General features: G+C 45.6%; 1 protein-coding gene, 1 long non-coding RNA gene and 1 pseudogene across 2 annotated transcripts; 2 read left to right on the plus strand and 1 right to left on the minus strand.

Moving 5' to 3' along the window:
* Positions 1 to 17,147: 17,147 nt before the first annotated feature.
* On the minus strand, positions 17,148 to 23,735 carry LOC146180266 (uncharacterized). The gene is made up of 3 exons (XR_014700801.1): positions 23,607 to 23,735; positions 22,091 to 22,216; positions 17,148 to 17,600 (listed from the first exon to the last, which is right to left on the minus strand). It is a non-coding gene; the product is annotated as an uncharacterized LOC146180266 (long non-coding RNA).
* A 1,477-nt stretch (positions 23,736 to 25,212) lies between these two features.
* On the plus strand, positions 25,213 to 106,666 carry LOC146180267 (uncharacterized). Its single transcript, XM_084579487.1, has 7 exons — positions 25,213 to 25,563; positions 33,299 to 33,460; positions 39,218 to 39,390; positions 71,486 to 71,647; positions 72,659 to 72,823; positions 95,232 to 95,510; positions 101,207 to 106,666. Exons 1-7 carry the CDS (start codon positions 25,391 to 25,393, stop codon positions 101,428 to 101,430), a joined length of 1,338 nt encoding a protein of 445 aa, XP_084435613.1. The 5' UTR covers positions 25,213 to 25,390; the 3' UTR covers positions 101,431 to 106,666.
* On the plus strand, positions 44,050 to 45,215 carry LOC146180268 (uncharacterized; annotated as a pseudogene).
* Positions 106,667 to 109,334: the final 2,668 nt, after the last annotated feature.

Genomic DNA, 109,334 nt, shown 5'->3' on the forward strand with positions numbered 1-109,334 from the left:
GTATCGGGTTTAGTAGTCCTGCTGGTCTGATCGGCGGCGTCTTGCGTCGTTGGCACTCACGACACGTCTTCACGTAGTGGGCAACTTCGGCAGGCAGTCGCGGCCAGTAATACTTCTCTTGGATTCGACGCAACGTGCGCGCAAATCCGAGGTGGCCTGCTGTGGGCTCATCGTGCAACGCCTGCAGAATTTCTTGCCGAAGGGTTTTAGGCACTACGAGAAGCTGCGCGGTCTTGTTGGGTGCGAAGTTCTTCTTCACGAGGAGGCCATTGCTTAACGTGAAGGATGATAAATGTCGCCTGAACACACCAGGAGGGGAAGCGGTCTTTCCTTCCAAGTAATCGGCTAGCGCTTTCAGCTCAGGGTCTGATCGCTGTTGTTCTGCGAAACTGCTGGCGCTTACCGGTCCCAAAAAGGCGTCGTCGTCATCGTCCTTCGGGGGAGCATCGACGGGAGCGCGGGATAAGCAGTCTGCGTCGGAATGCTTTCGGCCCGACTTATAGACTACAGTCATGTCAAATTCTTGAAGTCGTAGGCTCCATCTGGCAAGGCGGCCGGAAGGATCTTTCAAATTAGCCAGCCAGCAGAGCGCGTGATGGTCGCTTACCACCTTGAATGGTCGGCCGTATAGGTATGGACGAAACTTAGAAGTGGCCCAGATGATTGCAAGGCACTCCTTCTCGGTCGTCGAGTAATTCACTTCGGCTTTTGTGAGTGACCTGCTAGCGTAGGCGATTACTTTCTCCTGTCCGGCACTCTTCTGGACGAGAACGGCTCCTAGGCCCACACTGCTCGCGTCGGTGTGAATTTCGGTCTCGGCGTTTTCATCAAAGTGGCCAAGTACGGGAGGGCATTGCAGGCGGCGCTTGAGTTCGTCGAAGGCTTCTCCTTGCGGCGCTTCCCATTTAAAAGGTACGTCAGCCTTTGTAAGCTGCGTCAACGGTTCGGCGATCCGCGAAAAGTTTCTGACAAATCGTCGATAATAAGCGCACAGCCCAAGGAATCGGCGCACAGCTTTCTTGTCGGCAGGCGGTGGGAATTGTGCGATTGCAGCTGTTTTCTCCGGGTCTGGGCGAATACCGTCCTTGCTAACGATGTGACCTAGGAACCGGAGTTCTTCGTAGGCGAAGTGACACTTCTCTGCTTTTAGCGTTAGTCCCGATGACTTGATGGCTTCCAACACTGTCTGTAGTCGTTTTAGGTGGTCTTCAAAGTTTGACGAGAAGACAACAACGTCGTCCAAATATACCAAACAAATTTGCCACTTCAACCCTGCCAGGACTGTGTCCATTACTCGTTGAAACGTGGCTGGTGCGGAGCAGAGGCCAAATGGCATCACCTTGAACTCATAAAGGCCATCCGGTGTGATGAATGCGGTCTTCTCGCGATCTCTTTCGTCGACCTCAATTTGCCAATATCCGCTCTTCAGGTCCATCGATGAGAAGTACCTTGCATTGCAGAGTCGGTCGAGAGTGTCGTCGATGCGGGGAAGCGGGTAGACATCCTTCTTCGTTATGCTATTCAAGCGGCGGTAATCAACGCAGAAGCGAAGTGTGCTGTCTTTCTTCTTGACCAAAACGACTGGTGCCGCCCAGGGGCTGTTCGATGGCTGGATTACGTCATCACGCAGCTAGATAACGATCTAGATAACGTCGCAAACAGCTACCAGCACGGGCTGGAACATTGTGGAAAGACACCCGAGTGGCCGGAACCTTCAAGACAGATCTCGGTGCATCTTTCGCTACAACAAAACTGATAAAGGTGTGACTTGCGACATCGAGCATTAACAAACGAAGATTACAGAACTGATACGCGGTCCAGAATCAGAGTGATAAGCCTGTATGCCGGCGGCTGTTAAAAAACAACAAATACTGTTTGAAGGTTTCGCGGCAATATATTGTTTGTTCTAGAGTGTCAATCCTGTTTGTCTGCTTCTCCAAGGCTGTAAACCTTAGCCTCATACCATTCATGAGTTTTTCCATATTGCTCTGTTGCTCTCTCAAAGCAGTCACTTCAGTGGCTAGGCATTTTTGCCCTTCAAGTAATTCTTTCAGCATTTCATTAGTATCCGGACCGGGATTAGTTTCAACGTCTCCACATAGGAGCAGTTTGCACATACAAAAAGCATTGTAGGCAATTTCAACGAACTGCTGTGGGCACGGCAGGACCAGAAGACAGCGGCAATCACTTTTAACAGAACAGTAATCGGTACTAACCTGCACAGGCAGAAGAGAAGCTTGTGAGACCACATGCCTACGCTGGTTCCGCCGCGCCCACTGAAGACAAATTCCTGTTGACGTTCTTTTAAAGGCGATTCGGACAAGGTCACGTGGTGGCTAGGTGGCGTTCCAGGCTTGATGTCACGCGGGAATGGACAATCAAAAAGAAGAGGCTCCAAAGGTGACGGTGCAGCCAGAAAACACGTGTCGATTGCTGATCCATTTACTGCAGTCGTTGATGCGGCAGAACTGGGTAAAAAAAACCTGCACAAGACAGAAGAGAAGCTTGTGAGACCACATGCCTGCGCTGGTTCCGCCGCGCCCACTTGTCTCCCTTTAAACAATTTCCCTCGTTATCCTGAATCCGATCCTGCTTTCTTTGATTCTTCTTCCCTAGCCAGCTTATATGGTTTCAGAATTTTCTTGCTTCGCCTCTAGAGGCATCGTGTATGTCAGCCATCCAGCGATCGGTGGACTGCCTTATTTTACTTTGGACGAGGGCCTGCACCTGAAGTTTCTTTTGTCGATATGATTCCCATTTTTGGTCGATTTCCTCCTGAGATACTAGTGCTTTCTTTGCCATTCGGTGTTCCCCTGAAGCAGCCCGTCGTTTTTCAATAGCTTCCCCGATTTCCTTATTCCACCAGCTCCGTGGCTTCCTCTTTCCATTCCAGCGGTTTGCTACTTTAACCTCCTGAATTTTCCTCCTTATGAGTAGTTCTACCTGTTCATGATCCCAGTCTTCCATGGGGCTTTTCTCTATTGCTTCCTCTATGTCTGCTGCTATCTGCGCTATTTGATCGTCGCTTAATTTTGCGTTTACGTTTTGTCTAAGTTCCATTTCTCTTTTCATCAAGGGCCCCATCTGCAGACTAATACGTTTATGATCACTTCCCAGACTACACTCCCCTTCTTTGTCTATTTCCATTTTTCTGACCTTGCTATAAATTTCCTGCGACATCAGACAATAGTCAATTGTCGTCTGCCTGTTGCGGAATTCCCACGTGATTTGGCCTTCACATTTTGTTTCTCTATTTACTATAACTAGATCGTGTCGCTCACAGAAATCTAGCATTAGCTTCCCGTTACAATCCGTGTATCCATCCAGATCGTCGATGTGGCCGTTCATGTCCCCCAGTAGAATAATATTGGCCCCGTTTTCAAACTGGCTTATACCGTCACTGAGACATTCAACAAGATCCTTGTTTTCTTGCCTGCATTGATGTCCTGTTCCTAAATAAACTACCCCTAGCCATGTCCTTATGCCGACATTTGTTCCTAAAACCCAGATATGTTCTTTACAAGATGATTTAATTCTTTGCCAATTTGTTCCCTGGTGTATCAACATACCTACCCCTCCACCCTTTTTTTCCCTTCTCGTTCTGTTGCACCCTTCCCAGACGTAGCCTTCTATAAACGGCGGATCTTCTAGATCCCTGAGATGAGTCTCGCAAAGATCGTACACACCTTTTTTATCATCCTTCAACTGCTGTTCTACAAGGTGTTGCACAATTAGACGCGCGCTGTAGAATTCTTCTCCCAGCTAAACCGCGGAATCCTTGCAGTTCAGATTTCGCACAGAAATCACATTTTGTCGCTAGTATTTTTTAATACTAAATTTGTTTAGGGTACTTGCCTGATTCGATCAGAAGAAGTAAAATATTCCCATCGCCTGCGGCGGCGGCGACGCCAGACGAACCGCTGCCCCAGCAATGGGACTGGTGGCGCCACCTCATGCTGCTTACAACAACTCAAACCTTCTGCCAGAAACGTTCGCCCCCTCTTTTCCTGCTACAAAGTTGTTGTAAGCAGCATGAGGTGGCGCCACCAGTCCCATCGCTAAGGCAGCGGTTTGTCTGGCGTCGCCGCCGCCGCAGGCGATGGGAATATTTTACTTCTTATGATCGAATCAGGCAAGTACCCCAAACAAATTTAGTATTAAAAAATACTAGCGACAAAATGTGATTTCTGTGCGAAATCTGAACTGCAAGGATTCCGCGGTTTAGCTGGGAGAAGCATTCTACAGCGCGCGTCTAATTGTGCAACACCCTTTATCTCTAGCCATTTCGCTCTTTTTCTACCTCCTTGCATGTTTATATGTAGCTGATCCTATAGTGTTAAATTTCTTTTTTGTACTTTTCTTTCCCGACCTACTCTTTGCCATTTTTGGGGGCTCAGCCTCCATTACTACACTTTCTTCTGCTTCACTTCTAACTACCTCTGTGCACGGAGTCCTCGCGGACCCCCTAAAAAAGCTACAGCCCTGCCTGCCAGGCGCCAGCCGATCTCTGCTCCAACCCTTCTGTTAAAATGAATGCCATCTCGCTTAAAAGCCCTACCAAAACCTTCTTTATGTACCTCCCTGTTTACATCAACCACTTCGAAACGCGTCTCCAGGCTTAACTTTCTTATGTCCTGATTAACTGTCACCACGTCCTTTTCCAGCTTTCCGTTCAATCCTAGCACCTCTGGTACTGTGCATTCAACTATCTGCGTTTGCTGTGCTATCTCCCTGATCTCGAGTTTGCTCCGCGACGCCAGCGCTCGGTTCCTAGCGGAGCGGAGGAACTACATAACCTACGCCACGGCCGGTCTCGAGGGAGAGAGCGCGCGCTCTTTCTTACGGCCTTCTCAATCGCCGCGTGAACAATGGGAACTTTTCTGCTTGAGTCACGCTCTCCGCCGCCGCAAGGGGCGCGACCTGCTCACTGTTCGCTCCGCATCGGCTTCAGTGGCGGCGGGTGGCATTTGCCTGGTTTCGCGCTGTCGCCCGCGGGTTTCGTGGTGAGTGCAGCCCCTAAATGAACGATTACAGAAGGTAGATGCTGCAGCGGCATCCTGTCAGCGTGCTACACACGTGAATGGAGTCTTTATATTAAAAAACACTGTCGCTCAGCAAACGCTCGACAAGCATATGACATGTATTGCGGCATGGTAACTACTTTTGTTCATTTTAGTCTGAATTTTTTCCCAAGCCTGTACAAGAAGATGAATAAAAAAAGTGAATGAGCAGTGATCACATCGAAGCTTCTTAATTCAAGGCAAACATAACAGCAACAACGGCAAAACCGTCTTTCAGCGCTAGATGAGAAATCATCGAGGTAACACCGAAGATGAAAATAATTTTATAAAAATGTAATGTAAGTTGCACAATGCTTACATGACATAAAGTATTAGTACAACGTCAGAGTAAACGCTTTAAGTTTTGTTTTCAATTTTGCTATAATTTATAGACCAGCAAACTTTTTATGTTGTATTATAAACATTATTTTAATTTTGCAAATAAACGTTGGTTTAATGAAATGTTTACATGATATTATGATTATTTCATGAAAAAACAGGAAATCTATTTTAAGTCCTAATTAGCAATATTTTCTTTCTTTTTCTAGTATGTGTTTGAACTAATAGTTCCTTGTAACTATCTTTGCAGTAATGCCTGCCTTAGAGAGCAATCGCTGCCCCATTATTTTGGTAGAATGCTTTGCTTAATACACATTCGCCACTGTTACTCAAGGGATACTCCTCAATAATGAATATAAAAGCTTTTCTCTGTGCTATTTATTCAGATCGAGGTGACTATAGGAGTTGTATGTCGCGCTGTATTGCGCGCCTAGGCACCTAGTGTCGACATCGACGAAATCATTTCAGCTCTGCTGCAATCAGTAACCGAGGAACTGAAAGAAGTGATGGTATCTCTTGTCATCCCATTACCCACTGTCACGTATTCTGGTTTAGCTTACGTCGCTGGATACATTAATTGTAAAGTTAATTAGTGACTTCGGGTGTGACGCTTGTGCTATCCTTCTTGAAACCAGCGAAAGAAGCAGCCCCATGTACACTATTCTGCGAGGACAAGATTCTAGCGGACTGCATTATCCAAAACCAGAGTTTGTAGCCCTCTTGGACAAGGTTGTGTCTTTTTTTTTTTTGAAAAAGCTGTCGTGCACCTACCACACACAAATGTCCTTGAAGTCCTTCAAATCTTAATCCAGCCACCACTTGAGAACTCACCTTTGCTGAGTGCCTGGAAGGCATTGACAATAGCCATGCTATAAGGTCCGCTTCTTTAATATGTGAGAAATTTCTCAGAATCCTTCTTGTCAATTATGCTAAGAAGCTTGTGACAGACAGGAACGAAAGGCCAGCTCCTTATGTGCACAAACCGTCCAGAAAGATTTTGAGACTTTAATTTTCTAGCCGCATGTACCGCTTTGATGAATGAGTGCAATGTGTTAACCTTGAAGGACATTTTTTTTTTATTGCTTGCTGCTCTTTTCAATTATGCATATTTGTTTATGCCTATTTCCTTGATTAAATGTTTTTTTTATCACTGTATTAATCTGACTACGACTGTCTACGTGTGCGTCAGTCGCGAGATTACGTATACATCTGCTGTCTTTCAACCTACTGATTTGTTTTAAATGAAGCTAGAACAGTCCACTTCACTAGACAACTGAAATTTTAACTGTATGCGTAAATTTTTGTTCCTTACTCTGAATCTGAGACGTGCTATGAATTTTCGTCAGTGCCTCTTTTGATCTAAACGAAAACGGCAGCGGTTGACAGAATATCCACTGAACAGTTTGCCATGCACTAGCGTAAGGTCGCGCTATACCTGCTTACAGCTTTCAAAGGCACAATGCATAAAATGGTACATATAGTTTTGTGAAAAATTTAGGGGCAAAAAGTGTTGATGTAAGTGCACCCGAAACTTCATTCGACCGTGCGCGACAGCACTGACGAAGGCGCGCGCGCTCTCGCGCGCACTATTGACTATTTTATTGCTCATACACGATAAATCAGACGCTGATTACAGCTTCTTCCTATAAACCATAAGGGGTGAAATATCAGGACCTGCCGGTTGCAACCGATGCGGGCTGAGCGAAGAGCAAGCGCGCGTTTCCCTTGCGCGTGAACGGCGGTAGCGGAGGAGCAGCAGTGGGGCGGTGGCGACCCCACCGAGGCGCGGCGGGCGGTGGAAACAGACCCCATTGGAGAGGCCGTAAGAGAAGAGAGAAACGCGCTCTCCCTCGAGACCGGCCGTGCCTACGCCACGGCCGGTCTCGAGGGAGAGAGCGCGCGCTCTTTCTTACGGCCTTCTCAATCGCCGCGTGAACAATGGGAACTTTTCTGCTTGAGTCACGCTCTCCGCCGCCGCAAGGGGCGCGACCTGCTCACTGTTCGCTCTGCATCTGCTTCTGTGGCGGCGGGTGGGTTTTGCCTGGTTTCGCGCCGTCGTCCGCGGGTTTCGTGGTGAGTGCAGCCCCTAAATTAAAGATTACAGAAGGTAGATGCTGCAGCGGCATCCTGTCAGCGTGCTACACACGTGAATAGAGTCTTTATATTAAAAAACACTGTCGCTCAACAAACGCTCGACAAGCATATGACATGTATTGCGGCATTGTATCTACTTTTGTTCATTTTAATCTGAATTTTTGCCCGAGCCTGTACAAGGAGATGAATAAAAAAAGTGAATGAGCAGTGATCACATCGAAGCTTCTTCAAGGCAAACATAACAGCAACAATGGCAAAACCGTCTTTCAGCGCTAGATGAGAAACCGTCAAGGTAACACCGAAGGTGAAAATAATTTTATAAAAATGTAATGTAAGTTGTACAATGCTTACATGACATAAAGTATTAGTAGTATAACGTCAGAGTTAACGCTTTTAAGTTTTGTTTCCAATTTTGCTATAATTTATAGACCAGCAAATGTTTTATGTTGTATTATAAACATTATTTTAATTTTGCAAATAAACGTTGGTTTAATGAAATGTTTACATGATATCGTGATTATTTCATGAAAAAACAGGAAATCTATTTCAAGCACTAATTCCTAGCAATATTTTCTTTCTTTTTCTAGTATGTTTTTGAGCTAATAGTTCCTTGTAACTATCTGTGCAGTAATGCCTGCCTTAGAGAGCAATCGCTGCCCCATTATTTTGGTAGAATGCTTTGCTTATTACACATTCGCCACTGTTACTCAAGGGACACTCCTCAGTAATGGATATAAAAACGTTTCTCTGTGCTATTTATTCAGAGGTGACTATAGAAGTTGTATGTCGCGCTGTATTGCGCGCGGGCACCTAGTGTCGACACCGACGAAATCATTTCAGCTTTGCCGCAATCAGTAACCGAGGAACGGAAAGAAGTGATGGTATCTCCTGTCATCCCATTACCCACTGTCACGTATTTTGGTTTAGCTTACGTCGCTGGATACATTGTGAAGTTAATCAGTGACTTCGGGTGTGACGCTTGAGCTATCCTTCTTGAAACCATTGAAAGAAGCAGCCCCATGTACACTATTCTGCGAGGACAAGATTCTAGCGGACTGCATTATCCAAAACCAGAGTTTGTAGCTCTCTTGGACAAGGTTGTGTCTTTTTTTGAAAAAGCTGTCGTGTGCCTACCACACACAAATGTCCTTGAAGTCCTTCAAATCTTAATCCAGCCAACACTTGACAACTCACCATTGCTGAGTTGCCCGGAAGGCATTGACAATAGCCAAGGTCCGCTTCTTTAATATGTGAGAAATTTCTCAGACTCCTTCTTGTCAATTATGCTAAGAAGGTGACAGACAGGAACGAAAGGCCAGATCCTTATGTGCACAAACCGTCCAGAAAGATTTTGAGACTTTAATTTTCTAGCCGCATGTACTGTTTTGATAAATGAGTGCAATGTGTTAACTTTGAAGGACATTTTTTTATTGCTTGCTGCTCTTTTCGATTATGCATATCTGTTTATGCCCATTTCCTTGATTAAATGTATTTTTTTTATCACTGGTATTAAGCTGACTACGACTGTCTACGTGTGCGTCAGTCGCGAGACTACGTATACATCTGCTGTCTTTCAACCTACTCTTTTCAATTATGCATATCTGTTTATGCCCATTTTCTTGATTAAATGTTTTTTTATATATCACTGGTATTAAACTGACTACGACTGTCTACGTGTGCGTCAGTCGCGAGACTATACGTATACATCTGCTGTCTTTCAACCTACTGATTTGTTTTAAACGAAGCTAGAACAGCCCACTTCACTAGACAACTGAAATTTTAACTGTATGCGTAAATTTTTGTTCCTTACTCTGAATCTGAGACGTGCTATGAATTTTCGTCAGTGCCTCTTTCGCTCTAAACGAAAACGGCAGCGGTTGAAAGAATACTTGGAATATCCACCGAACAGTTTGCCATGCACTAGCGTCAGGTCACGCTATACCCGCTTACAGCTTTCAAAGGCACACTGCATAAAGTGGTACATATAGTTTTGTGAAAAATTTAGGGGCAAAAAGTGTTGATGTAAGTGTACCCGGAACTTCATTCGACCGTGCGCGACAGCACTGACGAAGGCGCGCGCGTTCTCGCGCGCACGCGCATTATTGACTATTTTATTGCTCATACACGATAAATCAGACGCTGATCACGGCTTCTTCCTATAAGCTATAAGGGGTGAAATATCAGGACCTGCCGGTTGCAACTGACGCGGGCGAAGCTAAAAGCGAGCGCGAGTTTCCCTTGCGTGTACGGCTGTAGCGGAGGAGCAGCAGTGGGGCGGCGGCGACCCCACCGAGGCGCGGCGGGCGGTAGAAACAGACCCCTTTGGAGAGGCCGTAAGAGAAGAGAGAAACGCGCTCTCCCTCGAGACCGGCCGTGCCTACGCCACGACCGGTCTCGAGGGAGAGAGCGCTTCTCTCGAGGGAGAGAGCGCTTCTCTTCTCTTACGGCCTCTCCAAAGGGGTCTGTTTCAACCGCCCGCCGCGCCTCGGTGGGGTCGCCACCGCCCCACTGCTGCTCCTCCGCTACAGCCGTTCACGCGCAAGGGAAACTCGCGCTCGCTTTTAGCTTCGCCCGCGTCAGTTGCAACCGGCAGGTCCTGACATTTCGCCCCTTATGGTATATACAAAATCCGTAATCAACATCGAATATTTATCGTGTACGAGGAATAAAATACAGTCAACAATCCGCTCACGCGCGCGCTACTTCGTCAATGCGGCCTTGCACGGTCGAATGAAGCTTCGGGAACACTTCAACATTTTTTACCCCCAAGTTTTGTACAAAACTAAATTTACCATGCTATGCAATGTAGCTTTGAATGATTTAAGCAGGTGTAGCGCGACCTGACGTGAGTGCATAGTGAGTTAGGTGGAGATTCTGTCAACCGCTACCGTTTTCGTTTAGATCAGAAGAGGCAAGGGCAAAAATTCATGGAGCGTCTCAGGTTCAGAGTAAAGAACAAATATTTACTCATATAGTAAAAATTTCACTTGTCTAGTGTAGTGGGCTGTTCTAGCTTCGTTCAAAACATATCAGTCGGTTGAAAGAGCGAAGATGTATATGTAGTCTCGCGACTACTTTTAATCAAGAAAATCGGCATAAGCAGTTAAGCAGAATCGAAAAGAGCGGCAAACAATAAAAAAATTGTCCTTAAAAGTTACACATTGCACTATATGTTCATCAATTCATCAAAACGCGACCTGCGTCTCGAAAATTCAGTCTCAAAATCTTCCTGCGCGGCTTGTGCACATAAGGAGTTGGCCTCTCGGTCTTCTCTGTCACTTTCCTGGTATAATTAATTGAGAAGAAGAATTCTGAGAAATGTTTCGAATATCAAAGAAGCGGACCTAATAACATAGCTGTTGTCAATTCCTTTCGGGCAACTCAGCGTTGAATTCTGAAATGCTGACTGAATCAGGATCTCAAGTACTTCGGGAACATTTGTGTGTACAGTAGGTGCACAGCAGCTTTTTCTAAAAAAAAAAAGGTTTGTCCAATAGGGCAACAAGCTCTGGTTTCGGATAATGCAGTCCACTAGAACATTGTCCTCGTAGAAGAGCGTACTGCATGGGGCTCCTTCTTTCGCTAGTTTCAAGAAGAATAGCACAAGCGTCAGACCCGAAGTTGATTAACTAAACGATATATCCAGCGAAGTAAGGTGAACCGGAATATGTGACAGTGGAAAATGGGATGGTAGGAGATGCCATCACTTCCTTCCGTGTCTTGATTTTGCTCTCAGATGAAACGTCCGTCTTGACAATGTAGTCATGTGCCGCTAGCTGTTACGGCCCTCGCATCTGGCATATGTCATTCCCTTCCGCACATTAACCTTACTTTCCCGAAGAGAGCCTCAATGGGTCGCTATATAAGGCTTGACATGAGTCTTCAGTGAGAGTGTCCTTCTTTAACGCTTTAGAAGTTTCTTGCATACTTTCGATATAGCAGGGGAACTCATTTGTAAGTCACTGCATCGAGTATCACCTTCATCATTTATTGGCCTTTTTTACCACTTCAAGCACAAGTGGTGTCATGAATATCAACCATTTTTTGTTTTCATATTAAGCATAATATCATGTAAAAAGTTCATTAAAACAATGTTTATTTGCAAAATTAAAATAATGTTTATAATACCACACATTGCCAAGTATATGAATTGTAATAACACTTAAAACTCAACCCTAGAACGTTTACTTTGACTGTTATACTAATACTTTATATCATGCAAGCATTTTGCAATTTACATTACATTTTTGTGAAATTATTTTCATCTTCGGTGCTACCTGAATGGTTTCGCATCTAGCGCTGAAAGACGGTTTTGCTGTTGCAGACGAGTTGCTGTCCTGTTAGCCTTGAAGAAGCTTCGATGTGATCACTGCTCATTCAGTTTTCTTTTTGTTCCCATTCGTGTACAGGCTTGGGAAAAATTCTGATTAAAATGAACAAAAGTAGCTACCATGCCGCAATGTATGCCATGCTTGTCGAACGTTTGCTGAACGACAGTGTTTTTTATATCCGTTCACGTGTGGTACGTTGACGACATGCCGCTGCAGCATCTACCTACCGTGCTCTTTAATTTCGGGGCTGCACTCAACACGAAACTCGCGAGCGACAACACGAAACCAGGCAAAAACCACCCGCCGCCGCTGAAGCAGACGCGGAGCGAACCAATGTTACTAGTCTAGTAACATTGGAGCGAACAGTGAGCAGGTCGCGCCCCTTGCGGTGGCGGAGAGCGTAGCTCAAGGAGAAAAGTTCCCATTGTTCCCGCAGCCATTGAGAAGGCCGTAAGAAAGAGCGCGCGCTCTCTCCCTCGAGACCGGCTGTGCCTACGCCATAGCCTCCGAGATCACCCTCGAGCTGCGCGCGGAGGTGATCTCGGAGGCCATGCCTACGCGCATCCGCGCCCGCGCTGCGCGCGGCTGTCTGCGGAGTCTGCGCAGCCCGCTCGCTCGGGAGCGCGTGCTACAGGCAGCCGCACGTGCACGCGGAGCGGGAGAAGGAGAGTGAGGAAAAGTGGGGATTGACGCGCGTCTGCGCGCGGAAAGCCGGCGCTCTTTGCCAGTGGGGTTTCTTATTTGTGCTTTTTTCTGTGTCCCGGCTGACATAAAGACTGTCTGGAAGCATGTTTTTATCGGTGCCTTCGAAAGCGAGAAATTATGATTATTTGATCGTCGCGGACATTGTTTCCAAAGAGCGCTGGTTGGCAGGATCAGAGATTCAAAATATAAAAAACATGAACGCGAATTCGCTGCTCGAAGGCAGAGGCAAGCGAGAGGTATTTTGAAGGACTTGAGGCGGCACCTCTTCATGTTTCCGTCCATGTTGTTCACAGAATGAAGGGTACAGCCATCTCATTAAGAATTGATACGCGTGTACACAGTGACGAGTGCTCCGGGCGCTGGTTGGTGAGCTTCCTTTCCATTTGTGACTGCCCACTTGAAAGAGGCCCATTCAACTCTTTGGGGACACGGTTTAGGCGATGCTACCGACGCCGTGGTGCCTGCTTTCGGCGCGTTTAGGACGCGTTCCCTACAAAAACACAAAGCATGCCGCCTAATACCTTTTGGTTCCTGCTGACAGCGGTCAGGGGGAGTTCGCTGCTGCGGCACTGACATCCGAAATCAATGACCTATCTAAATTTAACGATAAGGGGTTTCTTAACGACCTAGGTCACTGACGAGAAGCCGAGGCATGCCATTTTTGCGGCAGTTTCCTCTCTCCACGAGACGATGAGCGAGGAAATGCCTGACGACTTTCCATGCAGGCGGGGACATTTCTCCACGGAAACCTTTGTATTCTTAATTCCACAGCTACACTGTGCAATTCCTAGTTCAGTTATCTCCTCTAGCGAATGCACAGTTTTGAGCTCCCGAAGCAAGATCGCGTATGAGAATAGATCGAACGATTGACGTACTATGTTTTTCCTTTATAAGTGCCAAGTGATGGCATTAATGACATATATCTGTTTCTTGAGGCCGACTTGGTTCCGCGATGGCTGCTGCAGCACCGCCAGTTAAACAGAGGTGCGAGATACGAGCGGTACGAGATACCTAAAAAAAAAAGCCGACAACAATTCTGTTACCGTTTCCACACAAGTTTTGCAAAAAAGCGCGCCGTCACTTTTTCATTCCATTTGTATTTATTTATTTATTTATTTATTTTTTGTCGTCTTTGTTGGAGCGCGACGGCGGCCAGAACGCGGCCGGAGGAGGAGAGAAACAACCGAGCGCGCGCGTGCAAACACGCGCTGGAAAGCAGCGCGGAGCAGACGACAGCATACTTTTCGATGCAGCAGGGAGCAGACGACGCGGCCGCGTTGCGCGGAAGTTTTGACGGGGTCTCCATGGAGGGCGCTAACGATGGATGGATGGATGGATGGATGGATGGATGGATGGATGGATGGATGGATGGATGGATGGATGGATGGATGGATGGATGGATGGAATATAGGAGCGTCCCCTTTGAAACGGGGTGGTAGCAGTAGCTATCATGCTCATTTTTCTCCCTATATCTTAATTATTGGTTTAGAATAGTTAACTAAACCATCATTCTATTTATTAAATTTTTGTTCCTATAATACTAACATTATGTCACTTCTCTGCTTTTAAGCCACCAATCTTCCAGTCGTTTTTTGCTAGTTTCCACCGCCGGTTTATTCACCCGGCCACTGTTATCGCTGTTATCTCTAAACCCCAGAGATAGATAACATGGTAGAAGAACAAATGGTAGCGTAACTCCCATAGAAGCCTGCGTGTCGACTCTGAGCGAGGCTTTAGTTTCCCAGTGCCCCCTGCGAACTGTGAGGCACAACAAACACGTGACGTTGCTTGTGACGTCACAGTAACGTACTTTTGGCGGGGAATTTGATTCTCTTTTTACTTATGAACGAAAAACAAGGCCAACAACGACAGAGGCAGAACGATGCTCGTATAAGGCAGAAAAATGGACACCGTAACTGTTCAGCCAACTTTACTTGACATGGATTTCTACTGTCAAGTTTTACGTTAACTGAAATGTCACGGCATCTTTAACCACCTTATCATAGCATCGTTCTGCCTCCGTCGTCGTTAGCCTAGTCTTTCGTCGCGCGTCATGTAAACGCATTCTGGGGCTTATTTCTTCGGGCACGTTTGTGAACAAGGGCCTTCAAGTGAATTCGGCAAGCACATGGATAGAACCACATGGCTTGAGGCATTTCACTAAGGGCATAAATGAGTGAAGCGAGTGAAGCTGTGCTGCATAGAAAGCCAGACTTTATTAATTCACGATTACTTACATAGACGCTTCACGACAATAAAATCTTTAAGTTTAGGAGAGCGACCACCGCTCATTCGTCACGGTCTTCATGAAATCCTCGTGATAACAAAATTTCCTGAGCGTAGGTCTCCAAACGAGACGCGGTGAGATTATAAAAGGGTGAAAGATCTTGCTAACAAAGTACATATCAGCGTCAAAGAACAAAAACAAACGAACGGAATAACTAACGCTAGCGCTAGAACGCCAACCTGTAAGAGCTTATGTAAGCAATTCAAATTGGGATTGCTAGTATTTAGAAGTTAATGCGTCTGAGAAGTGAAAATATCTAGATATAGCTTCGCTCCAATAAATCTCGCCCTGTTCATGACTCCCATATTTTACTCGCGCTTCATTTGCCACTAAAAGGAGTCAATGTGAGGTTAGAAATTTACAACTTAAGCATTTAACATGCTAAGCATCCCATTGACAATAGGAACATCACTGTAATAACAGCTAAAGCACGTTCAGCGAACGATGGTGCGGTAATACGACGCAGTGAGCAAAACACGCAGCAAACGGAGCGGAACGGAAGGCTTAGATCAATGCGGCACGCGTCTTGGGGGCAATAAAATCTCACCTTCACCGTTCAATTAAAACATGCAGCGATACGCCGCTCATGCAGACGTGTATCCGTAAAACAAGCCACCACTTTTGCGACGTGCCTGGGAGGCCGAGCCGAGCCGCCGAGCTGTGACGCAGCATTGTCCCATCGTCCGGAAATGCGCACATGCAGCGGCAATCAGTTTCTCATCGAGCACACACAGTCTTCGCCTTGCTGTAAAGCTCTACCACAACCAGCATAATAAAATACTGACTGTTTGTTACAGATAACCCACTCTGTACGCAGCACGCAACGATGAACGTTGAACCGGAGCCGACGACGCACGCACCCATTCCGCGGATGAAAAACGCTTCGGTCTGAGCCATATCTGAGCTTTGGGCAACTACGCAGCGGATAATAAGTGGCCGAGAGAGGCCGTTAGAAACAAGTTAAAATATTATTAAAGATGTGACACGTTTTTTCCTACGCAAGAAACAAAAACTGCATTCATTCCTGAGCGCGAATATTATGTTTACTTTCTAGTTCTTTGGAGTTTATTTTCTGTGCGCTAGTAATTTGCCTCACAGTTCGCAGGAGTCCTCATCATCGAGTTGATGCCGCTGGCAGTAGGCAGCTGCACGCGTTTTCTTCCAAGTTGCGCGACCAGTTGTACATTGACCTTGTAGATAACCGCCGCCGCGCGGTTGCGGCGGGAAGGCATCACCACGGCGGCCACGCGAGCGCGCGCCCTCGGCACACTATAACCAGTATATTCTAGGATTAAGGAAAGAACTTGCTGGGCCCAAAAGCTTAAAAGTATTAAGTTGAAAAGTATTAATCAACATAAAAAGAACAGACATTTTGATAACTTCGCTTGGGAATGAGGTATTTTATTAGGACATTCTTAATTAAAAAAAATTGCAACACTCTTATCGCGTCCCCTTGACGTTGCATCTGTCGTGACGAAACTTTTCGGGCCTTGCTAAGTTTTTGCGAAGTTGGCAACGAGAGGTAACCAAGGCAACGGAGATAACGAAGCTGACGAAGCACGAAACGGTTTCTTATCGCTGTCTGCTGCTCGTCTGCTGTGGTGCGGGCCTTGCTGAGCCCGGAAAGCGTAATTTAATTAGTTCGCAAGTCTGAAAATGTCCCTTTTGCAAAGATTTCTACGTCCTTTCTGGTCGCTGCTCTGTCGCCGTTTGGTGAGATTAATATCCCCCTGCAGCCGTGTTTTTTTTTTTTGTTTTTTGTTTTTTTTTTGGTTTCGTCCCCTTCGTCGTGCGGGCAGTGCGAAGTCTTTTTGCAGCAGTGTATTGCGCTGAGCGTTTTATCGCAAGATGAGCCCGCACAAAGTGAGGAAGCGATGTTTTGTGGCATGAATTGCGACAGCGTGGACTCAACCGTCGGTGCCCAGACGGCCATAGACGTCCGACGGTCGACCGACGGACGTCCGTTCTCGGACCTTCGGACATCCGACGGAAGTCCGGTTATGTTCGATATACGTACAGCGGACGTCCGTCGGACTATCGTTCGTGGATCCGGATCGCGTCCCACGGACGTCCGACGGGCAGCCGGAGGCGGACATTCGGACGTTTCCCGGAACATGCTTGCAGGGCCCGCTATTCGTGTAAAAACTTGCCAATAACATTCGTGTAAAGCTCAGCAAGCATGTGCCATGGAAATTTCAGTCACATACTAGTGCTCAATGCCTTTGTCGTGAGAGTAAAGCAGACAATAGAATATGCAACAGGTTCAAGTTTCCTGTCGTCTGCTTTACTTTCACACACAAAGCACTGAACAGTAGTGTGCAATTAAAACTTCCATCAAAGAGGCACATATGCTAGCTGAGCTTTACACAAATGCACCATTCCTGAAAACATGCTAAGTGCATAGGCATACCAGCATGCGAGGTTGTAAAAAAAGCATTTTTTTTTGCCTTTATTGCAAAAACTGCATGCATAAATAGTCTACACTAAAAAAATATCGATGTTAAGGAATGGCATGGTAAAATGCAGGCCAACTGGAGTATTAAGAATCTACTTGAATAATTTTTTTTAATTATCCTTGGCCGTGACAGCTCTTCCCTTGGGGAGGTGGTGGAGGAAAAGGTATTTATTGAAACCTAATATTTCGGAATTAGCGAGATGATCGAGTTCTGTGTGGGCGGTCTCCGCAGGCCGGGATTCCAGGAGCAGTTACTATCCTGTGCATTTGCTCGATCAGCTGTTGCTAGTCTTTCAGGCCTAAGATGGAAAGAGCAGGCTGGGCTCCTCCTGCAATAGAAGGAAAAATGAAATTCAAGTTATCTGTGCTGAACTTTGATTACACATCTGCAAGGGCAACTGCCAGTTTCTCTCAATTGCTTTTTCCAGATGGCACTGTACGCATGCATCTCCATTCAGAACTGTCACATACTATATAGAAAGGTCATATAACTGCAGCAAAACCCATGCAGAATAACAAAAGATACAAACGTAGTTTGACCAGAACCTGGCATTCAGTATTTTAATGTTTTTATGTCGTCTCTTTGAACATGCCACTCTGAACAAACATGGCATGTTATGCTTGCTGCTATGCGCCCTCAGCAATGCCCAAGACATGGAGTGCACATGCAGAGAAACTAAGCATAAAGGATGCTGTATATGAACATAAAGCACAGCCAGAGCATTGCAGTATTACACAGGTACGCATTGGCGGCAGAAACCTGCATTTTGAGCGGTTTAACAGGCAGATTTCTAAAGTCATTGTTCCTGCTCTGAAAAGAAGTGATCAATAATAACATCATTTAAAATTGTTACCTTTTTGTTCTGTAAACTGCACATTTCGCTGGTTTCCATGTACCCTCTACTGAAGACATTCCCTGGGCGTGTCGGGGGTATATCGACATCAACACCTAGGCTACAAGCGTCTAGAAAGCGTCTCCTTAGAGCAGATGCGACGAATTAACTTATCTGATAACATGCAAGCTGCTGCAGCAGAATAAAGATAGACATTTGACATGTGGCTAAAGCCCAATGTGGAAGCATAGCCCGCCACAGTGATTGCGCAGTGTTCATGCTTCTACAAGAGTTAAAAGTGAAGTTATTTGTTTACCCACAGCGCTATATGTGACATTACAATAGCAAGGCTTATAGTTACACAAAACACAAAAAGCTGATAACCACAAGCTCCTGATGTATTACCGGCAGCATGCAGCATGGATGTATGTCATGGATTTCTCAACTACGCACAACAAATTACAAAAAAAATAATGGTATTTATAAACGCAGCCAGCTGTTCACAAGAAACACTGTAGCTTTTTTATGGGGAAGGTAGTGGGCGCCAAAGAAACTGCCCCTGTAAAGGCGCCTAATTTGCCCCTATGTAATATCGGGGACAAGTGTGTGGACTACACAAACTGCAATCAAAGCACATAACTTTCACATCGACCAGGAAACTCGGACCATACTTGTCGATGTGAAAGTTGAATGTTAGTTCTTTCATGTGTGCAAGAGAAATAAGGTCACAATTCGTTTACATCGCGATTCTAGTCCAAAATCTACAGACATACCGTCCAGACTTTCGCCCCCGCAGTATAAGCCACCACTTGGGTAAGAGATTAGTAAAAGAAGTGTATAAAAGACATTAGTGCTGTTGGACAGCCATAGCTATAAAAATGGTATCGACATTGGAGTACTACCTTAAGGCGGGGCCTAGGGCATTACAAAAGCAAGAGTTAGTGTCCGCTGATCCTCATTTGAACGAATAAAAAGAGGGGGGGGGGGGGGAAATCTACCTCAATTACATGTTTTGAGTGACATCAAGCCGCAGTTAGTATTAAAGATATCACACAGTTTTGTGGAAGATTTGGGAGCGCTTTGCAGCTTTCTTACAGGATTGGACAAAAGAGCTCACCATCTTCAGAAAGGCACATTATATAGAAATGAAAATAGTGAATTTACTGCATCTGGCCACAACAACTTGCACACGGAGAGGAAGATGAACTGAAAATTTTATACATGAATGTACGTATTTACAACAGGTGAAACAATGACCATGATCTATGCCGAAGAGTAAAGAGATCAAAATCTAGCTCAGAACGAGTTCTCCAGGCCGCGGGGCCGTTTCATTAACTTCGGGACTCCGCCCACATTTCTTCTCCCTGATGACAACGAACTCACACATGACTGGCTAACAAACATTTTGGCATGTCTTTCCACTTTCATAAGTTCTTCACCCTCTCCCTAATACAAGCAATGCAAAAGGGACAACAAATTCGTTTCACAACAAACGGAATTTAGAGAATGGACCTCGAAATGATTGGCTCACTAGGTCACATGCCAAACTCTCTCCCCTAGGAAAAAAAGAAGAAAATAAATAATTAGAACCCATCAAAACGGTGTCCCACGTGCGCAACCATTGCCCAAAGCTTGCATCCTTGGCGGCTCCTTTTACAGGGCAATTATTGCAATTATTGGCGTCCGAGTCAGCACCATTGCGGACCACATCAGAAGAGCCAACCCACATCATACCGTCACTGTTACACACTTGCCCTTTTTCAACGCCGCTATCTCCCACCATTGTTAACATCCAGGGTTGGAATCCTCAACGAGACCCCACTCAGCGTGCCTGCACTGAATAATTGTCACTTTTATGGGCTCCCCAACAAGGAAGAGGGCCTTACACCCTTCAACCTGACAGTGTTTTTTCTTTGAACGATAAGCAGTTCTTCCAAAAGAGGTGCTCGTTTCAAAGCTGTGCTGCCTCCGGGTGATGGGTCCAGTCAGCGTACTAAGGATCCCTTAGTACGCTTAGTACTAAGGACCCCTTAGTTGTATACTGTTCGTAAAGCTCCTTAAATAAAAATGAGCCCCCTACATGACACAGCAACGAGAACAAACTGCCTGTCCCCGCGTCTTCGAGTGCGACAGCAAAGTCCTCGGAAGAGGGGACTTCTTTCCCTCTCTGCCTACGTTTCCGTTAAGCACTGTAGCTGCTGTAGCTGCCTATCTGTGCGCGTCTCTCTGCCTCCTGTCCGAGGGCAAGTGGGAGACGGCCGCAGCTGGGCATTGAACAGGTGACCCAAAAAGAGCAGACTAATAATGGTGCCTAGCATACCCACCGATCCCTTACAGAAATCATTAAAGAAATGAAAGCAACACATCAGATAACGCTACAATGTTTCTAAGTACAAAGTCGACAACTCCAAGTCATATAAATATATGTACATCTCCGCACATTAACTAGACAGAAACAGTGCAGAGTAAACTAGTAATTCAGTGTCTAGCAACACTATTAAAAGGGGATAAAGGCCACGGGGGGCTACGATTATTAGTACCGTTTTGCCTTTAAACTACAATAACATGTTGCAAGCTTAAAATCAAAGATTCACGCCTGTACCACCCACAGCAATGGAACACACATCTGACTCAAGTCTGCAGAGAAAGAGCAAGCTAGACTATTGCAGACGCACCCTTGGTTATTTTTCTGGCATTTCTGAGGGTGAAGAATCTGACTTGTCAGTAGCATGTATATGAATAAGAACCCTATGACAGTAAATGCATCAGATTTTCTGGAGTGGCTTTTCTTTGCTGACCACATATGAGGTGAGCTATAATTTATCCAACTTGGCCTAGGTTTATTCTATGAATAACAAAGCTATAGCAGGTACACAGTCGTCCACTCAGGCTGAACATGCGAGTGCGTGGCATCCACTTTTTGAGATGCCACTGCATCCATCGCAGCTGCACACCGTAGCAAAGAGGCAGACAGCGTGAAGTACCAGCCTCTAGTCCCTCTACCACCACTGGGGTCCCAAACTAGGGACCCCTTGTTTTTGTCAGGACAGGCCCCCTCAGGGTCAGCTAGTAACCTCCTGTATTTGTATCTGATGGCAATGTTTTCCACCACCACCCACAATACGCAGCTGCGCATCATAGCAGATGTGAAGCAACAGCTCCTGGTCCTTCTATGCATAAGCCACTTTGCCTTGATGCATGCCTGCGCACCATAGTAAAGAGGCAGACGACATGACGCAGCAGCTCATGGTACCTTTACACATGAGCCCCCCATTGTACTTCGATACGCACCATAGCAAATATACACACTACGCCACACAGCAGCTCCTGGTCCCTCTATGCATAAGCCATTTTGCCTCAATACGCACCTGCGTACCTGAGCGAAGAGGCAGACGTGAAGCTGCAGCTCCTGGGCCCTCCATGCACAAGCCACTTAGCATCAATGCACGGCTGTGCACTGTAGTAAAGAGGCGAAGGACGTTAAGCAGCAGCTCCTGGTCCCTCTACACATCAGCCATTTTGCCTCAATGCGCATCTGCACACCGTAACAAACAGCCAGATGTGACAAAGAAGCTCCTGGTTTCTCTACAAATAAACCACTTTGCCTCAATGCACGTCTGCACACCGGAGCAAAGAGGCAGATGACGTGAAGCTGGAGCGGCTGATCCCTCTACGCACAAGCCACTTAGCCTTGATGCATGGCTGTGACGGATGCATTGCTATTTTGCAAACTGCATGCCACACATTCCCATTCAAGCTAAGAGTGGACGACTGTGTCCAATGACAAAAAGTAACATGGTGGACAATGTAAAAAGAATTTGCTGCATAAAGTTTGTTGAAACCAGTTCTACATCCTACATGTAAACAAGCTAAAACCTTAATGTCGAAGGGATGTCCTGTGTGTTTAAAATCATCACGCTCAAACAAGTTCAACACTGACAATCATGATTCAATATTAATAATATAGATAATGATACAATACTCACTTTTAGCCATACCAAAGAAATGAGAATGCAAAGGGATGTTGCTGTTTTTCCCCCGTGGATGACAGTTTTCCATGTTCAAAGTGCTGCTTCCTGTTGGCCTACGAAATCGGCTACAGCAAATGGCATCTGAAAAATTTTTGGAAGCCTCATGCTAGTCTTCAACGAGAAAAGCATTGCCATACAGAAGCAGAACACAAATACTTTTACAATACATTAAAAGCACCAACTGCGGTGCTGTTTTTAGGATGACTAGGTAGAGGTTTTGCTGTAGCAAGCCAAATGTTAGCCTTCAATAAGGAAAGCATTCCCACACAGAAACAGAACACAAAATCTTTTACAACACATTAAAAGCATCAATTGCACAAATGCTTGTAAGATGACCAGGTACAGGTTTCTGCTATAGCCCACATCATGTGACCAGCGGTTATCAGAAGCCTTGTATGTGAGCATGATGCCCTAGATTCAATTTATGGCTATCACTGTATTAACAAGCATGGGTTTAAAGCTACTTTAATATGATAATCTAAGAACATGGTAAGAGCTTTCAGTGCGACACATAAGCTCAGTATCATGCACTATAAGGTGCTGCATGGCTCTAGTGCAGCTTTGGCATTATCTCGCTGTCAATAATGCAGTGAAGTTCTGAGGAGCCTTTGAATATCTGTAAGGACAAAGCAACAACAATTTTGTTTTCATCTGACTTTTGCTCAACTCATTTTTTTTTTTTTTTTTTGTTTTTGAGCCCGCGGCTTGCATGGCCTCCCAGTACGCCTGTTTTGCATAAAAGAAGGCGTTGCAGGCACCAAAGCTCACAGCCCAACTGTATCGCGGCGGCGGTATGTCAAATTCGTGCCAGAACAGCGCAGAACAACGGGTCAAGAAAAAGACAAGTGCTGACTTTTTTTTTTTTCTCTCATCTCCTTGTCCGGTTGTTCTGCGCGGTTCGGTCCCACATGCATAACCAACATGCGCAAGGTGCTGTCCTGGTTTGTCAAAGCTGAAGGAGAGTACTAAACCTTTAGTTATTTAGTAGCTACAGCCGTTCCTTCTAGAAACTGTAGTCGCCGTAAAGCTCGAGAGAGAAAGATCAGCGGCTGTCCATTAAATAAATAAATTAAAAAAAATAATAATAAAAAAAACTCGCGACGTTTTCACAAGTGTAGGCATGTCGCACGATAGGCTCGAGGAGTGCAAAAGTTTTCTCGCATAGTTTTTACAACTCAGCACGTTGCGCATGGTTAACAAATTAACTCCTTTAAAGCTCGGGCAGGCACTCCTTTATCAGAGACAGAGAAGTTGCGCTGCTTACTGGCGCAGCGTCCAGTAATGCCGAAAAGATGGCCCTCAGACTTGAGGCTGCACTTTAGTTAGTCGGCGCGGTGCCATCCTGTCAGTCTCGCCTAAAACACTCGACCGTTCGGCTGCTGTACAGAGCTGTTTCCTTACCCAAAAGCTCAGCACCATCGGTGCATCGAAAAGTTCCACTAAAGAAACGAAAGTTCAGTGAAATACTTACTTTGGAATCGGCGGGTGAACAAAGTGTGCCTGCCGCACCAAGCCACAGCAAAAACAATGCTAGCAGTGCATTACAGCCGTAGGTATTTGTAACTGCGCAGAAAATGCAGAACACGTAAACGTGAAGCCATCTTCCATGCTCACTTGTCAGGTGGATTGGATTGGCTCATTTCAGATTTTTTTGAGGATAGGTTCGGTTTCGTTCTTTTTGAGCTTGCTGCTTGCTGCGTCTATTCAGCCACTGATTAAAATTTCACCGAAGCATCAGAAGCATCATGATAGAAACATGTTTAATGGTCATTTAACTTTTAATCAAAAATTTTGGATGGAAGAATTCAACGATGAAACATGCGGAAAATAAAAAAAACTGTTTAATGGAAACGCTTTCTATCGCATCGATTCGCTCTGGCATCATATAATGCAGACTTGACGGCATTACTGATTTATACGCAGTTCAGACGAGCACGACGACTACAAACTATATCATAGCTGTGTAAAAGCAAATCCAGTGGCGGACGTACGGCGGCTGTCCGCTGGGCGAACGGATTCGACCATCCGCTTTCGTACGTACGCCGGAATTCCGGCGGACGTCCGAAATCGGCCGCCGAGTTGCGGCCGAGTCCGGTTGTCCGTCGGACGTCAGTGGCCGTCTGGGTGTCTTACCGCTTCCCGGCTGACTTTCACCGGTGAGCAGATCTGGAGGTGCACACTCAATGTATGCTCTAATGCTCCTGTGTTAAGCACGTTAATTGATGCTAAAGCTGTCTGGACTGGTGCAACCTTGAAATTGCCTTGAAAACTGCTGCATATACTTTCTGCGAGAATCATTTAAATGTGAAGAGTGATCCCAGCATGCTCTATGCTCCACGTATGTTTTGATGCACCTACTGATTCATGACACTTTTATTTCAACTGGAGCTGTCATAGCTATGTTTTCTGTACATGCATGTTTCTTATCTGGTGATGTTTTGTGGCAGGCACTTCAAACCTTTTCCATGCCTCGACTGTGATCATATTGAGATGATTAGCCCGCTTAAACAGCGCTACTGTTTGTGCTGTCTGCGACATGCATTTTTATTGTTGTGATTTGTTGCTGTATTTTATTGGTTGATGCAATAAACCATGAATATGAAAACCATAATTGTTCACTTGGTAAACTCTTTTGCGAACTGGGCACGACTGCCCCGTTGCACCATGTGTTTCTGGACCGCACCTTACAGTGCTGAGGGACAAAGTAAATGGCCAAAGTACTTGCATGACTTGCAGCAGTATTTATATTATGAATTTGCATGCGTGGTCTCTATTTGGCCTTTCTATGCCGCTACCTTTGCCAACCACTTTCATTGTGCTGGAGCAACTGCTTATAAACAAGGGCGTAAACAACAGAAACTCGAGTTCTTTTAGATGGCAAAGGTTGGCGCACGCTGAAAGGCAACAACCTTCAAAAGATGCAGACTCGTCAATACAACGCGGCGTTTTTTTTTTTTTTTTAAACTTGTTTATAATTCGCGCCAAAATAAACGTATGCGCGACGTCATTTGACGTCATGGCCCCCCAATTTTCACTGGTCGCTGGAGCCCATGAACCGCCATGTTTTGTACGTATGGGTATATCTACCTTGGCCATAGTTTGCCTTGTGTCGCGACTCGCAAGCATCGGTGGTGCCGGGTGTCGTAACGGTGTGAAATGCACATGCCGTAAGTTTGTGGTGAGGCGTCATTCGCCGACAGTCGGTACGTGTCGTTCGAGTAGGAGCGCGCGTTCTCCGGAGAGCAGACGACGACCATGTCAGCCGCTCCGCTTGTGGAATACCCCGACATCTCGTCTTTCCCACCGTCCTACAGCGAGGCCACCCGGCAACATGCGTCCCTCGGTGGAGCACTGACTTTCGTAGACTTCTTGCCGTACTGCATCAATCCGGGCGGGTTCGCCAGCTCGCCAACGTTCGAGCCGTTCAGGTAAACAACCGCGTCGTGAAATTCCAGGATCCGCTCTTGCATGCGTCTTTCGCAATGCGGCGAAATCGAAACGGCAGAATTTCCGGGAGCTTATATCCGACAGTCGATTGTTCGTAGAAATTTGTCTGCACATCTGCGCAACAAGTGTTTATTCGCGCCTATGTAGATCAAAGTTTATAGTGATTGTATGGAGCGTGGCTCCAAATGCTCATGCAAGTGACTTCAGCTTTTCTTTGGGTCAAGTCACAGTCACCCTTCGATCGTGCACGGTATATAAGATATAAGTGCCATTGGAATGAATTGCTTTTATCGAGTAGTAAAAATATGTGCTCGATCTATGGACTAGTCGCAGCTGTGCATATCAAAATAGCTGCTGAGAAAATTTGTGTCTGTATAGAACAAATTTGCCCATATATATATGTATTTAAATTCAAACATATATGCGCCACATCGGGAAAATCAATTGCGAAATGATGAAGTTCATAAATGAAGTTCATAAATTATATATATATATATATATATAATGTGCAGTCTGCTGTGCTCTCACTGTGCGCATCTGATGATTTTTGGATAACGTTTTTTGTCAACCGCTACAGCGTTAATTTCTTGTGGCTTCGGCGACCGTGTCATCCATATGACAGACAGCGGTTTTTCGTCTGACTTTTCTGAACGACATCATCCCCTCATTGCTGCCTCTGATACTGTTTTGCCTCCTCAGTGCGAAATGCTACTTACTGTTGTTTCTGACCACATCACTGACGGGGACATACTCATCGCACCATCTCATCGTCATCTTGCACTCGGCCTCACCTTCCCGTCAAGTCTAGTCCGGTAGTCAGCATCGACTTATATGGTCCCCTGCCTCTCTCCGATGGAGATAACCATTGGATTATAACAGCTGTCGACCACCTTACTTGTTATGCTGAAACAGCACCTGTGCCGACTGGTTCCGCTCAAGAGGTAGCTAATTTCTCTTTGCTATCAATTGTGTTGCTTCGTAGCACTCCTCGGGTGCTTCTAAGTGACCACGAGACGGCCTTCTTATCGACTGTCGTTGCTGAAGTTCTTCGCGCTTCATCCACCCTCCATAAGATAACCTCAAGCTACCATCCCCAGACTAACGGTCTGACTGAGTGACTTCATCGCACCCTATCGGATATGATATCCATGTACATCACACCTGATCATCAAAATTGGGACACTATTCTACCATTCGTCACATTTGCCTATAATACAGCAGTACAGCGGACTACCGGTTCCTCTCCATTTTTCCTCGTTTATGGCCATCCTCCCACTGCAATTCTCGACACTTTCTTCTTCTCTATGCCTGACTACTCCTCCACGTCAGTACCAGCTCAGTTCTTATCACATGTGGCCAGATGTTGTCATCATGCCTGCCTCAACACAGCTGCATGCCAGGAAGACCGTAAGAGTCGCTACGATTCTACGCATCGCGTGGTCTCTTTTCGTCCTGGTGACGAAGTACTGCTTTATATACCACTGCACACCCCTGGCCTTAGTGACAAATTTCACCATCACTACCTTGGTCCCTACGAGGTCATCAGCCAAACTTCCCCAGTGAACTACAAAGTTGCACCTGTTGATCCCCCAGCCAATCGATGCCACCGTGGAAATGAAACTGTTCATGTGTCTCGCTTGAAGCCGTTTGTGTGCCGCAGTGCTTCGATTGATGAGGAGCGGCCAGGCTTGCCGCTTCCAACCCCTTGGGCAGATTGTGTGAGCCTTCCATGGATTTTCTTCTTCCATTTGTACATACCATCGTCATCGTCCCACGGCGCTGGCTTCGGCACATGCCTGGGTTCATCATCGTATTAACACTCTAGACACTGCATACCTTGCCTTGCTGTCACGACCTTGTCGCCTCGACCTGGCCTTCTTTCACAATATATATATATATATATATATATATATATATATATATATGCCACTACACTGCCATGCATGCAAAGTAATTGTGAGCATAATGTTGGATGCTATTGAACCATAGGTGTGCACAGGGTTCTGCTTTAGGGGGAGCCAAGTTTCACCTCAATGCCCCCCTATGACCCCTATACAGCCAAAACACAGTGCGAAAAAGAGGAATGGTTATAAAACATTTATTTTGTCATGATGGAATAGCAACAGATACAAAATATTCTGCGCTTAATTTCCACAAAACAAGCTTCGCCACGGATGCAGAATTGACAATTACTTGACGATGTGCTTGTCACAACGGTTCCTTAAGTGAGTCTCCAGCTTTCCGGAGGAATAATGGTGGCTTGGAACGTAACAGCGCGAGTCCTCGGCCAATACCCTGCACTTAAAAATATGATGGCACAGGCCAACAGAGTAAAGGTAAGGGGCGAACTTGGCACTCACCTTAGAGAATTAGGTGCCCCCCCCCCCCCCCCCCCCCCCCATGCCCCCCATTCGAGCACACCTATGCATTCAACCTTGAAGCCTGACCTGAAGTTATGCAGATGCACATTTTTGGCTGGTGGCTTCAGTATTCATGTATCCTTTTACACTTTTTACACTTTCTAATATTAACTTACGTTGTAAGTGTAATATTGTGCCACTTCTTTTGGCAGTCCATATCAGCAGGTGTCCTTCCACAAGTTTGGAAAGTCCACAAAAAGGGCTCACCTTTTTTATGCAAAAATTACCGCCCCAATTCTCTCACAAGGATCTGTTCGAAACTATTGGAACATATTATTTATTCGCACATAGTCAAATTCCTTGTCTCCGTAAAATTTTTTCATACTTACCAGCACGGCTTTTTGAAAGGATGTTCATGTGACTCCCAATTTGCTCTTTTTATTAACGACCTAAGCTCCAACCTTGACCGAAACGTTCCTACTGACACTCTCTTTCATGATTTCGGAAAAGCTTTCGATTAGGTACCGCATAAAAGACTGCTACTAAAGCTATCTTGTCTAAATCTTAACCCGTTAGTATTGGAATGGCTTTAACTTTTTGACTAAAAAAGAGCAATTTGTTTATGTTAACAATTGTTCTTCTCGTCGTAGTCCGGTCATTTCAGGTGTTCCCCAAGGTACAGTATTAGGACCTTTGCTTTTCCTTATATACATTAAAAATCTTTCTTCCAATATTTCCTCTACTATCCGCTTATTTGCTGATGATTGTGTAATTTACCGCTCAATCATTAACAGTACTGACGTTTGCATTCTTCAACAACATCTTAACCGAATCTAAGCTTGGTGCAAATGGTGCAAATGTCTCTCTTAATATTTCCAATACATGTTTGATTTCGTTTCATCGTCGGCAGATACATACTCCTTTTAAATGCACTCTTTTTAGTTCTGAAGTGTCATCCATCTCTTCCTGGTACTACTTGGGTATTACTGTAACACAAAACCTAACATGATCATCTCATATCATGAACTCGACAAAAGCAGTTGGTGGGCGTGTTGGTGTTTTCGATGATCCATAACTATAGTGCAAAAGACAGGACAGAGATGAAGGAGGGACACCACCACACCTCCCTCCTTCATCTCTGTCCTGTCTTTTTCGCTGTAGTTATGGTGCATAGAACATCGATAACGAGGCTATGTGTACTCTTGGTTTCATGGCGCAATCTACGGTTTGCCACACCATCCATCAAGTCATAAGCATACCTAACTTTTCTCCGTGCTAAACTAGAATACGCTTCAGTAATATGGGATCCTCACCAGTCTAACCTCTCTTTAACCTTCAAAAAAATACAAAATCGTGCTATCCGCTTCATTATTCTGATTATTAATGAGAAAGCATTACTTTGCTATGTTCACAGGTTTCTGTCCGCAGAGCGCGTCCGCAGACTGCATCTGCAAAATCGTCTCCACAGCAGTTGTGAGTAATTGAGAAGTGGCACAGGTTAATGAGTGATGTCAATCGATAGAGGGTGACATAATGTTGTTTCTGAAAAAATAGTTAGGTCAATAAGCTAATTAGGTAATTAATTACAGGGAAAAAATGTTAAAGTTGTTCGCAGCAGTTGTGAGTAATTGAGAAGTGGTAGAGATGAGTGATGTCGATCGATAGAGGGTGACATAATTTTGTGTTCGTAAAAATAATTATGCCAATAAGTTAATTACGTAATAACTAGAAGCAAAAAATGTAAAAATAAAGGCGAAAATGGTTTCTTTAGCCAGTGGTCTAGCGCCACATTTGAATGTATCAAATACTAAAATAGTTAAATAAATCAGTCAAGGTGACGCCAAGGATGTGACGTCACAGAACTTGAAGTGGAGCCAAAAAAGGGCATAGAAAGGGATTAGCGTGCAATTTCAAAGTACCAAACTAAAGTAGTTAGTTAAGGCAGTCAATTAGGGTGACGTCACACAACCGGAAGTAGAGCTGAAAAAGGTCACAGAAAGGGATTTTCGCGCAATTTGAAAGTATCAAAGACTAAAATGGGTGAACAAGCAGTGAATTAGGCAGCTAGAAGCAATAAACAGCAGCATCCATGCTTTCTCATTACTCCAATGCATATTCTGCAGTGCTCTTTAATTTTTCATACTACACTGGTGTGTCTGCCTAGAGCCGACTTACCCAGCCTTGAAACCCGACGAAACATTTCTCGATTGTGCCTCTTTCATGTGTTTTATCATTCATCTTTAGGGGAATCAGTCATATCACCTGCTTATCGCCTCTCAAGTCGTATTACTCACCATCTCTATCTTTTTTCATCACGTCAACCCGGGACTGGAATGATCTACCACAGGACGGCGTGCATCATATCAACGCCATTCATTTTAAGAATGTTTAGTAAATTTCAGGTCTTGTTCAAGACGGTGATGAGACGACGATAATGGAAGACGACGCCACTTAATGAGATGAACAAAGAAATGAACTGAAGTGTATGCAAAAAAAAAAAAATACTTTACAATATATATGTAGCAAGGTTGGGTTACATATGGATCTGGCTAGCTCAGACTAGCCGAACATGACGAGTTAAGAATTCTAGACTGGGTCCTGGGGCTCCGTTTTAATGCCTCGGGGTCCAGCTCACATTTGAATAATAGCCACTTGCAGCAAGTGTTACCATGATTGGTTTCTTGCTGCTTACCACACTCCTCCCGACATTCCTAGAACTAACCACTCTTTCCCGAGACACATATTCAAGCAAAGAGCAACAAAAGTCAAAGCATACAAATGGCAGTGACCCCAAACACTTTACTATAGTTGTCAGTCAGTCAGATATCAGTCCAGCATTGTGTTGTGTGCCTCTCTCTCTGGCTGTGACCCCAGCAACCATATTAGCCTGCTGAATCCGGTTCTCAGCTCAACAACCTAAACTTGTATGCAGGTCCCTTTCTTATAGAGAGAGGAAACAACAAACAACCAACTGCCTGACCCTTTCAACGCTCCCCTTCGTAATCCCGTGTTGCCTACGCGTTGGCACTGTGCACCTGGTCACCCCAACGCCACGGTTGACAATACTAATTTGGCGCTGTGGTTTCGCAGTATATGATAAGTGACCATCACAGGCCTTCACCCTTGCTTTTGTTGGTGAAACGACCCTGTCCAATCAGGTGCACCTCCCTTTTGCCACACGCGGGCTTTGTTGTTGCGACGCACTAGTCGCTAGACATTGTTTGCCTGCCATTCCAACAGCCTCCGTAGATGCTGTCCCCCTAGCCCTGCACCTTTGTCCTGTGTGCACACAAGAAATGCTGACGCTTGACTGTGCCCACCACATTTCCGTGTACCAACACCGATCCTTATAGTTATCAAGACCATTGTTATTTAACTGCCATGCCCATCCCTCATGTAATGCCCCATACCAGGGGTCTTTGAGATATCAAATAAACAAATAATGATTATCTAGGTCTTTAAGCATATGCACAGCATTTGACTGGAGCCGATTGATCAGACAACATTGACTAATGCATGTATGTTTGACAGCATTACATTTAGATTGAGCATGTGCAGCAGGCCAGCGTATCCATGTGATAAACATTTTGAGCAAATTTTGCATAGTATGTCGTCCAAAGCCCCTATATGTGCATTCTTTAAAGCAACAAATGGCCACCAGTACATTTGGCAAAACCACACAATAGTATGGCCCAATATCCTAGCTGCTTCCTTCACTCTCTCTCTCTTGCTCTCTCTCACACGCACACACGCAAAAGAGTTTCGCAATATCAAATAATGTAGCCTAAACCCATTGAACATTGTTACAATTGTCTGCTTTACTCGTGAAGAGATTAAAATTCTTTTTTCCTGCTGTGAAATTAAGTTCAGTTCTGCATCAGTTCTTTTTAATGCTGATTGAAGAGCTTTGTCTGTGCAGCAAGCTGTGGCATGTAAGTCATGTTTGCAATTATAAAGAGAAGAAAGTTGTCTCTAGATAAGCATAGATTTTACTCACTGCAAAAAAACGAATATGGCTGAAATCAAAATGCAAAATTGAGAAGCAGTAAGCCTGTATAAGTAAGCTTAGAAAGCTCCACAAAATGGAAGGAACTGCACGGGCAATTGTAATTCACCGAGATAAGATATTTCATTTTATTTGTTTTCATTATTGTCATGCATGCACATTCCTGTCATGTTAATGCTGTGGGTCTTGGATCTAATACGCTGTTTGTTTTATAGCTTATAATTGGGCTACAGATTTTCAGGTGTGTCTGAATGTCGTAAAGAGTGATTGTATCAGCAGAATTACAAAAGGGTGATAGAAGCAAAAGTAACCACTTATGTGCACGGCTATGCAAATTAGTATAGTATGCTTTCTGATCCTGCTGGCTTGATTATGTCAGCAAAATTGTTCTTAACAGCAGCAAAGTTTACTAAAGCTTGTTCAACATTAGCACTGTAGATGTTAAAACACGCTAGAGACAATACTGGTTAGTCCCATGCATGTAGTCTCAGTCTCTAGATCTTTTCTTATTTCTTGAACACTCGTCCAGCATGTTCGTTAGGCTCCCCAAGCTTGAGTGGTCCGCTCCTGGTGCCTGATTCGACTTCATTACCAGGCCTGCAAGTTTAACATCAGTGGGTAGACACATCTTTTATATGATATTTCCTCCGGCTGACGCACATTCATAGCTTTGTGAAAAAAGGCAGATGTCTCAAATGGGAAGGCTATTCACAGTAATTTCGGAAATATTTTATGTTGAAGCAAGTGCTTTGTTTTCTTTTTCGTCAGTGCTGTTGAGAAACTAAAATTTTGTACTATGCAACATCGACATGATCTTGATAGAAGACTGTCACGGAGGGCCACGATCCGGTATACATTTGACATAAAATTCCCTACCAATGACAAGAAACTTTCCTAGAATTGATCTGGCTGCCTGTGTTTAGGTGTTCTATGATGCCACTATTCTGAACAATGAAATGAAGCTTTGTAGTGATAGTCTTGATGATGATGTAATTGGTGGCTTTGTTCAGAGTGACTCCTCAACGTTTTTGTGCTCTAGAAAAGAAAGCTAGAGGAAAGTTTCTTGGTTAAAGCTCTCATTGGCTAGCCTCAACATACCGAGAATACAGTGCTTTTTGGTTTTATCTGACTCCATATTTTTTTCCCGCCTGATATTTACCACTGATTTTGGCTTAAAACCAGAAAGTACATAGCCTACTTAAAGGTTACAGTTTGTGTGTTAAATATGTGATGTGCTAGGATTATTTAATTAGGAGTTATTAGCTAACATTTCTATAACCGTCCTCTTTAATCCGTATTTTAGTGCCTCAGATGACATTTATGTGAAGTTCAGCTTGCATAATAATGCAGGGTGCTGGTGCAGCGTGCCAATCAGTGGCTGCAAGAGAACTGCTCATGGGAGGTGAAGACATGCGAGAGTGTTGAGTTCAAGGCCTCCAAGTCGATCAACATTGAACGCATGACCTACATAGAGTATGGCGAGCATGCCACTTGCTACATGCGAGGCCTCAGGTATGTACATTACTTACTCCAGCAATTTTCACATGCAGTTTTAAGCATTCCACTTGAAATATTATAAAAAGTGAATCTGAGGGGTTTAACTTCTGAAAGCAGTATGTGGGCTGGGATGCATGCCTCAAGATTCAATGCCAGAATATTGCTCAGCTATCATGACTGTCAGAACTATGTGTATGAATTAAAAATGAGTAAACTCAAATGCTCTGACACGGCTGTTTTGATAAAGCAATTACAAATGAGATTTGTATCGAATTTTTAATAACCTAGATTCATCAATTGTTGGTGGGAGTCCTAAAATTTAAAATGAAGGAAAAGAAAAGCAACTTTTTTGATTTTTGAAGAACAGTGCACTGTTATACAGAACAGGGGGTGACAAGTAGATATTGTGTTACGCGAGTTCAGAGTGCATCTAAACAGGAAAAGCAGAAAGGTAGGCCTAAAAATTAACATGCAGAAAACTAAGGTAATGTTCAACAGCCTTGGAAAGAACAGCAGTTTACAATAGGTAGTGAAGCACTAGAAGCAGTAGGCAAGTATGTATACTTTGGACAGGTGGTAACTGCAGATCCTGTGGTGGACGTAGCCGGTATAACAAGGAAAACTTTATTTATACATCAGGTAATGGCACCCGTTTTTGCTCTGCTTGGCGCGATCGCCCATGCCGGGGTCTCCCGGCGGTCCGCCTGGTTAGCTTGCCACTTGGGATGCTGTCGTCAGTGGCGCCCACAACACCCCCCTTTCTTGAAAGGTTTGATCTCACAGGTCCAGGCGTTCTGGTCGCTTACAAACACGTCCACTTCTTGTGGTGCTCGTGTCCTGTAACGGTTGCAGGTGTCTTGCTGTACGTCTTGCTTGTCCTCTGTCGGTTTGTACAATGTAGGACCTTGGTTCTGATGTTGGCTGTGTTACCACGTCGTGCGATGCAGCTCCAGCGAGGATGTGCACTGCTGTGCCTGGTGGTAAGCGCTCTCGGCTCCGTACCTTGTGCCGGGTGTCGTATGATCGTTTTGCATGAGCTCTGTAGGCTTCATTATTTTGTCTGAATTCGCTGTCATCCCACTTCGGGGCTAGCAGCTTCGAGGGGGTTGGTACTGTGGTGTTCAGACGACGACCCACTAAGAGTTCTCTTGGTGAAAACCCTTCCACGCTGGGTGTGGCCCTGTAGGCAAGCAGCGCTTCATGTATGTTGGAAGACTTCCTCAAAAGCTGCTTTGCTGTCTGCACAGCCCTCTCAGCCATACCGTTGCTCTGCAGGTAGCAAGGGCTTGAGGTTGTGTGTGGTGCTCCCCAGTGATGCATTAGTTCTTCGAACTCTGTGGAAGTGAACTGCGGCCTGTTGTCTGTGCATATTGTCCGTGGAACACCGTACCGTGCAAGCATTGGCTCCAAGACCAGGGCTATGTTTTTTGTAGCTGTCCTCAGCAGCTGTTCTAGCTCGAAACATTGGGAGTAGTAGTCTACTACTACAACATACTCTTTCCCCTCCAGCGTGAAGAGATCCATGCCGACAGTGTCCCAAGGGTGTGCTGGCAATGGGGTTAGAAGCAGGGGTTCTGTTTCTGGCTTTCTGTGCTCTCTGCAAGTTGGACACTTTTCCACGTAGTCTTCAATGTGCTTGCCTATGCCTGGCCACCATATGCATTCTCTTGCCCTCGCTCGGCACCTCATTGTGCCCAAGTGGCCTGCATGGAGTTTTTCCAGAACCTCTACTCTGATGTCTGGCGGGATGATTATTCTGTCGCCTTTGAATAGCAGACCATCAACGAGCGAAATCTCACTAGCCACCTCGACATACCTTTTCAGGTCAGGTGACAGCCCATGCACAGTTGGCCATGATGTAGTGCAGAAGGTAGCCATCCTGGAAAGTGTTTCGTCTGACTGGATGCTTGCCCTGATTTTGTCCAGCATTTGGTTTGAAGCAGGGAGTTGTTCAAGTGCTAATTCTTCAAACTCGCGCACTGCACTCTCGAGAGTTCTTTCTTTGTCTGCTGGTTTCCCAGATGGCTTCCGGGACAGAAGGTCAGTTGTGTACAGCTTTTTGCCTGGAGTGTGGGACATGGTGTAATCGTACTCCAAAAGGCGCATCTTGAAACGTTGAAGGCAAGGACTCAGCTCGTCAAGTCGTTTAGTCGTCAGCAGCGGTATTAACGGCTTGTGGTCCATTTCCACGTGAAAGGTTGATCCCAGCAGGTATTTGCGGAAATGTTCGCAAGCCCATGTGATTGCCAGTGCCTCCTTTTCGAATTGGGCATATCTTTGTTCTGTATCCCTAAGGGAGCGTGATGCATATGCCACAGGTAGGAGATTTGTAGGAGTACAGCCCCAAGACCGTATGAGGAAGCATCCACAGACACTGTGTGAGACGACTGAGCATCGTAGTGAGTGATAATCGGCGTCCTGCTTAAAGCTTGCTTGAGTTTGTCAAAACTCTGTTGCTGAGCTGGGCCCCAGTGCCAGTCGGCGTCTTGGTGGAGCAAGTCTCTGAGAGGCTTCGTAAAGTCTGCTAGCTCTGGAAGAAATTCCGCTAGGTGGTTTGCAGAGCCCAACAAAGACCTGACTTCTGACACATCACATGGTGGGTCAAGCTGGACTATGGCCCTGACCTTTTCCGGGTCGGTACTGACTCCTGTTGAGTTTACGACGTGTCATAAGAATGTTACTTTTGTTTTTCAAAAGGAGCACTTGTCGATGTTGAGGGTAACACCTGCATCTTCCAGCTTCCTCAGCACCAGCAGTAGGTTGGTGTCGTGTTCCTCAGTTGTCTTCCTTGAGACAATGATGTCATCTTGTAGACAACTCACACCATCTAGTCCTTCGAGCACACGGAGCATTTCTCGTTGGTAGAACTCTGGCGCTGTGGAGATTCCGAAGGGAAGCCTCAGGAACTGGAACCTGCCAACTGGTGTGATGAAGGTTGTGTGTTCGCGAGAGTCCTTGGACAGTGGCACCTGCCAGTACCCTGCTCGTGCATCTAGGCGGCAGAAAACTGTTGCACCTGCTAATTTTGCAAGACACTCGTCCACCGTAGGCATGAGCACACGTTCGCATATTATTTGTTGGTTGAGTTGACCATAGTCCACGCAGATGCGCAGCTCATTGTTCTTTTTTCATGCGACAACTATTGGAAAACACCACTCGGTTGCTCGCTCGATCTTCTGGATGACTCCCAAGTCTTCCATCCTTTCTAGTTCTTTTTTCACAAGTGGAAGCAGTGGAAGAGGCATGTGCCTAGGATAACTGACTGCATATGGCTCAGCATCCTTTTTGGCTTTGATGCGGTACTCAGTCTTCATGACTCCAAGCCCAGACGTCAGCTTTGGGTATGACGCCAAGAAGTTGGGGACATCAGTTGATTGTGCGAGGCTTTCGTCTAGCTCAAGAGGGCGCTGTAAAATCCCAAGTGATTCTATAGCTGGTCGACTGAGCAGTGGTTCTTTTAATCCTTTGATGACGAAGACTGCTTCTTGGACTTCAGTGTTGCACCAGGTGACTGTTGCATCGATGTAGCCAACAGTGGCTATCGCTGTCTGGCCTGGGCCTATCAACAGCTGTTGCGTTGACTTGATGGGTCTCATGACGGTTCTGTCGTACTGATCGTGTGCGATTGCAGTCACATCCGCGCCGGTGTCGACCTTGAAGGTAAAAGGCAAGTTGTTCGTGGTAGCAGTAATCCTCCACGGCGTGTTCACTCCCACTTTGATTTCGCCTAGATATAGCTCTCCAACATCTTTTGGTCATTGTCGGATACTAGAGGTCTCGTCCTTCGGCTTAGACATGCAGACGCGGGCGTAGTGGCCTTTTTTCCCACACTGGTTGCACGTCTTGTCTATCGCGGGACACTGTGTCTTCGTGTGGTCACGCACACCACCACACCACTTGCAGCGTTCGTCTCCCGTCTTGTGCGTACGTTGAGGGCGCGACTTGAAAGGCACCTTCGCTTCGTTCCGGTGAGTTTTGATGTTTGTCTGGCCGCAAACTTCCCCATGTCGAGAGCTGGCTGTTCGATGGAGCGAATTTCCTTGTGTTGAAGTTTCACGCTCTCTGAATTGCGGGCAGCTGTGATTGCTTTTTCGAGAGTGAGTTCTGCGTCAAGCTGCAGGCTCTCGCTGAGTTTTACGTCTTGCAAGCCGACCACGAGCCTGTCCCGAATCAGTTCGTTTTGAGAGTTCCGTAATTGCATCTTTCGGCCATCTTGAACAGTTCAGTCGCAAATGCGTCGACGTTTTCATGCTGCTCTTGTTTTCGAGAGTTAAATCGCGCTCTCTCATAGATAACATTCTTTCGAGGTGGGAAATGCTTTTCAAAAGCACTCACCACGGTGGAGTACGATGCCATCTGTTCGTCTGTCAGTTTCAAAGCAGCGAGCACGTCCTCCGCTTCTTCGCCCATGGCTTAGAGTAATGTGTTGATTTGCGTCGTCTCGTCCTGTCCTGTCAGACCGGAGATGAGTCGGTAGCGTTCCTACCTGTGGTGCCATCGTGTCCGATCTTCGGGCTTGCGGAAATCGAGCTGTGTCGGCAGTTCCATGGTGAGCGGGTTGAACGTCATTCTCGGAGTGCCGCTCGCGCGCTCTTCGTTCGCGCCGCGAGTGTCTGGCATGATGCTGCGGCCGCTTACGTTGGGCTCGCTGTTCTTCTGGATGTCACGCTGCGTTGGTTATCTCGCCGCTGCCACCATGTGGTGGACGTAGCCGGTATAACAAGCAAAACTGTTTATTTTTACATCAGGTAATGGCGCCTGTTTTCACTCTGTTTGGCGTGGTCGCCCATGCCAGAGTCTCCCGGCGGTCCGCCTGGTTAGCTTGCCGCTTGGGGCACTGTCGTCAGTGGCGCCCACAACAGATCCAGACCATGAAAGGAAAATAACTAGGAGATAATGATTGGGATAGAGCACATTTGGTAGGTACTTGCAGATTATGACTAGCAGCTTACCGGTATCACTAAAGAGGAAAATATATAACAAGTGCATGGAGGCTTACAAAAAGGGTTCTACTTAAGTTGAGGACAATGCAGAGAGCTATGGAATGCAAAATGGTAGGCATAATCTTAAAAGATAGGAAGCGTGCAGAGTGAGTCAGAGAAGTAACTTGAGGTACTGGCATTCTAGTGCAAATCAAGGGGAAGAAATGGGCATGGGTAGTGCATGTAGTGTGAAAGGAGCATAACCGATGGTCAGTAAGGGTAACAATTAAATTGGATTCCAAGGGAAGGAAAGTGTAGTAGGGGGTGGCAGAAAATTAGTTGGGTGGATGAGGCTAAGAAGTTTTTGGGGGTCATGCGAATGTAGCTGGTGCAGGACCAGGGTAAAATAGTGGGGGGTATAGGAGAGGCCTTTGCCTTGCAATGGGTATAGTCTGGTTGATGATGGTGGTGACAGCTACTTGGGCCAAGTAATCACAGTATATCTAGATTGAAAAGAAAGAAATTGGAAGACAAAAAAGTTAGTCAATGCATTTGGCTCTAATTTCCAAGTTATGGAGAGCAGCTTGTCGCATCTCTGAAAAGGAAAGTTTGCAAGCAGTGGATCTTGGTAGTGTGTACTTTGGGGTCAAAATCCTGAAAACTAGAAATAAGACTGAAATAACAATGGTGCAGTGAGCAGTGAAAAGGAGAATCACAGGTGTAACATTGAGAGATGGAAAGAAAACAGCATAGATCAAAGTCACAGCAGCTGTGTTTATAATATGTTCACTATTCATTTAGTTTTTTTGTGTTAGCCCCGATTGACGTTACTGCCTTGGCTGTGCTACAGGCTGTGGCTAGTACCACGACTGGACCAAAGCCGACCTGCCCAACAGCTGGAGTACTGCAACCTGATCCCACAGCAGAAGGGCCCTGCAGGAATGTTTGGGATGCCCACATTTGAAACGCTGCAAGCGCTCCTGCAGCGTTACAACAGTCAGCTAGTGTACCAGCGACCACCTGGTAGGCACAAGCAGCTTGCGTTCAGCCACCTCAAAAAAAATATTCAGAATGTGTAACATGGTGCTCATTGAATTCACAGTGTGCCATATGAGCACATTGAAGTCTTTACTGAATGGAGAGAAAAACAAATCGGTGATAGTGGGCCTAGTCACACTAGCTGCTTCATTTATATGTGCACTGGATGGGTACTCACACCATTGTTTCAGAAACCCAGCCCACATTCATGCCTTTAGCAACTGTCACACACTTGCCATTGCCATGGTAAGTGTCAATGCTTGAACGGCATGGTTTCAAAAAGTGAATGCTACTTCGATAGTGTCACATATTACATTCAGAGTTCAGCACTATCATCATCATCAGCCATTGTAGGGCTAAGGCCTCTCCCAATTTCCTCCAATTAAACTAATTAAATCAGCAAAATGCTTCACCGAATCGCCCACAAGTACCTGGGAGACGATGAGGAATTGCTAGACAAGATCCGAAAATGGTACGTGGGGGAGGTGGACATCCCTCTGCACAGAAGTGTATCGAGGAATTGAAAAGGAGAAACCCAACCGCCCCATCTCGGAGGGCGAGGTTTATGTGGTGGCCAAAATGGCTGTCTAGATAACGGTGGCGGGAGTAGACAAGATCAGCAACGCCATTATAAAAAAATCTAGGGGCAGAACAGAGTGCGAGCATCATGAAATTTTTGAATGACCACTGGGAGGCGGAGACTGCCGGAGGAGTGGGGGCATGCAGAAATCATCACCATCCCCAAGCTAGGCAAGAAGCCATACTTGGAGAATCTGTGGCCTTTCTCACTGACCCCATGCATAGAGAAACTGTATGAAAGGATCGTTATGATCAGACTTCAGAACTATTTGAAAGATAAAGATCTCATGCCACACACAATGTCTGGTTTCCGGCCTAAGCTATCGACGCAAGACATCCTTCTTCTCCTCAAGGAAGAGGTTGTTAGCAACATGCCAAAGTATGGACAGAACATGATCATGGCTATCGACCTCAAGGGGTGTTCGACAATGTTAGTTATGAAGCCATACTATCGGGTCTGAGCAACCTACATTTGCGGGCGAAAGATTCATGGTTACGTCAAGGCATTCCTTACGGATAGGACCGTGACTAGTATAGGGATCGGGGACTTGCGATCAGACAAGATCAGAATGCCTAACAAGGGTACGCCTCAAGGATTTGTAATCTTGCCCCTTCTCTTCAACATCGCTATGTTTAGTTTGGCGGAGAAGTTGAACGTCATAGACGGCATTTGGCACGCAATGTACACCGATGAAGTAACGATTTGAACGACGGAGGGCTCGCTAGGTCTCAAGGAGGAGAGGCTACAAGCAGCCGCCAACTGTGTCAACTGCTACGCAAGGGCTAGGGGACTTTCGTATTCGCCAGAAAAATCTAAAATTCTCTGAGTATATAGGCCCTGATACGACAGTATAAAGTTGGCCTCACCATTATGCTAGCCAGGGCTCGCAATATCAGAAGTGCACATGCTGAGAGTGTTGGGAATGTGGATTCGGTCCAATCAGAGGTCGGACCACACGATCAGATTGCTATCTGGATCTGCGGCCCAGATAACGAGAATGATTAGGTGAGTGACCTATAGAAGAAAGGGGATGAATGAGGAAGACACGCTCAAGTTAGCGCAGGTGCTTGTGGTAAGCAGAGCCACGTACAGTCTTCCCTAGCAAGTGGAAGCGATCCTCAGGAAGGCGTACAAGACAGCTCAAATTCGCTCATGTCTTTGGTCTTTTCTGCGATTGCTCCAAAAACATTCTCATTCAGACCGAAAGAGCTCTTATATCCCTTCATGTGCCTGAGCAAACAGCTCTTGCTGGGAAGCACCATTATATTGTGCCTGCGAATGTGTTCGTACAGCTTGGGGCTTTTTATCCTCATTAGGATGCACTCTAACACCCACTCCTGACTGTATTTCATTCCTTGCGTTCCTTTTCTTTTGGAAGCGTGAAAGCGTGCTTGCACTTGCTGTCGCTGTTTTTCAGGTAGTCCAGTGAGGCTCTGTTCAAGCTTCTCTTCAGGAATAGTTGCATTCTCTTTCTTCATCTTTGAAATTGTGGTTTGAAGTTTACCAACCTTTGCCTTTTTGCGACGGAGCTGCAGGTTGCATTTGACGAGTTTTTTCGATGCGCTCGCTGCAGAAACTACTGTCTTCTTCCTCTTATAACAGGCTTGGTTCACCAACAGCCTCCTAAAGTATCTGCACTGCACACATGGCCTCTCATCTTGCGATACCCCAGGACAACTTTTGCTGTGCAGCCTGTTTCCGTGCAGCCTATAATTAGCTTGGCCGTGACTACGATGCTGTTCACTTGGCGCCAAGCTCTGCTCAAGCCCAGGACACACTCACATTTGGTCAACAGAGCGAAGAAGATTTTCGACAGCTTTGGTATCAAGCACATCGACTTTCTTCAGAGTTGCGCCTTGCACGAACACGGTGCAGTGATAGTGCGTATCCTGTGCCGAGCACAACACAAGCTTCCTAAAGCAAACACTGTCACCTGCAAGCGCACAAACACTAAATGCACTTGTTCTTGGTGCTTCTGCAACTAAGTTTCTGGACCAGCATGGACTTGGAAGCTTTTCATCTTTCAAGTGGCCTAACTTTTCCGCGGTGCACGCATCACGAAGCACTGTTGGGTCGTCTGCGCCCACGTTCGTCGGTACTGTCAGCCCCGAAAACAGCAGATGCACAGGACGTACCGTCGTTTCCTTTCATTCGTTTGCCGAGCACTTCTCCTCTTGACGTCCTCGACTTCCTCTTTTGAGGCAACTTCTTCGACAAATACGTGGGTGTGTTCGGAAAAAGTGTCGGTACTGCATCCTCAGTGAGGCATGGTCGGCCGCGGGGAATCTTTACGACCTCACCATTTACAACATGGGTGTAGTCACGCTCGATGAATCTTTGCTCAAAGTGCAACTCGCATAGCACCGATGTCTTCTCCAGGGGTTTGTCTGCTGGTGGAATCGCCCGCTGCCACACTTTGAACCTTTGGTCATCACTTGGCGCAGCAAAGGTAGATACCTTCGTGCCTTTCTTCCTGGCGGAGACGTACCCTGAAGTGCAGCCGGGGGCGAAACAGTGCGTTTGATGCTTAGGGCATTTTTCCATTGCCACGCTTGCGCTTATGGCACGTTAAGGCTACACTGCACAAATGAAATCATAATCGATAGCACACAAACGCTCAGACCAGCCTTAAAGAACGGCGCGCACAGCCAGTCAACCACAGAAAAGTGATTCAGCCGGTGCAGGACAGCGGGGAGGAGAGATCTGATGATGATGATGATGATTTATTGACCATAGCCTTTGTATCGGGTTGGCACTGTGTTGGTGCCCCAGTTGTAAAAAAATAAAAGAAGAGAAACAACAACACACATCTAATATTTGAAAATTCTCAAGGCTTGCCTACTGCAGCCCACCAATCGGCGAGTCGCCTTTTGGCTGTCTTCACAGCGGCTGTTCTTTCAGCGGCACTCGCGCCTCCACCGGGAGGATCGTCAGGCGTTTGAAAGTCTAGCACCTGTGCGAGTGTGGTGTCCTCTGGAAGCATTGGCCGGATACTCGCGCACCGCACTATAATATGTTCAATTGTTTCGGCTTCACCACCGCACAGCCGACACAGTGTGCACGAGATCGTTCCATCGTACCCGCTTCGGTATGCCAGCATTCTGAGAGCTCCCACTCTGGACCCAAAGAACAGGGCGCTGCCGACGCTGTTGTCATATAGATGGTCGTTACCGATGCGGTGCTTGTGGCTCCGGTATAAAGTCAGGGTGGCCTTCTCTTCCACGCTTGAGCCCCACAAGACGCGTTCAGCCTCGGCTACTCGTTCGTGCACCTCGGCAGCTCATTTGCCTGCCATGTCTGCAGCGATGGGGTTCTTGAAAAACCCGAACCTCTTTTCCAGTTGGTAAATTCGGGCCGTCCAGCTCGTCCTAAGGCAGGTCGCCATAACATAATGAAACACACGGCGTACCCATCGCTCGCGTGCCATAAACAGAAGTCAGCCGCGATACCGTAATTTGCTGGAGGCTTCGCGTGCTTCGATTTTCACCGTAACAACTTGGTGGAAGGTGCTCCGTTCAATCCCTACCTACGGCGCAGCAAGACCAACTGGAGTTTCGATGTAATCGCTGCCTTGCTGGACTGCCACCACTCCCGACCATCATGGACCACGCCAACTCAACCATGCAAGTTGCGACGCTGCAAGCCAGGCTGGCGACAGGCCTGCCCTCTCCAGCCCTATTCCATCCCAGCCTTACCAAGAACCACGACCGCTTGCAGGAGAAGAAGGTGAGGACATTGAGAAGGGGCTACTTCATTATCAACGAGTTAGTCGGTACAACCTGTGGTGTCATCTTGAGATGCACTGTGCGCGCCCGTCCTTTTCCTTTCCTTTCCCTCACCCAGCTCTCACAGAAGTCATGTGACCGTTCTGGGTGTGGATATATTTGATGGGGCGAAACATTAAAGAAGGTCATTCTTGGTCAGGATACCACAAGCGTCTTTCTGCTTATCTGACATGGTGTCAGAAGTGGGATAAACGTAGCACCGCTGCAGCCCCGTCAATCGCGAACGACCAGCAATTGCATCAAAGCGTTCCGGGGGCAAGTGACAAGCAACGCTTCGAAATGGCGAGAATCAAGCCTCCGAGGCCTTTTGACTTCCATAACGCTACGGACTGGCCTGCCTGGATGATGAATTTGATGACTACAGGTTCGCGTCCAGACTACACGAGAAGCCAGACGAAGTTCAAGTAAGGACTCTTCTCTATACAATGGGCAGAAAATCGCGGCAGATTCTTCGATCGTTAAGCGTCACAGATGAAGAAATGAAGGACCTCAGCTCCATAAAGTCGAAGCTTCATAGCTACTTCGTCCACACCGAGAATAGTCTACGAGAGTGCTCGCTTTAATCAACGCAGCCAGCAGCTGGGCAAAACAGTAGACGAGTTCGCAACCGAGCTTAACAGGCTAGCAGACAGATGCGAGTTTAAGGACATGAAGGAACGCCTAATTAGAGACCGGTTCGTAGTCGGTCAATGGAACAATGCGTTGTCGGAAGAACTGCAGATGGATCCGAATCTCGCGCTGAACATTGCTTTGGCAAAAGTGCGTACGAGCGAAACGGTGAAGAAACGGCAAGCTGAGCTAAAGGGGACGACAGTGCGGTCGCTGCGGTAAAGTCTAAGAAAATGGCGTGTAGAAACACGTTTACACACAAGCAGAAGACTGCTAACTGCCAAAACAGCTGTAGTTTCTGCGCCGGACCATCTCATCTGAGAAGCAGTTGCCTAGCGCAACAAGAAAGGTGGAAGTTTTATCGAAAGTTAGGCCACTGTGAAAAAGCATGCCAAAAGAAGAAGCAAGCAGACGGTAATCTTGACGGCGTTTTTGAATCTGATAAATTTCTCAGCACGGTCGAGCAGTCACAGAAACGCGCCTCTGCACACTTCGTCAAGGTGCTGATAAATGACCACGAGGTTTCCATGAAAGTGGATACTGGAGCGGAGGTGACAGTCGTAGGTGAAGATTTTCCTTTCCTTCCGCGTTCCTTGGACCAAGCGGGCAATCTTATCGGCCCGAGCAATGCAAGCATTCGTACAATTAGAAAGTTTGTCGTTGAATTGGTTGGAAAGACAGCCGTTCACACCAAACTATTTACGTCGTGCACAACTTGCGCACGCCCCTGTTGGGACTGCCAGCTATCAAAGCTCTAGGAATTGTGCATTTTCTGGATGAGTTGTCGACTGCTGATGATGTGGTACCCAAATATTCCAAAATATTCCTGGGAACAGGCTCCATAGCCGGGGAACATACAATACGCCTCGTGCCAAATGCAGTCCCGTATGCTGCAGCAGGACTTTTTGACGGGTTAGTTGGTACATGATCTTGATTTTTATAGCGCTGAAGAAACACCACAGGAAGGAAGACACAAAAGGACAGAAGCGCAACTTCCAATTTTAATGAGCAGAAAAGGAACCCAGGCACTCTTTTATAATCTCTGGTCTGCAGGAATGTGCGATAACCACCACACTAAATCAGAAAAAAAAAACTGTAACACTAGGCAGGATTGAACCAGTTCAATCATGACAAAACACATGGGTGAAAGGCAGGTCGCATGGATAAAGACAAAAAGACAAGAAACAAGAAAATGATAAAGGCGAGCAACCACAAGAGATTAAAAAACCGAAGATGACATGAGAGAGAGAAGTAAAAAATAAGAGCATAAAACTCAGTCGCTCCGGTCTTGTGCGAAATTTTTCTGGCTTCTTTTGATCGGCGACTAGAAGCTTGTTTGTGAAACTCTACAGTCTCTCGAATATTTAGATATGTAGATGACTATCTTGTGCTTCTTAATGTACCTGCCCACAGTGACGCTGATACTTTTATCGCGCAGACCCTGAGTTCTTTTAATTCTACCTCGACTGGATTGAAATTTACGCATGAATTAGTAGATAATGGTTGCCTTCAATTTCTGGACCTGAAACTTTCCTTCGCCAACACACACGTGTGTTGGATGTATCAGCCTCGCTCAAAGAAGGCTCTTTTAGCTTATGATAGCTCCCACTTAAAGGTAGTAAAGCGTGGCATAGTTTCACTTTTCCTAAGATCTGCCCTAGATAAATCTTGCCCGCACAAGATGGATGAAAGCTTCCAGTATCAGACTGGAAGAATCCTTTCTGCAGGCTACCCTGTGCATATGGTCACCAGCGTGTCCGAAAGCCTTCTTCAAAGAATCAAGAAGCCAGGCAACAAATGAGAGGCCGAAAAGAAACCCCATCTGCACGGTCTCTCGCACAATTTGAAAAAAGTGGCAGCCTGGCACGGTGTACAGCTAATCTTTTCAGCTCCCTGCAAGCTGGCAAGCATTTGCCCGAGGGTGTCAGGAAAGCGTTTCAACGAGGCCTGTACTGTAAAGCATCAAAACATGTTCACCCAGTGCACCGGCAAGGTGGTGTACGAGATTCCGTTGACCTGTGGCAAGGTTTATGGCAGACGGGGAAATGTTTCAATGAGCGGGCTCGAAGGCACAATGTGACTATAAAGAACAAGACACCTTGCTATACATTGTAGCCGCTGTGAAAATTGCCCTCCCAAGTTTCAGGAAACCAAGTTTCTAGCCAAGGCACAGGACAAGACAGAAAGAGAAGTTATTGAGGCTTTTTACATTCATCAAAGAAAAGACAAGTGCGTTAGCACGCCCTCTATACTCCTTTCTAAAGACGAACTCTGCTTTTTGGAAGGATATGTGTAGTTCTTTTCACCGTTTTCTTTTTTTTAATGATTTTAGGCACCTTTTACGCGCTGCCATCCACCGTTTGAGTTTTATGCTTTTATCTTTGACTTCTCTCTCTCATGTCATCTTCGGTTTTTTAATCTCTTGTGGTTGCTCGCCTTTATCATTTTCTTGTTTCTTGTCTTTTTGTCTTTATCCATGCGACCTGCCTTTCACCCATGTGTTTTGTCATGATTGAACTGGTTCAATCCTGTCTAGTGTTACTTTTTTTTTTTTTTTGATTTAGTGTGGTGGTTATCGCACATTCCTGCAGACCAGATATTATAAAAGAGTGCCTGGGTTCCTTTTCTGTTCATTAAAGTTGGAAGTTGTGCTTCTGTCCTTTTGTGTCTTTCTTCCTGTGGTGTTTCTTCAGCGCTATAAAAATCAAGATCCCGTATGCTGTGTCTACACCACGACGGATTCCTATACCCATGAAAGAAAGGGTCAAGGAAGAGCGAGAAGGAATCATAGAGAAGGTCGAAGAGCCTACAGAATGGTATGCGCCTATTGTTCCTGTGGTGAAGCCGTCTGGAGCAGTTAGAATATGTGTCGACTTCACGCAACTGAACCAGTTTGTAAGACGGGAGTGCCTTCAGCTGCCAACGGTAGAGCAAGTCATGGGTAGCTTTCAGGAAGCCAAGGTCTTCTCTAAACTGGACTCCAATTCCGGTTTCTACCAAGTACAGCTTTCCAGTTCAGTTCAGTTCAGTTCAGGCGTTCAGTCGTGTCCGACTCTTCGTGACCCTATGGACCATGTCACGCCACGCTTTCCGGTCTCTCACTATCTTCCTAACATCACATAACTTCATCTGCAGTGCCTCGAGGATGCCATCTAACCATCGCGTTCGCTGCCTACCCCTTCTCCGGCGACCCTCAACCTTTCCCAACATCAAATCTTTCTCCAGCGACTCCTCTCTTCTCATCAGATGACCAAAGTAGCTGAGCTTTAACTTTAGAATTTGACCCTCCAATGAGCAGTCAGGGTTTATGGTCGACAATATCGACTGATTTGATCTTCTGGCAGTCCAAGGAACTCTCAAGAGTCTTCGCCAGCACCACAATTCAAACGCGTCAATTCTTCGGCGGTCAGCCTTTTTCACAGTCCAACTCTCGCATCCATACATCACAACTGGAAAGACCATAGCACGAGTTATACGGATCTTGGTTGGCAGACTAATGTCTCTGCTCTTTACTAGGCGGTCAAGGCTAACCATTGCTCTCTTTCCCAGAAGCAGGCGTCTCCTAATTTCATGGCTGCAGTCTCCTTCCGAGGTAATCTTGGAGCCCAAGAACAGAAAATCTGTCACAGCTTCCACTTCTTGTCCATTGATGCTCCAGGACTTGATAGGGCAAGACGCCATGATCTTTGTCTTTTTAATGTTCAGTTTAAGCCCAAACTTCTCACTCTCTTCTTGTACGCGCATCAGAAGTCTCTTGAGTTCCACTTCACTTTCTGCCATTAAAGTGGTATCATCCGCATATCTAAGGTTGTTGATACGTTTTCCAGCAATCTTCACTCCAGCTGAAGACTCGTCCAGACCGGCCTTCCTCATGATGCACTCTGCATATAGGTTAAATAGACAGGGCGACAGTATGCAGCCTTGCCTCACCCCTTTCTCAATCGGAAACCAATCAGTAAGACCATGCCCAGTTCTGACTGTGGCCTCTTGCCCTTCATACAGGTTCCTGAGTAGACAGATGAGGTGAATTGGAACTCCCATCTCTTGGAGAGCTTGCCACAATCTGCTGTGATCTACGCAGTCAAACGCTTTCGCATAATCAATAAAGCAGAAGTAAATGGGTTTCTGGAACTCTCTTGCTTTTTCCATGATCCAGCGAAGGTTGGCAATTTGGTCTCTAGTTCCTCTGCCCTTGCGAAACCCAGCTTGCACGTCCGGAAGCTCCCGATCCACATACTGCTGCAGCCTACCTTGCAGGATTTTTAACATCACCTTGCTAGCATGCGAAATAAGCGCGCTCGTGCGGTAGTTGGAACAATCTTTGGCACTGCCTTTCTTTGGAATGGGGATGTAAACTGACCTCCTCCAATCCTGTGGCCACTGCAGGGTTGTCCAAATCTTCTGACATAATGTATGCAGAGTGTTAACAGCGTCGTGGTTGAGGTTTTGAAGCAACTCAGCTGGAATACCATCAATTCCGCTAGCTTTGTTCTTAGCAAGGCTGGCTAAGGCCCATTCAACTTCACTCTTCAGGATGCCCGGCTCGAGATCAGTAATCACAACCGTCTTATGTTCGGTTTGCACATCCGGGTCCTTCTTGTACAGTTCTTCTGTGTATTCCTGCCACCTCTTCTTTATCTCTGAGGCTTCAGTGAGGTCCTTGCCTCGTTTGTCCTTTATCACGCCCAGCTTGGCACAGAAGCTTCCTTTGATATCTTTGATTGTCTTATACAGAGCTCTTGTGTTCCTTAATTGGCTGTTGTCCTCAACTGCTTGGCACTGTATGTTCAGGAAGGCATTCTTATCTCTCCTTGCTATTTTCTGAAAATCCGCATTGAGAACCTTGTATCTTTCTCTTTCCCCCATAACTTTTGCCATCCTCCTTTCCTCAGCTATTTGCAAAGCCTCTTCAGATAACCAGTTTGCTTTTTTGCATTTCTTTTGCTTTGGAACTACCTTAGTAGCAACTTCTTGTATTATATCACGAACATCAGTCCACATCTCTTCGGGCTCTTTGTCTTCTAGATCTAATTCTTGAAATCGATTCCTCACTTCCACAGCATATTCTAATGGAATTTGATCCACATCATACCTGAAAGGCCTTCTAGTTTTCTGCGTTTTCCTCAATCGAAGCTTAATTTTGGCAACAAGAAGCTGATGATCGGTGCCACAATCGGCCCCAGGCCTTGTTTTTACTGCTTGTATAGCGCTTCTCCATCTCTGCCGGCAAATAATATAATCGATCTGATTTCTGTACAGACCGTTCGGTGAAATCCACGTGTACAGGCGCCTCTTGTGCTGTTGAAAATGAGTATTCGCTATGGTCAGGTTGTTTTCTTGACAAAACTCTACTAGCCTCTGCCCAGCTTCATTTGGCTCACCAAGACCGAACTTGCCTGTAATTCCGGATATTTCTTCACTCCCGACCTTAGCATTCCAGTCTCCTATGAGAAAAACGACGTCTGATGATGGGGTGCGGTCTAAAAGGCATTGTAGGTCCGCATAAAATCTCTCAACGTCAGCTTCTTCAGCAGTAGTGGTCGGTGCATAGACTTGGATAACTGTTATGTTCAAAGGGTGACCTTGGATCCGAAGTGACATCATTCGGTCGTTTTTGGGGTTGTACCCTAGCACTGCTTTGCCCATTCTGCTGTTTACTATGAGAGCGACCCCATTCCTTCTCTTGGATTCGTGCCCACAATAAAAGACATAATGGTCGCCGAAGTTAAATTCTCCCATTCCGGTCCACTTGAGCTCGCTGATACCCAAGATATCAATGTTCAATCTGTCCATTTCTCGCTTGACGATATCCAGTTTACCTTGCGTCATAGATCTTACATTCCATGTTGCTATGTGATATATCTCCTTGCAACATCGGACTTTCCGGTCGCTTCCCGACACATCCACAACTGAGCCTGAGCGTCCTTTTGGCTTTAGCCCAGCCGCTTCATTCGTCCTGGAGCTACTAGGAATCGCCCTTTGTTCATCCCCAGTAACATGTGGGACGCCTTCCAACCTGGGGGACTCATCTTCCGGCGCCATATCAATAATGGTATTGTGACTGGCCATAGGGTTTTCTTGGCAGGAAATACTGGAGTGGGTTGCCATTACCTTCTCCAGTGAATCACATTTTGTCAGAACTCTCTGCCGTGACCTGTCTATCTTGGGTGGCCCTACACAGCAGAGCTCACGACTTCATCGAGTTTTTATTTCATCGTTTGGGCGGTACTGCTACCGCAGGCTACCTTTCGGAATCACATCAGCGCCACAAATTTTTTAAAGGAAGTTCTCGCAAGTCCTAGAAGGTCTAGATGGTGTGCTGAACTACATGGATAACATTCTGGTGTGGAGCACGACAACCGCCTACGTAACGTGCTTGACCGACTGCAAAAGACGGGCGTGACCCTCAACAAAGAAAAAGGTTGTTTCTCTGTTGAGCAGGTGAAATTCCTGGCCATTATTTTTGACGCCAGTGGTGTGCGCCCAGACCCCGAGAAAGTTAGGGCAATCCAAAAGTTGCCCTAACCTAAAAATGTCGCGGAAGTTCGCTCATTATCGGGCATGATGAACCACCTCGCAAGGTTCCTTCCCGACACTGCGTCGCTATCGGCGCCTCTACGCAGCCTCCTCAACAAAGACAGCAACTGGTCTTGGGGAATACAACAGGAGGAAGCCTTTGAGAAAATCAAGGCAGCTCTGAGCTCGAGCAGGTGTCTGGCAAGGTAAAACCCCGGGTACTCAAAAATCGTGTCAGCAGACGCGTCTTCGCAAGGGCTTGGAGCAGTTCTACTCCAGGATCAGCCGTGAGGCAAAAGAAGGCCTGTAGCATATGCCTCCAGATCACTCACGAAAACTGAGCAGAGATACTCGCAGATGGAGAAGGAAGCGTTGGCTTTGACGTGGGTAGCAGAACGCTTCGACGAATTTCTGCGAGGTCTCACGTTTTTGTTTGAAACTGATCATAATCCTCTGGTTTCGCTACTGGGTCGTGATCCTCTCGACTTTCTTCTACCGAGAATTCAGAGGTTCAAGATGCGTCTTATGCGGTACTCGTTTACACTTACGCACGTCCCGGGAGAAACCATTGCTACAGCGGACACTCTTTCGCGGGCCAGAGGGATGCAATCGGGACTGACCATCGGAGAACTGGGCACAGCGGACGCAGCCTGGCTATGTCACTAACCAGAAATCAGCTCTGCATTCTGCAGGTTAGTCCTCACGGTAGTTCACTGCGCAGCAATTTTTGCAGCCTTATTGCCCTGCCGTGCCCACGGAAGTGTCTCGACCTAGCATATGAATGTTTTCATGTTTGCAAGTTGCTTCCTTGTGGGGACATTGAGGCAAACCCTGGTCCAACACAGAAATAGCTGTTTGAGCAGTTGCTTGAAGGTCAAACTGCTATTTGTAAAGACATTTCAGAAATGAAAGCTCAACTAATTAATGCCAAAAAAATGATAAGAAACCTTCAACAGATGTTCACTAAACTTTAAGAAAAGCTATCGGAAGCTTCTTCTTCTCATGATGATCAGGTTGAAACTACCCTTAAATCATTGGAGCACGTCATTGGCTTCCAGACAAAAAGGTTAACAGATTTGGAGGACCAAAACAGGCGGTCAAATATAGTTATTCATGGCATAACTGACATCCCCGTTGAAACAGAAAAGCTGCTCAAGGAAAAGGTAATAACGGAGGTAATGAAGGATAAGTTGAATGTGGAGTGCAATTCTATCAACCCCATTCACAGGCTTGGCCGAGAAGGCACTAGCCGTCCAGTGATCATCTATCTCCAGGATTTCAATGAAAAGAAACTGATATTTGAAAACTGCAAAAAACTTAAAGACTCAAACATAAGTATTAGGAACGACTACTCTCAAGCTACACTAAAAAAAAAGGAAGCTTCTGTGGGACAGCGCACAAGCTGATAAACTTGAGGGTAAAACATATACCTAGTTCATGACAAACTCAAGATTGATAAAGAACTTTTTTTCTGGAATGAGGCCAAGAACATGCGTGTAAAGATAATCGGCAAACCCTCCCTGCAGGCAGAAACTTAACGCTTTTTCCAAAAGTGCGACAAGCAATTGCGTATTATTAACCCAAATGCTCGCAGCGTGTTAAACAAAACAGAAAATCTTGAAGTTACTTTATTAAAGCACTATCCACATATCGCTGTGATAACGGAGACGTGGCTGCGGTCTGAAATAAGTGACGAGGATGTGTTCCCTCAGTGCTATCAAGTTTTCCCGCAAAGATCGGAATTCCAGGGGAGGCGGCATTGCAGTCCTTATTAAAAACCATATAGAAGCTGTTGTCCTGGAAAACGATCCAAGTCTCGAAAGCTTAGGCGTAAAAATCACGTGTTGGGGCCACAAATTTATTTTGTTCGCCATTTACAGACCTCCCGATGCGCCGCCTGAGTATTTAGTCAAGCCGCAAGGAAACATTCGTTAATTCCAAACGAATAAATTGTTACTAGTAGGTGACCTAAATTTACCTGACATCAGTTGGGAACGTTTGCAATCACTTTTGCGGAACAGTAAACATTTAAAGACTATGCTTGACATAATGCTAACGCACAATTTAATTCAAATATTTCAGGAGCCAACACGTCTGCAAGGACGTTGCGAATCTGTGCTTGATCTGGTATTTTTGCCCAGAATGTTAACTGAGTATAATGTTGCAGCTGTAGAAGGTATATTTGATCACCGACTTTTCAGTATCGGTGTACCCATAGTCACTTCCGCCTCATGAAAAACCTGTAAAGCGATCCTTCGAGGACTTCTCATGCGCAAATGATGCAGCCATAATAGAACATATGGAAACCTGCCTCACAGACTTTAACGACAGTGATGTGACAACACTTTGGCACCATTTTAAAGACATTTGTCAGTTCTGTATTGATAACTCTGTGCCTGATAAATGCAAAGGAATTCGCAAACAAAATCCGTGGATGACACGTGACATTATTCGCATGACCCGCAAGATAAAAAGGTTAAATAAAAAATTCCTACAACTCGATCACGTTGAAGAAATGAAAGAAAAACTTGCGCGTGCAGTACAGACCTCGAAGGAATGCTACTTCAATACAGTATTACCAAACTTTATTGTTGAACAGCCCGAAAAGTTCTGGAATCATATGAGCAAAAAAAAGAAACCAGTATCCCAGATTTGCATTGATGGTTCAATCATTACCGATCGCCGAGATATTGCGAGTCATTTCAATTGTTATTTCCATAGTGTATTTTCTAATTCTGGCATTTGTTCATCCAATGAAAAAATGTTTCACCCATCTGAAACAAATTTTATTTCGTACCCTGGCATAGTTTCTATGCTATTAAACTTAAAAACTAAATCTTCATGTGGTCCTGACAACCTTGGAAATATTTTTTTGAAACGATATGCTGAATCCATTGCAAAGTTCCTTGTTATTATATTTCGTGCTTCATTAATCGCTGGAAAATTACCGGATGACTGGAAGATAGAGTTGTGCCCGTGTTCAAGAAGGGCGACCATTCATTATTAGGAAATTATCATCCAATATCACTGACATCCTCATGTAAGCTAATTGAACATATTGTTGCCAATCAGATTAATGAATTTCTGAATAAACACTCAATACTGTCTCATTTTCAGCACGGATTCAGAAAAGGCTATTCGACATTTACATAACTAGTCACCGTAATACATTCACTCGCCTCAAGCCTTGATAAAAATAGTCAGATTGATGCTCTGTTTCTTGAGTTTAGCAAAGCCTTCGATACTGTTCCACATGACAAACTGATACTAAAACTGTGACATCTTGAGCTTCCATAAATTTTGATCGTATGGATAACGAACTATTTAACAAATCGCCACCAGTTCGTAGCAATTAATGAGCAACAATCTGGCTGTCTTCCGCTCAGATCAGGAGTCCCTCAAGGAAGTGTCATAGGGCCATTGCTTTTTTTAATTTACATAAATGACATCACCACTACAATTAATTCCACTGTGAAAATCTGTTTGTTTGCGGACGATTGTGCGCTCTTTCGTGAAATCATGTCATCAAATGATCAAATTGATTTAAATGCTTCTCTTGCTGGTATTTTTGATTGGTGCAAAATCTGGAGAATGCGGCTTAACAGTGAAAAAACTGTCTTCGCGTCTCTCGTCAAAAATCTCCATTATCCTTTACTTACACGTTAGGTTCGTCGCCTTTGCAGGAACACACCAATTGTAAGTGGATCATGGAAAAAGCAAGAGAGTTCCAGAAACCCATTTACTTCTGCTTTATTGATTATGCGAAAGCTTTTGACTGCGTAGATCACAGCAGATTGTGGCAAGCTCTCCAAGAGATGGGAGTTCCAATTCACCTCATCTGTCTCCTCAGGAACCTTTATGAAGGGCAAGAGGCCACAGTCAGAACTGGGCATGGTCTTACTGATTGGTTTCCGATTGAGAAAGGGGTGAGGCAAGGCTGCATACTGTCGCCCTGCCTATTTAACCTATATGCAGAGTGCATCATGAGGAAGGCCGGTCTGGACGAGTCTTCAGCTGGAGTGAAGATTGCTGGGAAACGTATCAACAACCTTAGATATGCGGATGATACCACTTTAATGGCAGAAAGTGAAGTGGAACTCAAGAGACTTCTGATGCGCATACAAGAAGAGAGTGAGAAGTTTGGGCTTAAACTGAACATAAAAAAGACGAAGATCATGGCGTCTTGCCCTATCAAGTCCTGGAGCATCAATGGACAAGAAGTGGAAGCTGTGACAGATTTTCTGTTCTTGGGCGCCAAGATTATCTCGGAAGGAGACTGCAGCCATGAAATTAGGAGACGCCTGCTTTTGGGAAAGAGAGCAATGGTTAGCCTTGACCGCCTAGTAAAGAGCAGAGACATTAGTCTGCCAACCAAGATCCGTATAACCTGTGCTATGGTCTTTCCAGTTGTGATGTATGGATGCGAGAGTTGGACTGTGAAAAAGGCTGACCGCCGAAGAATTGACGCGTTTGAATTGTGGTGCTGGCGAAGACTCTTAAGAGTTCCTTGGACTGCCAGAAGATCAAATCAGTCGATATTGTCGACCATAAACCCTGACTGCTCATTGGAGGGTCAAATTCTAAAGTTAAAGCTCAGCTACTTTGGTCATCTGATGAGAAGAGAGGAGTCGCTGGAGAAAGATTTGATGTTGGGAAAGGTTGAGGGTCGCCGGAGAAGGGGTAGGCAGCGAACGCGATGGTTAGATGGCATTCTCGAGGCATTGCAGATGAAGCTATGTGATGTTAAGAAGATAGTGAGAGACCGGAAAGCGTGGCGTGACATGGTCCATAGGGTCACGAAGAGTCGGACACGACTGAACGCCTGAACTGAACTGAACTGAACCAATTATAAGTACTTGGGTGTCATAGTTGCTAACAATTTATTATGGAATTTACACATTGATAATATCTGTTCTTCGGCCTTGCGTAAATTATATTTTTTGCGGCACAAGCTTAAAAGTGCTCCACCTAACGTAAAATTGCTTGCCTATTATTCCTTAATTAGACCTAAACTTGAATATGCATGCAAAGTTTGGGACCCGTTTACTAAACAAAATATTAAATGTCTCAAAAGGGTACAGAGAAAAGCAGTACGATTTATCTATTCCAAATTCTCTCAATACGACTCTCCCTCAGAAATCATGCGTGATAATGACATTGAACTTCTTGAACATAGAAGGAAAAGCTTATGACTGCGATTATGCTTTGTAAAGAAAATTTAGCCTTTGACTCTTCATCTTATCTATCTCTTTCAACATCTAGGCTAATTCGACACCATCATTCAAATTCACTAACACCTTATTTTGCACGGACGGATGTATTCAACTTTTCGTTTTTTCCCCAACTATTGCAGATTGGAATGACTCGCTGTTGCCTGTTTCCATTGATTGATGTATTGTTCATTTGTAATATTGCTGTATTTTACCACCCTTCTTGGACCTGAGCAAGCTCTGCAAGATCTAATAAATAAATAAATAACTGTCCGAAGCGGACGTCTCGACTCACTAGGACGGAGTCATTCGATTTGCACTCTCAGATGGCACGCTTGACCGCATACGCTCAGAAAAGGCAACGGACCCAGAGTGCGCCTTGTTGCTCGAAGCGTGCACGCGGGGTTGGCCTGCAAAACACCGGGTACCGCCTCTTCTAAAACAGTTTTGGGCACATCGTGGCAACATCACGGTTTGCAAACAGCTACTTCTGAAGGATTCCAGACTAGAGATTCCACGAGCGCTGCGGAAAGAAATGCTACAGAGTCCACGAAGGACGTGAAGGCATCGTCCGCTGCCGCGCGTACGCAAAGGAGTCGTTCTGGTGGCCAGGAATCAGCCAAGAAATTGCAAGTAAACTGCCAAACGTGCGCGCAAGAGAGCACCCAATTTTGTGAACCAATGATGCCCTCTGAAGCAGCAGAGCTCCCATGGGAAAAAAATTAGAGTTGATTTATTCGAGATGAAAAGAGCTGTCTATCTTGTCGTTGTCGATTATATTACTCCAGGTATCCTGAGCTGGCCCTGCTGGATCGAGAAACATCGTCACAGATGGTCATCCAACGCCTGAAAAGCTTCTTTGCCAGGCACGGGATGCCGAAAACTGTGATATCAGACAATGGACCACAGTTCATATCATTTGCTTTCATTAATGTTTCAAGACATTACAGTTTCAAACGTGTCGCGAGTCCTCGTTACCCACAGGCTGACGGGGAAGTGGAGCACATGGTAGGGATACTCAAAAGGCTCCTTAAGAAGGCGCAGGAAACCTACATTGCCCTGCTGAACTATAGGAATTCACCGGGCCCAACCGGCTACAGTCCAACTCAACTGCTCATGAGTCTTCGCTTACAATCAAGAGTACCATGCATGCCAGATGCACTAAAACCTCGAGTAGTAAGCGCCTCTTGGAAAAAGCAATACGAAAAATACAGGCATAAGCAAAAACTGTATTTTGACAGACATTATGCTGCTAAACCTCTTCCCAGGTAGTCCGCAGGGGTACATGTGTGGCTGCGAGACAGATGTGCCGGAGGCACAGTCCTTCGTCCTGCCTCGACACCCAGGTCTTACTGGATCCAGAGTCAAGGGGGAGCCATACATTGAAACAGACGTCATCTGTTCCTCCTCCCAAAGGGAGAAGAAACCAGGCCCTCACCGGACGACCAGGGTGAACAAGCCAGTCAGCCTACGGAAACAACCTACAAGGGTGTGAAAAAACTGCTTCGAAGGCAGTTGTCCAACAACGAAGAGAACATACCTGAATAGACACCTTCAAGCCCAGTGCAAATAACGCATTAGTACAACCACCGAAAAGACTCTGCTTTGATGAGTAAATTGAAAAGTACTTTTTCCTTCCTTGTGAACACACACAGTGCTTGTAAATAAGGGAAGATGTGGCGTCATCCAGAGATGCACTGTGCGCGCCCGTCCTTTGCCTTTCCTTTCCCTCATCCAGCTCTCACAGAAGTCATGTGACTGTTCTGGGTGTGGATATATTTGATTGCGAAACATTAAAGAAGGTCAATCTTGGTCAGGATACCATGAGCGTCTGTCTGCTTAACTGACGCAACCGGTGGGACCCTGTCACCATGCTAACAAATGTCATTATTTTCTTTCTAACTCGCACGGCTATGATCTGGTTTGAGAATAACGAGGACAACTTGACGACTTGGGAACGGTTTGCCACCGAGATAAAACAGCGTTTTGGCGACTCTGTTCTGAGCAAAAAGCGCGCTGAGCAGACCCTTGCTCAAAGAGCTCATTGCCCGATGAAACTTGTACCACTTATACAAGAAGAGATCCTCAGATTATGCAAATGTGTCAATTCCAACATGCCCGAGGAAGACAGAGTCGGCCACATTTTGAAGGACATCGCGGCTGACGTGTACAGCTTTTTAATCACCAAAGACACCCTTGACACTGTCTCCGATGTCATTAGATACATCCGCACGTTTCAAGCTCTGAAAACACGTCGTATTGCGCCGAAATTTGGGCGGCTGGCGAATGTGCCTACCGTGGCCACCCTTGATGACCATGCCCAACTAGATCCTTCTTCGACTATCCGCCAAATCGTGTGGGGAGAACTTCTACGCCTCAACCCACTTCCCCTGCACGATTCTGCTGAGGTCTCTGTCCAGAGGGTATCTAGATGGCCGGCTTCACCACCACAAGCGATTGCAGTGCAGCCTTTCTGCCAAGCTCCTGAAGTTGCAGCTTCTATTGACTACCCGCCTATGCATTTTGCCAACCCGAATGCGTCGATGCTTGATGCCCCAGAATATATGACATTGCCTCAAGTGCACCTAGATCTTCAATTCGATCTGCTAGGATTCCTGAGCAGTATGAGCATTCAGCCAGACCTATGATGCGCCCTGCTGTTCCTGGCTCTTATCCACAACAGCATTTTCTACCTTCCTCACCGATATGCTACCGCTGCGGCGTCGAAGGTCACATCGCCAGGTACTGCTGCAGTTGGTTCCCACCCCGCTATAACTGCCCGACGCCTCCAACAGCACCCAACAATCGGCAATACAGCCCCGTTTTTCAGCAATCAAATACTCCGCGTGGGTATTACCGCAACATCCATAACGAGAATCTTCGCGACCATTTCCTTGCATCTCATAAAAGCATTACTCCACCACCTGCCTTCCGTGCGCGTCATTCTCCATCACCGCAGTGGCGCTCCATGTCGCCTCGGCAGGAAAACTAACCAGCGCGACTAATGGGGGTGAGGCCGCTGGAAATGTGCTGTGTGCCAACATTCCTCCAACTCTAATGCTCAAAAACAAAATTCATGTGTTCATTGGTGGTGTGTGTACATTAGCTTTGGTGGATACGGGTGCGGATGTGTCTGTGATAAGTAATCAGTTTAGGCGCTTGTGGGGACACAAAGTGATGTTTGAATATGACCGTGCTTAAACGTTTTGTGGTGTGAGTGGAGAGGCGTTGCGGCCTCTGGGTGTGTGTAGTGCGCAAGTGTCTGTGGGTGGTGCAATTTTTCAAGCCGAATTCGTCGTCTTACCCCATTCTACGCATGACATCATTTTAGGAATGGACTTTTTGAAGTTTTGTGGCGCTACCGTGGACTGCCGAAGTCAAGAGGTTCATTTTGCCAGCTCGAATCAGCCAACTCTTTTTAAAAGCAGCCGTGATGAAGAAACAATGTTTAGTATTACCGAGGACACAGTAGTGCCACCTTTGTCTGCCATGTTCGTCCCCGTGTCCGCTCCACTTCTTGACCAGGTTTCATTTCAGGCCGTGATGCACCCAATTCACTCAGCATGCCTGAAGAAAAGTGTTATTATTCGTCATTGTATGATCTTCGTGCATCACGGTAGTGCCTCATTATGGACAATCAATCCATCGTCTGAGCCCGCAGTTTTACCAACCGGATTGAAGCTTGCCTCCTGTGGACCCAGTGCGCCCCGCGTCGTTGCTTTCGTCACAGATGCTACGAGTGCCACCGTACCTCCAGCTGCTGATGAAACTTCGATTTTCCACATGATCAGCGCCGATCTCAGCTCACCTCAACGCTGTACTCTTGTGGATATTCTTCTACCCTTTTCGTCTATGTTTGACTTTTCTCAAACAGATGGTCCAACCTCTCGCCCTGCACCTCGGACGCATCATACCATCGACACTGGTTCAGCTCGTCCCATCCGTCAAAAGCCATATCGCGTGTCCCCATCTGAACGCAAAGTCATTCATGAGCAAGTGGAGGACATGCTACGGAAGAAGGTGATACAGGAGTCATCTAGCCCTTGGGCCGCCCCTGTTATTCTCATACACAAGAAAGACTGTTCGTGGCGATTCTGCGTCGATTACCGACGTCTAAATTCTGTTACGAAAAAAGACGTCTATCCTCTTCCTCGCATAGACGACGCCCTCGACTGCCTCTCTGGTGCGTCCTATGTTTCTTGTCTTGATCTCAGATCTGGCTACTAGCAAATTCCAATGGACCCTGCGGGTAAGAAAAAAACAGCCTTTGTAACGCTAGATGGCCTTTATGAGTTTAATGTTATGCCATTCAGGCTGTGCAATGCGCCTGCCACATTTGAATGATTTATGGACACAGTTTTGCGCGGCCTAAAGTTGGACATTTGTCTTTGCTATCTGGACGATGTTGTCACGTTTGGGAAGCGTTTCAAAGAACACAATAACCATCTAGTATGCATCTTGAATTGTCTGCACAACGCACCATAATTCTAAACTCGAAAAAGTGCCGCTTTGGAGAGTGCCAAGCGCTGGTGCTAGGACATCTTGTCAATGGTGGTGGTGTAATGTCGGATCCCCAGAAAACTGCCGCTGTTGAGTCTTTTAAACCCCCACAGACAGTGAAGGAGTTGCACAGTTTTCTATGGTTGTGTTTGTATTTTAGACGCTTTATACATTGCTTTGCTGATGTTGCTTACCCATTGATGTGCCTTCGCAACAAAAGCTCCACTTGACTAGACACCAGACTGCGACGCATCATTCCGTCAACTGAAGTTTATTTTAGTATCGAAACCCATTACGTCACTTGGATCCTGCTGCAGTGACAGAAGTTCACACGGACGGTAGTGGAATCGGTCTCGGTGCAGTCTTTGTCCAACGGCATGATGAACGAGAGCATGTTATCACGTACGCAAGTCGTACCCTGAGCAAGCCGGAATGAAACTACACAGTCACCGAACAGGAATGCCTGGCTGTAGTTTTCGCGGTGCAGCATTTCCGTTCATATTTTTATGAACGGTCGTTTACTATGGTAACTGACCATCATTCACTCTGTTGGCTGCGGAGCCTTGGAGACCCATGTGGTCGCCTCGCACGCTGGGCCGTCTGGTTACAGGAATATGACTTTGCCGTGGTGTACAAAAGTGGATTGTTTTTCTAGGATGCCAATGGCCATGACCGAACATAACAGCGACGATTTCGACAATTATATATCAACCCTTGAGCCAGCGTTCCTCGACACAAATGTTTTCAAAACGGAACAGCAAAGGGATAGCAGTCTGCAGCCTCCCTTTGCAGCTGCCCATGCCAGCGCAGCTACAAGCCGTTTTTGTGTGCGTGATGGTCTCCTATGGAAAAAGAGTTATTCGCCTGTCAGCCAGCGATACCTACTCGTAGTTCCCAAGACGCTTTGCACGGACGTAGGTATTGTGTGTCATGCACAATGATCCAACTTCTGGGCATTTAGGATTGGTTCGAACACTCCACCGCGCTCAAGAAAGATTTTACTGGCCCAGAATGGGCTCGACGATCGAACAATACGTTGACAGTTGCAAGCAATGTCAACGCCACAAACGTCCCACTGCAACTCCATCTGGCTTGCTGCACCCTATGAAGACCCCGACAGCTCCGTTTGATCAAGTAGGCATTGACCTCGTAGGTCTGTTTCTGAAGTCCTTGGTTGGAAATCGCTGGATTGTAATCTGCATGGACTATCTCACATGCTACTGGGAAACTGCCGCTCTTCCATCTGCTACGGCGCATCAGGTGTCACTTTTCCTGCTGCACTCAGTCATCTTACCACACGGGCCGCCACGAATTGTCATCACTGATCGGGGCCGACAATTCACTGCTGATATTGTTGAAGAGCTCATGCGTTTATGCCCCGTAACTTCCCGACACTTGACGCCATACCATCCCCAGACAAATGGCTTGGTTGAGCGCGTCAACAGAATGCTTATAAACGTGCTAGCTATGTATGTGGATTCAGGACATAAGAACTGGGACACCATATTACTCTTCATCACCGTTTAATACCACCACGCATGAGACGACTGGGTACAGTCCATTCTTCCTGCTGTATGCCAGACTGCCACGCTACTTTCTGGATACTATCCTGCCTTTCTCAACCCGTGAAGATCCCTGCCTGGCTGAGACCCTCTGTCTTGCCGAAGAAGCTCGGAGAATCGCCGCTCACGGTCTGGTGCTTCACAAGAACGTTCTATATGATACGATGCCAGTCACTGGCGTATCACATACTCTATAGGCGATTTAGTCTGGCTGTGCTGTCCAATTCGGCGCCGCGGCCTATATCAAAAACTCTTGGCCCACTATGACAGCCCATATCTGGTTGTCAAACGCATCAGTGATTTAACTTATGCAATAGCCCGCCTGACAGCATCTGGTCGTTGATCTGCCAAAACCGAACTATGTCATATTGCCCGCTTGAAGCTGTGTCAGCCTCGCACGATTCACGAACACGTTCAGAGGGCGACGGCTGAGTAGCGGGGAAATGTCACGCTACTAACGACGATGAAGGTTTGTGATGGTGTGGCAGAAGAAAAGGAAGAAGTGTTGGTTTCTGGGGGCTAGTAGGCTTCACCTTGTCCCGCGGCCTCAGCACTGTAAATAAACACCCCCTTTCTTATTTCACCGTAACAATATGATTTTCTTTTGAGGTCAAAGTACATGCCAGATTGAGACCTTTTAAAAATGCCGTATTAATTAGTGAATGAAAAGAAATCCACTAAGTGGATCCACTGTATGCTTAGATTAGTTTTAGCATATCGCACAACCACCACTGCAGAACGTGTGTGCGCTTGTTATCAGCGCATGTCCAGTTCTACAAAGGTGGTCGTGCTAACCTCTGCAGTCGCGCTGCATGCGGTATGCTAAATCATCACTTAGTTTGTTCTGTCCCCACACAGAATGCACAGTATCTCGGAATGAGATGTTTTGGTTAGAAAAAAAGCCTTGTGGTGAGGCTGACAGAGGAATCCTGATATAGTTTTCAGTACATTGTTGTGGCAGCCCATGACATCATACCTCCATTTTGCTTTGGTGGTACCTCCTTGCGCAAATTGCTTGGTGTATGCCACAGAAAGCTAGCCGAGCATCTGTTACAGTTACAGCGGTGCACTGACGTTTTAGGTTCGCCACCTTGTAAGAAATGCAATGCTGCTGTTGCGAAGACACAATCACAATGAACATTTCCACTCACTCTCTTAAGAAATGAGCGATGCGCGAGTGAAGGAAAGCATCAGAGGGGTCATTACGAGAAAACGTGATGCGAAGGAGAAAGGTGAAAGAATGACAGAGTGAGAAGGCTGTTGTGCAATCCTGTGAAACACGGGAGCAACACGTTGAGACTGAACCAGTGGAGCTTGTGTCACGCCCTAAACACGTGGCACGATGTGCTGTGCCGCGAAGGGAAGTGTATTTGCCGTTATGTGCTGTCGCCGAGAGGATTTTAAAACCGCTCTATATGCGGTTATGTTGTATGTGGTCTGCAGTGTATTTGGAACGGTATGCATCCACTGCATTAAAAGAATGGACTTTCCGGATCATTTTTTGTGAGCCGAGCAGCAGCAGTGCTATCAGAATGAACCCATAACATGCTATGGATCTGGTAGCGCAGGGGTGGTTGTTGTGTATCCTGCGAAACCTCTGCTGCATTTGCGGGTTCTCGGAGTATCCACACTGCCATTTCCAAGACAATCCTTGCCAACTGTGTGCAGGCTAGACACAGTATTTGTTTGTATAACTTTTTTCCAAGCTTGCTTCTCAGTTTAGGTGCTATCTGAAGTATGGACCTTGCGTGAAGGTGCTCTGCACCAATAATTGCTTCTTTTTGGACAATAACACCGGCAATAGTGTCTCGCCCAGCAAACTTGGCAGTGAGCCAAGCACTTTAGCCACCATTATATGTATACTGTTTCAGAATGCTGGTGAGACAATGTTGGTGAGGGGCAGAAGGAGACGTGTTGTGGTAAGTGCACTCACGTGCATGGAGACTGAAGGCAGTTCCTTTCTCTAGTGATGTGCACCACACAGCTGAGCTTGCCGAGCCAAGCCAGAAAACAAAGAGAAATAAAGCTTGCGTGCCAGTGGTTGTTTTTCTAAGCACTTCATTGGTGTTGACAAATTTATGACGAAAAGCCAGTGTCTGCCAGTATGGAGAGAAATACCTCTGGTTGTACTGCTGCCGGGGTAAAGAAAGGCAGGCAGGCAGTCAAAGCTGGGTTTGTCATCATGTGGCTCTATGTGCAGCACAGCCAGTCAAGTGGAACAGATGAAAAGTTTGCCTTATGTGTATAGTTTTATGTAGTGTTAGAGGCATTTAAAAAGAACAGATTGGCAAGAGCAAGAAAGCAAACAATTCCTTACAAAGATGCACTAAATTTTAGAAAAGAAGCCATAAAAAAAATGTACAAGGAACAGTGCCTGATTGTGGCTACCGATTGTGAAAGAGAAGTGGTTTCTTATTAAGGGGATATGCGGGGCTAAAAACACAATTTTCACACAAAAAAATAATGTGTTTTCAAGTTGTTATTGTTTTGGATTGTGCATGTATTAAAAAATCTCACCAAGTTTGGTTGTCATCTGCGCAGTGGAAGAAATAAATTAAATTTTTTGCAAGATGAGGTGCACTCATCACCAAAAACACCTATGAATGCTGATTTAAAGATGCAGCTGCATATCAGGCAAGAAAGTGAATGCAGAGGGAATCGCCAAGTTTGAATGCTTGTTTTTTTTGCACTCTAGCAAAGAAGGATGTGCTAAATAAAAGAAAGCAAATTTTGGGCCATGGCAACAGCTGATTGGCTGGTAAACCGAAACAGAAGCTTGGATTGACAAAAACACAACACGTAACCGTCGAACGCTGTTTTCACACCACTGGGAGCCTGGCTAACCAATGTGCTCAAGAAACTGGAGATAGAAATATGGAGCCTAGATGAAGAGGCACGCCCAGCAAGCAACCAAGGAAAGCATTTCACGAGTGCAGACAAGGGCTCTGGACAGCTGTAAAGTAAAAAAAAAAAAAAAGAGAACTTGAACCAGTCGCCAGAGAGCAGATTAGTGTTGAAAAGGACGGCCCAAAGTATGCACCCGGCCACTTTGATTTATTAATTCTGGTCTAAATTTGCACAGCATGTTCTTAAATATTTGAATTCATTTTCTCAGTTTGCACCTTTTTGCAAAAGCACAACCGTTAGGAAAACTACCATTCCCAAACTCTTTCGCCAAAGGCAGCTTTCAAGTCAGTTTCTGGACTAAAATTTTTTGAGATAAAGATAAGGTTGAATCCCAAATTGTGCAAGAAAAGGGGGTATCAAATATGGAACATATAATGACAACAGAAAAAAATGAAGCTGGTTTTTAAGATGCTCAGATTTTTACAAAAATGTTGTAAAGAACCCGCAGTTGGCCTTATCCTGCACAGTGTGCTGTCTAGAAGTTATCTAAGCGCAAATGATTAGTACATTTTCATGGTTCTTAAAGTGATAGTTTTCCTAAACTGACACACTAATTACTCATCATGACAGCTACATTTTTTCCATTTGTGCTAAGATGATGAACCTTAGAATATATTCTAATAAGAGGAAATTAAGCAATCACTGAAAATTTAATTGAAATTGATGCAGTAGTCAAAAGTTGACTCTCTAGCTCCTCATCCTGTTGTGGCTCCTTTTTATTTATTTATTTTACCCTCAGGGTATATATACATATACATTTCAGAGGGGAGGGGCAAAAAATTACTATATTGGTAAACAACAATGATAAAAACAACCTGAAAAAGAGCACTGTATTCGAACAGCAATGAGCGAAACGAACAAAAACTCCAAAGAGCTCATAAAAGCAATTGAACAGGAAGTAGTGTCTACAGTACCAAGTTAGTTATTGCGTTTTTAAATAGTGTTGTGTCTCTTATGGATGTACAGGCTGAAGGCAAGTTATTCCATTCGTTACTTGTTTGAATGAAGAAAGCATGTAAACGTGGTGATGTTTGACAATGGGATATGCTGACTTTATGAATATGATCACGGTCAGAGGAAATAAACACAGCCGGGCGGACCTACATAATAATTATTATTATTATTATTATTATGTAGGTCCGCCGGCTGTGTTTATTTCTTATGACCGTGATCATATTCATAAAGTCAGCATATCCCATTGTCAAACATCACCACGTTTACATGCTTTCTTCATTCAAACAAGTAACGAATGAAATAACTTGCCTTCAGTCTGTACATCCATAAGAGACATAGCAGAAAGAGTTAAATTATGGTAATATATTTTGTGAAATAAACATAAACGAGTTATCTTCCTACGGATTGATAGTGATGATAAATTTACTCTGGTCTTCATTTGTGTTACACTGGCTGTTCTATGATAGTTGTTAAAATGAAACGAACTGAACGATTTTGCACGGCTTCAAGCTTGTTGATGAGTGTTATGTGGTATGGATCCCAAATCGACGATGAGTATTCTAGCTGTGGGCGTACGTAGGTTTTATATAACTAGCCTTAAGGAAGATAGTGCGGAGGAGAAGTTTCTTCTTAGATATCCTAGTGTAGAATTAGCTTTGGATGTTAAGTACTCAATATGTTTTTCCACGACAGATTTCTTGTTATGTTGACGCCGAGGTAACTGTATGATGCGACAGATTTGAGAGCACTGTTCTCAAGATAGTGTTGTGACAATCTGTGTTAGTATGATAGATTCGCATAGCCTTGCATTTATTAGGGTTTAGCTGCATGGGCCGTGTGTTACACCACTGTGATATGCTATCTAGATCATCTTGAAGAAAAGCAGTGTCATACTAGTTGGTTATTTTACGAAAAATGATGCAATCATCTGCAAATAAACAAATTTCAGAAGAAACTTGAGTTGATAAGTTATTGATATAAATTCGGAATAATAATGGGCCAAGAACTGATCCTTGGGGAACTCCGGATACTACTGGCGTTGAAGGAGAGCTAGTGTTAATAATAGATACAAATTGAATATGTGAGGTCAGGAAGGCGTTAATCCAATTAAGTATGCATGGGTATGTGATTAACTTTATCAAAGGCTTTAGCAAAATCAAGAAAAATGCAGTCAGTGATAAACCCTAAGTCCATATAAGTATACGCTGTTGGTAAAGGAGAGTAGTTGGGTATCACAAGAAAAGGATTACGAAAGCCATGCTGAAAAATGCTGAAAAAATTGTTAGCTTCGAGATGGTTTACTAGATTCGTAAAAATAATATGCTACATTATTTTGCATGGTACTGATGTGAGTGATATAGGCCTATATAATTGTAGGGATTATGGATATCTTCTGATTTATGAATAGGTATGAGTTTACCTGTCTTCCAATCGCTTTGATTGTTTTACTTGTGTAGGACTGTGTAAAAATGCATTCAAATATGATAGAAGAGTATTCACAAGTGTTTTGCAAGAATTTGATGTTGATGCCGTCAGTTTTGCAAGCTGATTTCAGTTTGAGCTTTTTGATGATTGCTTTTATGCTTGTAGAATGAAATATGACGGGATTCATACCACTATAATTCCTAGTTTGAACATATGAAAGCGAACTGGGCAATGGTGAACATAAAAATGCTTGCACGAATGTATTGTTAAGTATATCAGCACATAGGCTATCAGGAACTGGTTTTCCGTCTGGTGTTAAAAGTGATATACTATCATCATTCTTGTTTCCTTTTATGATGCTCCAGAAGCTATTGGGATTACTTTTTAGTACACTTGGAAGGGTCGAATGAAAAAAGGAGAACTTAGTTGATTCTAGAGTCTTTAAATGCGTTGTAGCAGCTGATCTGAATGCGAGCCAATGTGCAGGTTCTAAGGAATGTTTAGCTCTGCGAAAAAGACGCTTCTTTTTGTTAGAAAGGCGGTTGTACCAGGGGGCGTCAGTATTTGAATAAACTCGTCTGCTAGGAATATAAAGATTGACAAGCTCTGAAACTTTTCTTTCGAACATGTCCCAGTTTTCTTGGACAAAATGTGTCAACGAAGGAACTAAGTTTGCAGTTAATTGCGTCAAAATTGGCTTGGCTGTAGTCTCTGATTGTTTTGAACTGTCTGTGTTTGATCGGGGTAGATTAAGCAAAAAATACAAAACATTGTGGTCACTTAGACCAGGTAAGTGTGCCACTGGCGATACAATTTCTTCTGATGACGTTAGTATAAGATCTAAAACCGATGACGTGGTTAATGTAGTACGTGTTGGCGATAAGACTTTTTGGGTTAGATGGGAATTCCGAGCAAAATGTGATAAACTGATTGGAATCAGCAGAAGATGGATTGGAAAAGGGATACGTGCTAGACCAAACGATATTAGGAAAATTAAAGTCACCCATGAGTATAATGTGAGCAGCGTGGTACCGCTGAATGATTTCGTTAAGGCAATCATGCAAGCTATCAGTAAACGAGTTTGAAGATGATGGTGATCGACAGCAAACCCCTACAATAATTTTTTTAAAGTTAAAACTAACGCAACACTGTACTTAAACACTTAAAAAAAAACACAACACTTAAAGGGACACTGCAGCACTTTTTGCAAAAATTGTGCCTTTAGCAGAAACTCACAGTTTTTCATGCTGCGAACTTGAATATCATATTGAAATTAGGCAGCAGAGATACGCAGCCCGCGCGACAGGGCTCACCGCGGGTTGCGCCGCCGCCTGTGATTGGCCAAGACATCGCATGACGACATTTGGAGGAGCGGGGAAGCTGCCGATGCGGCTCCTTTGCTGCGCTGTGTGCCGATCACAGCTCCCTGCGGCTTTGTGAATGTCATTATGGCATGCCATTTCCACGCGAATTACCATCGGGATTTTCACCACATGTATCCGTACCGGATGCACCCTTAAACGATGCATCACTTCTGTTGTGGGGAGCGTAGGTTTGAGATGAAAACTTGCTTTCGTTAGAGTAAGACATTTTGATAAGTAGTGCATGTCATTATTAGCAGAAACTACATGGCCTTCAGCGAAACCTCAGGTACATATTCCTGGGAAGGAAGGGCAGTGAACAATGCCCTAGACGACTACCTCCATACGAAAGGTTATTGTGAAGGGTGAAGCAGTACATCTGCCACCAGACAAATGAACAATAAGCGAAGCACGGTTGCCGAGCTCAGCAATGCATGCGAGGCAGTGACGGGGCGATTGTGCTGGAGACCAAGTCAAATGCATGCAGAGTGCTACTTGAGTCAGGACCTTTAGCAGACGTAGAGAACCTTTCCCTTTTATCGTACTCTCCCAGCGCACAGCAGAGTACCACGCCCCACCTCCCGCCAAACGCAGAGAAGGAAGGGGAATTAGGCTTGCGGAGGCTAGACGACTGGGCAGGAGAGTGGAAAACCTTTGCCAGGGAACGGGAGGAGAGAAACACGACAGAATTGGGTGATTGCGGTGGCTGTAACTGCATTATTAATTACTCTTTTCAAAAACATTTTGTGGCCTTGTTATTCTGTAGGGTCACTGACCACTTGTCAAAATAGAAGGTTGACGTTTCGGAACCCCTACGGGTTCCTTGTTCACAATGGAGAACCGGGCGATAGAAGAGGTGCTTAAATAGCTTTAAAAAAGTCGATGTAATGATTTTGCGTAAGCCGGGGGAAGGTTTCCCTTTGTTCTGTTGATAGTGTTTGCCGTTGACTGGATAATCAAAGATTCCAGGTGCAGTCGTGCTGACAGGTTTCTTTCGGTAGCGACGATTTCCACGCATCTGCCTGTCTGTCCGACGTAGGTCTGTTGTGTGGGAAAACCTACGTCGGACAGACGGGCAGATGCACACACGACAGATTGCGAGAGCACCGAAGAGAAGTCGGATCCCTTGTAAACAGTAGCCATTGAGCCTTGCACTGCAGCCGCTGCCCTAGCCCTACCAGTCCATCATGCACTCCTGCATTGAACGACAAACGTGTGCTGCGCAGCTTCAAGCAGCAGTTGAGCAGAGAGATATTTGAGGCCCTTGAGAGTCACTATCAAGGTGATAATTGTGTCAGCAGTAGCTCGGTTGTGTTGTCACCCAAAGAGCTGGAATTTTTAAAGAGTAGAATGAGACGTGGCCATAACTGATTCTGATGAGGCTCTAATCTGTATGATAATGCAGAGGCGAAGGTCTGAGAGCAGGTGCTTAAGAGATGGCGTTGTACACTTTTTGTATATATTGATGTTGCTTCCAATAAACCAGTAGTTGAAGTTCAATGTTGTCCCTTGTCTGTCTTCTTTTTTAGTTCTGTCTTTAATTTTGCACTGAAAAAATATGCACTCTACATCTCTGCAATTGTTCTCTCAATCAAGAACCACTGAATTGCTTTTGCGGCCAATAAACACAAATAGTACTGCCATGCTAATTTCACCAGGGTGATGATGATTGCTTCCTCTAGGGCAAAGTAGTTGTCTTTTTAAACATCTTATATTTCTAGTCCATAGGAATGGTTTACACAAAAGATGCCAGAGAAGGCCCTCTGTAACCAGGCAAATAACAGAGAGACAGTGTTTACTGGGAGGAAAAAAGTTAATTGTCACTACTACAAGCAATCAGGAACTGAAACAGAATGCTTTGTCAAAATGTGTTGCTTGAAATTCGGTTTAAATCTGTATGCTTTTTGTTGAAATGTAACATAGCTCAAAATGTAATTTTCTTCCATTATTGCACGTCGCGAAAGTCTGCTGTTGCTAAGGGTGGAAAGTGTAAAGACACAGGACGACGCAGTGAAAGGGGGCATGGCGTAGCTTCATCTGTTGTTGCTTGTGGCTATGAGAAACGCCATAGTTGACGGCTTCAGATTATAATTTAGATCATCTGGGGATCACATGCATAGTATCTACAGTATCTATAAATAAATAAATAATGCAAACCATACGGGTGCCCTTTGTGTTTCACCTCCATTGAAGTATGGCTACTCTAGCCAAATTTGGACGTGGCTACTTGTGCTTTGAAATGAATTGTCAATTTATATTGCACACTAGGAAGCTGGTAATATGGGCATATATTGCAGCAGTGTGGAAGGGAGGGCAGGCTGGAAGGAGGACAGTTGCCCGTTCACGTTGCACTTCTCGAATAATTTTCATTGAAAAGTACAATAAAAATAAAGGCTAGTATGGGTTTTTCCATTAACATATTCTATCCTAACTGAAAAAAGGGAATGCTTATCTCGTACGCATTTATTTCAGACCAAGTGCTGATTCTGCATGTGGGATAATGAAAGCTAGATGATGAGAAGAAGAGAAGGTGGGTCCCAAGCATATAAATTTCCCTCTGTAGATTGAGTTGTTCTTGGGGCGTGAGGTTTGCCTGTGTGTTTGTCATTCCATTGGCTATATATAGTTACATGTGCGCATGCTCAGTGTTAATTATTTCCTCCATGTGCAGGTCGTGTCCTGGTTGTGGAGACGCAGGAGATGAAGATTCCCAATTACTCAAACTTTGACCCCGACCGGTCCTTCTGGACTGAGCATGGTGGACACAGTCGACAGTTCCTCTTTGTTGTTCGTGTTTTCTATGAGCTTGGCTCTGCGGAACCTGAGGAAATTGGTGAGTAGGCTTTCAATGTGAGGAGTGGAGATTTTTCATAAAAGCTTCTGGTAGCAAGCCTTCAGCAACTTTGAGCCTTTCTGCATAGTGACTTCCATTAAATTTTCTTCCATCAGCTGCTTGGGCCTCTACAAATGCGAGACCACATACTGAAGTAGATATGCTTCTTTCAACTTAAGCCGTTGAGCTGAGGTGCGCAATGTGTAGCATCGACATGGTGCACGAACTCTTTCCTGTAAGCTGAGTCAGGTGTCATGGAAAAGTGCTACAGGTGCACCAAAAACATGCCAATCTTCAGAACAGATTTTCTGTAATTAACTTTTTTTTGCCAGAAGTATACTGGCTGCTTCAAAGTTGCTATTATTTCAGATTTGTGCAGGCACACTACCTTTGTGTATTGATCAGAGGCCCTTGTTGCAGCATCTTTGAGCGTACATTGCTACCTGTGTGGAATTTTGTTCACCACCTACATGCGGAGTGGCATGGGGCAGAATGCTTGCATTGAACCGGTTGCTGTGTCATAATTGATTGGTTTCAGAGCCAAGTGACAGCTTATAAAATTTGATGGAGGTGTCCTCACTCAGTCAGGCCCAGGATCGAGAGCCTTTCGTCAATCTTGTGAGCCAGACTGGCAGACTTGTCCACCCATTGTCTCCTTTGCACTGCCTTGCTGATCGAGAAAGGGAAGATTATGCAAATTTGTGCACATGTATGGGCATAACAAAAGTTTGGGATATTGTGAGAGGGCAGTTGCTCATCTCAAGCTCAAATGCCTGGCGATTACTCTTCTTTTTACTGGACATGCAAATATCACTTTGCACTAGGCTCTCTGCGTGTTATTTTGCCACCCAAAGGAAGAATGATGGTCAGAAGGCTAGCTTTCTTGTTTTATTATCTTTTTAATATTGTGTCAGAAACAAGTCATTAATATTAGCTCGCATCTTTGTACAAAGAGTGGTGTAAAAAAAAGGCACATACACAGGCATAAGAATTTGTCTCACCTGTGTACAGGTGTGGCTGATTTTGTACCAGTGAGGCAGTCGGCTGGTGGCGCCTTCACGATGCCAACGTACGAGCCCTTCAGCAGCGTTGTCTCCCGAGCGGCCCAGTGGTGTGCCCAGCAAAGTTATCTGCGCTTCTGCAATGCCCAGTCTCTTGAGATAAAGCTCAAGTCAGGTGAGCGGAGTTGCTACAGTGGGGGGTGAATTTCAGTTTGGAAGTGGTATAGCTGATATACTTGTGCGGAGGAACTGCCCTGAGCAGTTGTACAATGTTGTTTTTTTTTTCTGTAAAATGTGGCTCTGAAATTTGTTCCTCATTTCAGTGATGCTTGCAAAATTTGTTTGCCTGTGAAAACAGAACTGCAGTGCAACTGCCTTTTTGGTTGACACTGCGAATGCGGCACTTGAGACCACAGCAGGCTACGCAGTTGTCCCCCGCCCCATTTTCATTCAACAAGGTAATATTTAGTAGAGGGAAATTCTTTAGATTTGCTGATTTTTGTATGCAAAATGCCAGCAAGGACAAAGAAAAGACTCCCTTCAATTTATTATTAGGCTTCTATTGGGTCCTTCTATGTTCAGACTGGCTCAACACTTTTTTTAGAATCTGAGTTTACACCACATGGTGCCTTGAACTGAAGTGAACTTCTTTTGAAAGATCACCTATAGCAGTGACCTGTGCATCTGTTTAGACACACTGGCTAGAGTGTGAGACCACGGCAACATGAACCACTTAGTAGTGAGGGGTCAAGGACACCAGAAAAATGGGTGAGTTGATGTGGAATCGTGCTGAAGCAGTGTAAAAAACAGGACAAAGTGGGAGACGACAATACTTGTGTCATCTCCCACTTTGCCCTGTTTTTCATGCTGCTAGCTTAAAGGGATACTGCATAAAATTTTAGGTGAAGCGCTTCAGTACTGTAATGAAAGCTGGCATTCCTAAGAAGACTAAAATTGCATCGTTCCTTGCACAAAGACATAAGCTTTTTTCCTTTGTTTTTCTTGAACTGGTGCACCTGGCGGTGGAGCCTGAAACTGCTGCTCCTTGGGAGCTGTGACTTCATGTGTTTCCCTGCTATGGGGGCACCTGCAGAAGCTGCACTGTACAGTCTGCTTAGGGGACACAATCGGAGTGCTGTCGTTTTCTGCAGTTGCATGTCCCCGGAACCTTTTGTAGTTTATTCCAACCCATGCAGGATCGGGGATGGGGGTGCAAAAGTACCGTTTTCCTCAAGGTTCCAACATTCGTTCAGTGTGGGGAAGGGATGTATATGTTACATCGTAAGCTCACGCCCAGTGTCCGCTCCTATGTATGAACCACACAAGTGAAACTTGGGCATTTATAGGCTCATGAGTGCGTCCGCCCATCCACAGAAAGTGTCACACTCGGCCTGTCAATCAAATGACGACGGGATTCTGTTTAAAAAAAATCATCCTCCACAAGGAATCGAACTCCTGCCTCTACAATGACCAAGCAAGCACGTTAACAGACTAAGCCACGGTCAGTACATGAGAAACGTATCTTAGTTCTCCTTGTATAGCGTTCCTGCCATCTTCATGGCAACATGGCATGGCAAAAGGGGTGCGCTCATGGTGACGTCATGCCGCATCCCAGCAACAATGTGACATCATGAGAGAGGGTGGCAGCGCGATGACATTGTTGGGAGAGTGCAGTGGCACAATGGAAAAAAAAACTTTGTTCCTCCACTTCAGGTGATTCTGGCTTGTCTCAGAATATCTCGTGGCTATGAGAACACCATGGAATAGGAGCACAGCCTTACCGCCAATCCCACACTTCAATGATCACCGACGGTGTACCTTAAAATCTCACATTGCAGGCATAAGTGTGACAGGTACTGAGCCTTCCTGTAAACCAAATGAATGTGTGCCAAAGCAGCCACGCACAGGCTTTCGCATTTCTCCAGTGCCAATTCTGCAGTACTCTCGAATTGTTTTTTTTTTTTTTTTTGCAATTTAAGCAAAGCTTTTAAAGGCACGAAATGCTAGAGAAGGAGTGCGAGGGAGAGCCACACTCATGCCGCTTAATTGGTGCCTGTGCGCAACTAGGCTGCGCCGCAAAACAATAAGCCGCGTTGGGGCAGCTGTCAGTGATTACGATATGTCACATTTACGAAAGGTGCCAAACAACTACAAAGCAAACCTTAGTGTATCGCTAATTCTCGCCATAAATATATATATATACTCAACAGATGCCAGACAAGGCCCTCTGTAGCCAGGTACAGGGCAAATAACAGAGACATAAAAATAGTGTAAAATATGTATAGTATATACAGTTGAACCCGGATATATCGAACTCAAAGGGGATCGCGAAATAGTTCGATATATCGATAATTCGATATACTGAAATCGGCTTGTGACGGCACTTACGATGCGAAAAAACGATACCGTATTTGTCGCGTAATCAACCCACTCGCATAAGGAACCCAACCTCCACTTTTGCACCCGAGAATTTGAAAAAAAAAAATAAAAATGCGTTAAGGCTAGCTCGCTCACATGCAAGCGACGAGCAGCAGCGACAGAGCGAAAATTTTCAAACTTGTTGGAACTGCGTCCCTCTCGCCGCTCGAGCCACCGCGGCAGCTCAAAACAAGGTTTCTGGCGGCAGGAAATCGCGAGCATTTTCGCTTGCATGTCGATGGCGCGCTTCAGTCCGTTTCGGTCGTCTCATCCACAGCTCATTGGCAGCGTGCAAAGATGCTGCGCAGCGATAACGTCAGGGCGCGTTTATCTTTTTATAGCTCCTGCGGTGGCGGGGAGCGAACTTGGCAGAGTGCCCGCGATGGCTTGATTGCACAAGCCTGGTTCGATTTATCACGCTGCGCTTGGGGCGGGCGTCATGATCGCAGCAGCTGACCGCGTGCTTTCGCTGATTCATACATGCAAGGATAAACGATAAAAAAAAAAAAACATCCCCGCAAAAAAAAAAAAAAATCCCTGCCGCTTTTTAACGTCCGCAGCTGCCATATCTTACGCTACGCCGCGCGTACAGCCAGCCAACGATAAAAAAGGATGACTCTCGCAAAAAAAAAAAAAAAAACAGAGAGAGCTGGCGCAGGCGCCATAGCCACGTCCGGCGCCGCGCTGCCGCACGTAGAGGGTTCGCAACAGACACTGGAGAAAGCGTCCGACGTCTGTCTGAAAACGGGCTGAGCTGGCTTGGCGCATGCGTTGCGTGTGCTGAAGGAGAGAGATAGCTCAGCAAAAGAATGGGCACACCCACGCACATGGCTTGCGAACGTCATGTGTTGGCGCGCGGGAAACGACAACTGCAGATGCGCGCACCTTTGGGGAATGGGTGCGGCGCTGCCCAGACCAGCTGTCGCCGAACTGTCCCCTCTCATTCCCTCCGCGCGTGGCTTGAAAATGTCACGTGGCAAACGGCCAAGGGTGATGCGATCGTCTTAGGGGAAGGCACACTTTCCAGTGCGTGGTGCGGAGTTCGATATATCGAACGACCGGAGAAATTGAGTTCGATATATGACGCGGCTTTCCTATACTTTTACATGGGATTTTCAAGGGGACATTTCGTGAGTTCGATATAACCAAAATTCGATATATCCGGGTTCGATATAACCGGGTTCGACTGTATATATATATTGTTACGTGGCGACAAGCAAGAAGATGGCACAACATGGCAACATGGTGAAGGAGGATTTAATGGCTAGCCTAGCGCAAGGGCTCCTCTCGCGCCACTGCCGACCTTCTTCGCAGCAATATGTATATATATATGTTTATTAAGGATACAAAGAAGAGTGTAGTGGGAGCCTCAGTTTGCAAGCCGTCGTTTCAACAAGGGAACATGTCTTCACCTGGGTGCCCAGAAAAAGACGAGTTTTCTTGTCGAAATGGAGGCTCTCCCTAAACCCTTGCTTACTTTTTTTTCATATTGTGCAGCCATCTTCTTCACCTCATTCCACCGTAATAGGCTTGCTAGTGGCTCAAACCACATACCATATTTACTCGCATAATGATCTCACTTCTTTTTAAAAAAAACTGGCGCAAATTTCGGGGTGCGATCATTACGCGGGGTAAATTTAGCACAAAACATTTTTGAGCAGCGAAAACGCAAACAAGTTGCAGGTCAGACGTCTTAGAACAGATATCTCGATTACAACCAAAAATAAAAGTTGAGTAAGGCTTACCTTCGCAATAAACATGCACATTGTAAAAGCCTCACATGAACTGCACAATGTCCATTTATTTTTTCACGTTCAGTACTCTAATCCGAGTCTCAATCCTCGGCATCCTCGCTTTCATTGCTGCACAACTCATCATCAGAAATGGCAGTGTCGTCGCTGGGAGCATCTTCGCAATCTCACAGAAAGTCATCTTCTGTTCCATCCAATGCGTTCGATATGTCTGTCTACTTGAAGCTCTTGGCCAAGACCGAATGAAATACAGACCTGCACAGATAGCACTGCTCCAGCGCGCACCTTCTAGTTTATAGCCTTCGCCGTTGGGAAAGAACACTACAGGTAAACCTGTTGATAAGAAGGGTCTGTTAGTTTTGTTATTTTTCTTCGCCGTTATAGTTTAATGATCTGTCCACACTTTAATGCACGGGTACCTGTTCTGCACATGCGCAGCGGGTAACTGCAGTGCCGTTGTACAAAGCGGAATCGCGGTATGTCCTTTGGCGAGAGAAAAACTTAAAAAAATAAACACCCTCTGCTAAAATACAAAAAGGCAAAATTTTTGAAGTATAACTCGAACGAAGTTCTTTTTTTTTTTTTAAATTTAGTTACGGTTTGTTTAAAAAAAAATGTATAATTTATTGCTTACGATAATGGCAGATAAACAGGTCAACCAAGCGTCCTCAACGGCAAAAAAGGTAACAAAAGTTGGCGCACGCGGTCCCATAGGACCCTGTTTTCTGTGCAGGTCTCTACTTCAGTCGGTCTTTCTCTTGGCCACTACCTCGTCGGGTGTACTGCTCCACGTTTCTGCGATCCATGAGCAAAACATCTCCACGGATGGCCTTCTGATCTTTCCGCTCGGCGTCAAATTATGCTGGCCCATCTCCACCCACTCTGCATAAAGTCTTCGAACACTGTCTTTGAACGGTTTGTTCAGCGAAACATTGAGAGGCTGCAATAGCGAAGTCAGACCCCCAGGAATCACTGCAGTGTTCGTGTGCAGCTTTTTAAGCTTAGCACGCACGCTGTCCACAAGGTGACCTCTGAAACTGTCCAAAACCAGAAGCCCAAGCAGTCTTAATCCAGTTAACCATAAGGTCTGCAGTCATCCATCCTTTCATTTGTGCACGTATATGGATGCCACGGGGAAAGTTTCCCTTTGGAATAGTCTTCCGTTTGAGGATGACATATGGTGGCAGCTTTCGCCCGTAGGCCGTCACAGGAAGCATGACTGTGCATCGCTGCTTTTCTGTGCCAGACGTCTTTACGGGGACGCTCCGAGCACCCTTCTCGTTCATAGTTGTATTTCAGGGCATGTCTAACGTCAAAGGAGTCTGATTGGCATTTCCAATTTGCGACCTGAGGTAACTGCTTTTTTCTCGAAGCCTAGTGACAAAGTGATGGAAGTCTATCACTTTGCTTTCATACGCGGATGGGAGCCACTGGCACAACGGCGTCCGCCGCCTCAGAGAAAGTCTATTTCGTCGCGTAAAGTGAGTCGTCCAACCGGAGCTAGCGCGGATATCCTTTACGGCGATTCCCAGCTTCCTGGCAGTAGTGCGCGCCTGCGTCTGTATCAGTTCTAATGACACTGCACAGGTCCCTCATGTATTCTAGAACCGCCTCCGGGAACTTGCCCGTTTTGGGTGCGCGGAAAGCCCGCCGTGTCTTGTTCGTAACCATCAGCTTCTCGCGTTGCTTCTTCCAATAGCTTATCCTGATTTTGTCAATGCCGAAATGCCTGCCAGCAGTGCGGTTGCCATGCTGCAGTGCATAGTCAACAGCCTTGAGCTTGAACGCGGTGGTGTAACTGCCATACCGCCTCATGGTGAAATGGCGTAAACTCACACAAAATCACAAAGCACGCTGCGACGCTGCTGAATCGCAAAATGGCGAACGCTGCAAAGCATGTTTTAATCAAGGAATCATGGGAACTCGTCGGAATGCATTCACTGCAGGATGACTGCAGATCAACTAACAGGCGGCTGCCGCTATAGCAGTGCGGGACATGAAAACAAAAATGGCGGCGAAGGCAAGTTCGGGGCAACGTTACTAGAACAAACTCATGGTGAATTCCAATCGCAGGACCGGAGCACTTCCAGAGCAACATTTTCTGCTCCTTTCGGAGCAATTGTCTTCCAAACGCAGATCCGGAACACGGATCGCGTCTTCCAAACGCAGAAGAGGAGCAATCGTCGAGCCAAGGCCGCTCTGTGGAGCAGTCAAAAGTGCTCCGCCGAAACTGGCAAAACCAGCCGGTAGTTGGCGTGACGTACTCCTTCAGCGGCACTCTTCATTTCCGCTCGCTTGTTGCATCGGCCGCGCAGGCTCCACCCTTCGTGCTTTTTAGCAGACGATCAGTACTTGCCGCCGCGATGCAAATTCTCGTCGCGAACAAGTGCTCTCTCTTGGGGACAGCAGGTTGGAGAGCAGCCTCATTTAAAAGGGCGACAGCAAAACTGTCTGTATGTGCTTCAATCAACGTTCTTAGCTTCAATTTCGTAAACTCCAAGCCATTCAATTACTGCTATGTTTGGGCAGCTGGAAACTGCGCACCGCGACTGTTTTATTCGAAAAACTGCCGAGGAACTGTTACTGTGTGCGCCCGCGTTTGACTGTGCGACCATGAATAAAATTATCGCGTAGATTGTTGATGTCAACATCTCAAGAACCTGCGGGAGCAACTTAGATACGTTACAGGTTTGAAAACAGACGATACGGCCCGTAGTACATGAGGCGCAGACAAGCGCAAGGAATGACGGGTTTTTCCTCTGTCAGCTCGCGAGCGCCACCTACTTGCTCCGACCGGAGCGCGAGTGTTCGAAACACAGAGTCGGAACGCATGCTCTCCGCCGGATTTGGACGTTTTGTTGCGGAGCGTGTGGGTCGCTCTGGTTCTGTGATTGAAATTCACCTTCAGTTTCACAGCTCCTCATACTGCCCAGCAGAGGAGCGTGTCGGTCGCGAGAACTAGCGGCGCGGCAGTCAACTCTTGCCTCTTGCCGGGTGCGTCGTCTGCTACACGCGGCCCGAAAGCGTGGAGCGGCCAGCACACACGTAGCTTTTGCGTGCTGCCGTTGCACTGTGCATGGCTGCAGTATAATTATAACTACATTGCGACAGCTTTGGCTTCAAAGCGACGCATTACCTTGGAGAACACGTTTGTGTTATTCGAAATTGACTTGTTAATTCCGTGAAACAAGTGTTAGTGCCATCGGCTTGCTCGCAAGCACTGTTCCTTTCTTTACTCCCTAGCCTGTGTTTTGTAGTATGTTCTTTTACAGCATAGATTCTGTCATGCAAACAAATTAGCCAAATTTTCAGTGCATAGGAGCACTCTATCCTTAGAAGGTAACGCAGTGGATGTCACATTTACTGCTGCGCTGCGCAGATTGTCTCTATTACAGGCAGAAATCTGCTAGCCTTGGCAGCCTGTTCATAAAAAGTGCATCAAGTCTGGCTACTCGCGTCGAACGATATAGTGAACACAGATTAAAAATAAACGGCCTGCATCGTCGCCTACTCAGAAGCGCTTTTTTTAATGTCTCAGTTTTGAGGTATGGCGTGGAACATAGCTCCGAATCCTTTGTCGTCTAAAACAACGTCAGATGTGAAGAGTTATTTAATGAGTTTGCTAAAAGAGGAATCAGTGAGAATGGGTGTGTGCACTGTGAAAGGAAATGACTGAACAAGCGCATGAGTCTATTCAAAAAACTTCTATTTCGAGTAATCAAGTCGCACCCTTCCCCTTTACACACACACACACACACACAGAAAAGAAAAACGACATAGTTTTACTGCTTGTAGGGGAAGTTAATGTAATTTCAAACTAGCACTTGATTGCAGTTTTAAAACACGATATTCAAGGTACCTACAGTGCAGGAAAGGGCATCATTAGAAGTGAAATGTATGAACCTCTGTTATTTATTAGCGCAACAAGAAAAGTGAGCAAAAATGCAATAGTAAACAGCACTAATGTCGAATTCTAATGAAATGCAGCAAACAACCAGAACTTGACTTCATCAACATAGACAAACATTGCAAGGTTACAAGCAATTAAGAGAAGAACATTATACTTCTTTTGGGAAATGTTTTGAGTGGGCAGCATAATCCTTTTTAGTGTTTAGTGGGAAATGAGCACTAGCATCCCTAGCTTCCCCTGACCATCTTTTTTTTTTTCATGTGATTTTGTATTGCTTCAGCAAAAACCATATTTGCAGTGAATTCACTTCAATGCATACATTAAGGAGCTCATTCAGAAGCTCAGAAGCTTTTATGCTCGCCCGCCTCACAAAAATGCAGCTGTTCGACATACCTCAGTCCAGGCAGGAGCTTGACGTACCATGCCATTGCAAGTCTGGAAGGCCTAGCTAGTAGATGCCGATCTAAGTCCTCTCCTGAGCTTTTTAGACGCTTACCTTTTAACTATGAGAAACAGCTTGAAGAACCGTGAAGAAGCGATAAGCTACACTCCCATCCCTCCTAACTCCCTAATTACCCAAACAGCGGCCAAGAGTCATCCCTTCAATCAAATAAAGGCTTTATTCCTTTATTATCTTTTTTCCCTTTTTTCTTGTCAGCTGCTGCAGCTCGCTGCGTTTTTTACGCCGCATGCTCGGTTATTTTAAAGATATTTAAATTTTTGTGATCCTCTTGCTTGTCGAATTTTTCGGCAGTTTTTATGATGTCTCCTTTCTTCGCATTAGCTCCGAGTTGGAAGCCCCGTGCAGAATTTCGCTTCACTAAAATGCTTCAGAAGAGCTGTAATCAACGCTCAATTCACATGATATGAGAACGTTTTGCGCAATGTATCGTTGCCGTGACAATTAACCGCTCAATGACAGAAGTCTTCTCAACAAACAAATTTCCTCGCCCTCATGGCTCGTCTATTTCCTCGTCGCGAAAATACTCAAATTTTCTTCATTGCTGGTACTGCGAGGAACTCAAAATGAACAAAATCAAAACCCGTTCATGAAGCTAGCTCAGCTGGGCCAATTTGGAAGCTTGCAAGTTCTCTACTGGCATTGCTGTCGAAACTCACGGAGCAGCATGATTATTAGGGTGCTTTCTCTTTGGCATATAATGCCTTTGCGTTCGAAATATGTGCCAGCAAGAAAATAAAGAGCCTTGCTACACGAACTATCACAAGAGTATTTGAATATAGTTCCTTTTCTAAATGCAAATCAGAAATTGTCCACTTCGGAGTAAGTTATCTCTTATGTGCAGAGCTTGTGCCCACCTTTTAATCTCAAGGAAGTCTATCAGTGACACGAACAAATGACGGACTTCCAAGTAATCGTTTCAATAGGCTTCGTTGAACCCGGCGCAAATTTGCATGCAGGCTAGCATGAAGAGGCCTATTGTTTAAAAAAACACAGAAAGCTTTGTCTTAAAGAGGATGCGATAATGCCGTCTCTTCATTCCGCCAATTTTAGGCATCTAGAGGCTGGCACGTAGTTGGCAAAGCGTACGTCTATTTGTTTTTGATTTTAGGGTAAAGACGCAGCACCTTCTCTGCGCGCACACCCTACGTTTACAGTGAACAGGATATAATTAGAGGCACACATGTAGGCGGCTTGAATTCCTGTCATAGATTGGACTGAAACTGGAAAAGAAGGTAGGTGCTACTAAATAAGAAGCGAAAAATTGAATGACAGCACGCTGAACGCTCTGCAATGAACGGCTGTCATAATATAATATGAAATGAATTGCGCGTCGGGATATTGCATAATAAAAAGAAATGAAACCGAAGAGCAGACAACGTTACTAGAACGCTGGTTCTGGAGAGCAAGTCGACAGCGCTGTCACACTTGTTTCACGGCATTAAATTTTGCATCACACAAACGCATTCTCTGAGAAAATGCATGCCTTCGAACCCAAAACTATCATAATGTAGTCATAACTTCACTGCACCCGTGCAGAGTGCAACGGCAGCATGTAGCAGCTACGTGTATGCTGGCCGCTCCATGCTTCCACGCCGCGTGTAGCAGACGACGCGCCCGGCAAGGAGCAAGCGTCGACTGCAGCGTCGTTAGTTCACGCGACAGCCACCGGGGACACCTCTCCGGGTGGAGCTGTGAAACTAAGTTTGTTCTAGTAATATTGATTCGGGGTGCGATCATTACGTGGGGAATTTAAAAAATCAAATTTTGACCCCAAAATTCAGGTTTGTGATTTATGCGAGTGCGATCATTATGCGAGTGAATACTAAACCCTAGAAAGCAAATGAAGCATGAATGAAGTCTTCGCAAAGAGGGAACCTCAAATACGTGAATATCACTTGTGACCTATAAAAACAACAGGGTACATAGCGAGACTGTAGCGCAAAGCAGACAGGACATGAAGAACGAACAACACGAGCGCTAACTTCCAACAATCTTTATTTCAGACATGCAGCACAATTATACGCCAAAGATAGGAAATCACTTGTGCTGACAGTATCACCGCCGGAGAAAAGAGAGTTCTTTATCGCATAAACTAATAGACGGAGTGCTAACACAAGTCTCTCCGCAAGCATTTATCTTCTCAGCTTCAATTATCATTCGCGTGGTCATGTCAAAATTTCTTGCTAGCACAACTGTTTGTTCCAAGTACGGTTTGCAAGTTTTCGATTCACAAGAAAGAATATGATCAACAAGAGTACTACCCTTCCCATTCTTTACGTTACGTGCGTGTTCCATTAATCGCTGATTTAGGCACCATCCTGTATCTGTCCGACGTAGTGGCTACCGCATGATAAAGGTATCTTGTACACAACACCTTCAATGCAACTGACGTAAGGCTTCAGATGACGAGTCGTGCAAGCTCGTGCTCCGTTACTGTTTGATTTGCCAATCTTGCACAAGGAAGCGAGTTTTTTTGGAGCTGAAAATACGACAGTTGTGTTTGCCCTACGTCCAATTCTCTTTAGATTGTGTGAAATTCTGTGCATATACGGCATAACAACAAAGCGTTTTCTTCCATCGGACAACGGAGGCTGTTGACACTGATTACTATTGAATTTTCTCAGAAGTTTCTCGGCGACAGATACCTGGACATCGGCAGGGTACCCAGCATTAGTCAACCTTGTGGATTGCTCTTTAAAACTTTCAGTTATCTTGTGGGTACACGACTTTTTCAGAGAGTTCTGGAAACACATGCTGACGATGGCTCTTTTTACGAGTTTTGAATGTGCGGAATGATACGACAGTACAGGTTTATTACTGCGAGGCTGGTAGGCCCAGCAAATGCGATTAGGGTGGAAGGTGAAGATGAGGTCTAAAAACCTGATAGTGTCATTTACTGGCAATTCAGTGGTTAAAACCAGTGGGTCAAAACATTCCTTCATGACGGTCAAAATGTTAATGGCCTTTGACTCTAATGAGCCAGAGTCACTGTTGACAAGAATTAAGAAATCGTCAACAAATCTAAAGATTTGCAACACGTCCATACCATCAAGGCGACTGATAACAGTCTTGTCAAGTTTAGATAAAAACATGTTGCTTAAAACCGGCGCCAGGCATGAACCGATGCATATACCGTCCTTCTGAAGGTATGGTTTACCTTTCCAGTTAATGAACGTTGATTTCAAGTAAAATGCTAAAAGTTCAAGGAAGCTACCCACTGATACACCCGCTGTGTTTTGAAAAGCAACACACCCGAAATCTTCAATGCACTCCTCAACACAGCAGAGTACCTTGTCATTTGGCAACGAGTAATACAAATCCTTTATGTCAACAGAAAATGCATTAATGTTTCCACCAGGCACGTCTCGGACAAACTCTATGATTTCGTCAGAATTCTTAACACTGAAAGGGTCGTCATTTCTTAACGGGTTTAACTTTTCTTGCAAATATAGGGAAACAGTTTTCTGCCAAGTCCCAGTTTCAGATATGATAACCCTGAACGGCTGTTCAGGTTTATGGGTTTTAACGCTGAAGAAAACGTCTAAGAAATCTTTCTTTGACTCTGCTATTGCCTTGGCAAGCTTACTGAGGTTGAACTGGTTGCACATCTTCTTAGCTTTGGCTTTTACTTTTAGTATAGCCACATCCTCACGCAAGTCAAAAACGGATGACACAGCCTCATTGGCCTTAGAAGAGTATAGGTCAAAAGAGGAAACGGCAAAACCACCTTCTTTGTCCGATGGAAGCACGGAAAGTCCATGCTCACGTATGTAGTTCACGACGCGCTTGAGAGGTAGCTTAGAAGAACCCGGCTGTGATGTTATATATGGGCCCAGGTCCGTTCAGGAGCTCTGGGCAGGTAGCAGAGCAGGTTCACAGGCACACGGACGCTTTTCTTTTCTTGACCAATTAACGTAACTGGCAACAGACATGCATACAGCCTAGCTTATCCTAATAGGATATGTCCCAACACAAAACCGTCCTACTTCTGATTTTCCGCTCGTGGACTAGATGCCGGTGCAGGCGAGTCCGGTTGAGACAAGACCAGCGGCCGGGGTGTGACGCGGGCTCCGTTCACGCCAGTCGCCCGAGGACTCGGTAGCGCGGCAGGCCACGCTCCGGCGTCTGTGTCCGGCGTCTGCTTCACAGTCCGGGGTACTGCGGTGTACCGCGGGGTACCGCGTCACGCCCGGGTACTGCAAAGTGCGGCACCAGTGCGGCAGCACAAGTGCGGCGGCCAGGCGCGATGGAGCGGTCGAGCCGGACCAGGTGCCCGGCAGGTGCTGGCGAGCCGGCCTTGTACGCCAGGCCCAGGACGATGAACTCCGCCGCCAGCGACGCCCAGGAACGTCCGACCCGTTCGCTTGTCGGAACAAACTCACGCGCCCTGGCACACCCCGCACGCGGCCACACTTCACTTCCTTTTTAGCCACCCGCACACTCGCCACAATCACCATCATCACAACCTCCCCCCGTTCCAAGACAGTTTCTTGCAACTGTTCTGGCGCCGGGAGGGGAGACGTGGCAGGAAATAAATGCACAAACTACACAAATAACCACAAAGCAGAAACACACAAAAATTCGTCACAATCCACACACCATTCACAATCCACAATGCAACACACGAGTTCGTTTTTTTTTTTCTAAATCCCATTCCAGTCAGCAAAACACACTACTACACCTTTCACACACGGCTCATGTAATCGGCACCAACGTTATCGCTCCCTTTTATGTAGTCTATGCTGAAGTTGTATTCCTGGAGGAATAAACTCCACCGCAACACTCGATTGTTCATATGCTTCGCGGATTGCAGGTACTGGAGCGGCTGGTGATCAGATTGGATGGTGAAATGTTTGCCATACACATAAATATGAAACTTCTGCACTGCCCAGACAAGAGCTAGACATTCTCGCTCAATCGTTGAATAGCGTGTTTCTCGGGGCAGCAGATTGCGACTAGCGTAGGCAACTGGATGTAAAATACTATTGTTGCCCGTTTGCAAGAGTACTGCTCCGAGACTTATGGTGGATGCGTCTGTACGAAGCACGAAGGTTTTCGAGAGATCAGGAGCCTGTAAAATAGGAGTCTCACTGAGTTTTGCTTTCAGGACTGTGAACGCATGTTCATGCACTGGTTGCCAAGAAATGGCATTAGGCTGTCCTTTCCTGATGAGATCTGTCAAGGGCTTGGTGATTTCGGCATAATGGGGAATAAACTTCCGGTAATAACCAGTCAAGCCAAGAAACGACTGCATAACTTTCTTTGTTGTCGGCCGTTTCGCCCCTAATATCTTGTCTAAGGTCTTTAGGAGGGGTTCTACCCTGCCGTTTCCAATACGGTGACCTAAGAAACAGATAGACGGCTCTCCTATTTCACACTTGCTCGGTTTTATGGTCAAGTGTGCCCGCTTGATCCTCGCGAATACTGTTTTCAGCGTTTCCATATGTTCCTGCCATGTGTCAGTGGCGATGACAACATCATCGAAGTAGTGGTAAACGTTCTTCACATCGCCCAGCACAGTCCTCATGAGTCGCGCGAACACCGCAGGGGCAGTTTTGATTCCAAACGGCATGTATAGAAAATGGTACAGTCCTGACATGCTAGAAAACGCTGTTTTCTCACGACTGTTGTAGGCCATTGGCACTTGCCAGTACCCTTTTGTGAAGTCAAACTTGGAAAAGCAAGTCTTCGTGCCGACAAGAGTAAGAACTTCCTCAATGCGTGGTATTGGCTCGCTGTCCGAAATTAATACTTTGTTCAGCTCCCGAAAATCGATGCAGAGTCTAAGTGTCTGGTCAGGTTTCTTTACGACTACTATTGGAGCATGATAGGGGGATTTCGATTTCTCAATGATCCCCATCCTCAACATTTCCTGCACCTCTTTCTCTACACTTTCACGTAGAGAAAATGGAATAGGGTACTGCGGAATATGTATGGGTTCATTAGATGTCAATCTGAGAGCGCACTCTGTGAATGTGGTCTTTCCCGGCAAGTCTGAGAAAATCCCCTCGAATTCTTGGAGCAAGCCACGCACTTCTTCAGCTTGCACTTCCGAGAGACTTGACGCCAACTTGACGTCCGTTGCGCACTGCGTTCGATGCAAGCTCACAGAAGGTAGTTCTACTGAGTCCTCTTCAGGTGTCTCTATGTCCAGTGAGGTGGAGTCGAGTTCAGCAGCTGCTGAGACTGGATGAATAGTCGGAGGGTTTCGTTCTTCGTACTTCTTCAACATGTTAATGTGAAAAATTTTCCTTTTATGCCCTAGGTCCACGATGTAGTCCACATCGTTTCTACGGTCTATCACATCGTATGGACCTTTCCACTGCATGAGCAGCTTATTGGATTCAGTCGGTAACAAAATCAGAACCTTGTCACCTGGTAACAGTTTTCTGGGCCGACTTTTCCGGTTATAATACAGTTTCTGTTTCTGACGTGCTCGTGCTAGTTGTTCGTGAGCAATCTGGCACGTATCCTCCAAACGGTTTCTGAGCTCGACGAGGTAGGTGTACGTTGACCGAGTATCTCCATCGATATGCTGATTGGTCCAGAGCTCCTTCAGTACTGTTAGTGGTCCTCGCACATGACGGCCGTAAATCAACTCAAAAGGAGAAAACCCAAGGCTTGCTTGTGGAACTTCTCGGTATGCAAACAGTAACGGTGCCAGATACCGATCCCAAGACCTAGGTTTTTCTTGGCACATCCTCTTCAGCATAGTTTTCAATGTTCCATTGAACTTCTCCACAAGACCATTTGCCATGGCATGGTAAGGTGATGTCTTCAGAAGCTTGATGGAAAGAAGACGACCAACTTCACTCATGAGCTCTGAGGTGAACGTGGCTCCTTGATCGGTCACCATTTCTTTCGGTATGCCAATGCGGGAAAACATCTCAACGAGCGCTTCAGCAACATGCACAGCATCAATAGCTGGAAGGGCGACGGCGTCTGGGTACCGTGTTGCAAAGTCAATCAAGGTGAGCACATATCGGTTTCCTTTATCAGACGTAGGTGAGAAAGGTCCTATGAGATCAACGGCCACTCGTTCGAAAGGAGTGGTAATCAGTGGCATGTTGCCTAAAGGGGCAATGCCAACTTTGCCTTTCGGTGTTGTTCTCTGACACTTATCACATGACTTAACGAATCGTTTAACATCTCCATGTATGTCAGGCCAATAAAAGTCCTGAAGTATACGATCAGTAGTACGTCTGATCCCTTGATGTCCGGCCATAATACTTTCATGTGCTATTTGTAAGACTGATTGCCGGAGTTTTTGTGGAACAACAACCTGCTTGAAGATCCTTCCCGATGTCATACAGTAATATCGATAAAGAATATCTTCTTCTTCACAAAAATGGTACGAATTACCTTTACCTGATCGGAATTCCTTATCTACCTTAAGGAAGAGCCGTTTTAAGGATACATCTTTCTGCTGCTCTTCTGCTAACTGGTCCTTTGTCATGTCACACAGAAGAATGGGTGGCACGCACAGCGGTGTTTTCTTTTCCGTTGGCTTGGCCAAGGCTGCAACACATCGTCTAAAATTCACAGGTCGCTCCTGTTCTCGGGAATCTTGCGAGGTATGAAGCTCTAGGCTGCTTGAGGTCATCCAGTCGTGATTGGGATCATCTGGGGCCCTGACACCTGGTATATTCCCAAGCACGAGATCATACAAGGGCTGCTTCATGCAAAGCGCGGTCACCTCGCCTTTGAAATATGGCGTGTCCACTGGTACTCTTGCCACCGGTAACTGGGTTACCGTACCATTGACAAGTACTATCCTCTCGGTCTGCCCTGTGAAGCAGTTCTTTGGGACCAAACCCCGGCGGACAATAACGACATTACTACCAGTGTCTCGAAGCACGCACACTTGTTTCCCCATCACAAACCCTTCTACAATGGGCATTCTTCCTGTTGAATTCTGAGGTGCGTCTTTACTGACCTGCGCCCAACTGCTAGAGTCGGATGGGCTCCGGGCCGTATGCCAGTCAAGATGATCAGCACGTTTGGGAGCCTGAATTGCAGAGCATGCGGCACTCTGTTCTTCCTCTTGGTGTCGATTCCTGCAGTTTTCGGCCTTGTGTCCGACCTTTCCACACGAGTTGCACTTGAGCACCGGTCTAGTGGACGTGCGGCAATCGGAAGCCCGATGTCCTGGACGATTGCATAACATACACCGCAACTGGGGTTTATTCGGCAGGCTGACAGAACTCTTGGTATGAGGTTTCTCTTCGTCAGGGACTTTACCGATGTTCGAATAGTTCTGAGCTTCCAAGTATCGATCGGTTGCGTCTGCCATGATGTCGAGTGTCTTGCACTCCCGTTCTTTCAGAAACACAACGAGTTTCGGGTGGCAACACCGCAGGAACTGTTCACCGATCACATGATCGCGCAGGTCTTCAAATGTCTTGGGAACACTCGCCATTTCGATCCAATGGTCGAGGTAACCCGAAAGCCTGGCGGCTAACTGCCTTCCCGTCTCGCCATCTTCTGCTCGAGCTTTTCGAAATTTCTGATGGTAACCTTGAGCCGTGAATTTAAAGCGCTGCAGAAGAGCCTTTTTGACCTTTTGATAATCTAATGAATCTGCAGCTGACATCCTGCCGATCACGGTCAAGGCTTCCCCAGTTAGGCACATACTTACGGCCATCGCCCATTTATCTTGAGGCCAGTCCTGTCCCACTGCCACACGCTCAAACCGTTGCAAATAGGCATGCAGGTCATCTCGTCGCTCGTCAAATAGGGGTAGCAGTTTTTGAGGGTTGAAAAGCTGTACTTGTGGCGCTGACACTATGGGCTCGATATCATCTGTCGTGTTGCTCCTCGCTCCTTCTTGGAGTCTGAGTTTCAATTCCAAGATTTCTTTCTCTCTCTCCGCGGCTATGCGACTTTGCTCTCTTTCAGCAGCACGTTCGGCCCTTTGCTCCGCGCGTTCCTTATCTATCCAGTCTCTCAGCTCGGAGCCTGAGAAACCCAGCTGAGCGCCCAACGCGGCTAGACGCTCTAGGTCCATCTTTGCTCAAACGTCGCGATGCGTGTGAACCCGTCCTCGACTCTCTGCCCTCTCTCTGAATGATTAGTTCCTTGAATCTACTAATTTCTAGGATCCTGGCAGGCTCGCCAAATTGTGATGTTATATATGGGCCCAGGTCCGTTCAGGAGCTCTGGGCAGGTAGCAGAGCAGGTTCACAGACACACGGACGCTTTTCTTTTCTTGACCAATTAACGTAACTGGCAACAGACATGCATACAGCCTAGCTTATCCTAATAGGATATGTCCCAACACAAAACCGTCCTACTTCTGATTTTCCGCTCGTGGACTAGATGCCGGTGCAGGCGAGTCCGGTTGAGACAAGACCAGCGGCCGGGGTGTGACGCGGGCTCCGTTCACGCCAGTCGCCCGAGGACTCGGTAGCGCGGCAGGCCACGCTCCGGCGTCTGTGTCCGGCGTCTGCTTCACAGTCCGGGGTACTGCGGTGTACCGCGGGGTACCGCGTCACGCCCGGGTACTGCAAAGTGCGGCACCAGTGCGGCAGCACAAGTGCGGCGGCCAGGCACGATGGAGCGGTCGAGCCGGACCAGGTGCCCGGCAGGTGCTGGCGAGCCGGCCTTGTACGCCAGGCCCAGGACGATGAACTCCGCCGCCAGCGACGCCCAGGAACGTCCGACCCGTTCGCTTGTCGGAACAAACTCACGCGCCCTGGCACGCCCCGCACGCGGCCACACTTCACTTCCTTTTTAGCCACCCGCACACTCGCCACAATCACCATCATCACACCGGCTTAGAGTGCAGCAGCACGTCGACTCCTTCAGATATACACCGGTGTTGTTCTAGTTGCGTAGCATGTTGTGACACTTGACGAACCATGGAAAGCAGCTGCGGTGCTGACGGCTTCGGTTCCACAGCAAATTTAGGCCCCAATGAGAGAACTTTGGTCACGTCGACTGGTAGATCTAAGGCCTCCAACGTGTGCACAGCGCTCCGAGTTGCTTTCGGTTGCCTGGAAAGTTCAGTCCGAAGCTTTAACAGATGCTGAGTCCAGATGAATTCAGTAGCTTGGGCTGTCAGTCGCTGGTAATCTCGGAGAGTTTGCCAAGCGGTGTGCCCTTCACCGTTTGAGAGTATCTGAGCCTCGAGGTACTGCCTGTAGATCCGAGCCTGCCTGTACCACTCAGATTTTGCAAGCTTGCACGCCCTAGTGCCATGTCCAGCTGAAGGAACGAATCCTCCAAACAACCGCTTCACATCCTCTGGTAACAGCTTGTTGCGAATGCAGAATGACATCGAGCGCGCACGACTAACGGCATGCGCTATGGCTGCAACTGTGCGCGCTGTGTGCGATGTCATTCACAGTTGCAGCCATAGCGCATGCCGTTAGTCGTGCGCGCTCGATGTCATTCTGCATTCGCAACAAGCTGTTACCAGAGGATGTGAAGCGGTTGTTTGGAGGATTCGTTCCTTCAGCTGGACATGGCACTAGGGCGTGCAAGCTTGCAAAATCTGAGTGGTACAGGCAGGCTCGGATCTACAGGCAGTACCTCGAGGCTCAGATACTCTCTAACGGTGAAGGGCACACCGCTTGGCAAACTCTCCGAGATTACCAGCGACTGACAGCCCAAGCTACTGAATTCATCTGGACTCAGCATCTGTTAAAGCTTCGGACTGAACTTTCCAGGCAACCGAAAGCAACTCGGAGCGCTGTGCACACGTTGGAGGCCTTAGATCTACCAGTCGACGTGACCAAAGTTCTCTCATTGGGGCCTAAATTTGCTGTGGAACCGAAGCCGTCAGCACCGCAGCTGCTTTCCATGGTTCGTCAAGTGTCACAACATGCTACGCAACTAGAACAACACCGGTGTATATCTGAAGGAGTCGACGTGCTGCTGCACTCTAAGCCGGGTTCTTCTAAGCTACCTCTCAAGCGCGTCGTGAACTACATACGTGAGCATGGACTTTCCGTGCTTCCATCGGACAAAGAAGGTGGTTTTGCCGTTTCCTCTTTTGACCTATACTCTTCTAAGGCCAATGAGGCTGTGTCATCCGTTTTTGACTTGCGTGAGGATGTGGCTATACTAAAAGTAAAAGCCAAAGCTAAGAAGATGTGCAACCAGTTCAACCTCAGTAAGCTTGCCAAGGCAATAGCAGAGTCAAAGAAAGATTTCTTAGACGTTTTCTTCAGCGTTAAAACCCATAAACCTGAACAGCCGTTCAGGGTTATCATATCTGAAACTGGGACTTGGCAGAAAACTGTTTCCCTATATTTGCAAGAAAAGTTAAACCCGTTAAGAAATGACGACCCTTTCAGTGTTAAGAATTCTGACGAAATCATAGAGTTTGTCCGAGACGTGCCTGGTGGAAACATTAATGCATTTTCTGTTGACATAAAGGATTTGTATTACTCGTTGCCAAATGACAAGGTACTCTGCTGTGTTGAGGAGTGCATTGAAGATTTCGGGTGTGTTGCTTTTCAAAACACAGCGGGTGTATCAGTGGGTAGCTTCCTTGAACTTTTAGCATTTTACTTGAAATCAACGTTCATTAACTGGAAAGGTAAACCATACCTTCAGAAGGACGGTATATGCATCGGTTCATGCCTGGCGCCGGTTTTAAGCAACATGTTTTTATCTAAACTTGACAAGACTGTTATCAGTCGCCTTGATGGTATGGACGTGTTGCAAATCTTTAGATTTGTTGACGATTTCTTAATTCTTGTCAACAGTGACTCTGGCTCATTAGAGTCAAAGGCCATTAACATTTTGACCGTCATGAAGGAATGTTTTGACCCACTGGTTTTAACCACTGAATTGCCAGTAAATGACACTATCAGGTTTTTAGACCTCATCTTCACCTTCCACCCTAATCGCATTTGCTGGGCCTACCAGCCTCGCAGTAATAAACCTGTACTGTCGTATCATTCCGCACATTCAAAACTCGTAAAAAGAGCCATCGTCAGCATGTGTTTCCAGAACTCTCTGAAAAAGTCGTGTACCCACAAGATAACTGAAAGTTTTAAAGAGCAATCCACAAGGTTGACTAATGCTGGGTACCCTGCCGATGTCCAGGTATCTGTCGCCGAGAAACTTCTGAGAAAATTCAATAGTAATCAGTGTCAACAGCCTCCGTTGTCCGATGGAAGAAAACGCTTTGTTGTTATGCCGTATATGCACAGAATTTCACACAATCTAAAGAGAATTGGACGTAGGGCAAACACAACTGTCGTATTTTCAGCTCCAAAAAAACTCGCTTCCTTGTGCAAGATTGGCAAATCAAACAGTAACGGAGCACGAGCTTGCACGACTCGTCATCTGAAGCCTTACGTCAGTTGCATTGAAGGTGTTGTGTACAAGATACCTTTATCATGCGGTAGCCACTACGTCGGACAGATACAGGATGGTGCCTAAATCAGCGATTAATGGAACACGCACGTAACGTAAAGAATGGGAAGGGTAGTACTCTTGTTGATCATATTCTTTCTTGTGAATCGAAAACTTGCAAACCGTACTTGGAACAAACAGTTGTGCTAGCAAGAAATTTTGACATGACCACGCGAATGATAATTGAAGCTGAGAAGATAAATGCTTGCGGAGAGACTTGTGTTAGCACTCCGTCTATTAGTTTATGCGATAAAGAACTCTCTTTTCTCCGGCGGTGATACTGTCAGCACAAGTGATTTCCTATCTTTGGCGTATAATTGTGCTGCATGTCTGAAATAAAGATTGTTGGAAGTTAGCGCTCGTGTTGTTCGTTCTTCTCGTGTGTCCTGTCTGCTTTGCGCTACATACAGTCTCGCTATGTTCACGCACCAACAAGCCCAAAAAGCCACCCTTTTGAACAGGGTACATTGAAAAGAAAAAGAAAAAAGGTGCTTTCTGTAGCACATGTTGAGTAGTATGTGTAATCACCTAGAAAATAAAGGATAAATAAGCAGCAATGCTCATAATATCTGCATTTTCCCTAGAAAGTAATAGAAGTATTCTTGATATTTTAAGTATATTTGGATTCAAATTCAAATAAATTTGGCTGGAAAATTCATCTTGAGATGCGATGCTGAATTAAACTAAATTTAAATCACACTCGAATTTTTTATTTTGAATTCGAAGTACATAACCAAACTTTCTGCAGGCAGCAGATATGCGTATTGGAACTGGCAGAAAAATAAATGCATCATTTACTACAGTTTTCATGTCAGCATGCACAAATATAACTGAGCAGAGTTCTAGGGGGTCAAAATGTAGCATCAGCAGCACTATTTTCATAGCGGTGATGGCAATTTTCTAACAGTGCCACTGGAGAAGTGCTACAGATCTTGTTTGTGGGAGCGATGCATGGACAACAGGGTATTATCGGTGCACCAAGCAAAATTGCTACATATGTTTGCTAGTGCTATTGAGCTGCCTGCTTTTAGGTTTCGAGCAGTCACTCCGCTTCTTGCGCTGCTTACATCATGTAAAAATTCCTATTTCATCCACACTCCCTTCTTGATACAGCAGCTGATTTTTGGCAGATGATGCGATGAATTACTGTGATTCCTTGATGTTCTTAATTTAATAAAAACTTGTCTGATGCATATCAATGTAGATTATAATGTGCAAAGCTATCAGTTTATTATTCCTAAGCAAATTTTGTTGGGTGCTATATGATGCCTTGGCTTCGTCAAACAAATAGTCAAATAAATCATCGAAGATATGCAGCGTACCAAAAATAGAGCTTTTGCAAGCTGGAAAAGGTCAAGAAATTAAATACCATTGCAAGCAGATACTGCAACAACCAGACTTTTGTGCTTGGGCCTCCACAACTGAGCTACATTTCCATGTAGTGATCGCAAAGTCTCTCTCGGCCTTAACACGAGGAGTTCGAATTGAGCGGTTCGAGAAAAAATGTTCCATTAAATCCGCTCACCTGAGCAGTGAAAGGCAGTATATTCTGTTGTTGAACCATACCACCAATTTTTTAAATTAACAAAACTTAGATGCAGGTGTCATTGATGACAATAGTTGAGTCATATCGCTGAGGTTGGCATAGCGTGTCTTCCCCCTTTCTCATCAGATGCAGGCCTCTCTCTTGGCACCATGAGCGACCGCACCATGGTGGACACACAGCGCATGTCCTACACAGAGCGTGCCAAGGGGGGCACCTTCTATGTGCGGGTGCTGCGGGTGGCCTACAGCAGGGCACCTCTAGCTGGCAGCTTTCCCCCCTCACCGCCCCTGTCACTGCACTGCAAGACCTTCATGCCCCTGCTGCTGTCACGGGGAGTACTGATGCCCGAGTTTGAAGGCCTCGCGGCCACCAAGAAGCGTGTCGAGGCCTGGATTAGGGCCACTGGTTCGTCTTTCTCTGTCTTTTCATTTTTGTAGCTCTCATGTGTTCCTTGTCACAGTGTTGAGAATTCTAAACGTATGTGGATATGATGCTGTTCTGCTGAGCACGAGGTGGCAAATTTTGTGTAGGGCGTGCACATTTTGTGGGAAATGCAAGAGTTGTTTCCCATCATTTCTGTTCTCTGTTATAGCATTACCTGCGAACAGTGTGCTGTTTCATCATCAATAATTGCGCAGTTCACGTAGGGTTCCACCACAGTTGATATTGGTATTGATTTATTGTTCATATCCAACTGTCAGAATATCCACGCAAAAACCCTTTACAGAAGGGACGTTCTTCAATTTTGTAGAACCCCTGTTCAGCCAAACATTAGTTATATTATATCACACTGAATGCCGTGTGCTTGCAAGTGGTACTTCTCCTGCAAGTGCAAGTGGTGACACGGTCACTTCTTGTGTACAGAGCAAGATGGCCTGCATGGCCTTGGGCTAGTGCGCTAGTACTGTAAATCAATATTGATACAAACTATAGTCGACGACGAAGCGCAGACAATTAGTGGCTAGCCAGCGTAGATGATGAAGTGGTTGCTGGTTGGCATAGACGAAGTTGGTTGCCTGGAACCGCGCTCAGACTGCTCTCGGTCTTCTGCAGTCCTGTAGGCTCAGGGCGTTGTCTGGACGTTTGACGCTATACCCGTTACAATATGAACGCAGGGTGTGCTTAAAGGTCCACTGAAATGGGTCACCGAGAAGGGTAAACAACACCATAACACTGATAGATATTGAACCACCCATCACTCTCCCGCAAAAATTTTCTATCTAGCTTCTTTAACACCAAAGATATTGGCGATTAAAAATGACCCTTCCAATTTTCCCCCTCAACTCGTACGCTGAAGGTAGCCATAAAAAAAATGAAGAATACAAGCAAGTTCAAACTTCCGCCTAGAAATATGTCACTTCGACGAACTTCCGGTTGACGCGCGCTCGCTCGCTTGCATACTTGCGTCAACCCGTACTCGCTCGCACACGCCTGAGGAGTTCACCAGTTCGCGAAGCGGCGGTTAGTGTAACCGCAAACCCGTGGTTAGCGCATGTTACACTGCGGACCAAACCATGGTTACACCACTAACCGTGGTTATCGCAAACCGAGCTTGGCAACCTCGGTTTTAGTCGTTAATCGAGGTTATGACTGCGTCTGTTGACGGAGGCTACTCGTCGGCGCCCGAGTGCACGAAACGTACGAGCGGGTCTGCTTCACAAAGTTATTCATTTGCCCACTGTATCACGTTTAAAGATCGATGTATAGAATATGGTGCCGCCCGATGTCTTCGATTACGGCCGACAGTGCACCGACTGCGTACTGAAGCCTTGTCTTGCCTGCAGTATCATTTGAACGGCTTGTTGCTGAGCAGAACGTCAAAAAATGCACAGCTTTAGCTATGAAAGTACACGAGTTTGCAACGCTTGCAGCACGGGATGCCGCGAGCTGGCTGAGGTACATTACACAATTACTGCGGGGTTGGGGCGCGCGAGCGCGGCGAACGACGGCGCCGTGCGTGACCGTCCCTAGTCATCGCTAGGCCTAAATTGTTTCGCTTCGAAGCCACGGTGGTTGGCACCACGACCTACTGTATAATGGCCGACCTACGCATCGCGCCACTCTCTACGGGAGCGCGCGGCCGAAGAAATACCACGTGACCGCTGAGTAGGGACCGAAACAGCCGGTAGATGCCGCCAAAGCTCACCCCCAGAGCAGCGTTTGACGCGCTCCGGCTGTGCCTGCAAGCGAGCGGCGCAGAGTTCCGCGGGAGGATTTGTGGGACCATTATTTCTCGTGAGTGATAGCTGCGGCAAGATAAAGGTGTGGGCCAGTGAAATGAGAGTGGCGATATTGGGAGTAAGAGCCCCGGAAACATCTTCGAAGGAGCCGTCGTCGTCCTTTCGACGAACGCGGTTGCGTTTCTTCAGTTGATGTGCTTAGTAGCCCAGTTGGAGCAGACTGCCAGTCTCCCTCCCGCGCACGTTCGTTCCTCCGTATTTAATATCTGCGCAGGCAGGCTGTGTCCAGTGCAATTAAATATTTGCCGAATATGCGTGCTCGGCGTTTCCCCCTCCCGTTTCAATGCGCGTAATAAGCTTGTGAACACAAACTGTAGTGAAACGGCGGCGCAACACACAGACAAGAAAGGGACACCACATCCGCACACTGCCAACAATTTATTGAACGGAAAAGTGGCCTATACGTACAGCTCAAGCATGAGACTCATCGCCTAATAATCGCTGCGAACCTAACACACGTGAAAGCCAGGCGGCAGCGTCAGGATACCAAACAAGATATATCTGTACCCCAGCAAATAAACTAACAGAAACGGAAAAAAATTTGAAACGGAAGGCAGGCCAACTCTTAGCAAAAGCAGTGTGGACCACTCGTTGCAACAGCAGAGTAAGACATGAGAAGCAAAGCAGTCCGGACCCTAAAAAACGAAAAAAAAAAACAAAAAAAAAAAAAAAACGAGAGAACAATCCTAGCAAAAGCAGAGTAAAAAAGGTGAAGCAAAAGCAGTCAGAAGCCTAAAAAACCCTAAACCGACAACAAAAGACGAACATAGCAAAAGCAGAGTCAAACAAAAGAGGCAAAAGCAGTCAGAAATCTAAATCACCACCAACAAAAGACGATTGTAGCAAAAGCAGAGTCAAACAAAAAAGAAGCAAAGGCATGCAGACAAAAACTTAAACCAACAACAACGAAATACCAAAAAAAAAAAAAACGATCGATCATAGCAAGTCAAACAAAAGAAGCAAAAGCAATCAGAAACCTCAACCAACAAGAACACTCGTAGCTCAAGCAGTCAAACAAATGAAGCAAAGCAGTCAGAAAACCTAAACACAACAACAAAAACGATCGTAGCAAAACTAGAGTCGAACAAAAGAAGCAAAATCGGTCAAACCTAAACAATAACAACAAAAGACGCTCGTAGCAAAAGGCAGAGTCAAACGAACGAAGAAATGAATTAACAGCACACCTAACCACATAACGTCACATTATGTACTGTACGACTTTTAAGCCCTGAATTTTTTAGCGGCCTTCTGTTGTTTGGTTAGGTGTCTTTTGACTCTGCCTTTGCTACGATCTTAATTTTGCTGTTGTTGTTTTAGGTTTGACCGATTTTGCGTCTTTTTTTTTTACTCTGCTTTTGCTACGTTCGTCTTTTGTTGTTGGTTTAGTTTTTTGTAGGTTTCTGACTGCTTTTGCTTCACCTTTTTTACTGTGCTTTTGCTACAAATGTTTTCTTGGGTTTTTTTTTGTTTTTTGTTTTTTTAGGGTCTGGACTGGTTTGCTTCTCATGTCTTGCTCTGCTGTTGCTACGAATTGTCCACACTGCTTTTGCTAAGAGTTGGCCTGCCTTCCGTTTCGCATTTTTTTTTTTTTTCTGTTTGTATTAGTTTATCTGCTTGGGTTAAAATATCCTGTCTGGTATCCTGATGTTGCCGCCTGGCTTGGGTGTTGGGTTCACAGCGGTTATTTGGCGATGTGTCATGCTTGAGCTGCACGTATAAATATGCCACTTTTCCGTTCACAAAATTGTTGGTCCTCCTACTGTGCTCCTGTCGCTTGGAATCCAGGGCTGTTTCCCTGACACTGAAAAGCAAGTAGTGCCATAACAGAAATGTACTTTCTGGACATCACTGAAGGCAACGGAAACTCTACTTTTACAGCATCAGCTGATGATCGCAACCCTTTCCTTCTAAAATGATCTCGCGCTATCACAACGGACGCCGTCGACCGGAATGCTCGAGTAAGGCGATATTATAAGCATGTTTAAAAGCTGGTGCAGCTTCATAGCTTAAGTTTGGCTTGCCGCGGGATGTTCTTGAGCCACTGATTTCGTACCTCTGTTAGGTCCCTGTCGATGTTTGCCCGCTCGACTTGCAGAGCGGCACGTAACAGTAGACCATAGTGCGTAATGATGCTGCAAACGTGTAGGCATCCGCCGCCACCCACAGACACAGGGCACGTCAAAACTGCCTCTGGTTAAGTTATTTAGTGCCTACTTAAAATGAACTCGCCGGCACCGAGCTTTGCAGCCGCTCCAGCCCGTATATCGACGGCCCACATGTGTTCAATCTTCGCGCTCCGTAGCCGGTCGACGGGTCTCGTTGTGGGGGTGAGTTACAGCGCCACTCTCGACGGTGACGTTTTAGAGAACTAAAAAAAAACAGCACAAGCAAAAGCAAACCTCCGGCACTGGGGAGGCGGCGCACGCGCAGGTCGCCCATTATACAGTAGGTCGTGGCCGGCAAATTTGGAACTGATCAACGCTGTCGTAAATCGTCTACTTATGAAACTGCCTCATAGTGAGTCCTATTCTGCCGTAGAAAAAAATGATAGATTAACTTTGGCGACTCATTAATCGCAGAGCTAGTACAAGCAGATCGGATCAGCCGAAATGCATCAGCGGCATCAGCGGCAGCTGATGCAATTCACGCATTTTTTTTAATGAACTCAGTCTTGGAACTTTACAGAAAAAGGTTGTATGATCCTATTTCGAGATTCCCTTCAAGTTAGATACATGGGGAATTGATGTATAGATCTTTGCAACCAGGGCTTACTGGGCATCACCGCATTACACTCAGGGCTGTTGTGTCCACTTGACATTAGCATGGTGGAAGTGGCAGCGGAACTAGTTTGCAACAGCCCAGAGAGGTGGCCTTTCGACATCCTGCTTGGCTGATGCAAAGGTCTATAACACTGGCCCTTGTGCACCGCACTTGTTTCGAGACAACTTTGGTAAAAGTTTATTGAAAACTCACTTAATTGAAATTAACCCAGAGCTTTCCTTTATAGGGCATATGAAGTAGTTAAAGTTATGATGAGAATTTGTAACTATGCTAGCCTGAATTATAGTGTTTCATGAGGTGCTGCACTCTATGTGGACTTGAGTGTTCCTAAGTGACACATTTTTGTGGGGCTCGCAGTAGAGAGACTCTGGTTTAATTTTGACCTCCTGTAATTCACCAAAGTGCTCCAACATCGTATAGCACATGTTTGCATTTCATCTGCATCAAAATGTTGCCACTGAAGCTAGGATTTGATCGGTGTCCTTGGGCTCAACAGCTAAACGCCATATGCCACTAAGCCATCGTGGTAAGTGCTGTGGAGGGAAATACCACATTCGTGTTTGTGTTTTCATTAAGAACGGAAAGGAAGAAAAGGACATCTGAGTGTACAAATTTTTAGGCAAGGGGTGTAGTGCATACAACTTTTGTCACCAGTCCATTGCACCTTATGATGAAGGCAAGTAGTTTGGAAGGTATTCTTTAAAACTTCAATTTTCCTGCAAGAAATGTGTTTCTAGTAGCTGACTACCCCGCTGAATTCCTGGATGTTTTGTAAACTATAAAGCTTGGAGTGAAAAGCTCCTCAGGTTTTTCACCTCTTCATTTGCTGCCGAGTATATTTGATTTGTGATTGGCTATCAGTTAAACGCAGAAGTTTTTAAATTCGAACATATGATGACAACTCTTGTATTAAAAAAAAGAAAAGGCACGAGTACATAAAATTCCATACAGCCATGCCTCCGAAAGACAATGATGACCTGACCATCAGTGAAACTCCCTCTCCAAGCTGTAGTACAGTTAGGAAACTCAAATGGAACCCGTGCTGTCTGCACGTATTCAGTGCTGTCATGTGGTGTGCAGGTGCTCGAGTGCTGAGCTGTGAAACGGCGGCCATGCGGCTTTTCACTGGTGGCGAAGCCTATTCCGGCATAGAAACCAGCTTCACATACAACCATGGAGAGCACAATGAGCTGTGGATTTTCGTGCTGCGCCTCTACCTGGATGGAGCCTACCAGGAACCACCAGCAGAAATGCTGCCCCCTGTACCAGAAGTTCGCGAAACTGGATGCTGTATCGTTCTCTGAGCTGCATTTGCCTCTCTCTGTCTGCTGCCTGCCTGGACTCCTTTTCCTTAGGACACTTTGCCGGTGTAAACTTTTTACTGCTATGGATGCTATGGGCTGCTTGCCCAAGTGGAAATCCTAACCATTAAGGCCAGTTCTGTCAGAATTCCCATTTGGAACAATTCCCAATTGGTTCTACCTGGAAACAGCTGGGAATCATTTCATGAACTAACTTAACTGGCTAAGATTTTTACCCGAGTAGACAGTGCTTGGATTTTGCTAGCTCTGACTGCCATATTTTGCTCACATAATGAACACACTTTTTCCCTAGAAATATTGGATATTTTAATTTGAGGGGGGAGGGGGGGGGGGATGTGTGCTCATTGCATGGGGAAAAATATTTGCAACAGTTTGAAATGGTGAAAACAGAGCAGCAAGTAGGCTGGTGGAGTAACTGCTTGATCCGCAATGACTCGTCTTCTAAATAACAATAGAAGCCACTCTTTGATCAAAATAGGCATTTGGACCATTGGGTTCATACTTAGCACAAAAAAAGACCGGTCAAAAAATGGAGCCAAAGGAACCCGTCCTGCCATTTTGTGTTCCTTTGTCCCCGTTTTTTGCATAAATCTTTTTTTGTGCTAACAAGGCACTCCCCAGCATGGTTTGTTACATCAAAAGCATGCTGTAAAATTCCAAGAAAGCGCTCCCACCCCTTTCTCTTTCAGCATGTGCGCATCTGGACGAGACAGTGCCATACGGGTGCCTTTTTTGTTTACGATGTGTCTGAGAGTTGAGATTGGATTGGATTCTGGGAATGGATGGGACTGGCAGTGCTACCTGGGTGAGGTGCAGGCCAAGGATAGGGAGCGGGGAGGTGCAGTGCAGGGTAGAAGAGGGGGGGGGGGGGGGGCACTTTCCCAAAATAGCGTGGAAATGTAAAATTAGCAGTGAAGTTAAGAGAGACACTGGCGTGGGTGGGTATGCTTTCTCAGAATTTTATGGTCTGAAAGAATTCCTACACCTGCATATGTAACTCGAGCAGTGCTCCACAGTTCTGTTAAGACATGGTGGTCCATTCTGGTATTACCAGATTCAGTATGAAGCGCAGGGGTTATAATTCACTACGATTCTTAATATGGTAGTCCAAACAGAGAAATATTTTGTAACAGTGTTGTTCTTGGTTCCTTCATGGAACACTGTTACTAGCTATTTATCTAGTAAGATAGGGTATTGTAGTCTTGACATATACAACTGATTGTAAGCTTTATATATTACTGCATACTTATTCTGGCTGCCCCTCTTGTACCCCGCCACAATGGAAAAGTGGTTAGGGCGCTCGACTGCTGTACCCAAGCTGGAGGGGAAAAGCAAGGCACCCATGTGCTATGCAATGCTATGCTATGCAATGTCGAAGAAACCCAAGGGTCGAAATTTTCAGAGCCTTCTACTATTGCAACTCTCATCACCTGAGCTTCTTTGGGTTGCTAAATTCCGTAAACCAAACCATTTCTTTTTTTGGCCTTCTAGAAAGACACCTGCGGCTTTCAGTGTTGTTATTAGTGGACTGAATGCCAACAAAAAGGTAGGGATATACCTGTTACACAAGATAAAAAGTTAACATACTTTTTGACATAAAAAGTTCAAGGCACAATAGTGTGGTGGGCCTAGTATTATGCAAATAAAAGTATGGTAGTGTGCAGTTTCAGCTAGTGCCTCAAAGTATACAGTTAGTATGTATTGCTGGGAACGTAACGGAAATACTGGTGGCTCTGTGCTGGCATTTGGTTCTGCAGAAAGCACCCTCGCATATTTTCTCCATGTCAAAAGCAAGTGAGGCTGAGTTGTTTATCTCATTTGGCATGCCTGAGCCCCTGCTGATCTGAGGCAGGAATGAGATGTCCTAATGTGCCTGTGTAAGTGGTCTTGACATTGTTGTCTTGACATGTTGAGGACAACCCAGAGGGCTATGGAACGAAAAATGGTAGGGGTAACATTAAGAGATAGAAAGCGTGCAGAGTGGGTCAGAGAAATAACTCAAGTTACCGACATTCTAGTGGAAATTAAGAAGAAGAAATGGACATGGGCAGGACATGTAGTGCGAAGAGAGGATAACCGATGGTCGCTTAGGGTAACAAACTGGATTCCAAGGGAAGGAAAGCGTAGCAGGGGGCGGCAGAAAGTTAGGTGGGCGGATGAGATTAAGAAGTTCGCAGGGGTCAAGTGGATGCAGCTAGCACAGAACCGGGTTAAGTGGAGAAATATGGGAGAGGCCTTCGCCCTGCAGTGGGTATAATCAGGCTGATGATGATGATGATGAAAACTGATTGTAAGCACTTCTTGCTTGAAGAGCGCCTGGCTCTGGAAGGTTACTTACCCTGTCAGGCAACCACCCTATGTGAGGCAGGGAGACCTCTGAATGCACTATCACCTGATCAATGTTTGCTACCTTCTGTGTGCTGTCAAGAGCTGCTGTTTATCTTGTTCGGCATCCTGTCACTTTGTTCCAGTGATGGGAGCATTTTTGCAGCACAAACTGCCTGATTAAATATTCTTGCATGCTTGTTAATGCTGTATGTCTTCCCATTGGGGTTGGGTGGTGTTTAAAATCAACTGTTTTATGAGCTTGTTACATTTACTAGAGCCTGGTCGCAGACTGGTTAGTGTCAATACTGATGGACATTGACAGTTCAGAAGAAAAGCAGGGTTATGAATGGAAGAGAATACTATATGATTAGCACATCCAATTTATGCATTTATGTTAAATGTCTCTTCTACGATGAATTTTTAGTTGTCCTTCTATTCCCTCCTAAATGCTAACGTGCTTCAGTACTACTTTTTTATGCAGTCGTTACCGTGGGGCAGTTCTACACACACAACCCGGGCACACACAGTCGGACCTGTACAGTTGTCATTACTAGTATGAGTAGTCTGTATGGCTAGCCACACTTTTTTTCACATACTTTCTGATTGATGTGCGCAAACTTTTGACCTTCATTGTGGATAAAATGTGTTTAGCTGCTAAACTCATCACATGCGTTTTAGAGCAAGGCTAGTTGTTATATATGTGTGAAGTTGTGTTACTTAGTAAGTAGAGGGAATTTTGTGTAAGCCTACCTGATGATTGTATCGCTAAAATACATTTATGCATCTTATCGTTTCTCTTGATAAAACAAACACTTTTCCTACTTTTATCGAGGCTAAAAATGCTGCTTTTGTTATCTGTAATGCTTTCTTTTTCTCTCACATGATACGACTGATCATCCTATGTTCATTTATTTAAGTGTCCTCTTCTTGCAGCTTTCTACATTTTATCTTACACAGTACTGTTGCTATTTGTTATGCATTCTTGCCCCCTTCGTGCGTAACATCTTTTGTCACACTGGTGCCTTGTTAGGGTGCTGTGTCTCTGATGGGGCTGTCCATCAGGTGTGATATTTTGCCTATGGAGTAGGATCTTAGTGGTGTGATCATGGTTGATACAAATTTTGGTATGATACCAATTTTTAAATTTCCCCGTTTGTTTTGGATGTTCTGAACACTCGCTTACAGCTGATGCATCATACGAATGCACCAACTGTGAATAGATCCTGAGCACTGAGCATTATGCACACATCGACAAAACTATGATTGCTTGTTGTGCAGTCTGCACAATGCACAGTGGACAGTGGCAGTAGGTTTCGTCAAGTGTAAACAGATATGCGTGAAAGCATTTTTCATGCTTTTGCATATGAATTATGTCCGTTTTGAGTTACAAATATTTCACTTAATGCAAATATTCTTCATGAGCTCGTGAGATTTGTCTCTATATTCTGCTGCATATTTAATTGATTTTTGCCAAATATATATACCAGTTTCAGTGAGTATTTTTTGTCTAGCCATACTTAATGACAGTGTACAAGCATAGCTAGCACAACTAGTAAAAGCTGTCTACAACTATGGAGCTGTAAGCTGTGCATTTCAAAACATGTATTTTGACTACATTGTGATACTATACACATTGGTATAGCTTTCCTAATTATATACGGTGAAAAAGGCGGACTGTGTAGCTTTTTTAATGAGTCAGTGCCAGTGAAAGATGTGGATCATTATGTGATTGTATACAATATGCCTCCTGGTGAGCGCTTTAGTTAGACACAATTAGAGGATAAACCGGATAATTCCGCTTAGAGAAAGGGATTTTCCAACAGTATTGCCACATTGTTCAACAACACCAATTCTCCAACGGCATCAACCATGTTGTCAAGTGCCATTGACATCACAGTCTGATCTGCCTTACACCTGCTGGTCAGGGTGACTTGAAAATCAGAGTTTGGGCACAAACGTGTTCTATAGCATTTGCATGGTCACTGTCGATAACTTCAAGTAGGACACTTTTTAACTTTGCAGGATGCAGTGCCTAAGGCCTTCACACTACAGTAAACATGAACCGTATGCATTAGCAACAACATATAATTAGTCTCATTTAGTTTCACTGTGCTGAACGTGCAAGTTCAGTAGGGCCATGATCTGAAGTGGGAGATTGGGTAAGATGGTCACCAGGAAAAATACTCCATCCCTTACAGTAAAAGAACTGGTGTGCCTCCTGTGGTTTTCTTGTTTCCAATCACTGCCTATTTGCTATGTTCACGTGCTAGGCTTTTTTGTTTTCCAAAACACTCTTTGCATGTTGTCTTGCCCATGTTTTTCGATGTTTCACAGTTTACGTGATGCATTATGAGCTAGCTCTGGCATGGTGTAACTGATTGAGTGAGTGTCACCGCAAAGCTTGTGCTGAACACATTTTACAGTGGTGACAAAATCACTATGGGTTGCTCACAGAGCCAGTATGTGAGCTATTGTTGAATTGTTATGAAAGCAAAGCTGTGGGAGGACGTTTCATGCTTTGAATATGGCTGGTGTACATTTATATGTGGCACCAATTTCTTTCTACCTCGCCTGGTGTTGTTCAGGTGCAGCATTTTTCTCCTGCCTTCAGGACTGGCAATGTGTTGAGACTGCTATACTATTTTACTGTCGCTTTTGTGCACATTACCCGTGAGATGAAGTGCATTTTCCAGAGACTGTGCTGCGTATTGTATTTCTTTATTTTGCATCTCTAAGAGACTTCTGCACTGTGGGCTGTTGTCACCGTGGCTGCACCGAATGCATCCCAGAAGCTCCTTTCATCTGTTACTGACTGAAAGCAGGGAACTCTCGATATGTGATGAATTGATATTTTAAATAAAGTGTTTTTACTGATAATGTTTTGGCCTCCAAAAATAACGGTAATGAGAAAAAGGGGCCTTTCTCACATTTTCTGCGTAATCCTTGCACAAGGGGCATCTTTTTCATTCCAGTTTTAGCACGCTCAGCTTTGTTTCACAGTGTGCGTACTAGCATGTTCACTGAAATATTTAGCCATCCCCCTTGTTCCAGGCTGCAAATGCCATTTTTTTATCGATTGAAATGTAGCAGCAGAGAGAGCACTTTTCGTATAAAAAAGATAGCAAACGCAGAGGTGAAAAATATTGAGGTAGACTGAGAGGGCAGAAGTGAGGCATGGTGGCAGTGTTTTTATTTCTTGATGCTCATACATACTTTCATTTGACTCCCTGATTTTCTCATCAGCTGTGCAAAAGCGAAACTTTGTGAATAAATAAAATGGCTCAGTAGCTATTACTACGCATGCAAACCATTCATGAGAACCTTGGCAATTCGAGTTTGTTATCTGGTCTTCTACTTCGAGTGAAATTAGAATTTTAATTTGAGCTACATACAGATATATGCAGTATACCTAGTTGTGCTGGAAATTTGTCACCTGTTGTTAAAGACATAATATATTGTCTTGAGGTGTCGTTTATATGTGCAGAAGCATGCACAAGGGGGAACAAAAGGTCCGTTCAACAAACATGATTGAGACAAGCACTTCACAGTGGTTTTAATTAATAACTAGATTTGCAAAGATTTAGAAGTAACAATATTTAATATGAGGTCATTTTATGAGGAAGTGCCAGGTGCGGAACTGGCATACAGCTGGGCTCACATCTGTGTGTGAGACATTCATTAAGCCAGGAGGACAACTGCCAGTGATGCTGGAAGTACTGTATTTGGGAGGGGGAGGGGGGGGGGCGGCTGGAAATTTTTTATTTATTGCTTATACACTTGAAAAGTTCTCGCTCAATCTATGTGGTTTCTCGCATTTTTGCACAGAATGATGCCAGCAAGCAAGTTGCGCTGAGCGTGGAACCCACACCAGCCTGTATCTATTGTTGAAATTGCTGTTCTATGAAGACAAATTTTTTTTTTTCCCGGTTTCTGGGTGTCATCAACATAAAATTGCCTACTGTGGCATTGTGGCAGAAGCCAATTTTATGGAGACAAAATAGTCCAAAGTTAGGTTGCAGTAAAAAAAAAAGGGTGAATAAGCTAGGGAGGAAGTAAGGTGGGAAGAGAAAGGGAGACTGAACCTCCACACGAAAATAATAGGGGGGGGGGGGGGGGGGTCTGCCCCCCTCCCTCCGTTTGGTTTCAGTGACCCTGGCAACCACTGCAAATCTGGAGACGTTGGGATTTCTCTTGCGCTACAATAACCTCCGGCAGGTGATCTGACTAAAAATACACTCAATAGACTGGTTGGGGTCAACTCTAATAAAGCCAGCTTCTGCGGGATAGGCCTGGTCCAAGAATTGCTGCCATTAAGTTTTCAAGCATAAGCAAGGTCAACAAGAGATATCCTCAGTTGCGGCTAGGTTCTGGGCATCTGTAATAAGTTCAGTACTCTGAGCAATCCTAAGGGTGAAGGGCAGTAATGGAAGCTTCATCTCGAAGAAGGTTCGAGGCTGACATTCTAGGAGGCACCGCAAGTGCCATATGTACTTGTGAAGCTACCAGCTCCAACAAAAGGGAATGCTACCTGGATGACATTTTAGTGGCTGAGTGCGAAGGATGTATTTGGGAGATAACATACAGTCTCCTGCCAGCAGGAAGAGTATGGGGTGAAGCTCAAGAGGAAAAAGTGCTGCTTGCAACCAGTGATAACCTTTTTGGCTCACCAAAGCGACTTGCACATCCTGCATGGTAAAGAACCGGGTGGCATAGGCTGCCCTTACATGTATATTCTACCTACCTTCTGACGTAAGTGAGTTAACTAGCTGCGCTCATTCCTTGGGTTATACCTTCCACACATGCCCATATGATGTTGGCACCCTTGTACAAACGAAAAGGTGCAGAAATGGAGGACCTGATCTGCCTAAGAAAAAGCTTATAAAGCAGGCCTTGATATGCTTCCGTTGTTGCCTTCTTTAATTGTAATATATGTGTAATGTGGGTTGTAATATGAGTCATCAACTGTTGATGAATCAATGATTTCACATCTGATATAGCACCAGTGAACGATCGCCAACCACATTAATTCACTCACGGACAATACCTTCAGTTCAGTTCAGTTCAGTCGTTCAGTCGTGTCCGACTCTTCGTGACCCTATTGACCATGTCACGCCACGCTTTCCGGTCTCTCACTATCTTCCTAACGTCACATAACTTCATCGACAATACCTTCAGCGGAAAGCATTTATTCTGAATTGGAAAAGAAAGTGTTAGCACTTGTGTACAGAGTTGTGAAATTTAGGGCTATATATCTTTTGGACCGTCGATTAATTCTGGTCACGGCCAGGTTGTCAACCTTTAGTGGGATTGTCAAGAACCACACACCAGAGCAAACGACTATATGAAGCAGACAAAGCCCCCGGGAAGGTACAGTTCCACATCTGCATGTTGCAAGTGAAAATGATGTGCAGGATATCCTTGTGGAGTTGCACATGTGCCATCGATGTGCCCCCAGTACAGGTTGTGTGATGGATCATTTATATAATTGCTTTAATAGGCGAAGCGTCGCCGGTGTAAATATGGTTATTAAAAAAAAAACAGGCGGGTGCACCTGAAAC

This window comes from Amblyomma maculatum, chromosome 9 (assembly GCF_055883805.1).
Source record: "Amblyomma maculatum isolate TAMU_Amacu chromosome 9, ASM5588380v1, whole genome shotgun sequence".
Classification (NCBI taxonomy): domain Eukaryota; kingdom Metazoa; phylum Arthropoda; class Arachnida; order Ixodida; family Ixodidae; genus Amblyomma; species Amblyomma maculatum.

Excerpts from the sequence above, each read along its gene's own strand:
- LOC146180267 (XM_084579487.1), top strand. The coding sequence starts at position 25,391 with ATGTCAGCCGCTCCGCTTGTGGAATACCCCGACATCTCGTCTTTCCCA. Across the intron at positions 25,564-33,298 it reads CCAACGTTCGAGCCGTTCAG|GGTGCTGGTGCAGCGTGCCA; the intron begins GTAAACAACCGC and ends ATAATAATGCAG. Across the intron at positions 33,461-39,217 it reads TGCTACATGCGAGGCCTCAG|GCTGTGGCTAGTACCACGAC; the intron begins GTATGTACATTA and ends GCTGTGCTACAG.